The 144,179-nt window shown below is 35.1% G+C and overlaps 2 protein-coding genes and 1 non-coding gene across 3 annotated transcripts; 2 read left to right on the top strand and 1 right to left on the bottom strand.

Annotated features, from left to right (window-relative positions):
• The first annotated feature begins 25,819 nt into the window (after positions 1–25,819).
• LOC150095004 (cubilin-like) lies at positions 25,820–78,275 on the top strand. Its single transcript, XM_090411174.1, has 2 exons — positions 25,820–25,933; positions 75,982–78,275. The coding sequence occupies exons 1-2, from the start codon at positions 25,846–25,848 to the stop codon at positions 78,273–78,275; spliced, it is 2,382 nt and encodes a 793-aa protein (XP_090267300.1). The 5' UTR covers positions 25,820–25,845.
• A 4,929-nt stretch (positions 78,276–83,204) lies between these two features.
• TRNAM-CAU (transfer RNA methionine (anticodon CAU)) lies at positions 83,205–83,277 on the top strand. The gene has a single exon. It is a non-coding gene; the product is annotated as a tRNA-Met (tRNA).
• Positions 83,278–96,599: 13,322 nt separating this feature from the next.
• On the bottom strand, positions 96,600–141,748 carry O-fut1 (O-fucosyltransferase 1). The gene is made up of 7 exons (XM_090411059.1): positions 141,621–141,748; positions 138,825–138,940; positions 135,808–135,931; positions 127,464–127,632; positions 121,861–122,056; positions 108,047–108,280; positions 96,600–97,425 (listed from the first exon to the last, which is right to left on the bottom strand). The coding sequence occupies exons 1-7, from the start codon at positions 141,724–141,726 to the stop codon at positions 97,213–97,215; spliced, it is 1,158 nt and encodes a 385-aa protein (XP_090267185.1). The 5' UTR covers positions 141,727–141,748; the 3' UTR covers positions 96,600–97,212.
• Between the last annotated feature and the right edge of the window lie 2,431 nt (positions 141,749–144,179).

Below are 144,179 nucleotides of genomic sequence, written 5' to 3'. Positions count from 1 at the left end.
ATGGCTTGTTTACAATTAATGCTGTTGAGCTAAGAGCACACGGCGGATTTATCATTTATGAACTGCTTGTGTTCACCAGCTAGTGCAGAAGGAAAAAAATGACTTCCGAAAAGAAGCATAAAAAACTTTGCGCCTGTGTTCTAGACTGGCTAACTCATCTTCTGTTTAAAAGCCATGCATATGGTTCTGGATTCCTTGACAGGATTCGAATTTTGGTCTTTCCAACCAAAGTCACAAATAATATTTTCCGCAAAACAATTGGTTTTGCAGGAAAGAACCTATAATGGTTCCTCATGTTCTAGACACAGATTCGGATTTGGGTCTCTACAATCGAAAGAGAACATGTCGAGATCTTCTCATGACTCCTCTGAGAGAATAATAATAATAATAATAATAATAATAATAATAATAAGTATAGAATAACAGAATACATCGCTGTAAGTAGAGTTTTGATGCTCATTCTGGGAAGGTTATCTCATTTCAGATCCCACCTGTGACAGAATGAGATTCATTAGACCTTTTCTTCAGGTAAGACTAAGCTTTTTCTTCTTTTTTTTTATGATAATTCCATCCACGAAAGGTTGTAATCCTATCAGCACTGTACAATAAGGAGTGATACCCTAAAGATCAAATATGGTACTTTTTTTTTCAAGCCACTTCAAGGTGTGAAATATGCCGAATGGCGGCCTCAAACCGGGAGACAACAATCGCATACCACTTAAAGATTCTCAGAAACATCCATGCGACAGTGGGATTAGAACCCATAGTTTGTAGGCTGGAAAGCGAAGACCGTAAGCAATTAAACAGATAGTATTTTTAGAGAAAAAATAAGAAGAAACAAAAGAAAGAATTTTAAAGAACGTAAAGAGAGACATACAGCACAGAAAATAGAATGAGGGAAGAGAATGATAGATATAAAAAAAGCAGATACGGAGAACAACGGATGAAAAGCAGGAAGGGGAAAGGCCCATTGAAATAAAATAACAAAGTGCAATTTCGACCCAAACACCCTGGTTTTTCCTTTGCAGTATTTTCAATACTTAGGAACAAATATGTCGCCCGGATCGTTTCCTTCTATGTAGTTCTGCTTTCAAACAGTAGCCATTCTTAAGCTGTTATTTATTTACCGGAGCCATTCCTTCAGCGTGCAGCCCGTTTCTTCCTCTATAGAGTAGTACTGAAAGTCCTTTTATTTCCACAGGTTCCTGACTGGTGAAGTTACTGTAAAAGCCCCGAAGGGGAAGCATGTAGAGGAGCTCGCGTGCTAGATCGAAGTCTAAAGTTCCAAATAGACGGAGGAGGTCTGGACTGTGTTTCTTGTTTAAAAAAAAGGAAGAAAAAAAAAAAGCAAACAAACTCTGCCTCAGGTAGCTTGCCACTGCTGCTGTTTTACGGAACCTTTCTATTCTCTGTTATTGCATTCGACTTCCCCAACATTATTGCATCTTTGTTTCTTAAACACAACGCATACTCTTTCTTCCCTCAGTACTTCGTTGGCCTCCGGCATTTACCGTTCTTTTGCCTCCTTTAAAGCGTTTAATATTCAACTGAGGCCCGTACAAACTACTCGTGTTACGAGTATATGCATTGTAATCGTGTACATTCATTCCACCGAAATCATTTCGTCTTACACTTTTTTCCGGGTCACTTGCAAAATATTGAATCCAATTTCATCTTACGTGGAGCTTCATGAAAGTTGGTTTCGTACAATGACAAGAAAAGAATTGAGGGAAAAAATTAAGAAAACCATGTAGAAAGATATAAGAAAACGGTAAAAAAAAATAGACAAACCTGTCTTAGAACACAGCAATTGTTCTTCGCTTTAACTGCCTCAATTGGGTGTGATATAGAAGCTGAAATGTGAATATATGATGAGTGGTTATGATAAAAAAACAGAAGACAAACTGTAAAAAGTATAAAAGATGGAAATGGAATCAGAACCGCATACGGCTCATCAGTGTTTTTATGCGATACATTTTTTTACATAATTAATTTATTTATTTTATATTTTTTAATGTAAATTCCCACCTTACGAAATAGGTGGCATTAAAAATTGGAAACCTAAAGTGACTTGAGAAGGGGTCTCTAGCTCTTAGACCACCTATGGTACCTGGACATCCTGTAAGACATCAGATCTCCAATAAGCAGGATGCGTTCACCTATCGTGCAATGAAATTCGTCTAATTCTAAATGCCTTAATTATTCGATATACACCACGTAGTTATATCGGCGGGAAAACCCGTTCCAGACTAGATTCAGTTCGAGATGCCCCAGCGCAGTGATGAATCTCAATCAGCAATGATGAAAAATAAATAAATAAATAAATAATTGATTCACAAGAATCTCTTGGTCTATGACTTCTCTATCCTCCTTTTCTGAGTGAATTGAACACAATGTTTACTAGAGAATTGGAAACAAGAGAGAGAGAGAGAGAGAGAGAGAGAGAGAGAGTGACGGACGGATAAACGATGGTGTAGAGTCCATGGAACATTGATTAGCATAGTAGTTCACATTTTCCCCACTGAACACTCACTCTCTATTTACTGTTTCACTCAACCTTTTTTTTTATGACACTTAACGAAAGTTTTCATTAAGATGAACGTGATGAAAATGTGTTAATAAATGGTTCTGTTTGTATATTTATTTCCTAAACAAAAACATTCCTCCTAAGAGAGAATTATTATCATTATCATCATTAGAAATATATTTATTTATTTATATTTTAACGAATTGAAAGCGTTTGAAACAAACAATGCTGTACTTCGTTCTAAAAATCAAAATAACGTAAAGAAAGGTGCGAGTGTTTTGTTTATTTATTTTATTTTTTTATTTATAGCGAGCAGAAAAAATTTTATTGGCTGTTGGGCCGCAAGAGATGACGATACTTAATGGTTGGAGAGCTAGTACGGTCTACTGTATTGCGAACATTGATTAATATTGTGTTCAATAAGTGCTGATTGTTATTATTTTCGAGAAGTGTCCAAATTCATAGCATGCATGACTCGAAATTCGTAAATGAAGCGAAGAAAGGTGATCGGCTTATTTAAAAGTATAATTAAACTCTTTAAATGTCATATTTCAAAATATAATTTGAATCGTAGTTTTAGGCTGTTTAACCGAATGGATAGCCTCTGCTAATCGGAGGCCTGAAACAACTTGAAAAACTTAAGAGTAGGGCGACCAGTTAAAAAGATAGCATAACGGAAGGTAGGATAGCGTTAAAAAAAAAAAAAAAGATAGCTAACGGAAGAAGAGCTCAGACCTCCCAAAAAAGAAGATCTGCGTGCCTATCTTTTTTGATAAAACTAGCAATGCACAGGAGAGACTTTCACTCTCCAATGTCAATAAAATATACAGAACTCTAATACAACAGTCCAACCAAAGCACACCTCATCGGATAATCCCATATCATTCCAGCAAACATCATTTCGCTGGGACCTATCATATCGCACTAGAGCTACCAAAGCTGACGCCGACATTCTATAGAGGGTGTGGGACAATACCCTTTCTACTCTTCCTATATTACTCAAATTCCACCCAAAATTTTCGAATAACTGTCTCTTCTACTACCGAGCAGCAACAATTTGGCATATCTAATGAGAATGTCTCATAAATAATAGCAAATTAATCTGTTTGTCTCGGGAAACGGCAGCCTTAATGTGCGGTTTTCTTCGAAGATTCAGAAGAGGAATATCTCAATCTTGTACATGCTCATTTAAAAATACCATTCAATCTGAAACTATCTCTTCATCACTCCGAAAGCAGTGATGTACAGTTTCTATCTTCGACGTACAAGACCAGAGAGCACAACAGTTTCACAGAGAGAGAGGCAGCTGACCATCTCCTTGCAGCCTTCAAGCAAAAGATGAGAAGTCGTATCCTACATGAGCATCATCATTACCACAGACAGAACATCAAGAGTGGAATCAACGGAATCAACTCCTGGCTGAGCAGGACGACTGCAATCCGCTTTTCAACGTAGCAGTAAGTCATTGCTCACTCCTAAAAAAGGGAAGAAAGAGATTTTCCGGCCTTTTAACAGAATCATGGGAATAACAATCACATAACTGTTATCTTCATGTAATTTGTAATATTATTTTATTTAACAATTAATAGGCATGTAAACTCTTTGCCTGACTGAAGAAAAATCAATTTAAATCAATGCCGGTTGATCCTTGTACACCAGAGTATTGTTTTTAATTAAAAATAAATAAATACATATCCTCCTCAGTTCTCCATTAGGCGATACTCCCTTTTTTTTCCCACATCATCTGCATCTTTTTAATCTATTCCTTTCCCTTCTCCCCTTTATTTTTTCGAAAAAAAAAAACCGGTATTATAAGTTTTATGGCTAGTACTTTTCTTCTTAAAGGACAGATGGAATGAAGAAGAAGCCCCTCGTTAGTGGGCACAAGTCCCTGATTGGGAGATTACGGAGAATTAATGCCACTCCTCTACTGCATCCCCCTAAGGACAAGTAGTTATGCTTGCAGATCTGTGTGTTCACTGGCCGATTTGCCCGTTTTTGAGGGGTGAAAAACTCAAGTTTTCGGTAGGAAAAAACCTTCCGCCTTTGTCTGAGAGCCGCTTAACTCATCATTTGATTGAAAAGACCTGATAAGGATTCTTCACGTCATAGACGCTATTCGGACTCCGGGCTTTCCCACCAAAAGGTTCGTCTATATTAATTGAGCTATGGAGGCTCGGATAGTACTTTTAAACATTATAATGCAGTTTATGGGTTCCTCTACACAATCCTGTTAACTGTGTTAACAGGATTGTGTAGAGGAAACCATAAGTAAGATATATTTGCAAAAATGTCAATTTCGGATGAATTTATATCGCAGGCATGTAAAAAAAAAAAGTCAGTATAGCAGGATGGAGTTTCGCTATCTATATCTATTCGTATTTATAGCCTATTGACTAGAAAGAGGAGACACTATTCACTCGCTACTTATACACTAATAATAAATGGCTATACGAGTATCGCTAGACATTCATACAGTTATTTGGCGATTTTTTTCAATCGATGAAAGAAACGTGAAAGGCGTTTACAGTATCGAATTCTAAGTTTAATTTCGTAATTTCGTATCCGTAATTTGAGAAATTAAATAAGAAAAATAATTACTTCCCCCAGAACTTGTCAGTTATGAAACTATTCATTAAGGAGAATAATAAATAAATAAACAAAACCTAACTGAATTAAAAACCAGGCAACCTGACACATCGATGACGTTAAACTGTTTATTTTACTTTTTTTTTTCTCCTGGTTTTTATGTCTTGATTCAATTTTATTGGTTTAAAATTTATTTAAATTTTTATACTTACAATATACAAATAATTGAGCTTGTCTAATACTTTGTATTTTAATTCAGGTATTCTCATATCTGGTTTGAGACATGAACGACCTAAATCTAGGTTCGCTAGGAATCTTCGCAAAGGGTTCCAATTTTTTTTTTTTTTTTTCATTTCTCTCGCGAGCCAGATGCAGATTATGTGTTAAACTAATTATCAGTTTGTTTATCGAAATTTATAATAAATAAATTAAAAAATATATATAATTACAAACTAAGCAAGCAAACTAACTAAGGTACCTGAGGCAAATAAGGCCCACCTTATTTGAAATTTGAATAAGTTAGAGAATTGTTTAGATTAATCGAAACAACAGTGTTCATGTTAAAGTTTGCATTATCACTAATTAAAAAAAACACAAATAAGAACAATTCTTGCAGTAATTTATATTTTAATCAAGTCTTTAAAAACACCTTGTGTGGGCCTTATTAAACCATAGTAGTTTAATAAAGCCCTTGAACAAAATTAAATATTTAAAAAAGAATATAATTATTTTTAATTACGGTATTATTAATTTTAATCATAATTATTAGCTTAAGAACAGTCATAAGGACATACAAATACGCCATATTTTGCTTGGTGAGACTAACACACTCTTCATGGTACCATTTAAGACGCTGTGTGCATTGCCTCATATCAGCAACTTTTCTTAAAGGTGCTGATATGAGGCCTGTTTTTTAGTGGCAGCTTTCTCTTTCTTACTATCCTTTTCTTGGAAAAGATCTTTGGTCACTCTCTGGCACTTATAAATTAACGCTTTTCTTCGTGGTGTTGCCTTTACAACTGCATAATTTGGCGTTGGCATTAACTCCTGAAACGATGACTTCAAAGAGTTCTTTGTTTTTAGATTTGCCAATGGAATCTCATCATCGGAGTTATCTGAATCACAAGATGGAGGATTAGGACATGTTCTTACAGCTCGAGCAGGATTCAAAAATTGAACTTTACAAATTTTAGAAATTGTTGGGTTTCTCTTTAAAAATAACTTCGACCAATCTTTTCTTGCAAGGTCACTTTCTTTATTGAAGTTATTCCTAATTTCATTTTGTTCGCAAAATATAAAAGTTTGCCTGCATATAGCTTTTGGAGTTAAAGGGACGCCAATTGAAGCAACTTTACTATTTTTTCTACCGAGTTCTTCTCTTGTTCTTTATTTAGCACAGTATTTCTTCCTAATCTTTTCGTCGTCTTCTCTGTCTTTAAATGGTTCCTCACTGTTCTTCTAGGTACTCCATAGCGTTCTGATGCTGCACGTTGTGATAGATGTCCTCTTTGCACAGTTTCATAGCTGCTTCTAGTCTTTCATCAGTCCAAAGACCCCGTTTCTTCTTAACTTCTGACATTTTCAGAATCCTTTAGCAATAAAATAAGTAACTATTATGAGCAATCACCAAAAAATACAATCATAAATTATAGCAGTTTAATAAGGCCCATAAACAAATTTAGTGGGCCTTATCACCTACCGCGAACTAGATTAGATCACATCTATTTTCACGTAAAATATGAATTCAGATCAATTAAAACATTTTTTTATCATAAAATCGAATGTTGAAAGAACAATTTAAATATAAAAACAATGCGAAAAGAACAATATTTTTAATTAAAACTTACGAATTATTGCGGCATAATATTATTAAACGGGAAGACACAACCACCTCCCACAAAGGTCTAGGTCAAACTGACACAATACAGTCGCTAGACAACATGCCGCCACTGATTTGCCATTGCTTTTGCGTCCTCTGTGTGTGTGTGTGTGTGTGTGTGTGTGTGTGTGTGTGTGTGTGTAAGAAACCAAACCGGCACAACTTACGTAAATGTTTTTTTTTTTTTTTTTTTAAACGGGCCTTATTAGACGCTGGGCCTTATTTACCTCAGGTACCTTACATGAAAATCTTGATTATTTTAAATTTCACTAGAAAATACCGAATAACTTATACTAAACAAAAGTTTTTTACATCGTTATAGAGTAGCTATTCGGTCCTCATTTGTAGACCGTATTTGGATACACATTCGGATCACAATTTGGAGACGATCCCCCGTATTTTTTTTCCTCATCAAATGATCGAAAAGACTCGTAAATAGGAAACTTTAATTAAATCGAAGACAGCTTTCATTCTTGCGTTGACTGTCTTCACGAAACGAACTTAAGACTGTGCAGTGTTGTCATCGAGGTCTCTGAGACAATTATCTGCGGCTACGCGCGATACTATTTCAAGTGAGAAGGCAGTAGCATTTAATTAGTTTAGATTGGCAGAATGAAAGCTGAGGAACAAAGGAAAATGGCTGAACGTTATCAGTTTATGTTAAAAAAAAAAAAAAACAAAAAGAATATTAAGACAAATGTAAGTCAAACAAATCCATGTATTCATTTTCATTTAATTAATTCTTATAGGCAGTCGCTACTAAAGAAATAAGAAGGAAATGTATACTCCTTAAATGGAATATATATATATATATATAAGAACGTCATTGGAGCGGCTTGTGTGCAAAGTGCCGATTTTTTTTTAATCAAAATTCTTGAAGGATTGTAAAGCTATCGCACATTAGTATCTTAGATATGCTAACGGTTATATAACAGAAACCCTGTTCTAGAGACCCAATACGAAACCTTTTTCAAGCCACTTTAGGCCTCCAGTAAGCAGAATGGTGGTTCCTCATTGATTGATGAAATTTCGTTAGAGACAGGAAGTGCTACTTATTCAGCGAACCATACAAGATCCTTGATAACTACTATCCTTGGGGATATTGCAAACACCCACTGAGACAGCAAAGTAAGAAGAGCACTAAAGAAGTGAGGCTGTGACGCGAACTAGCATCGAATGGACCAAAGTTCACTAACGCTCATGGATAACAATCCCAATTTTGAGAGAGAGAGAGAGAATGTACGCAACTGGTAAGTGAGTCTACGGGAAACACACACACAACACACACAATGAATGGTCGCAGAGTAGGAGTCAATATTTCACCAAGATTTGGATGTGCGTGCTTAACGCTTTCTCTTTTCCAAGCATGGAGTTCCTGAATGTGGAAAGATGGCGGCCAACACTGAAACTAGTCGCAGAGGTAATTCCTGTGCTGTTGACAATGCCAGACGACATGAGTATGCACACTGCATAGTGGACTGTCTACATCATATCACATTCGTTGGCCTCGAATAAACCAATTAAGAGCGTTCTACAGCCCCCCCTCCCGGTCACAAATCTGGTTTATTATTCGTAAGAATTGTTCTACTGAGCCTTCGTAACCCAGTGGATATAGACGAAATCGTTTGGTCGGAAAGACCTAGGTTCGATTCCCGTCAGTCACGTGAGGAATCTCTAGTCTCTTTCGAGTAAAGGTGAGTTAACCTGTCTCATACGGAGGTAGAGGGTTTTTACTCTCGGTAACACGGGTTTTTCATCCCTCAAAACAGGCAAACCAGTCTATAGTCATAAATACTTATGGCAAGGCAGGCAACGGGAAACAACCTTGCGTCATTTTCTCCCTGGTAATCAGCTGCAACCCTCTCAATGAGAGGAAGCCACAGGATTAGGATAGGATTGTTCTACTCCTTTAGTAAACATGGTTTCACAGAAGGTTCACTCGGCACCAGTAAACCATATCGCCTCGTGTCTGTCCGTGTGCTACTTGTTTTGTTTCTCAATTTGATGTACTCCACTAGTACAGTTATCAGCATCATGAACAAATGCGCTATAGTGAAGCTCTCTTAAACCATCACAGTATTGCCAACGCTTGCATCCCAATCCTTTTATATTGTTATTATTATGGTTGCTATTTAGTTAAAGATTATTATTGTTTATGGTGTGATTGATAAGTTACTCTTTCTGTTTCGTAAGTAACATGATTATTTTAATTTTCCACTCTATGTTGCATTTTTTCGATTACATCATTTTATTTATTTATTAATTTATTATTTTTGATTGGAAAGTTCTAGGTTCGAATCCCGTCGAACCTAGAACTTTCTAGGTTCGACGGGATTCGAACCTAGAAATGGATGCGAATAATCTTTTATCAGAACTTTTCAGGTGAAAAGTTCTGATAAAACTGAACTGAAGGTAAGGTAGCCGTTCTTATACAGAGATGGAAGGATTTATTCCTCCGGAAACTCGGATTTTTCATGCCACAAAACAGGCAAACCGTCCAGATGAGCACACGCACTATACAGACACACTATACAATATACAGACATGGAGATGAAAAATGCAACAAAAAAAGATAAAGCATTAACATATGGTATAATAAAAGAACAACTATATAAATATATATTTTTTTATCTTTAGTTTGTAATGGTAAATAATCCTTATTGAATTGAATAATAAATGGGAGAAATTGTCCATGCAACGGTCCCATGACCATAAATGACATACTGAAGGCATAATGAAGACATTGAATTAAACAATCACTACCTGGATAGCATCCAAACTGCATTGAATTTTCATCTGAAGCTGAGGTAGTATATACAAAGGTGTTTTATGTCATGGTTTATATTGCATGATACAATGGGTAAGTCTTCGCTTTGCTGCTAAAAAAGCTCTGTGTTCGAATACTCACTGTGGAATGGTTGTTTATGTCTTTAGATGGATAATTTTCATCGCATTGGAAGCCTGTAAAGTGGGCTGAAAAAATGTCTCTAAAGTAGAATTTGCGTATTATCAAATCTTACAAACTTAATATAGGTTTCGAACCTGTTCTTTAGGGGAGTGGTAAATATCACCAGCCGGAGAGGGGAATGTTTTAACCTACAGGCAAAACCGTTTTGTACACATAGCAATTTATTTCCAAAATCATCTGAATAAATACTGGTTGTTATGGTAACGAGACCAATCTACCTATTAAGTTTCTCCATTGTTAGATTTATCAGCTATGAGTTGTCATAGTAACCAGACCAGACGATTTGGTATTCAGATAAATGCTAACAAAACTGGTCATCTATTGCTTGTAGCGATACAAATCCCATTATTTTTTTTCCGAATTTCTGCATGCACATAGATATTTTCAGATCTCTCTCTCTCTCTCTCTCTCTCTCTCTCTCTCTCTCTCTCTCTCTCTCTGTGCGCGCGCGTGTGTGGTTAAAAAATCGAATTTTTGCAATCTCCTTAGTTAGACTTTTTACTATCTCGGATTTCATCTTTTAACTTCTACAGGAGCAACGAAAACTGAACGTGAAGGTCTAAAAAATAGATTTTCTATCTCCTGCCCATGTAAGCTGAAAATGGCAGCCATCTAGAAGAAATATATCAGCATTCTCCTGAGACAGATAACTTTTGATGCTTAAAGATGGAAGGGCTCAGGCAGAAACAGCACTGGTGCTCCTCATATCATTCATGTGCCAACATATTGGTGGTTTTCGGAAAACATACCTCGCTGTCCGTTGCTATGGATACGTGCCCGTATCTCTTGAAACAATCGCTAGAGATCCACACATATAGGTTATTGCTTTCACGTTTTCTTGGGTGTATGGGAGCGTTCGCTTTCCTTGTGACGCAACAATAAAAGTCTAGCGTCTGCATAGGATTATGGGTATTGTACGGTAACGGTTTTTTCTTTTCTTCTTCTTTTTTTTTTGTTTTTTGGTCTTTCTTTTCTTTTTCCGGTTCGGTTCCTCATCTCCTTAGCTGGTCCGTGGTATTTGAGAGAAAAAATCGATGAGACATTAATAAGCCACACGCACAGAGGCCTTAAAACACACTACAGTGATCAGAAGGTGGTTAGGATGTCCCCCCACCCCGCGTTTCCCGTTCACATGTAAGGCTACTTAACTTGCATTCCGTGGATTTGCATGGAGCAGTTTGTAAGTAATGAGATCGGAGGCACACACTTGCTTCATGACAGGAGCTTTCATATGAGGATTTTGCCAACAGAGAATTTGCTAGTAAAAGTATTTCTGTGCTTCGTTGTTCGTATGGCTTTAGAAAGAATGAGATTTCAGATTTTTATTGGATGTATGAGGTAAGAATAAAAATATATGCCGTGCAATTAATAGAATAAAAACAAATGATAGCAGACTCATTTTGTCTTACCTTCTCATACGAAGGTTTTTTTCGTTCCCCCCCCCTCCCGTAAAACAGACAAACCAATCAAAAAGATCACGCGAGTAAAAGGCACGATACATTCACCATTTAATATTGTTGCTACATGGAGAATGTGTTATGTCTGTTAGTTAACAGGAAAAACTGCAAATTTTTCGGAATATTTTAAAATCGAATCCAGGGCTTAAGAGAGAAAAAAAAAAGAGAAAATATAGTATTCACGGTGAGAGAGAAACGAAGTCTGGGCTTTTCATTGTATTCTCTCAATGTGAAAGGCGATGTATTTCTCAATGCAGAAGAATCTGCAACAACAAGTGAATTTTATGTAAAAATTGGCAGCGTAAACCAACACACATTTTTTCAGTATTTCCGTTTTTTTTCTTTTTTTTTTTTTGTTGCAGTTTTATGATTTTAACATCGCAAAATACATAACGATATTTTATGAAAAAAATAACAAAATAAGAAAATAGCTTCATATATGCAATATAATCAGTACTTGAAACCTATTTAATTTTTTATACGAAACGCAAGTCACAGGTTTTGCGACTTTCGTTTCGACATTGACTTGATATTGCTCTTTTAGATCTTTCGGCACCTGCTCCACCATCCCTACAAGATACTGAGATGATTAAACTGCTGTTTCAGGTGGAGGAGGTCAGGATAGGTGGTTAAAAAGTTGTTTTCATTCTTGTCTGAGACAGGGAGAATTGACGCATAACCTAAACAAGCTACAACCTACGGCCTCACATTACAAGGAGCATCAACTCAGTATAGTTAACTTAAAATCTACCCAGCAAAGGGGAAGGGGGTGCCTTATAAAAGTCATAGCTAAGGGGTTACAAATCATAAATCCAGCCCGGAATGCAGATCCAAAATGAATTTACTTACATATAATTCTAGGATTTTGGTTGTTTATATATATTCATTTTAAAAAATATACCTTCCCTCCCAATTGATGATATTTTCTTTCTTTTGTTATCATTGAACTACACTTAGTCAAGTATATGTTTTAGATACTTATAAAAGATAACCTTGCCTTACTGAGAAAAAGTCCCATTTTTAAATTCTACCATAAAAATACGTAGAATTTATTTTGACCCCAGTTACAAAATCCTTGTTTTCTAGTATTTATTACGTACCACATAGGGAACAAAATATAACGATATATTGATAAATATCTCTAATATACTATTTAGGTTATAATGAAGATCAAAATTTCTTTTTTTTTTATGATTTTATTAACATTTTCTAAGACAAATTTTTACAAGACAAAATAATACTAGGCAACGTTAATAATGATAATAAATAAATATATAAAACTGATATCAATTAGCATCATACAAAATTGCAAATATCATATTTCGAAAGAAATGAATCTGATGCTTTCTTTTTCTTTTTCATCGAAAAAAAAAATTATTTGCGAAAGCAAGCCTCATAAAAAAGGAATTCAATATGATTCTAGAATTGTGCATGAAAGTATATATTTGTGTTCCTAGATGGCGCTCGAGGAATATAATATCTTTCGATTGTTACCATTAAACAATGAAAGTTGAAGTTGGTTAATGGTCTCCGATTACGAGTGCCTATTTAAGGTTATCTTTCTTGCTGGTAAGCTAACATAAGTAGGCGCTCTTGCATTCCTTTTCACAATGCATTTAATGGATCTTTGGGGGTATTCGCTTTTATAGTCGCTTTTACGATGTTAGAATCTCGCGGTAATTTCCGTAGTGAACCCCCTGTAGACTACCTAACAAAGCTTCAACATCGGAGTATCTTGGTGCTCGACTATGGAGAAAATAAAAGTAGTCCTAAGTTAACCCTAATATAAAATAAGGTTAACAACGAGAATTCATAGAGAATCTAAACTCAGTCAGTTATCTTGCAAAATAACTAACGGAATTAATGATGTTATGTATTTTAATATCGCAGACGCGCCCTCTAGCGAGTAACCAAAGAAACTGTTAGTATTAAATGTAAAGCAAGAAAACAAAACGTGTGTTATAGCAGCGATTCAACGGAGTGCAAATAAAACTTAAATTTTAAACTATAATATAGTTTAAACTCTATTTAGCAAAAATAATTCAGCAAACAAGATTGTGTTGATGATATTCTTTATCTAATTATGTTTTAGAGTAAAATTTTATAGTAATAATTTTAAGAAATTAAAGTTTATTTTTTGCAAGGATTTCGAACACCAAATTTCAATAGAATCCATCCAGCCAGAGTTCCGGAATAAGCTGTGTACATACAGACGAAAAATGCTAATAAAATTACTTAGATCACTTAAAACCTTAAAATAAAAACATTTAGAAAATATTATCGCAACAAAATAAAATGCTTTTGTGGTAATATTTTAAAGAAATGGTATAATTCTCGTTTGTTAGAATTTATTTGAACATCGTTTCTTTAATGTCAAATTACTTCCCCTCCCTCTCCAAACTGATAGTGTGTTCATAGTTCGTTCACACCGAAAACTTGTTCTACTCACAGAAACCGATATGAAAACTCACACGTAATAACGTCAGAAACTTTTCATATCATCGCAAGAACATCGAGAAAGCAAACACTAGAGGGAGTCACTAAAAAAACTTGCATGTGAGTTTTGTTATGCCACTATCATTTCAAAAAATCACATTTATGAAAAAGTGGTTATCAGTGTCATCATTACTTCCGTATTGTTGTTCTGGCTCTTCTATCGAAGGCTTTGTCTCCCTTTTAATTCCGGTGGTGGAGCGCTTCCATCAAGTACTCGCTTTCCCTCCAGTTTAATTCCATTTTCTTCACGCGATACACGTGTCTTTCATAAGGCTCAGATGGTGCTTTGGATCTTCGACATTGTAAATGCAGGGATGACGCAAGTGCACGTGTTTGTTTGGAAAGCGCGCGCGCGCGCGCGCACGCTGTTCCTCTCTCTCTCTCTCTCTCTCTCTTTTGGTAGTACAAAAGTGTACGTTTGAAAAACGTGACGCAGTAACGACCTGCTCAGGACAAATGACCCGATCGACGGCCCATCATATCCATCCAGATGGGAAACGAGCATTAGTCATTGTGACAAAGAAGTATCCACCCACTTGTCCGCTACGGCCACACTAAAGGTTGTGACCCGACTTCTCATCTCTCCCGATTATACCGTGGATGGGAGGTTATTTGTTACCTGAGAAGTTGCACAAAAACGTCAACGGAGAAAAAAAAAAAAAAAAAAAAAAACTTTTAAACTACGGTTCAATGATATTTCAGAGAGTTGTGAGTCTATTTCACTGTTAAAAATCATTAGCTTTCTGTATGCTTTAATACAAACGGAAGATAAAAATGGAAAGCTCCGAGAATTCAGTTATTCGAAGGATCTTGAAATAACTTCGACATAAATTAAAGTGAATCCACCATGAAGTTGTGTAGTGTAAGTAAAACTATTCGATAGTTATGTTGTGAAATTAATGACCTTCCTCTCTCTCTCTCTCTCTCTCTCTCTCTTTTCACGCTGAAAATTGTAGGATTTTGGAAGGATCAACGGTCTAGTTATTTGACATGGTTTGTTTGACAGGAAATTAAAACGTGCCATATGATCCATCGACTGCTCATAACAAAGGGGAAAAAAAAAGACAGCGTTCTTTTCAGATATGAAAGGAGATCAAAACATTTTTGCTGGTCGATTTATTTTGGGGCAAGGGAATACAAGTTGGTCCCCCTACTAGCAACAAGACGACAAGGCAAGTTCCAAATATAGGTCATCTTCCAATATTCGAGAAAGAACTCCAAGAATTCATTCATTAATATTTATTATCTGGGTTAGTAGAGGCAGTAATTCTCTACTGAATTTTGAAATGGAAAACATTTCAAAATTCAGTAGAAAATCTCTCCAAGTTTCAGTTATTTTGTGCAATTCGATATAAGCCTATTTGACAGATCTGCACGTCAAAATAATATTCCAATATAGCCCTGAACGTTTTGTCTTTTAACACTGCTTCATAAGATAGCTGCACTGGAGTTAAGTTACCATTTCACTGAGTCAATGCAGCTGACCTATCCTTTCCATCTATGCTAGCAATTTCTTGCTTCATTTGCTAACCATCTTGTTAGTAACGAAGCCATTGAGTTCAGCATACAGTATCAGACGGTTTCACCGAACATCTCAACTGACATATTCTTGCGAATCATACCACAACACGAATTATGCTATGCCAGATTTTATAGCGAAACTATGAGCAAGCTGCCAAGTGATATATTGTCTAATTGCATTCCAACTACGACTAGGAGAGATTTAAAAAGTAAAAACTGCTGTGTACTAAGTTGCATTAACTGCAGAACTTAGCTCACAATAATTTTAAAGGACTATATTTTGCCATCGCTCAAGCAGCACTTAGTGATGGCAAAATATTTACTCATTCCGAACCTCAGAAGAGGTATCAGAAGGTCGATTTTTTAAGTCCTAAATTTCGGAAATCGGAAGGCAGTTGGTTTCAGCAGAACAGCTATTCTGAAGATGTTGCTAGAGAAGATGTCCCTCATCTTCTGTAGCAACCACTTTTGTATTGAAAAAAAAAAAAAAAAAAAAACACGAACATTTGGAAATGTGCATTATTCAAGAAATAGTGCATTTCGCAATTCACATACCATCAATGTAAGTATTTCTCCCGCTCACAGCGCCATCGGTCATTTTTGAACTAATTTTTTTTATTGTCAAAATCTCTTCCCCATGATCTGGTTAGAGTACCACCAAGTTTGAAGTTATTTCGTCTACTGGTTCTCTCTCTCTCTCTCTCTCTCCAGATTGCTCTGAGTAGGGGTACTTTAATTTGAAACACCCCTATATAAAAATGACGGATCACGTATTGAGTTATGTCATTTTTGAGGATTTCGTCACTGAGATGAATTTTTCTTATTAGTTTATAGAACATTAAATGTAGATAATATTACAAGTACTAATTTTTAAAAAATTAAAAGTTTTTCTCTTATTTACATAATATTCAAAATGGAAAAAACACAAAAAGGATAAAGTGGAATATTCTGGCTACTGAAACTTAAAAGCAATCATCACACCAAGCAATCTAAAGAACTTTGAGTTCCCAATACACGTTTTGCAGGGACGAAACATTCACACATTGGTTACCTTATGACTCTCATTTCCTTTTTTTTTGTATCATTTATATAATCTTGAGAAATGTTGGACCTACGAATTTTGCATGCTCACTCTTTGACAAGGGACTTTTGGGTCGATCCAGCATGGACTGTGTCGGCATCCAAAATTTTGTTAGCATTATGAGAACTGCTGGCGCCTAACACTAACAAATTTTGCGTCCTTTATCGCATCGGAAACCATGAATACGTTTGGACTCCACTCACTTGAATCATTTTCCTAATCACAAATAGTTTTATGGGTTTTCTTTTGCTTATATCACAACCATTTGCCGTAGCTTTTTTTTTTTCTTTCATTCTTTCTTTGGCCATTTTGATCCATAAAGGATATCAAGATGAAAAAAAAAAAACAGTAAAATATCATTTACTGGACAGCACATACGAGGATATAAGAACATACGTTACTTTCATAACTCTGCTAGTATGATGGTTATATCATTTGCTTTAATATAATTTTGTTTTAGGTGTTTATCAGAACTTTCCACCCACCCCCCGTACATACAGATCAAATGAATGTATTTCATTAACCATTTGATATCGTTTGGCGGCTGCGCAACGGCATTTTATGGACGCAACATATGTTGCTGCGCAAAAAAATATTTTCATTAGATTAGGGGAAAAAACACGTTTAATATGAAGGGTCATAATCTGGGATTCTTAAATATTATTATTTAGTGCACATATCATCATTTAACAGCATGCAATTTATTTATTTAAAAATGTTTATGAAAGTTTAATTTATATTTGAAGGATACAAAAAAAAAAAAACATAAGATGGCGCATTTAGTAGTTCTGGAAAAAACTGCAGCTTTTTGCCGTGTACAAATCGCCAGGGGAATTCTCGTGTGTGAAGATATGCAGTCAGAGAAAAATATTAAAAATATTTGAAAAAAAGTTCTTTCCTTCAGTTAGAAAATTTGTGGGAAAGTTAATAAGCAATTGACATTTCCGAATTTTTTGATTCTCCAAAATTCGTGGCTCTGTAGGACTCGAATGTTTTATCACCCCCCCCTCCTACCTCGCACTGGTCAGGAGCTCCTTTAATGGTATTCGGATGCTTAGAAAAACACAGACTTTTATCACTTAAACTGTAATTTTTGGAAAGAGTTCCGTGCCAACCCTGTACATATTTACTGTTCCTCTTTTTGGTAGACTACACTTTACTCGTAAATTTTGTTACTAGGTGCTCCGCCCAGTGTTTTCGCAAATCCCTCTCCTTAATCGCGTACAGTGATGTCGCCTTGAACACGGATGGATATTAATCAAGTACTGTCTTGGATGTTGAATGGGGAAAAACAGTTGTATAATTTTTTTTTAACATGCATATCTTTTTTCAATTTCGTTACCCAATACTCGAATTGACAGTAATAATACGAAATATCGATTCAACCAATTCAGCTGGTAATTATTTCGGACTTTGCAATACTATGAGTTACTTGAAATCTGAAAACACGTGACTCTCTGGTGTAATTATTCTCCAAAATATTTAGAGATTATAGTAAATAATCTCTTTTAATAACCTTAATAATCTCTAATAGGTTTAAAGATTATACTAAATGCTGTATTTTGAACTAACTCGAGATTAAGCTGAAATATTTGGTTGCGAAGTACTTCGTTTCTCTTTCTCACTGTTCCTGATGAGACACCTAATATTAATATCACAGCTAGGTCAGTCACGTCTTCCACTCAAGGTCATCACATTTGGCACTACCACCATGAAAATGCAATATAGAGAATGTAATTTATTTAATTTTACAGCAAATCTATCCACGAAAGGTGTACAACTTATGACACTATATATTTCCACTTCAGGTTTCTATTGAAGAAGATATATCATGAGTTATGAAATTACCTACTATCGGATTGCTTATCTCGAAAAATTTACAAATGACAATGTACAGTGGTACAGTGATTCGAATTTACTGATTTTATTGATTAAACAGAGAATTTTACTTCCTGTTCCAGTGAGGCTCACAAACGTACCAGTTAACTAGTTGAATTTTTTATTGGACATTCTATGGATCAAATGAAAATCAGATAACGCTAATCTCATAATCGATCTTAACATTTCTGTTATTATTAATTTTACTCATGAAACTGCAATCTGCTGTTAAATGCTGTGAGGGAGTTGAAAAACATCGGCAAAGTAATTTCAGTACTGGAGTATTCATTTATATATAGCAAGGTGATTTTTGACTCGAGTAACACCCCATATGAGAGAACATGTCGCCAAATAGGTGGAGACCTACCATCACTGACTATCAAATTTACTGCCAATTTAAGACATATGTCTGTTCATGGCTATGCCTTTGTCTTAACTGAGGTGATATCAATTTTCAGACGAGTTTATTTTTTTCCAGAAAAAAAAAAAAAAACACGAGTGTTAGAGCAGTTGACTTGGGTCACTTATACGTGTGAAACATAAAAGATTAAAAGAAATAACACAGATCAAACCAGCAAGATAATAAAGGCTTCAAATAGAAATAAATAACAAACTATCTCTAATAAAACGTAGAATAAATGTGGCCTCTCTGGAAAAGTATTTGAATTAAAGGACATCAAGTAAACTAAAATACAGTTTTTGTATATGATAGACACGAAGAAAAAAAAAAACGGTCAAGAGAGAAATTTTATATGATGGATTTTGAGTAATCTGTTATAGACTGCCAAGAGATGAAAAACCCAGGATAGGTATGAGCAGCCTTATACATAAAAATCAAATAAATAACAATCCACGTGGCACTTCATGAGAGAAAGACTTTTTCCGAGATCACGATGTAAGCAAGGACGATAAAATAGAAACTAGGAGATGTATTTTTATGATCAGCTACAGAAACTAATTAGGGAAAACGACAGAGAAATACTCATCTTAGGAGATCTCAACGGGAGAATTGGAAATAATCTTGTAAAACATGTAAATGTCACAGAAGAGCATGGAGACGAAATGATTCTTAAAGGATAATAGAAAAATAGATTCTTAAATTCTAAATACTCTGCCAACAAAATCGCAAATTATGCGGAAATTCGAAAATACGAATTTCCCCATAAATATATCTATCTAAAAGAACAAAAAATCAACAGAGGTAACAATTATGAGATTTAAGTTCACATAATCAGCAGATAGCAAAAGGTATATACACTACCGTGAGAATTAGAAGTTGTTTTACAAAGTACCAAACAACATGAGCGAATAGACTTATCAATTTTATAAAATCGAAGGATGGTATACATCTGAATGATGGACATAAAACAAAAAAAAAAGGGAGGGAGTATTTTTCGGAACGCCCTTGAGTACTCAAAAAGATCCAGAAAGTGGGATGGATGAACAGTAAAGCTAAACATGATACAGAGGTCAAGTATGGAAGAGCTGAAAAACTCTAATATGAAAGCTAGCAAAGCCCTGGTCGTAATGGAATCATCCATGGGCATGTGAAATATGTATAGAAAAAGTTAGCGAAGCGTTTCCATTGTATTTTATAAACAAGGCCTGATGTCAGAAAACATTCCAAAAGTAGTGGTTATCATTCTCATTTATAATGAATTTATAACGAGTAACAGAGTGTGGAAATCCCCACAGGTGGTTCAAAGGACGATGTATCTAACTATTGACCAATCAGTATCTCAGGAGTGGTGGTGAAGATTTTGGAAAATTGAGTAGGGCTCGCATTCAGAAATGGGTTGACAGTGACTCTCTACTTTGCAATGAGTAACATAAGTTTACTAAGGGAATGTCATGTTTTAACAACTTTCTCACATTCTATAACAATGTTCCCATTGAACTGGACAAGGGGAATGGATACACCAACCACAATACTTTTGGATTTTGCTAAGGCTTTTGACAGAATACAGCATGGAAGACTGTTGCATAAATTGTTAAATATGTGATTGTATTATAAAATATTGGCATTGATAAAAGGATGGCTGACTGACATATTAAAAAGTGGTATATGGGGGATGTGAGTCTGAAAGATTTAAGGTAACCAAGGGTGTATCATAAGAATAAGTCTTTGGTCCACTGCTATTCATTCTGTATAGTAATGATATTGGGAAGGATTTGACAGGCGAAATACAGCTATTTGCCGGTGATGCAAAGATAGGAAGGGTAATTAGGAATGCTGCTGATATGCAGTACTTGCAGAATGATTTGAATAGGATGGAATTGTGGTCATGGGAAAATGGATGTCAGTTCAATTTCAGTAATGCACGAAGTCGTGCGCTTCGGCGTGATTAGATATCCAATGTCATATTATATTGATGAAATTATGCTGGAAGAAGCTGATCAGGCTAGGGATCTTGAAATTTCAGTAGATAGGAATTTAAATTCAATGATCATATAGCAAATACAACTCAGAGGACAATTGCAACGCTGAAACGAACTTTGACATATTCGTATAAAGATAAGGAAGTCTCTTTTTCCTCTTTACAAGGTCTTGATAAAACTTCATTGATATATTGGAGAGAGTACAAAGGAGAGTGTTAAAAATGATATCAGGATTGTCGAGTACTGATTATGAAGATAGATTAAGAATTTATAGACTGCAGACTCTAGCCAACAGGAGAAAGAGGGGCGATGTGATTGAGACTTACAAATTTCTGAAAGGGTCATATAGGATTTCAGTTCATGGACCCTCGATGAGTCCCTGATTCCTTGGAAATCGCTCTTAATAATAAATAAATAAATAAATAAATAAATTGCCTTTATAATTGTTCCGTTAACTAGAGTTCAGAACATTCTAATCAGTAATCAAACTGTACTACAAGTAGATGATAGTGAGATTTTCCTCTTAGCCGTAGAATTACCGAATATGGAAGAAAAGAAGACAAAAGAGTACTTCGCAGTACTCTTTTAAACACTTACTGAGATGTAAACCTTCAACAGAGTACTATAGCCTGAACTCTGGTAGATAACTTACAAGCGGAATATGATTAAATCCTTGCTTCAAGGGATTCAGTGCTGTCATAAACGTTGTAGGAATTATGCCTGAACAGCCAACTTGAAATTGAAAGAAAAATGAACAGTAGGGAAGAAACGAAGGGATGTACTTTTGCATATTTCTTCGTTATATTAATGAATGATGGAATTAGACAGTGTCGACTGCAAATGCAGATACTGCATGACCACTGAAACTAAATGAAGGTCTCCTTTTTAGAACTAGCTTTCACAAATGATGTCGTGTTATTGGGCAATCACAACATCGATTAAAACGCAAACTCCAAATCAAGCGCTGATATTTAAGTACTCAAAAGGTCACATTTCATGTACTATAGATTTACTAGAACCTGCAGTACACAAAACCATGATAGATCAAAAAGATACTTGAGCAGCAAAGAAGTTTTAAGCATCTGGGAAACGTCATCCGTTCAGTCCATTCAGAATTGAATGGTGCATTCAGCTGAAGAAATGCTCTTTCAGAGACGTTAAAAATGAGAACACACACACACACACACACACACACACACACACACACACACACACACACACACACACACACACACACACACACACACACACACACACACACACACACACACACACACACACACACACACACACACACACACACAAATTTGCACAGACCTAATCAAAATCAAATCATAAGATGCAATAATAATGTGTAATTATTATTATCTGTGACTGAAGAATCTTTATTGGTTTGGTCAGTAAACATACCAGAATAGAAAGCATATCTTCATGTCTTAAGTAATAATATTGCAACAAAAATGAAGAGTATGATACCTTTCAAATACTGGGGAGATGTGCTTGGAAAATATGGACAGAAAATGGATGGTGTAGAACCATGAAAGCGATGCCAGCTGCATATGGGCAGCCCTCGCTCTCTCTGTATGCTTCTCTGGATAAGTCTTTGAAGCTTCCGTAGCCCAATCGGTTTCGATAATGTCCTTTAGCAGGAAAGACGTGGGTCCCAATCCCTTCTAAGACACAAAGAACCCTCACAAGAACTTTTCAACTGAGATGAGTTTCGCCGGTCTTATACACTGCGTGGAAAGAAATTAACGGACACTATAGTGTGAGAAAAAACAGCTATAGCGCCCACCTTAACAAGATGTTGGACCGCCTTTCGTTGTGATAACTGCAGATTCTATGGGGCATAATTTCCACAAGTGTACGATAGCGATCAATGGGAATTTTGGACCATTCTTCCTATAGGCATGAAATGGGGTCCAGGCTGTTGTGGAGCGGACGACCCTAGAGACGCTCCAGTTCAATAGAGTTGCGATCAGAGTTTTGGCGACGTTCATGTCCACAAACCACGCAGTTATAGCAGCCTTATGAAACGGAGCATTGTTTTGCTGAAAAAGACAATGGTCAGTTCCGTAGAAACACCACAAAGTAGGAAGCATTTTATTGTCCAGAATGTTCAGAATCCTCACAGAGTTTAATGTTCGTTTCACCACAAACAGAGGTCACAGGCAAACCAGGAAAAACAGGACCATTCCATCACACCACTACCTCCGAAATTCAAAGCTGGGGTTACGCACTCTGGTAAGAGACATTCACCGGGCATCTGTCACATCCGCACTCTTCTATCTGCTCAGTAGAGGGTGTAGCGATTCGTCGCTCCATAATACAGTTTTCCAAGCATCGACTTTTTCACTCTACACGTCTTTGCTCCACTGAAGACGATGCTGCCCGTTAGTTCGAGTACTGTGGGACTTACATATTGCGGTCCTACCATGGGAACTCAAGTTGTGACCCTCGGTTATGAATGTTTTTGTGCGGATTCGTGTTCCAGTCGATGTCCGGAACGTCGCATTCGACGTGTTGGCCAACGAATGACGGTTTTCACATATTATCCCTCATAGCACTCTACGTTCACATTCGGTGAGTGCGGTAGATCGTCCACTGCAGGTAGCACTTGCAGTTGACTTCCTGCACTTCCATCTCAGTGTGGTATCACTGATTGTTGAACAGGGATAGCCCAATTTGTCAACAATTTGGCGAAAACAGATAGGCCTGAAACATGTATCCTACCACAACGCCTCTTTCGAACTCCTTCAGTTCCCTTTTCGCAACCATTTCACCTGGATACGCCTACACTGTCTTGGGAGCATCATATTCCTCCAATTTGAACCGGCTACAATACCCATAGGGCCCGCGCATAGGTGGCTGGGTCTTTCATTTCGCAAAACAGGTAAAACGGTCAGAAGAACACACGCTATCAACAGATAATGCACTGGTACAAACCCTTAGCTCTTTGACAAGAATTCCAGATACAAAAACAGAAATTCCAGATATAAGCCTCTACACAAGACGGTAGAAGAGCAGAACTAAGTAATTGTAATTATTATTATTATTATTATTATTATTATAATCATCATTTCATGCTTTCACACGAATATATGTCCGTCTCGGTGACAACAACATTAATTTGAAATTTTAACTGTTGATAACGAAATCTTTCTATTAAAATTGTAAACTGATTTTGTTATTATTCAGTTATTACGCTAATAAAGTGGAAAGAATTAATTCCGGCATGCATTTTGCGACATCTGGAAAAACACTCTTCACTTTTCATAGATGAAACTACCCATTAGATGTGACTTATCCAAAATTAAATCACATCTAATGCGCAGTTTCATCCATGTCACCGGGGTCATGGTCTGGTAAGTAGTGTTACAAACACATAACACGACTTCGGTATTATATGAAACACGCAATAGTGATGACAGTTCGTGGAAGCTCTTTCTTTCGCATATTAGCACGTACCAACTCACTCACTCACTTTCGTCACGTGAATTGGCTCTTTCTGAAAGCTTTTCACCCTTTAAAATGCTTAAGACATTTGATAACATTTATACGGGCAGGAGGGGGCATTATCGTTTGCCTTTTCGTAACATTTTGGTGGGGATAGTTTCAGTTTAAAAAAAAATCGAAACTTCGTGCAGTTAGACGTGTCATCGCAACAAGAAACGAGACGTCATACGGAAAGCGTAATGAAAGCTACATAAAATAATACTTTTATGATCCAAAATAATTATTTAAAATGTGCGTTCGGCATTAGCATTCTTATAAAGTGAAATTAATGGCAGTTGAAATCAGAGTTGTTTTTGGTGTATGTCCTAGGCAGTTTATTTAGTAGTATATGTAACATAATTTTGCATCACTTTGTAATTTTGCCCACAAAAAAAAAAAAATTCTCCTTGAGCCTTTTATCTCCTGAAGGAGTAGGCGAGACGGCAGACAATCTCTGCCATTTGCCAATCACGGATAGCAGGCATAAGTGATCGGTGATTTTGAATAGACGATACGAAGACAGCCGCCATCTGGTGATACCTAACCATAGCACTATATATGGTCTGAAATAGTATGAGTTCTACAGTCGATGTTCTTGATTTGCGAGATAAAAAACCCTAAGTATGTGGCGGAAGAAAAAACCTACTTGCTGTGCTCAGATCGACTAACTTGGGAGCTGATCGAAGAAAGGCTCAGAAAAAGTTCCTTCTTGTGTGTCAGCGACTAGAATTGACTTTAGAATGTTTTTTTTTTTTTCGAAAACATCACGTGAGAAATTTAGATGACGATTACAAATGCTGAGAGCATTTGTATTCAGTCAGAGAGCGAAGTTTTTATACGAGCAAAGACAGATGAACTAAGCATTCTCATAGGTATTGTGCATTTTGTCAAAGACATCTTAAAGCAAGTTATGTATGCAACGTTTACCGAAATTGAAAAATAATAAAGAAGTGAAAAGTTACCAACAAGTAGATAATATAATATATTTATCGAATGGAAAAAATATGTGCTACCAAAGGCAAAGGCATTTCCTTATCTTGAAGTGGTCTCCTGTCAAACTGAAATGTTATATTTTCAATTATGCAGGTAAATTCGTTGACTCTTGCAATGTACATGAAAACTGAAAAAAAAAAAAAAAGTTATACTCTAAATGGACATAACGAGACTGATTTGACAGTCTTGTCCATATGGAGAACAAGAGAAGGCGAAATATATTCCTGGGGATGTGCCAATGTTGCGCAATTTGAGGCGAAAAGATCAAAATCCCGCTGAGAATCGAGAAACGTACCGAACCAGAATACAACGCTCCCCTCCACTACCTTACAATCACCGGGCGTCCGAAAACTCCCACGTGCGTCTGTTTATTGCTCGCTCGAACACCGAATGCACTAGGTGCTCCGTGTAGGTCAGCTGTATTCTCGATCCCAGATCACGTATAGGCGCGAGGAGCTGGAGAGAGGGCACAGATCAATCGATGTCGGTAGCAGAAGCGGCAGGCCACCAGATACTTACAGTGACTGTGTCGGAAGGGGTGTTTGTACTGGCCGATGGTGTGGATATCGTTCGGCCTTGGTCATGGGGAGTGTGTGGGTGGCACGCGTGTGTCTGGTCGTTGTACTGGTGTCTGTGGTCACGTGGGAGTGCACTCCAGCCAGAGCTAAAGGTAGGAAGTGTTTAACAGTTTATGATTTCATTACCGGGGCAATCTTTGCCCCCGGTACTTTCAACCATACTCTTCTATGCGGATTTGTTATCTCTTTTTAGTTTTATTTATCTGATGGTCTAGCGATAGTGCAATGCAGGATTAACCCGCGATGTATATAATCGTGCACTTTGCGGGACTGTATTCATCAACCATGTTATTTCTTTTTTAAATTTATTTAAAAAATCCCCTTACTATATACACGCTATTGTTGGTTTGACTGAATGTTGCAAATAAGATTTATTTAAAAGTTCAAAGGTCACCTGACCTGCATCATTTTTGCCATTCTTACTACTCGAGTATATTTTATTTTCCTTCTGCTTATGTCTGCATGTTGAAAGACATTTTAATTAAAATTAATAAAAAATTGCGTATATGCTTTAATTACAAATACAGAAGACAATTATATATATATATATATATTTTTTTTTATTTTTTTTGGCAAATATTTTTGCTTACTAAAAATAAATATATTGATAACGGCATTTTCATCAAGCGATAGCTCCTATCCCATCGCTTGATTTCTTTGTCGAATCTCTCTTTCATCGTTTGCTGGCATACGATCCAATAGTATCGATCAGTAACAAATGTGAAATTTATTCCTTACTATAAAATTGAAGGAACAGCACTATTAAAAGACTTCAGATGCAACAGACAGTGTGTGTGTGTGTGTGTGTGTGTGTGTGTGTGTGTGTGTGTGTGTGTGTGTGTGTGTGTGTGTGTGTGTGTGTGTGTGTGTGTGTGTGTGTGGCCCACGGGCAAACGGAATCTAGAAGCAGCAGGCGTGAAATTGAAGGAAACAAAGTCTTTGAATTACTGCAAAGTTTAATAAAAGGTACATTAAAGTGTGCCCTTTGAACTATCCGATGATGCTGGTGAAATAAAACTAAGTTAGAAGATCTTTTGATGCTTATATAGCTAACATTTGAGTAGAAAAATGAATAAGGAAAAGAAATAGATAGCTTGCCACTTTAGATAGTTTGTACGTAAAACAAAATACGTATTTGAATTCTATTGGTTATCTTTTGACAGAGTTTGCATGAGTTAACAACGGTGCTTTGTCAATATTCGTTTGTTGTCATTAACAGTTTACAGAATCATCTGTCAGAGCCATGTGACGTCAAGCTCGTGGGAACAATATTCAAACTTACAATAGTGGGTATTTAACTGTGTGTCAGGTTGATATTAATCTCTGTCGGTTGCAAAGTTATCCGCTGCAGTTTAGCTTTATTTTTTCTTTAGTTTTTTTTTTTTTTCAATGGGAAATGTATTTGTCCCTTTCTTATCTTTTTTCTTTTCTTTCTTTCTTTCTTTTTTTTTTTTTTTTTGTTCCAGTCAAATGCTACAAACCAATACGCAACGTTTATCGATTTAGAGATTATCCAAAACAAGAAAAAAAAAATCATTAGCTGCACTTTTTTTTCTTTCTTTTTTTGATTGTCGTTTCTTATTGCAAACCGTCAATAGTTCATTTCCCTTATAATTGCCATTCGTATGAGGGACATTCTTTCTTTCAGACCATCTTTATTGGCGTGCATAGGGTTTAGTGACGACTGTACCGACGTGTAGCGGAAATTTCATTATCGCTAAATTATCCACCGATGATTTCACTCGGAAATGAGATTCCCTTTCCTTTCAATAGTGAAACGGCCAAGCAAAGTAGATTGGCTCAGGTACTCAGGTACCTCCGCTTAATGGAGGACTGGCAGATTAGAAAGTTAATGTACTCGACACGCTTGTAAAGCTGCCTCATTTGTACCGTTATTCCCGAAACTGGAAAATGACGTTCGTTCCTGGAAATATCTGATAAATACATACGCACACACATGCACACAAGAAGCCAAATTAAGTATCAGCAGTAAAGATCACAATTAACTAATTTAGCTATTACAGCAATTAACTGGACTTGCGTGTAAATCTTTTTTATTGGAGGTTTGAAGTGGTTTATAAAAGTTTATAATACTGGTTTATAAAAGTTGGCCCCTAGAGCAGTGTTTTCGAACTACGCAAAAAATACATTTAAAAAATACAAAAAATATAATAATAAATGTCCCTAGTTCGTCACAGCACTAAAGTATTATAGCTTATAGATTTACTCCCTCTCGTGGAGGACACACAGCGATCATGGTATTGCGTATGCAGTATATATAAACGGGAATGGATTGTACCATTCTCGGATTCTAAAATATAAATGATATATTTCAACATTATTCACACTCTAATGCCCAAAACCACTGTTTTGTTTTATCAATATAATTTATTTCTTATAATAGGCAATCGAGGGCCACCGTAGCTCAGTCGGTATAGATGAAGCCTTTTTGGTCGGAAAGACCTGGGTTCGATTCCCGTCCACGCCATGAGGTCTCTTTCGACTAAAGGTAGTTAGCCGGTCTCATACGGAGGTAGAGGGTTTTTTCATTTGGAAACTCGGGTTTTTCGTCCCCCAGAACAGGCAAACCGACCCCCTTGAACATATACATCTGCAGACACTCCTGGAATTAGGATTAACCAACTTATTCCGTAGGATTTCGATTTTGAGTGCCTGCATGGTGAAGTATGGGTCTGCGCATGAGCGTAAATCAACCAGTCCATAGGCAACCATTATAAGAATGCATTTATTAATAATACAACATACGTGAATGGCGTAATCCTTAGAGAAAATGGTATGGAGATGACTGTTATAAGAAACAGAGGTAAATGGCATGATAGAGGAAGATGAGAGGTTGGTTGGATAAGTTCGAAGCTCAACTGTGTAAGAATGATGACCAACAGAGTGAATGGTTGGTCTGTTTTTAAAGGTTTTTTTTTTGTTGTTGTTGTTGTTCAATATTTTGCACTAGTAGTAAGAAAAAAAATTAAAAATTACCACACACGTCGGATGTTCAGTATTTTAGATTTCTTTTAAAAAAACTTAGTTATCCATTGAATAATTACAGCTGTTTTTGGAAATTATAATTATATAACTTAATTATAAATGTAACCATATATAGTACAATTATTATAAAGCATAAATTTTTATTTACGATGTGTAACAACAGGTAATAAAATATTAAATATAGTATGCTGTCATTATAAGACTACACAAATTTAGTCTTAAGTTAGTCGGGAAAGATAATGATGTTGAGTTGGAAAGTAATCAGTTTGAATGCGGGAGGGGAGACATTTTTCCCAGATAGAAATTGAAAAGGAGTCGAATTTAAAAAAAAAAAATGGTTTAAAAACACCCATTTAAAAATTAATTAAAAAAGATGAATTACAAGTTCGCGCAGTTAGCCTAGTGGCTGTGCGCTTCGCAACCATATGCCTGGGGAAGGAGTGTCCTAGGTCTGATTCTCCGTCGGTGACGTTAGGAGTTGAAGGATCTTCTTCAGCCATAGCCAAGTTAACCAGTCTTGGGCGTGGACAGTAGGGTTTTTCCCCGGTTTATCCTGGGGTTTTTTCAGGGGCGTAGGGTTGACCACCTTATCCTGTGAACGGTTTGAGGTCCGATGTTTAACAAACCCTCGATACCGCAAGGTAAAAGAGGATAAAGATGAGATGAATTACAAAAAATAAAAAAAATAAGCGTTAAAAGTGAACTGAATATCTTTTGTTTCAAAATGTTGGCAGCTTAGCGTTTTCTCTAGTCATTTTTTTTTTTTTTTTATGAATTAAATTCTCGTATAGTTAATTCTCGTATAGCTATAAATCGTATAGTTAAGGATCTGTCTAAAAGAGACGAAATTTCTTACCATTTTGTTTTCAGTATAAGGTACAATAAATAGAATAAATATCTGTGGATTGTTGGGTGATCGCTTTAAAAATTCTTCCAACGTCTTGCTGGCCTTCTTTAACAAACTTTGTGTGTGTGTGTGCGTGTGTGAGTCTAAAATTCTTGCTCATAACGTTATTTGATCTTCATATACGTGTTTTGAAATTTCAAATGTCAGTTTCATATCTACACTCATACAGAATTTAATGTTAATCCGTTATTTTAAATTACTACTATTCATCTTTATAACAACACTGCTATGGAGCATACATTTATTTTCACTGTCTACTAGCAGCAGACGATGCAATCATTAAGTAGATATTTCTGGCGGAAGTCCAAACATGTCAGAACATGTCTCAATACACAACATTCCTACTCAGTTAACAGCATACACTCCACTTAATAAAATTGGTCTCATTATTATTAAAGTCATTCTCTTATACCAAAGTTTGCGAATTCAGTTAGCTGGCGAACATAATAGTTTCAGACTACAATGACGTAACAAGGCTGTAGGCATAAAGGTTAAAGAATGAATACGCAGTTTTCTTTTAGTTTTCGTTCAGAATTTTCGTTTTAAGGACTGAAGATTTTCTAGACCACAAGATATTCAATTTCAGCCTAACATCCAACACTGCATTTCGTTTTTTTTTTTTTTTTTTTTTAATGTTCACTTTAAGCCATCCGATCCTTATTCTTCACTACTCAACATCTTCCGCATTTTCGTTTGGTTCCGCTGCTTTATGAATTTTAGTATCAACACACACACACACACACACGCACACATACACAGTTCTTGTTGCTATGCCTAACATTAATTCTCGACATATATTTTAAATACACTGGTGTCAAAAGAAACCGTTAAGTCATCATCGATCCATCACTAACTTTTGTATTAGAGCTCTCAGAACAATGGTCGGATCTTCATTAAAATTTGATAACGTAAAAATAGAATGTTTAAAATTTCATTGAGATCGATTCAATCACCAGGACTCAATCTAGATTACTGTGTCCAGATTTCGATTTCTTATTTTGGAAATGACGAAAGGTGGATAAGAGGGCACAGAGACGTGTCATGAAAAGAATTTCTAGATTATGGGATACCTTACTATGAGTGTGTGTGGAATCTAGATCACATTGGCGTAATAATAATAATGGTAGGATCTCGTTTTAATTACTGTATTCAAATTGAGAATCAAGAAAGAGTAACTGTACTAAGACCAAACAATGAAATTCTAAAAAAAAAAAAAACGCGTGGATCCTGAGAGCATAAATAGATCCAGCAAATTCTAAAAGACTGAAAGCTTGTTGCGAGAATCCAATTCAATTGATGCCCCCGTAACGGGAAAAGTTCCGAGGAAAGCCATTTGAGGCAGTAATATCTGACACTAGTATTATTCTTGTGAGGAAAAAAACTTCGGTTTGTTAAGACGAATAAGAGGGTGAGGTTTATAAAGCTGTTAAAAGAATGAACAAACTGAATTTACAGGGATATATATTTTTTACATTTTGGAACTGCACCTCCGAAAAATATTAGAAAGTTCTTTACCTTCAACTAATTTAAGGAGACAAAAATATTTTGATTAAAAATATCGAGGGACATTTTGCTCCTTAGAATTTTGTGTTCTGACGAACGATGCTGTATAAGACTTGCATCGGATTCAAATTTAATATTAAATTCAACGAAACAAAGCAGATTTAATACCAATAATGCTGAATAATAAACATATTGCTTTCGTAAACAGGTTACTTAAAAAATAAAATAAACAAACCAGTGAGGACTACAGATACATGGACTTAAACTTCAGACATGTCTGAATAAGGAATCAGGAAGTTTTCATAATGCCATCGGAACATTACACTCTACTCTGATTGCATGTATGTACAGCGCCCTAGCGTGGACGTGTAGAAACGTTTAGATATTGGCTTATTCATATTACCGTCTAACGGTAGAAACACGACACCTGAAGAACAAAATAAATAATATTTATTAACCCACTAATATTTTGTTGGATTTCAAATACCATCTTCCAACAACAAGAGCGTCTTGTCCTTTTCTTTTCTTTTTTTTTTTTTTTTTTGGCACTATATAACTTTTAATTTTATCTCGTTTATAGAAGCTATAGCTAAAAATGTGTCATGAATATAACCGAGGTTTGACACAAATGCTGTGTCATTGGAACAAAGAGCCATGATTCTGCGTTAGTGTTTTGAGCATTCCTCATTCCTGGGGCTGAATATTCCATTGCTTGTGGGCTTTCTATACACAACAAAAGAAAATGAGCAATTTGGAAGACATGTGACTAATGTGTCTAGGAAGAGCAGACAGTTATTTGATTGTTTTCCTATTCAAGTGTATTTTAGATTGCAGGATGTTTTTTAAATGCAATAAAAATGAATTTAATGTGTCTGGACCATGGGACCAAATAATAAACATCTCATCTACCTAATGAACCCAGGCTACGGATTTAAGTGAATCTGTTTTAAGTGAGTTATTCGCTGACTGTTCTATGTGGAAATTAGCCGGGGGGGGGGTAAGAACAGAACGGAGAAAAGCCATTGAGGTCCTACCTAATTATCTGCATATTTTTCTTTTCCATGTAAAGTAAGCTGCACGTAAGTGAATGTATAGTGCTCTAGTGACAGAGATGGATGAAGGTTGGGAAGAGAGAATCTTAGTAATACTAGATTTCAGAATTATAGTTAGTAATATTCTCGAAATATTTACTGCTACTGTGCCAAAAAAAGTACAAAGTACACGAGATGAATGAATAATAATAATAACGAGAAGAAGAAACATAATAACATTTTAACAAATTTTCTTCGACTAAGTATTAGAATTGATTTGACTATCATGCTCTTCGTTTAAAGGGTTAGATATTGTAATTACTGTTAATTGCGTGTGTTATGTGGCTGTTTTGTCCATTTTGTGAGATGAAACACCTCGAGTTTCTTAACGGGAGGAGAAACCTGTCACCTCAATATGAGACAGGCTAGCTCACCTTGCTGAAAATCCTAGTAAAGGATTCTCAAGTCTAATATGCGATTCAAACCCAACTCTTTCCAACAGAACTGCATCGCAACGTCCCCTAGACTGCTCTATGAAAACACTGCTTCGAAAACCGAATTGAATCAGTGATATCAGAACACTGATAGTCTTGAATTAATACATAGTCCGTGAGGAAAACATGAGGGACTAACATTTCTTTTTCTAAATTATTTAACGCACCAGCTCTCAAACTTACAGTACATATTTTTTTTTCGATTGAGTACTGATTGCTACTAAAATTTCCTTTACCTATAATGGAAAAATCCGTCATAAGTTTTTCTCGCGTCCTAAACATTATTGCAAAGACCTGTCTTTGAATGCTGGATATATTCTTCCGACTGCGCTACGAAGGGCGATGATGCAAAGAGTTATTATTATTATTATTATTATTATTATTATGTGACACTTGCAAGGAGTCCAAGTACTACTTATCACGCTCCACAATTCATCGTCTAAATCACTTATTCTTTCATATCTACATAATACGTCATCATCCACACACACTACGAAATCTACTGCAGACTAATTGTATTTTTGCCAGTTAACTGCATTTCTTCTCTGGTCGATTGCCTACTGCAAAAAAGAAAAAATCCAAGTTTCTGGGAAAAAAAAAAAAAACTCTGCTACCTCTATATGAGATCGGATAACTCACCTTCAGTGGTAAAAAAAAAAACCATATAAGATTCCTCTCGTCGTCACGAAAATCGAACTCAGGTGTTTTTCAGTTGAAGAGCAAAATTTTCCGTCGTTCTTCCAACTGTGTTATGGAGGAGCATAATACGTGATCCCTCCAAGCAGTACGACTCACCGAGAGAGGACAGTCTACGCTACTTAGTCCTCCGTCTTTAACTTACGCCATTCTTCACCATCAACACATTATGACTGAACAGTATTTTTGTCTGTTAACTGTGTGTGTTCTCTGGCCGATTTGCCTGTATGCTGGATTAAAAATTCCTAGCTTGCTTCCAGAGAAATAATATATATTGTTTGGAAAAAAGATTGGATATATATATATATATATATATATATATATATATATATATATATAGTATGCGCACCACAAGATAAAAAGTGTAAGGGAACAGGATGCCCGACAACGTTCTTGAATATCATTTCGAAATAAGTGGACAGAAGAGACCATTTTCTTTGTCATCTCATAGCTCTTTTGGTAAACACTTAGTTTTTTTTTCTCTATAGTATTACGTACTAAATGAAAACAAATGGAATAACTAGATTTTTATTGACACGTTGAAGAGCACATGTCGGAAGCTGAATTACAAGAGTGTGTGTGTGTGTGTGTGTGTGTGTGTGTGTGTGTGTGTGTGTGTGTGTGTAAAATATATATTTTTACAATTTATGCCAAACTTGTGAAAAAAAAGATACTAGTTCATGATTCCATCTATCATAAAACTGAAAAAAGATACGACTTGAAGGATTTCTGGTTTTAAAAAGAAACCACATGATCATCATAAACGTACGCAGTCTCACAGCGTCGTGGCGATGGAGACGTGAAACACTGGGAGAATTTCATGCTAAACATAGACAAGAGCCAATGTCTCGTGTTGGATAACGTTTTGGTAAGTTAGAAAAGTATAAACAAGTCAGTTGTTTGTCCCAGTGAATAACATTTTCGCTGTCGTATGGGTTCGAATCCCACTATGGCACTGTTTGCCAAAGCTTATGCTTAGCAGAATTGCGGTGCTGGTGTGAGAGCATGCGTTTATTAGAATTTTTTAGAATGAGGTTCCTGGAATATTTAATCTTTATCCCATCCACGGTGCTCAATGGTAGAATTAGCATAATAATAATAATAATAAAAAAGACTGAAAAAAAAAGTGAATATTGCAAGAAAGTAATCCAACGTAAACATGTTAGTAGGGCCGAGAGTTGATCTTGTGCTAAAAAAAGTCTATGAGCTTTTTTTTATTGATTCACTGGCAAATATTGTTTGTCCCTAATAGGAGAGATTTTGAGATTGGCTATCGTAATACTCTCTCTTTTTTTTTTCCCTTACAGGATGATAATGATTCCGTTTTTACTGAGTCAACTCCTGATGTGGACAAATTTCCAGCAATCATTTCAGATAAAATTTGCTGCTAAATTAAAAAAAGAAACCTAAAACGTATTCTTTTTAATACTTCCCTTTCCCTAAACAACAGAAATATTTTCCATTCATTCAATGGTTTCAAATGACCGAAGCTCTTGTAGCTTCTTTTCTTCGACACTGGAGACATTATTCATTTTGTAAATTGGCTTATACCGAAGTCCTAACCTTGAAAATTGTTTCTGAAAATGTAGACTTTAATATTTCACGTATAAAAACAATTCAAAGCCGAAGAGATACAATAGCGTGGTAAAAAAAAAAAGAAAGAAAAGAAAACTCGGTAGCCGAGCACACTGAGATATATAGTGTTCAAAAATACCGGAAAGGCAGAAATAAAAAGTGTTCTAGGGAGTCCATTATGGGAAGATTACAGATAACCATCGGCGGAATAAATGAGGCAGAAACAGTCTGGAGAATCGACCCGACCTGCTTCAGGTGCTCCTACACAACCGGATGCAGGGAGAAATGAAATTTGTGAAGTAAACCGATGGGAAGTCAAATCCGAAGCAGTGTATGGAGTTGTGACTTTCATCTTTTTCTGGGTGGTTGGAAATTTTTCTCCTCCCTCAGCATCAGGGTTTGGGAGTGAGCAGTGGCGCAGCAGTGAATGATAGAGACAATGACTTGGTGAAATGGCAATTATTGGCAGCTGTAGGAACCAATCTATCAGTTTCTTTCTCTTTTCTATCTTTCTCTCTCTATCCTTCCTTCCATCTATGTACCCTTGTGCTTCCCTTATCTATTAAACGTTCTCCCTCTTCCCATTCAACTCTATTGAATCACTTCTCTCTCTCTCTTTTTTTTTAAAATATTTATCAAGCAATATTCTATATATATATATATCCATTTGTATTATTCATTAATCAATTTCTATCAGTGCAAATTGATCAATCATTCTCCCCCCCCCCCTCTCTTATTATATATGTATGATCACCCTAGTTATTCTACAGATTAACTAGGGTGATCCGTTAAAGTGCCGAAAATTGTTTCATTTCTCAATGAAATGAAACAATTTTCATTCTAGGTAATGTGCATTTCATCTAGGTAATGTGCAGATTACCTAGATAATCTGCACATTACCTACTAGGCACTCGTTAAAGTGAAAATAAGATCTGGAACAACAGCAACGTTTCTGTACGCTTAAATTAACATAATGTTATTTATTTATTTTTCGATATCTAAAGAATCAAGTTAATACAATCAAACAATCAACAAATTAGTTGATAGAATCAATCATCAATCAATTAAAAAACTATAATACAAAAAGAATCAAACGGTTTAAAATATTATTACAATTAAGGAAATGAATTTGCAAAACATATGACACTGGCGAAATCAACTAAAAGTGGAGGGAGAGGGGGGGGGGAAGGAGTAGGGAAAGGAAATGAGAGAAACAAACTTTTGAACTTTAACGATAGGGAAGCCGTTAATGTGCACATTACCTAGGTAAAATGCGGAAAACTCTTGATTCCGCACGTTAACGGAGCAAATCAGTTAATCTGCAGATTAGCTAGGTAATATGCACATTAACGGCTTTCGAGCTTTAGCGGTAACATATATATATATATATATATATATATATATATATATATATATCAGTTAGTTTTCCCTTAGTTTTGATATTATATTAATCATTCCCATCCACTTGTCCGTCTTTATATAAAGGTAGTTCAGTAAACATTCGAGGACAATTACTGGAGTTGTATAGGTCAGATCACAATCACTACGAACAGTGAGGCATGGTTTCATTGATTTAAAGAGCATAAATTATTATTATTATTATATCATATAAATATATAATATATATAAAATACGGTATCCCTCAAGGCGCCATATTATCACTCACTCTATTCAACATATACATTAACGATGTTCATAACATGGCCATTAGAAGTGAAATATTTCATTACGCAGATGACACCGCACTACTAGCAATCCACACAGACATCAACAGGGTTCTTTCCAAAGTACAACAAGACCTAAATGAAATCACAAACATACTTCTACCAAAACGCAGTTGTAATCAACAGAACCAAAACACAGATGTTAATAATACACAACCCGAGAATCATCCGCCCCGCACCACTATCGATGCACTGTCACACATACAGCTGCATTAACAACAAAAAACCTGCCAATGTTCCGAAATCAAACCTGTAACACATGCAAAATATCTTGGTCTTTACATAGATTGCCATCTTAAATGGACAAAACATATAGAATACCTACGTATCAAACTCCGCATCATCGCAGCAAAACTCTTCCAAGTAAAAGACATTATTCCATCTAACATAAAAAAAACTCCTATATCACGGTATCTGCGAATCCCTACTCAGATACAGTATAACAGTCTATGCAAACACATCAAACAGCCACCTAACAAAATTAGAAAAATTACATAGGAAAATTGTGTCGACAGTGATTTGGACACTTTATATACAATAGCCAATATCCGACCAGCACATGTCAATACACAGAATCCTGAGCATTAAAAATATGAAACACTACATAATATTAATAAGGAATTACTTCAACATCACCTATCGAAACAACAGACATATCGTATAACACGACCAACAACAACTCTATACATCCCTACACCTTTCAACAACTCATACGGTTCTTTTGTGAGATCACATCCGATACCCACACTACTCGACAACCTACCAAGAAACTTAAAACACATAGACAACTACAGAACATTAAAACACGAACTCTGGAAAATATACCAACAATGTTAATATACCATTAACACTAATATACACATCAGAAATCGCCAGCATCCAATGTCTACATCCCATACATGAACAGTAACAACAACATAAATAGTGAAGGCTAATCCCACTCTCTTCATAAAAGCTAACCCAAGCTTCGAAGTAGGTGAATTAATTCGTCTCATTCATCTACACGTAATCCTCATAATCAAAGACTGCAAATTATGTAACAAAACAGTCAGTACGGTGTATAATAATAATGAAGATACTGATATAAAAAAATTGTGCATATGTAAATAGGCTGTATAATAATAAGCTATGATATTGATATTGGAAAAAAACATTATGTACATTTATATTTAAAAAAATCACTGTACTCTACATTTTGTATTGAACAGAAAATGTAATAGTATGCTTTATTACATATATGTAAATGCCCTATATGATGATAAATAAAATGTTATGAAAATGTTAAAAAAATTATTATTATTATTATTATTATTATTATTATTATTATTATTATTATTATTATTTTGGAAGCATTCATTTTACTGGACCAATCATTCATGTTACACTCCAGTATGCGACTAAGATGCCATTCTCTAAGTTTCTGTTTCAGAGGTGGAAGATATGGAACGCATATGGGTACACGAAGAATGGTCCAACACTTCTTAACAAATTCGAAGAATCTTCTTCCAGTTCTTCGGTTGATTCCTGATTATCTTGCCAGATAACTTTCTATTTTAGGATTCTCATATTTTACCATCGTAAAATATGAAAATCCCTGAATCCAGTCTTCTAAAATCAGATTCTTAATGCAGGTATCTGGACATTATATTAGGTTCTGGACATTTTCTCAGTATCGAAATCTAAATCTTACTTTAATCACCTCCCCCCCAACAGCCGATCCAACTCCTTGATCTACACTGCTCTTACTCAAGTCTCTTACGAGCTCATTGTGCCTGATGTGCATGCCATTCGGCAGTATGTTCTCTGGTCAGTTTAATTGTTTGCGAGAGGAAAAACTCTTCCACACTATGTATAAGACTAAAAACTTACTTTCAGTTAAGTTTTTTTTTTTTTTAGTTCAGAAAAATATGCACACCAACATATCCTGCAACGCAACAGAAGCGCTTAGGTCCACGTGAAATTATCCCTGCAGAATGTCATACGATTTGCTGAAATTGTTAATTACTTCCTGATCCAAATAGCAGTTGATGACGCAGTTATAAATCTGAGTTAAATACTACATTCATTACAAAGATGTCATTTCCATTACACCCACACATAAAATGGAATATCTAGTCTTCATCAAGAGGCAGAACTTCGGTACCCAAACACCAACCGGTAAGATACTTTTTGATGATCCACACTAATGGATTTTAAGGAAATGACGATGTCCGTTAATGTTATATGATGCAGTGAAACTCTTGGAAAAAGTCTGCATACCACAGGCATCAAAAATGTGTCCAAGAAAATGCGCGTAAATTAATTCTTCTGCGTGACAGCATGTCTTACGAGTTGTTGCGCAACTCGTCCAGGAAAAAGATTTTGTGAGTCAAATGGGATTACAGATGTTGACACAATCAATGTTCTTTCATGCAATCACCGATTTGCTAGTCTTTGTGAAAAAATTCTTTAGGTTACTGAATAAACACGCCAACTGTGCAGAAGTTATACGATTACCTGAGTATTTCCCTAACCCTTTATATTCCCAAACCTCAATACACCATTAACTGCGATTATAGGATGGCATTCTCCTGAGGGATTTTCTTAACGTTGAATTTTATAATTTCTAAATGTTAATAAATGGACACGGTTTTTTTATCATTCTTCTCAAAATGGCAGTCAGTTACTTTAGTGAAATGCAAAAGTGCTCTATAGGATTCGTACCTTCCTCAACTCATGTTGTCACAGCCGTTGCAGTCTGAAATTGCGTATAATTACCATGTTCAAATGCAACTGGGTCATCCACAGAATAGTCATAGAGTAAATAGCAAAGAATTATCCAGAATTTCAATACTACGTTGGTAATCATTTTTCCTAGTAATAGAACAATGGGTTCTAATCTAAACCAGGAAAAGTATTCCACAACTATACTTAACAGATAGGACGAGACCGTTTGGTGAAGAACTTTCTTCCAATCACGAGAAGCTCTGCAAATGTGGAAGTCAAATATTTCTTGAGGTGATGTCTGAATTGCATAAAGCAGCCTCTCCATAGAAACTAACGAACACTACATACTAAATTTAGTATGTAGTGTTCTGCCTTAAACCTTTACAACTGTGGACGTCTTGAACCTCCTGGTTGAGAGAATCCCAGAATTTCTTGCTTTTCTTGTGACCTTGTGACCATTTTTTCCCTTTTTTTAATGCCGTCAATCACACGCAATTGATAAATATAAAATAATTGAATCCCCTAACTCCTTTTATTCCCCAGGAGTAGGTGGAGCTGATTTAGCTCTAACTAAACTACTTTTTGGAAATCAGTAGGAAGTTGGTCTCATTCCAACAATAGCTAAGCTCACGCTATCGATCCTACCTCGTATTGTACCTGAAATGGTGTTATCTGCGGTCGATTTCTCTAAATTGTGGGATAAAAAACGCGACTGTCCTATCTCAGAGACGGACTAATTCGGGAACCGGATGAAAAAAAAAAGTAGGGGGGGGGGCCGAGTAAAAAAAAGAAGTACCTTTAGTTATCGAGTGGATTCGAGTTATTAACGATCTTTCTTCTGGAAATTTAACATTATGGAAGCAGAAACGTTACCATTTTTAGGCTGTGCATACGGCTACAGTCATTTGGCCACCCAACCCACTACCCTTGCACATTGCTATGCCACATTCTTTGTCATATGCAGTGGTAAATGCTTCCTAAATGCATATACTATGTTAACTATGTTGGCATAAGCATTGGGTGATAACTATATTTCAGAAAAACTGAATTGTACGCCTCGATAATATCGACCGGGTGCTTCTTAAAAACGACTTCTATTCTTCTAGACATATCCTGTTAAATGAGTCAGGTATTTTCGACCAACCTGACCACCAGTCCATTTATAGTTAGTCGCACAGGCCCACCTTACAATTTCCAGTTCGTCCCAAAGAATTCTACTAGATTCAGATTTGGACATTGCGTAGGCCAGTTAAGTTTTTCTACATTTTCCTCAAATGCATTAGTTCCTGCAGAATGACATGCAGCAGGAACTAATGGTTGTGTCCTATTGAGTTGAAAGAGACATGGTTGTCTCTTCCGTAAAACTTCCACAATACAAAAAGCAACATTATTCATGTAGTTCATATTCGTCGGTGTTCATCATTCCAGCTACTACAACAAACCATATGCACGAGCAATTCATAACTAGGAACAGTAGTTTCAGACTATTACAGCTCCACCACTAAACTGCACAGGTGAAATAATGCACTTGGAACCTGAACCGCTGTTTGACTCTTTGAACTCATAGCTGATCGTTTTTTAGATCGTAATGATTTCCGTATCCCAAATTCCCGACATCCTTTGGAGTTATCTTCCTGTGTTCTTTTGCTGTGTTTATCTTGACTGAGATTGCATCTTCACATTTCCAGCGGTTGCTAATGTTGTCTACAGCTGATTGTGAGAGATGCAGCCTTTTATCAATATCACAAATGGATAGGTTACTGATATGGCATCTATTCATAGCACCTCTTTCGAAGACTTGCCATTGATAGTATAGAGATGTATACAGGCGAATTCAGGTTATATCTGTTTGTTTTAATATCGGCCACGTGTGATGACAGGAATATACACCAATATGTTTGATATAAAATAGGAGTGCCCCGATATTTATTTCAATTTGGCGCGCGCAAGTGGGATAATTATTAAAATAAAAGTTAAATAAAGAGAAACCGAATGTTCGGTCATTGTACGTTTGAATGTCTACAAGAAAAAGAGACTTACAAAACTACAAATCGAGCAAAGTACACAGAACAAAATGTTGTCTATTAACAGCCTAGATCAAAAGACAAATACGTGGATTAGACATAAAAATTCAATGCACAAGAGATAAAGGTAGAACTTGACGTAGGGCTAGACACACGGCGAGACTGTAGCACTAGAAGTAGACAAAAATATTGGACTGGTTAAGATGCAAATGATAACGAGTATAGAGACAGAGAAGAAAACACTTTGCAGTGTTGCACTCAAAAACACTAGCAAAAATAAGAATGGAAAATTTGTGTGTGTGTGTGTGTGTGTTATAATTTATACATTATAATTAAATATAATTAAATAAATATATATATACAGTATATATATTTATTTATTTATTTACTATTTTGAGAAGCATTTAATTATTGTATTTATGTACGGTAATCTGATCGAAGTACACAAAGTCCATGTCTATATGCATATACGTTTAGATCAGTGGTCTAGAATCCAAGTCAAACTACGGGCTGCATTCCGTATCCTTTTTTTTTTTTTTTTTTTTAATTTTATTTTAATGAAGTCTTCCCCAAGAAAGGATGTAAACTTATCGCACATTTTTAACACTGGTGGTCGGCTAGGGTTAGATATAATCTGAAAAGCCTGGTCCAGAAACCAGACACAATACTTTTTGCAAGCCACTTGAGACTTACAATAAGGTGATGGTTTGACAAGAGACGACGGAAACCGTTTCATGAAACAGGAAGATGGAGATGATATCCACTTGGCCAGCAAGCTAGCATTTACTTTTTAAAGACAAATCTTATAAATTTAAGAAATATAAGCTTGTCCACAACTGGCTTTCACAAATATTCATACCCTAAGCGGAATTTGAACCCACAATCCTTTGCAGTAAACCAAAAGACGGCATTTTTTTTTTTTTTAATACAAAATGAGCCACTACCGAACCAGCTCGCAATTTTCTTCATGATATATACACTATTTATCAAGGATTTATGGCTTTTATTAAATAAAGTGAAAAAAAAAAAAAAAAGAAGACAAACAAAGAAACCAACAAAAAATCCATTTGATAGCTTGGGTGTTTGTGATTCTTGAAGAGGAAGAATTGGTTTATTTTCAATAACGGCTGAAGCAACTTATATCTGTTAATTGAGACCGGTTTATCTGTTTTGTGGGATAACAAAAATAAGCTTACGGGAGGAAAAATCCTTCCACATCTATTAAAGACCACCTAATTTACCTTCAGCTGAAAAGTCATTATTAAGATTCTTCGCGTACTAGAAGATTCGAACCTAAATCTTTCCCCATCCTCAATATCGACTGAGATAAAGAGGCGTTCTTGAACTAGAATACATTTCAAAACCTAAATTAGTTATTAGCTCCAATAAATACAAACTAGCTTTCGAAATATGCGAATGAATATAACAAAACACATTTAAAATTTTAAAGTAATATTCATCATAGTGAAAGTGTACTAACACGAAGAAATATTGTGTGTGTGTGTGTGTGAGAGAGAGAGAGCATATTGTTTATTAGCACATAAATAAGCAAATATGTAACCATAAGAAGAATGTAAAAATACAGAGCATGCAAAACATACAGGGATCTCTTTGATAAATACTGAAACTGCGCAATTCTACTGTGGTCTTCGAAATGACAAGTGGAATGTTAATTCACCCAACGAGACCACTTAGTTAGGGGAGCAAGTTCACTGAAATGACTGATGAGGCAATTTAAAGGTAGCATCATGAACAAGACTCTGCAGATAAGAACTAATTAACCCCTCATATACAGGTCGAAAAGATAAGATGGGTGGAATCTGTGACACCAACTTTGCTGATTTTTTACTCACTTAACTGACGTTTTTTTTTTTTTTTTTTTCAAAAAGCTCTTTCACCACAGGCAGCATAAAATTTTAAGGGATGGAAAATATTTGTCATGGTATAAAGTGACAGCGAAATGGTTGTAAAAATATAAGGCTGTCTAAAGAAAACGAGACCCTTTCAGGATGTGCAAAAATAATTTATGCAAATTATTGCATAAGTTTAGTTATACAATAATTACTAGCATATTTTTTTTCGTGGTGTTATACCCAACTGGGGAGGAGGAGGATGGAGTTGTTTGCCAATTGTCGCAGAACCACTGCCGATATGATTTTTTTTTTTTTTTTTTTTTGGTAACTCACCGAATCGAAAAATGTATGATAGTTAACTTATTATTATTCCGTAGAGATTAGAATTTTTATTTCTTTATTTTATTTAGTTTTATATTTATATGCATTACTTGGGAATAGAGATTTGAATGTTTCCTATTTTATAATGAAGCCTTCGTCACACATACCCTATACTGCTCTGCAAGGCAAACAGCTAAACCTTTTGAGTACAATATATAGCATATAAAGGTGTTTCTTAAACTATATTCCGTAAAACCCTAGGGTTTCGCTAAAACTTGTAAGGGTTTCCCAGATAATTTACTTTTTTTAGAACTTGTAGTATTAGATGTATTTTCTGAAAAGAATAAAAAAAATCTAGTGAATGGGGAAATGCTATTTTTTTATTAATTTGACTTTTTCTAAGAAATGTATGTTTCTTTTTTATTTATAAATTACGTATTTGTTTTCTTGATTAAAATATTTTACAGGCAACAGTTCATTGTCAGTCATGATTTCCGTTCTAATATTTTTAATGAAAAGTTTCATAGGGGTTCTTCGAAAAATAAATATTTTTATGTAGGGGTTACGTAGTCAGACTGATATGGCACGCCCATGAAAGCTTGTGAACTTCCAGAGGCAGAATTATACGATGCCTATCAATGGCATATTCGTTCGTGACAGCGATAAAAGACTTGATCATCCCCAAATCAATGGCTGACAGCATTATCAGTGGATGGAAATGTATCTTTTATGCAAATTGTATATAAAATTAACAAAAAAAAACATAGCCAAAAAAATGTTATTTACTTAATGCTAAAATAATACAAAATAAGAATAAAAACGACGTGAAAAGAAATTAGCCAATTATATTGGAAAAGTTCCTTTTTTTGATTTTCAGAAGTTTACAAAATTCACTAATTTTCAAAAGGAAAAATAAATACATTTAAGAAAATAATCTGAATGAATAAAATAAATTAAATTATGACACACTAAAAATAAACATCAGAAATTATCAGTAACGACAGAACTCACTGTAACGGATCGAGTCTAACCAGTGGCGTTCTGGAGCCAGCCGACACACGCGACCCGTAACATGTTAAATTTGCAGGAATTTCGCGAGCCGGTTGTTAAACAGACAATGGCTATAATTTAGAACGGCATGCAATTCAATTCAGAGTAGCTTCGGCATTTGTCAATAAGCTTGTATATGGTGCAATGAAAATCCAGTCGGAATGCGCTTATTTCGGCTTATTTCATCCTTTTCTCCTTCCTACGCAGCAGCTTATGTAGGGATTATCTTCGTGAGCAATTTTTACGGGAATAGTATTTTTCAATATCCGCTCAATTCTAGAAACACGAAGATTTCGCTTAGAGTTGTCGTGAACCTAATGTAAGGTCACAGCTCTAAGAAAAAGCGATGCAGGCAAAATTAAGCGGACATTTGCTGATAATGAAATTCGTTTATACTTTCGTGTGTGTGGGGGGGGGGGGGAGTTCCGCCGTGTTTTTATTTATTTATTTTTATTTTTAGTCTTTCGAACCTGTTTGGTTCATAAATGAAGTGAGACTAAAAGGTATTAGAATTATCAACTTTTTCAGGTGAAATGACTAACAGACAAACAAAAACATAAATATATTAACTGAAAGGTAACTAGCCTTTCTTTGGAACAACTATTGTAAATCCCCGATGTACAAACTACTCTAGTCCCCCCTGATTCAAGCTACAGCCTGAACATTTTCTTGTATGTTCGTTGTTCGCTTTGGATCAAAATCGAAAGAGGTCATATGCAGCAGGAAAAAAAAGTATTACTACCTGATATAGGGTGTCCCATAAGTCCTATTCTATAGAGCAGCGTTTCTCAACCTTTCTAAGCCCAAGGACCAGTAAAATGCCCAAAACAATTCGACGGACCACTAAGTTATGTGATTTTTTTTTAACGTATGTGGGGATTACCAACATTTTGAAAAAACTGTGCCTTTTTAATTTTAACATGATATATCTAAAAGCATGTTTGGAAACATAATTAATTAGCATAAACAAATCAGCGCCGTCCCTCTGAAGACCCCATTTATCTGCCCACAGCAATTCTATATTTTATATGTTATCCCCATTCATCTGCCCACACTCATTAAGCTCACCCCACAACAACTTTTTAGAGCCGTTGGTACCATGAGAAAATGAATGGGGAATGTCAGCGCCGTACAGCTGAAACCTTCGTTTATCTGCCCACAACGATGTTTATCTTTAACCTCCATTCATCTGTCCACAGCAACTTTTATACTTTATATGTTATCCCCATTCATCTACCCATGCCCATACCCCACAACAACTTTTATCTTCACGCACTGGGGAAAATGTTGTTCTTCTTTTACTCCATTCATCATAATATTGAATAAGAACTGACATCTAGATTCCATCATGGATTACATCCCTTGTCCTGTCCAAACCATTCCCTGCATATACCCAAACATTTCACTCAGAACATCCCAAAGACATTAATGACCCCCCGATCCACCCCCGCCCCCCCACACACTTCCGGCCGATACGCATCGCCTTATTTCCCTTACGAATTTTCCATGACCAGCCAAAAATTTTAAGACATCCTGTTATGTGAGGTCCTTCCCGATATCTATAAACAGTCCAACCCACGATGTCAATCGCAAAGTGCCATCCACGTGGTCGGGCGCATTTTCTCGACAGCGGTTGTATGCCGTATATACCGTACGCACGTGATTTGTACTAATCGTGTTATGATGGTGGTTTTAATTATATTCGTCCTATTTTATCCAGAAGCGCAACAGTGGTCATCGTAAATCTGGCAATTCATTAATCGTGTGGTGGTGGTTTTATTTATATCCGTCTTGTGTGCTGCTTGTATTCGTTACGTTGTGATATGTGTTTCTGTACAATCCATGCCCATACGGATGTTGTTGTCTGCACTCGACGGATTCCATGTTCTCAGCCGCATATTCCCGCAATCGACCGTACGCGATACGGAACTTCGCTAAACGGGACGCGGGCAGCCATCCTCCGTGCCAACAGAGCTGAGCCTCGCCGTGACGTCACTTTGCACAACTTTCGTTTCATCCCCGATTTTGGAAATGGATTCATTCCAAAACCAGTAACGAGAATAATCGGAAACTGCAGTCAATAAATAATACAATATAATTGTGTTACTACTTACTTTTAATGAGATGGTTTAGCTTCTTGGCCTTTGCAGAGTTGCTGGATATCTGCTCAATTTTGGTTAACTTTAGTCGAAGGTCGGCACACACACACACAAGGACGATTTCTGTATTTTGTTTTTATTTGAAGGAGCGAGGAAAATCCTTTCTCACAAAAATAGGTTGTAGAAAACCGCATGATGATTTCCAGTGCTTCTTCAGATAATTCGAGAAATTCACTTCTCACTGAAGGCGAGATCCAGAATCGAGCCAAACCAAGATCGCACAATTGCATTTTAAGCCCGCTGTCACTTGAAAGTTCAATTAACTGTTCTTTTTTCGATAACGAAAGGTCGTTCTCGTGACTATAAGCCTGAAATAGATCTCGAACCCACAGAAATTTCTTATAAAAGTTATTCGGAAAATATGTTTCAAAATTCTGTTTCAGAGTTTTGAGGTGGTCACAAACCCTTTCCAGAAACTCAGAATCAACAAAAAAGATAATTTTCCACTACAAAGGATTCGAATGTTGGAAAAGGTGCAAATTATCTGTCTTTTACATAATTAATGCACAACACCAGTTCCCCCCCCCCCTTTCGGATGCCTTTATTTTGTCATAGGCATAAAGAACAGTTAAAGAATTTCCCTAAAGGGAGAGATTTAGTTCATTTCATTTCGAAAAAAAAAAGTCTGAAAGATCGGATAGTGTTGATAACCATGCTTCCTCAACAAGAAGTGATGCAAAATTAGAATTACGTTCATTTACAAACAATAAAACTTTGTGCCTTAATTGGATTAACCTTGTTAGTACTTTGCCCCTGGAAAGCTAGCGAATTTCAGAATGAAGCAAAAGTTGTATATATTCACTGCCCATTTCATCGCAGAGTACTGAAAATATCCTATTATTTAACGGGCGAGCCTTAATAAAATTAACTAGTTTTACAGCGTTCTGTAGCACAGTTTTAGATCCTAGTGGCATTCCTTTGCAGGCTAACGCTTCCTATGTATGAGACAATGTACCCAATTCATATCCAGAGCTATTTTGACCATAGAAACAACCCCCGCTATGCCTGCTTGTCAGGGCGCGAGTTCCATCCGAACAGAAGCCTATACATTTTCCCCACTGGATCCCTCTGTGTATTACATAATTATTGAGAATGTGAAATATTTCTTCTCCAGTTGTTCGGGATGACAAAGTTCTACAAAAGAGAATATCATCATGAATGTTGTTATCATGCGCATATCTTACGTAACATATTAACTGAGCATCATCTGTAACATCAGTAGTCTAATCTATTTGTAACGCATAATAATGGCTTTTCTTAACTCTTTCGATTAACTGAGATTCTACGTCACATGCCATATCATTAATTATGCGACCCACAGTGTTATTGAAATGAGTCAAATGAACATCTTTTAGTAACTTGTTGACAAACATAGTTTTTACCGCATCTTTTATAGCTGGAAGTAGTAAATTTTCTCCGATAGAATGAGGTTTTCCTGTTTTTGCTATGCGCAAACTTAAGAGATAAATGCTTCCAGTGCCTTGCTATTAATCGAACCAATGGCCGAAACTACATCTTTCCCATGATTTAATGTCGCTAAGCGTCACTGAAATTTTTTTTTTTTTCAATTTTCTTATTTTTCAAATGACGTTTAGTTTCTAAATGTCGGAGTTTAGTAGGTTTCATGCACGTGTTCAACAATACTTCATAACACAAAAGACATTGAGGTTTCTGTTCACTTTCATCTCCACATCAAGTAAACCCGAATTCCAAATATGAACTGTTATATTTCCTACTGTATTTTATCTTTGAACTGCTTGTTTTTTCTACTTTAATAGTATCAGATTTACTCGCCGTTACAACACGTGTATCACAATTAGGGTTAGCATCAACTGTTTCATTTGCCCTTCTTTTCAAAGTCCTAGTTCTAAGCCACTTTTCCATTATAAAAAAAAAATATATATATATATATATATAAATATATAAATACTGGGGATAACTCACGACACACTTTGTCCAAGCATCACTTAGCACTTCTGAAGATATATTTAATATTGAGCCTTGGTTGAAGGAGGGAAACCTTCAATAATAAAAATCAATAAACAACAAGCAATTGGTTGAAATGTGGATAACACATGAGCGCTTCAAATCTGACAAAACAGCAAGGGAAGGTGGAAGCAATAAAACTATACTGCTGTTCACTTCACCCCTCTTATTATTCGTCATTCTATCGCTACAAATTATTGTTGTGCCAGAATGACGTTTAATAAAAGAGGGGTGAAGTGAACAAAATATTACTTCCGCCTTTGAACATTCTGACGCTATTTGATTTTTTTTTAAAGTCACCACTATTTGATTTCAATAATTTTTACTTACTTATTTAATTTTTTTTTTGGATAATTAAAAAATATATATTTATTTAATTAAAGTAAGTCTGCCTGCGGACCACCTGTCCCATCGTCGCGGACCATAGGTTAAGAAACACTGCTATAGAGAAACAATTATGGGAAAACGTAAGAGAAAATGCGGCAAACTTTTTTTTTCTTTTTTAACATTTTTATTTTTATACAAAAGTTTATACATTTATATTACAACAAAAATGTGTAAACTTGTATGTAAAAATAAAAATGTTAAAAAAAAATTAATAAAAACGTTTGCCACATTTTCTCTTATATTTTCCCATAATTGTTTCTCTACAGAATAGGACTTATGGGACATCCTATACCAGATAGTACTGTACTACTTTTTTTAATGTCGGACATGTCGGTAGTAATACCGGCATGTTTGACAGTGCTAAATCAGATAATCATTGTTGCACATGAATTTTTAATTAATCTATTCTCCGACTATAACAAATAATTCTTAGTTATTCTTAGGCGATTTCTGCAGCAGAAAAAAAAAAAAAAGTTTTACCACCTGATATAGGGTGTCCAGTCATCTGTCATGGCTGAGATATAGCGTGCAAAGAGCGAATCGCTCTACTTTATAGTAAAAATGGACGCGGTGTTGCTAAGTTTAAGGCAGTACACGCCAACATACAGTAGGTTTTTCATGAGATTGGCTCCAATCAACTGACTACACCATTCCCTCACTTTTCTCTACACTCATAAAAAGAAGAGTAGCTGCCGGTCAACATCCATACACATCTCGGCTTCAAATTTATCGAACCAACTTCTCTCCATCGTTTATTTCATCTATTTCAGTTCTAAGGAGCAGCTTTCTCAACACCATTTCCCCCAAGAACTTGGACTTAATCTTTTGCCCATGGGTTTTGGCGATTTATTTGGTGTAGGGTTGATATTTAAAAAAAAGCACAAGAAATTGCTATCATCTGACTTGTAACTCATAAAGTTCAGTTAAATTCCTTCTTTGTCTCCTATTAGATATATTCATCAAATTACAACTAACAAACCGATTTTCGTAAATTTCATGATAAAGGCATTCATCATATAGCCAGCTTTGAATTCAAAATCATTTCTTACTGTATTAAAGAATATTTTAATATTGATATGATCAGAGAATAAAGCCGTAACAGGTAAAACAACTCAATACAGAGTATTTCCAATTTCAATATAGCTAGAAAAAACAAATGGATAGCCAACTTTGCAAACTTTGTATTTATTACTTAAAATAATAGTTTGTATATGTATATGGGACTTTTTTTAAACAGATATCTACCAAGGAAACGATGTTATCGACGAAAGATGTTATCTGCAGTCTTTTAGCGCTGTATTGGAGTTTTTTTTTAAATAAAAATCTAAATGCAAAATGAGTTTGAATGCAAAATACACCACTAATTATAGCACACGATCGAAGCTACGTAATAGCTTATTTTGCTTTCTGAACTATGCTGCGATTTCAAATAATAAAAACTTAATTCAACTTTGTTTTTGGCATATTCATGTGGAACATACCTTGCATATATAAATAATGCTGTGTGTGTGTGTGTGTGTGTGTTCATTACCAACGCAAGTCCAGTATATAAAATATTCACTATTCACCGTCTAGGGCTGACGATGAAGGACAAAATGTCTCGACTCCCGAATGAAGTTATAATTCTCTCGAGAAATCTGTTGTCCATTTAATATAATATTGTTTTATATTTCTGTAAGTAAATCAATAGATGGACAATGAATAAGAACTCCACAAGCGGCACTTTGTCTGTCTTTATATTAGAACAGTAACGCTTTTACTAAACGAATTTTTAATAAAATAAAAAAGGAAATTTAGTGCACTAAGGCTTGCGATTGTTATAAAATGGAAATACATCAGCTGAAAGAACTCTTTCAACAAACTGATTTAGTACATTTATTCCACGTTTTGAAATAACTATACGTTATAAGTACAATGAATCTAAATGTATGCTGGATGCTAGTAGATGAGCTAGTAAACCTTAGCAGCGAGGTCGCAGTAAGGATTGGTGCTCTCGAGATATGGACGCTCAGAAGAGAATTGGATATCTCATGGATCTAGAAGTGTTTCTCAACATTTTTTGGATCATGCCCCACCTCAATGTCTCAAATATTTTGATGCCCCCCTCTAGCATAATAGTGAGCCAAGCTCTATGAAAAAGTATAATATAAATATGTACATGTACATTTTTCTAATTGCCCCCCAAAATATTCAAATTGCCCCCCTGTGGGGCGTACGCCCCACGTTGAGAAACACTGATCTCGAAAGAGAGAGATGAAGAAGTTTTGGAGACGATGAGTACTAAAATGGACCTTATAAAGAACATACAAAAAAACAAAAATATCGGACATAAACCATATTTTGAGCTATGAAAGTCTTCAAAAAATTATTAGAGAAAATAACTGCAGGCAAACGAAAGAAAGGAAAACAGCAACAAACATGGTTTTCAGAAACATAAAGGGCTGGCTGGGAATGAACTATTCAGTGAGCAAGAGAACACCCCAAGACAGAAATATATGGAAATCCATGGTAGTCAATCTCCTGGATGGAGATGACCTTGACAGGACGGGACTGATGGATCATTTCTGTCAAAAATTATACGTTCAAAATGATTTCAGGATATCTGTCTTCATTCTCTTTTCAGTACGCCACGATTTCTGCTTGAATTTGTTCGTGAGAAATCATTGGTCGACCAGAGTCTCTTCGCATTCCAAATGTGTGTGTGTGTGTGTGTGTGTGTGTGTGTGTGTGTGTGTGTGTGTGTGTGTGTGTGTGTGTGTGTGTGTGTGTGTGTGTGTGTGTGTGTGTGTGTGTGTGTGTGTGTGTGTGTGTGTGTGTTCATTCAATCTACTATCTAATGAAAGTATCTGACAGAAAAACGGGGCCAATTGCTAAGAAGAGAAAGACTTTGTTCTCTGGTCGCTCTTTTCTTATTTGATTTTCGTCAGGTTCCATAACCTCCGATTTCATTTGGAGAATTTGAAGAATACAATAATAGTAAACCCGACTATCTGTCATTAAGCATCTGACAGTCCCATTAACTATTTTAGACCATTTTTGTCCTTTCCAGTACAATAACCAAAGAACACAGACACAGATAAAATGGCCGATGGTAAACCTCTACATTGTCTGGAAATCCTTTATAATCAAAGAACAGTAAACTGCTGGTCAAACCTCGTTAAGATCACACACAGTTCGACGTTTATTTTATTTTATTTTATTATCAGGACAGACAATACATGGATGATTTTCTAGTATAGAAAAAAAAAAAAAAAAAAGAAAAGAAAGAAAGAAAGAAAACGTTAACCCGTCTGAGAAATTCACTGAAGCAAATAATTCATTTCTATCTATCTCTCGTTCGTGTTATTTTTCATTTTTTTTTATTTAGTAATATCTTAGCAATTTGGACTGAGCTTACTGTAGAGCTTCTAATACTATCGCGTTCCTACAATCTCATGTCCACGAACCATTAAAACACAATTCGTTGATCTCTTTTTCCACTTTGTTGCAATTTTCAGATGGATAATCCATACATTTCTTTTTTAAACTTTCTTCAGTCAGTTTCAATTATCGTGAAGACGGTTTTTTTATGTCCTGCCATTACGTCGGTGTTTGTACGAAATTGTAGTCGCGAAGAAACGTTTATTTTCCTGTTCTGTTGGGTTCTGCAAAACGTAACATTCACCTTACATAAGTTAAGTGCCATTTAGCAATGGATGAATATTTTCTTCTATTCTATATTTAATATTATATTTTGTATAATATTTTTATATTATTTTTTGTTTTTGTTAGCTGCTGCAATTTACATGCTCCAGTTCCTTTCCAATCGAAAAATAAATTTACAAAAATTAAAAATTAAATAAACATTGATTTATAAATATTTGAGTCTGCAGTAGTCATTTAATATTTCCTGATCTTAGCTCAACGTACGTGGAATCATCAATGGTAAAGAAAGAAGTCTCAAAGAGAGTTTGCCACTCACTTGTGTAAACAGTTTAATTCGGTAGGATTTTACTTAGCCACCACTACGGGTTTAAGTGCTTCGCGGTTAGTTTAAATTTAAACACAAACCACAGCAGAACCTCTACAGTGGCTTTTCAACCTGCAGGCGAGTTATCCTCAGACCGAAAATAGTTTCCCTTTCCCAAAAAACTCTTTAAATGTCACATCTAAATAAAGGGAACTTAAAAGAAAAAAAAAGTCTAACCAAAATAATAGCTGTTATTCATTAATAATATAATAATAATAACAAATTGTTGAGTTAGGTTGAAATTACGGTCCAGGAAAAAAAAAAAAAAAACTGTTGGTGACTGTCGCTTACTATAACAATTATTATTATGATTTTTTAAAAATTTTCTTATTTTAAATCATGATAATACTTGATGTACTAACAATAGTATTATAAAAATAGTATTGTTAATATTATTATTATTAGCAAATTTAAGGTGACGATATTTTAGTAAACATTTTCAATACCAAATTTCATCAAAATCCGTATACAGACAGCGGAATCATTACACCTATACTGTATATAGAGATTGACATATACATTTGTTTTAAAACATTTTTATAAGTGCGTCTTGCGTAACACACCTGAAACGGATATTGGTGTAACATCACAACTGAATTAATCATTTTAGTTTATATTCAAATTCAACCCCTTTTTTTTATTTTAATGTATTTAAAAAATCGCCAGACTTTACAACGTGTAATAGTGTTTCCCCAAATTTCTCCATCATCTTATGATTCCTATTTTTCTTTGTTTTTTATTCTTTATTATATTTACTAATGTGATTAAATAAAAAATAATTAAAAAACTTAAACAGTTAAAATAAAGAAAATTCAACATCTTGCCAGTGTTAGTAAGAATGATGGTATATTTTGCTGGAAGCTTGATTATATAGAATGATTTTTTTTCAATTCGTAAAAATAATAAAGGTCAATTTTGCTACCATTTTTTAGGGGTGGGCGGAGATGAAAACAAAACAGCAATCAGTGGAAATCATTTGAACGAGTCAGTAGGAAAAGTTTAAAATTTCTGCTGTATCGCTTTAGTACAAATTTTAAGCTTTTGCTAAACACTGCTAAATAATTGAAGCAAAACTTAATAATCTTTGTGTATAAGATTTAATAAATCTTATTAAATATTTATGTGTCTTATTAAATCTTTAAAGAGTTACGTGTCTTGTATATTAAATAAATACTAAATTAAGCATTACTTACGGTGAGAATTTTGGTTTTCAGCATGAAAAAAAAAACTTTTTTTTTTTTTTTTGTTAACCAGCAGCAGCACATAAGACAATTAATAATGTCAGTAAACATATGATGCCAAACGACTAGCAACTCGTAATCGAAGGCACATAAACTATAACCTCAAACTCAAAATTTATATTACATTAAAAGTCATAAATAGTGTAAAAGTCGCATCAAAATCTAGCAAAAAAATTAATGGAAATATGAAAAAATTAAATGGTACCTTAATTATAAATATTAATCTTTTAAATTGGTATTTAATTTACAATTAAGCTTTGATAAATATATAACAATTATTTATAAATATTTATAAATAACGCACATTTATAAATGTAAAGTTAAAATCTACTGAAATGTAGACATTACAGTAACTGTTTCGCTTACAAAAGAGTGGACGTTTGTTTTTTAATAATCTCTCGATCGTCTGCAGATTCTGTATGCTTTTTATTTTTATTTTTATTTTACTTTGAACAGCCTTGCACGCGCATGTCTCACGAGGATTGTTATTTGGAATTCGATCGCTCGGTGCTCCCCCTATCTTGTAATTTTTTATTTTCACGCTATACTAGACGGCTGCAGCTGTTATTAGTACGAAAGAGAAATAATGATTAAAAATCGATAAGCAAATTTAATAAATTCTATGATTAAATCTACCAAGGAGTACATTAACCGAAGTGTCATCGAAGATAAATGACACTATGATAGGTTATGAGCGGCATAAGAGTTGCCAACAGCTGAAAGTTTATTGGAACACTTTATCTTGTTAACGAAACGTGCTGCCCTCGTAATGGAAAATTTAAAAAAATAAAACAGAACTACGTTAACAAAACTTACACTTCAAAATGGCAGCATTATTAAGTGTGTTGCTACTAAGAGAAGCCTACTAGTTTATAAAAGTAGAACTGTTCACAGAATTTTAATGTCTACGCGGGAGATTACTCCTCTACAGTACAGCGTTGTAAAAATGAAAATAATTTATCTATGTCATTGTGTTCATTTATTTATTCAGTTATTTATTTTTACAATAAATGTACCTAATTTACAATTGTTTTATTTGATATATTAATACGTCTGAAATATAACAGATAATGTTAATTTTATATTCGGTACAAATACAAATACACAAATTTACATTATTTTTTATTTATATATGTATTACTAGACATACGTCATGGGTGATAACGTCGATGCAAAAATGAGCTTTAGTTTAAGATGTCCCATATTTTTGGTAATTGTTTCTTAAACGATTTTAAGATTTGCTTACAACTGGTTCTTGAAGTTGATCGTTTTTTTTTTTTTTCCACTCAATCACATTCATCTTTGAGGGCGTCTTTGTACAAACAGATATATCTCCTTTTTTTTTTTTCAATTAACATTAACTAGATGTTTGGTCTCATCAATTAGCAAATTATAAATTCCCCATAATTATTAGCATTGACTTCATCCACATTGAATTCTGTTGTTGATATTTTCCATACAAGTGTATATGTAGTCCTGACGAAATGGCTTTTGCTTTTATAGCACTAGAGTGTCCGAAGATACGGGTTCTATTCTCGTCGTCAACTAGAAAATATTTTTAGGCCTTTCTATGGCCTGTTCTCGAGTTAGTTGACCTTTGGCACAGGAAATTAGAGTTCCTTTCTTCCTCCCTGAAACTCAGATTTTTAACCTGAGCTCAAAACATTAAGTGTAGAACTCTGTTTCAGAAGTAGTACTTCTCTATTTGGGTTTTGGGCTACTGGATGGCGACACTTGTCTGTTTTTAACCCCCCCCCCCCAACCGGCCATGACGTCTATAGACGTCCAGCTAAATCTGGATACAATTCTGTAACATCCGTTGAATAACATGGATGCAATTTGGTCTCACTATTTCATCTTCCTCGGCCGGTAGGGAGGCTTCACCATCAGTGATGGCTGAATGGTGGAGGTAGGCTGCCAACCATTCTTACAAAAGTTGGTTATGGCGCTAAAGAAGCTCTGTCTACTCTCTTTACGAATAAAAGATGTCGGAGAATTTATTTATTTTTTATCTTACGACTGGAATTCTTTCACTTTTCATTCTTTTTCTGCCCAGATATATTCTCCTTCGATTTCCACTATTACTGGAGTCTTTTCATCGAATCTGCAGTCTTTTTAACTGTATGCCGTAAAATAATATTCTACATCCTCAGTATTTCTTTTTTCTTTTCTTTTCTTTTCTTTTTTTTTTTTGATTTTTTTTTCACTTCATTATCATCAGAAGAACGTTGTACAGGGATTTCATAATCCTTAAAAATAGAATTAATCTTTTGACTCAATTTTCTGTAGAAGAATATTTCCCCCCAACAAGACTAAATTTCCCATAAATAAATAGCAGGAGGGTATTTCAGTCAGATTATCGCTTTTCATGCTGTGAATACTATAACTTACTGTAAATCTTTGGACACTATGAGACTGACTTGGCAGAGTATTCAAATTCTACTCTATTTCCCACCAAACTTTTGAATGCAAAATTATGTCCAATTTATGATTTGGGAGACTGGAGATTAATTTAGTTGCAAGATTGTTTGTTTTATCTTGTTTAAACACTTTTTTTTTACAAAATATTACTCTGCTAATCAAGTCAAATCTGTTAAAGGTAATCTCTCTTAATGATGAATAGACTGACGAATGAACAATGGTCTTCTTTAAATTATAAATACAGAATATTATAAGCAATAAATAATTGTTGTTGTTGTTGCTGTTGTTTTCCAAATTTTACAGAATAGGTTGAATTCTTTCCTGTAGCAAGAAATGCCAAAAAAACCAAACCATATACGAGGTTTTCTTATGCTAACAACTAATGCAGGCACCTCTAAAGTTATGTGAATAAATATTTTTGTATGCATGTTATAAGCTGTTTAAATTGATCAGGCTTGTAGTAACTACCATCTCAGTGAGAAGCCTCAAAAGCCTATCTCTTTTCATAGTGATACCGTGTCATCCAGTTTGTCAGATTTTCAGTCGAAGAAATAATATTGCAAGAAATAGTCTAGTAGCAAAATGTAAAGTTGAATTAAAAGCAATATTAAAAAATTTTCTAGCATCTTTTAGCCATTTGTATCCTGCTTTCTCCACTCCAAAATGATAGCTGATCAAAGCGTTTGATTCAGACAAAGAATTTTAAATTTGCTACATTTAATGTATAGTGCAAAAGCATAAAATGACTTCCGATGCTTCTATTCTATTTTTTTCATCCCTTTTCAATAAAAGAGAAACAAACACAAGTTATTAACTTAACGTTTACTGAAGAAAAAAAAAAAATCCATGGACTAGTTGATAAGGTTTTGTATATTACTTATATTCGTTTTTTTTTATTTCCTTAATTACTTTATCGTTTTTTTCTTTCATTCTCCTCCATACTGGTCTAGATTATTCTGTTCCAGGTGGCTTTTATGTTTGTTTCGATCTGCTACCAGTATGAATAAATTAAGTTTGCAGTGTGCGAAACTTTAGGTTATTTTTCTAAAGAGAAGGTCAATATTGCAGTCTGAAAGAATCCAAAATGCACGCATACATCATTGTAGTAAAGAGGAATGGAAAACTGCACTCGGCCTTGTCTTTATTGAAAGCCTACTTGAAATCGTTTCAATGTTGTAAACCTCTAGCTATGGACGATTAAGAGCTCTCCTTAACCACAGACCCAGGCGTTCCCTTTATCCTTGTAGCGAGTCACCATAGCAACGACTGTAGAGCATCCCGTTTGGAGTAGTGAGCGCCTAGTTTAAATGAATCAGTGCGCTAACCGCTCAGTGTGACAGACAGGTATTAGTGTAACTCGTCTTGGCAGCAATGTCCGTAATTACCCCCGCCTGCTATTTCTACTATTCAGATGTCTTTTAAGGGGCTTATGAGGGCTGCTAGAACGGGATGGTATTGAATGAGTTTGAAGTGATTTGCAAACAGAAAGCTATTTGCTAACTGTCACAGTTGTGAACAAAACAAACTTCTTTGGATAGGGAGAGAAAGAAATAGTCACATACGTCCTGAGAGAGAGAGAGAGAGAATTCAAAATATTATTTTATTCTAGGTCTTTAGTTTATCTCGACAAAATTTTTCAAGTATCTTTATAAGAAAAAGAAAATATATCATGAGTACATCAGTCAAGATGCATCAATCATGGCAACTTCCCAGCCATCGGCAATAGATTTTTTTTTTTTAATTTCTTTCAATTCTGAACGATACAACACCCTTAAATATTTAAGCCTATAATATGATTACAATATTAAATTTCAGTGAAAAGTTTAATTTTTTATAATTTCAAATAGATTTTCTAGCATTGAAAAGTTTTAATACCATTCTTCTAACAATTTAAGAACTACTTTTTTAATAAGCGTAACGTTAATGTACATTTAATAGAGTTTTGTAAGGCGTTTTAATCATGGAACAAGAATAGCGATTTTTTGAAGAGGGCGCCACATACACTGTTCATTTAAAATTTTCTTTTAATTCTCAACAATAGTACACGTTAAATATTTAGACCTATAATATAATTACAACATTACATTTCAGTGAAAAGTTTATCTTTTTTATAATTTCAATATATAATTTCAATATATTTTCTAGCATGAAAAGTTTTAAATCCTTTATTATAATAATTTAGGGACTATTTTGTTAATAATCTTAATGTTAATGCACATTTAATAGTTTTTTGTAAGGCATTTTAATCATAGAACACGAATAGCGATTTATTGAAGAGGGCGCCACATAAACTGTTCAGAATTTAATGCTGGGTTTATAATTATTTATATGTACTGTAATTGTAAATATAGTATGTAAAACTTTGCAGGTGTAAGTAACCTTCGCTCATATAATTTTAATGTATTTACATGATCCTTCAACAATTTAATAATCTAAAATAAAGTAAATATTTAATAAATATATAATATTAAAATATGATATCTTGAATATGAAGTGTTTAAATATTTAGAAAAAAAATTGGATTACAGCGCCACAGAGCTATGCTGTATATCGGCTGGTAAGTGAAAGCATAGCTATTCATTTATTTATCGATTTTCCAAATAAAAAAATTAATGCACTTTAATTCATTTTTATATTATACAATATTATACTTGGGTACTTTTTTTTTCTCTCTGTAAATTATTCGCTATGTACAAAAGTTTAAGAAATAAGATCCAAACGTCTTTTGCACATTAGGCAAAGATTCTTATAATGCTGAGTCTCGTAAAAGCGCAGAATCTCTGGTGATCGATGGTTAGTTCCCTGGCTAATGTTATTACTTGCAAGTTATCTGGACCCGACTCATGTAACCTTTTAATTACATGAAGGTGTTGGATATAATCTAATCAGCAGCTCTCATGGAAGATCGTTTGATTAGCGTTCAAGTGGCGGAGAACTGTTCCTTAGTGTGTGTGTGTGTGTGTGTGTGTGTGTGTGTGTGTGTGTGTGTGTGTGCGTGCGCGCGCAGATATTCTTCAAATCTCTGCATCTGCATTTTGATGAGAAAACGGTAGGAGCAAAGCAGGTTGAAATACAAATAAGGTAAGTAACGTTACAAAACTACGCATGCTCTTTAATCAAGCACTTGCGCATACTCTGTAATTATCTGTGAAATCCGATATCAAACGAAAGTGTCTGCTGGCATTTTTACATTCCTTTATTTGTGCTAATAAGTTTCGACTTTCATATTAAATCATCATTACATAATAAAGATTTGTTAATTTTAGATGGCTTTCTTCAAAGAATGTCAATACACCAGTAAGGTTAAAGTAAGTTAATAAGTTTCAGTTGAAGATTTGATATTAGTGAGGTTGTGTTCATATATTTTCCAACTTAATACATCGAACGAAGGCGTTTACTATGATGGCGGAACATCACGAATCCATTAAAACAGATCCGAAGACAGCACGTCGCAGCTAGGACCCAACTCATTATCCCGTCATTTGTGCGCTTTGACCGCAAGCCACCGCTAATGAACCGTTACCAAATAAGCAATTTTCAGCTGATGGTTAAATCTTGGCTCATCCTGTCTATCTTTTGTTGCACTGGGTTGTCATGACGACATGACTTTCGCTAGTCACGTTCGTCGAGTTGTTTGGGATACAGGCTTAAAGCCATAAGAATAGGATTCCCAGCAAGAATCAAATATTCAGGATTCAGCAGTTGATCATGTGTGCGTGGATTGGTTAGTTGAACAGATGATGTGTTTTTGGATTAAATTCAGAGCACATCTGCTGGTGTAAACAGCATGCTACAAAACTCCGCAATGTAGAGTGAACAGAAAACAGCTTAGTGGGGTTAATTAAAGTGCTTAGGACTCCCGAATCACACACACACACACACCCATTGTAAAGTTTTACCAGAATCGATTGTAGTACCTTCCTATGTTAAGTATGCTAATACTGCTAATACTCCTTAGCACAGATTCTTCAATTTATTAAGTAATTCTATGCGATATCAGACCGTCGACTAATGGTTGAAAAGACCTGGGTTCGAATCCCGTCTGGGGAGCGAATAACCTTTATCAAACTTTTCAACTGAAGGTAAGTTAGCCGATCTTACATGGAGATGGAAGGTTTTTCATCTCCGTGTGAAATGTTGAAACTGGAAACTCAAGTATTTCATTCCAGCAAAACAGACAAACCGACCATAAAAACACACGCAATTAACAAACACAATACCCTGACCTCACAGCCTAAGTTGGTTCTGCCGTAAATCCAAAATAACCCTAATCTAACTGTCCACTAATGCCTTTTATTCTCCAAAGAAAGTAAGGCCGTTTATCCCTAACTAACTGACTTCTGGAGACTGGTAGCAGCTCAACTGTACTAGCCAATCACATATAGCTTACCCAAGGCTATCCATGATTTTTAATAGACATCCGAAGAAGAGCGTACAATAGACACTGTCCCCATTTCGTTGTACCTAACCTTAACACGATATATTATACTCTAAAATGGTGTCAATTCTATCGATTTTTATTGAGTTATTGGATTCAAAACCCGAGTTTGTCGGATGGGAAAACTATACTTGCTCGTGCCAGAGATCGACTAACTCGGGAACTGGTAGAAGAACCTCTTAGAACAAGTTCCTCTGACTGCGACTAGAATCGAACCTACGACGGTCTTTCTTCGGGCGACCTAGCGTTGTGGACGAATATGCCATTTTCACAGGGCTAAACCGGCTCATGTCAAATAGCTGCCATTGCTAATTCAGTTTATGCTTTTGTGTTCAAAATAAAAACTGGATACGGTTATAAATTGCATTATAGTTTTTTTATTTTATTTTATACAATTCCACCTAAAGACTGTAAACATGTATTTATTTATTTCTAATGTATTTACTTTTTAAAAATTTTTATTTAATTATTTTACTTAATCCGGAAACTTCCCCTCAGACCAAAAACAAAGCATTTTTAAGCCACGTCAGGCTTCCAGTAAAGGGTTCTCAGACCGAGCAATAAAATTCATCATCTACCTAAAGACTTTACATGACAAATTAGACATATGATTCAACAATGGTAGCATTACCAAATCATGTGTTTAGTCACTACCATTAATAAAATGGAAATTTCCTATCGGTCATATACATTTTTCAATTTTAAAAAATGCAATTATTAGATTTATTCCAGCATATTGCACTGCTCACAGAGTAAAGAAAAGCATAAATAGCTGTATTGAAGTACATTATTCACATCTTCTGCTGTTGATTTTTTTTTTCTAGCTTAACAGGAAGCAAAATACTTCAGCTATTTTACTTCTTTTATTTGTCAAGATAGGAAAATCACTAAACATGTACCTTCTAGCATTATAAGTTTTCAAAAGTGCCTCAAGTGGCTTTATGCAACTCTCCGCTGCAGTTTTTGATAATCTGAAAGTTCACTGCCCTCAAAACAACCCTTCACGAGCTGGTTAAGTTGCGTGTTTAAAGTGGTAAAGCATTCATTGAGAAAATGTAAGGGAACAAGTTAACAAGAGAACACTACTATGCAGTCAATAATGTATATATGTAATTAGAAATGAGAGAATAGTAAATAAACTTTCCCTAACCATGGTCATCACTTGTAATTTTTTTTTCTTTTTTTTTTTAATTGAAGCAAATAGTCGACCCTTAGAGGTTTGAGATTTTATTTCTGGGAACAAGCGGAAGTCTTATGAAAGCAAAGTGTAGTAGGCAGAAATAATCTTGCAAATACGTACCAATTAGGGACAGGTATTATTGGCAACAAGTAATAACTATGAGGAGACGATTCTTGTTGATTGCATGAATAGTGTCTCTACTTTCCAACCAACAGACTTTGGGATTCGAATCTCTAGCATGGTTGTTTGTGAATGTCTTGTAATAGATAAATTTCATTACCCAAAATTTCAGTACCACCCTGTTTGTTGGACGCCTGAAGTGACATGGAAAAACTCCATGTTTGGTCTCTAGATTAAGATTCTCAGGTTATCTAATTCTTGTGTATTTAATTTTTTTTATCTTCTTCCTATCATGGCTTTTAGGCCAAGTGGCCTGTTCCGGTCTCGTGCTGTCGCTTTCTTAGTTTTCCAATTCTTCTTTTTTCCATTTATTTTATACTCGTATACTATTTTGGCAGTCTGTTATTGTCCATTCGATTCAGATGTTCTAACCATTTTTATATATATTTACTTATATAGTAGTTAATTGGTTTTATATTGAGGGATTACAATATAATCTTCATTTGTTTTATGCTCCCACTTTGTATTTTCATCTATTTTTCTAAGAAATTCTATTTGTATTTGTGCTGTTTGAATCCGTTTTTCATTCTTCTTCTTTTAGGGTCCATATTTCACTTCCATATAATAAAGTTGATTTTAGACATGCCGTTTACTTTAACAAAATTTGATATTTTAATGTCTCTATCTTTTTTAGAACCTCCGTAGTCCAGTCAATATAGACGAAGCCTTTGGTCGGAAACACCCGGGTTCGATTCCCATTAGTGACGTGAGGAACCTTTATCTGGTCTCTTTCGACTAAAGATGAGTTAGCCGGTCTCATACGGAGGTAAGGGTCTTTTTAACCCGGAAACTGGGGATTTTCTGTCCCCAGAACAGGCAAACCTACCCCGTGAACACACATGGATTACAGTCATGAATACGTCCCAGCCATACGCCGGTCCCGAGCCTGGATAAAATGGGGAGCGGGAGGGGGCAATGGTGAACTTCTCTGTAAAAATCTCACCAGGAATACCTGGTGGGCAATGTCTACAAAGTCACCTACGGTCGGAAACGACTGAAAGGGAAAACTTTCACCTTCACATGATAAATCACACCTCAAGTATTTGAAAATATTTAGTTGTCCTAATTATCTATCATTATTTTATTCTTATTGGGTTTTCTCCTTTGAAAGCCATTATTTTTGTCTCTACTTTTGATATTCTCATATTGTATGGTTTTGATTAATTCTTTATCTAATTTATTTAATTATTTATTTAATTTTAGTCTACCTACTTTAAAGAGGTCGATAAATTTATTAAAAACACTTAAATCCCCATGAAAACAGTTGAATGAAATTCTATCTGTGAATTAATAAGAGTTTTAACGCGCACGCAATTTCTCATCTGCTAATGTGACAATGCTTGCTCGGTACCGAGAATTTAAAATATTAGCATTACTTCCAAAAAAGGAAATATTTTGTCTAATTTGATATTTTGCTTGGAGTTCATCTAGAAACCATTGTTTCATGACTACTGTAGTGTGTTGTGGTGCCACCTGGTGTTAACACCGTTTACTAAATGAATAAGAATGACTGCATACCGGATGTTGCTATTAATTTACTTTCTTTGTACATGGTAGTACTTTTACGTTACAAAGAGCTTTCTTAAACCTTCTGTTCCCCCTCTCTGTCACCCCTATTCGACTTCGTCTAAACCACAAACACTGGCTACCGAGAAGTGGATTTCGAATATTTAAGTTCTGTCTGTGTGTTAGTTGTGCCTTTCGTCACAGCGGGGTTGTCCACAGGTGCGGACGCTCTTCAGATTTGAATCACCGGTGGACAACAGCTTTTCGGAAACTAATGGCGCGGAAGGAACGGAAGTTCCTCGGGCCAAGATTTCTCGTCGACTGCCGACTGCGTTTTTGTTGTTGCTAACAGGGTTTGAAGAGAAACGCCTCTTTTAGCGTCCACAAAAACGCAGAAATAGCTGCGGCTTCATCGGAGGCGATGTCGTCCGCAGCTTTTTTCGTCTCTCCGTGGGGAGGCACATGGTTCCCACGACGACGACCACGTGCAAACAAAAATGACAGTAACGCGCGCGCCGAAAAAAAAAAAACAAAAAAAAAACTAATAACTTCGATCTATAATGGTCACCGACTGGAGCCAATGAAGCAAGTCGTCGCTCTGGGCTCATTACGCCAGTTTTGTAGAAGCTTGTTTGCTGGAGTAAAGTGGGAAGTGATTGAGTGGCTTAGTAAGAGAGAGATCTCGGCTACGGTTTTCTACCTACTTAAAAGAATAAGTTTCCAATAGATGAGAAATTGATATGGAGAACAAACGAAAGAAATAAAGGCCTGACATAAACATCTCGAAGTTCACATGATCGATACGTTCATTTGGAAGAAAGGAAATGAGAGAATGCATATTTCTTTTTCTTTATCTGAGGCTTAGAAGGAGCAGTATCACATATTTTCAAAGCAACATCTTCTATAGCCCCTTCATTTTCTCATCAAGTACAAGTTCTGATAAACAAAAGAATCTGATAAGATATCAAATGAGTTTTTAGGATTCGAATTCTATCGTGAACACGAAAGTTTTATAAATGTCTCTGGATGACAGACGAGTTTTATCTCCCGGTTTGAGACCATCGTGCTCACTGGAGAATTGACGCGACTTGAAAAAGTTCTGTTTGGTTTCTATAGCAGAACTTCCGTATTATTTAACCTTGAGCTCAATCTAGGTATTCATACTAGTATGTATAGTAAGCTAATAGCATTTTGTTGATGGGATTCATATCGCCTCAAAGAATTTCCTCTTTTGTTCTACTTGTTCAACTATTGCTTAATGTGTTTTTTCTTTAATCTTCTCAACGTAATGAAATAAAATGGGACCTATTTCCCCAAAAATTATAGCTTGAATTAGGCCAAAATGTAGAACGAAGTTTGAACACTCTTATCGAATCCAAATCTTCAGTAAAAATGACCTGATGCATTCTACCTTAAGATATTCCTACTTTAGATACAGAAGGCCTTGGGTGATCTGTTACTATTAATTCTCTATTTCTTGTAGTTGCGGTCATCCTGGACTTTCTATGGCTGATTCTAAATCTTTAAGATGGAACCACACACGTATCTCATCATCGTCATCATCATCATCAAATTCGGTTTGCATGAATTCATGTTTCAATCTTTCGTCTTTCCGATTTTTACACAACGCCTGCTCATTTTTCCTTATTCACAGATATCAGTAAATTCAAGAAAAAGATAATGAGATATAGTCTAATTTACATAAAGCCCTAACTCGTTTCTCGTCACTATGCATGATGTATCGCCAAAGAAACGAAGAACCAAAGTCACGACATTTCTGGATCAGTCCTGTTATGTTCTCATCAAGCATTTTATAGATAGAAAAATCCATTTTTAAGGAGCTGAAGATCCAAGGATTCATATAACAGATGTTGCTCAAAACTTCCCAAACTTGCTCAGAGACAATATATGTACTTCTAACTTATATTCTTAAATGAAATCGTAACTTATTTTTTCCATAGATGGATGATTAAATAATGTAGATGGTGAGTTATGTTGTGTGGAGTGCCCTCTTGTGACAAATTCTTGACTTCCTTGGAAATGTTACATGATAACAGTAATAACTTATTTACTGGGTTTGATATTTCTGCCACTACTGGATGTATCATTGGTTTCATCTTGCTAGACGAATAGATATAAGACGTCAGTACCTTTTACAAGGGCAACACTCAACAGATAAACGAAACAACGCAACAATATTATACTAGCAGAGGCAAGTCATACTGCTAGCATTAAGCGCTACCTAACGGCTGGTTCGAAAACTTTATAGTGGCAACTCCTAAATTATATCACCAATAGAGAAAGGAATAAAACATTACACAATAAAACAATTTGTTGGAATGCTACTAGCGTCTTTCTCGTGATATTTCTCGGCTAGATAAGGAACTTAAATGATTGGCAGAGTAGTTAATATTAAAAAAAAAAAAAAAATAGTGATAAACGTAAACCAGAAAACAAAACAAAAATACAGAGCAGTCCTGAATAATGGATTACGTGACGCATATGGGCGTCGAACATGTTGTTCAAAATGTGCATAACAATATGGTATATGAAATATGGATCATTTATATTCATAAGGAAAACATCCTGAGTATTTTATATTTACATAAGTGGGCGATTTTTGGAAAACGCTGCCAAACAAAATGATATAGAGAGTAATGATGAAGACAACTTTATTCACCAACAATATTATTTTGTATTAAGTGGCTATGCATAGGGATTCTCTTTGATGTGTTGAGCCTAATGGCTGGAACTTACGCAAATAATAATAATAATAACAACAACAATAATAATAATAATAATAATAATAATAATAATAATAATAATAATAATAATAATAATAAAAGAAGAGTGAGAAAAAAATCAGCATCTCCACATGAGACCAGCTAAGTCACTTTCAGTTCTGTTTTGTTTTATGCTTACGCGCAGATCCACACATCCCATGCAGGCTTTCGCAACTTGGCTCGACGAAATAGTGTGGTTCATCCTTATTCTTGTAGTTTCATATGTCTATATTATGTATATTTCTTCCGGCCAATTTGTTCTGTTTTGTGGGATGAAAAACCAGAGTTTCCCGGATGAGGCAAAAACCCAATGATGTCCGTATGAGACCGACTAACTCACCTTTAGGTGAAAAGTCCTGATAAAATTATTCATGGCCTACACTGGATTTGAATCCCTGGTCTTTCCACTCAAAAGATATTGTCGAAACTAACTGAGATGCGGGGATCACTTTTATTTGAAAATACCATAAATGGTTTTCTTCGAATCACAGATGCGTTCCGAAACGAAGTTTTTCTAACAAAAAAATCGTCATTACCGACTGAGCTAGGTTTTGAACAACCACTGAATTAGAATTGCTACCTTATATAAGTGCGATGTGCTGCTTAAAATCAAAGTGCATACCCAAGTTTTCGAGCCATTTATTTTCACGACACACCGTTATGTATTGTGAAAATTGTTATAACTCTTGGACATATTTGGTCCATTTTTTGAATTCAGTTACACATGCGAACTCTTGTGGGATTTGCATTAAATATTGGTAAACAGACACAGGTAGTTACGCTCAATCTTCTACCAAACTTAGGTGAAATTAATTTTACCCGGAGAATATATAAAATCAAATCGGGACTCTATTCTTCCCCGTCTTAACCTGTCTCGTCATAACTTGGCAGTGTGAAAAGGTGTATCAAGTTCATGCTCGACTAGGTCATTGATAAGTTAGCCAATCTATATGGAGGTGGACGATTTTTTATCTAGCAAAACAGACGAGTAAACCAAAGGAACACACACAGTTAATAGACATAATACACTGGACCACAGCGTTAGTCGATTTCAAATAACACAACCTAGCACAACGTGACCCAATTGAGCTATTTCCACTGGGCAGTGACAATGTGAGCAACACAAAATATCATTGAAATGGTCCAATCTTTTCTAAGGAACTACGTCTAGTCCAAACTAGGAAATGTATCTCCAACGAAAACACTACCATATTTAGCAAATGGTACGATATAGTATAGTAAGTAAAACTCCCTTGGAGGTTGCTATATACCCCTCACGTTGATTTGAACATTATGGAACCCGATGATTATTTAAGAAGGTGTTTGATTTGTATGCAGCAACCCTACATAAAGTCTATGCCTAAATATTATGTTTTATGCAACTACATAGCATTTATGATGCTTCAATGCATTCACGTACTCGTGTCTATGATGGTTTGACTAACTTTTGGGCTCATGTTTTTAGACCAATTTCTTGATATACTCAGGACCGGATCGAATTTGTCGACGGGCCGTATACGGCTCACGTGTTACTCTAAGTTGGATTTCATTACTGCCAAGTGTCAATTCTCAATGTCTTACACAATTTCTAGATTTTTTTTTCTAGTTTCAACAAGATTAAAACGTCCAAACAAATTAGCACGTGATCAAAATTTCATCAAAATCCTTACAGGAAATTTGTCATTATTACGTACATGTATGCTGACAATCACACGGATGAATGACTCAAGTAACACTACTTATGTTAATCCTTTAGTATTCTAATTAATCAATAAAATGTGTCCAAAAAAAAAAAAAACTATCAAAAGTGATACTGTTGAAATCATTTGATAGTTTAGATTTTAGTGCCTTGCCTTAAAGCTGTCGATACATCAACATATTTTCATCATAAGGAACTTGTTCTGGTAGACTTCTCATTAAGAACTTAAGTTTTTATTTATTTATTTATTTATTTATAATGGTCATCTAAAAATCTCTGAAATACGAGCCCATTTTACTTTTATGAGATATGCTACTTTTCGGAACATAAAAAAAAATGGTATTTTAGAGTGATTTCCTGCTGAAGAATGAATATTATAAATCCCCTATTTTTTATTCAACATAAATGCCCACTGAACACAAAAATGTCCAAAATATAAAGCATAGCAGCCAATTGAAAAAAAAATCTAGAGCATTTTGAAAGTGGCAAAAACCTGTCAAAAAAGAGTATCCTTCCCTCCTTTGAATATACTTTTACAGGTCAAATCGTTCAACTTACACCGGCTAAATTTGAAATATATGCATTTCTTATTCTGATTAGATTCTATTGCGAATTCCAACACAATCTAATTAAAATAGAATCATCTAATCTGATTAAAATGGAAGGTCACCTGCACTGTAAATATAAAATAAATAATATGCATCATTCGATACCTTTTTATTCCCCAAAAAGTGGCGCTATTTTCAGTCTAATTCTATTTTGTAAATCGGTGGGTAGCTGACTCCACTCTTAGTTATCATAGATAGCTGGGCTCACAGCTGTTTAATGATTTTTTAAATATTTTTAAAATAAAAATAAATTGCTTTTTTTTTTTTTTTTTGGAAATAGTCTGAGTTCTGCAGTCAATTTTTCTGATCTGCGTCGCTAACCACCACAGTTTCCTTGAGAAAAGAAATCTACTTGCTTCTGCAAAGATCGAGACTCGCCTCAATTTCAATGTGATTATAAATAGCACAATCATATACCACCTTCCTTTTTCAGGAGACACTGCAAGTTGCATTTTCAAGAAATCGAGTGGTTTAGTACCAGTAGTTACATCCTTGCTGACATCGTTGTTTTAATTGCTGAGAATGTTCCTATGAAATTTGGGAAACATAATAACAGGAACAACTGAAATACCAGCAATGAAAACATAAATAATAATCTCAGTCATGCTAAGTACATCCTTCAGAAATGCAGCCATTATACTTGCTCAGCACGGCTCGTTTTTATTATTATTTGTAGATGTTTTTAGACCTTAGTTATGTAGAGAAGAATTAGAAAAGCGTGTCGAACCATTCAAATAGTTTGTATCATGATAGAAAACCAAATGAATAGTACTTTTTTTTTTCTTTTTTTTTTAATATTTTAACTGAAACATCAAGTTTACAAAGTGTACTTTATCAATAGAATATAACATGTTTTAGTAATTTGCTCATATCTTATAACAATGTTATGGCTGAGTTGGATAAATGGAATATATTCATCATGATACTGTCGGATTTTGCTAAGTCATTTGATAGGATACACATGTGTGCATGTATTCTTATGGCAGAGTTCAGCTATAGTCAATGTCCAATGTTGAAAACCACTCTAGAGCATTCTTTGACACTTCATATATCTCCTGCAGATCACCGTGGAAGCGGCGAACGGGCAGTCACTGATGATAAGTTTGATTGTGTGTAGAATATGAATGCAGTCACAGTAAGGGCTGTTTGCCATATTCCTTTTATGTAGGAGATAGTCCCCCTGATTCTGTTGATGGTTGTCCACAGCCTTCTCAGAAGGATGAAGCTGGCTGGTGACTGCAGAAGTTTTTCCTAAGAGTGAAAGACAGAGTGAAAAATGCTTTGGTTATGTCCTAAAATGGTTGCCTTGACTTCAACCAGGTTCTAGGGAGATTTATAAAGGTTGAGTGGAGAGGCAATAGAGAGTTATTTGTGATTTTCCTTCAGTTCTTTTAGTGAAGCACTTCTGTGGGAGCACTTCTTTCCCACACAAAAGGTTGTTGCATAAACTAGAGAATATGGGATTGGAATATAAACTCTTGATTTGGATCAGGGAATGGTTGATAGACAGATATCAAAAAGTGGTATATAGCGGGTGTAAATCTGCCAGATTTAAGATGACCAGTGGCGTACCCCAGGATTCAGCCCTTGGACCACTGTTGTTTAATCTATACATTAATGACATTAGGAAAGATCTAACAGGAGGTGTCCAATTGTTCTGATGATGCAAAGCTAGGCAGGGCAATCACGGATGCTACTGATATCCAGCACTTACAGAATGATTTGAACAGGCTGGAAATTTAGGCAAACGAAAAAAAGATGTCAATTTAATATTCGTAAGTGTAAAGTTATGCACTTTGGCGTGGTGAGATTTCCAGCGGCATATTATATTAGCGGGGTTATGCTACAAGAAACTGATGAGATCGGAGATCTTGGTGTAATGGTGGATAGCAAGTTGATGTTCAAAAGTCACATGGCAAAAGTTGCAAATACAACTCAGAGGATAATTGCGATGTTGAAGCGAATCTTGACAGATAAGGATAAGGAAGTCATTTTGCCTCTTTATAAAGTTGGTAAGACTTCACATGAACCACTGTGTGCAGATTTGCTATCACGGGTTCTTAGGGGATAAAGAAGCTGTGGAAAGGGTGCAAAGAAGAGTTACAAAGATTATTCAGCATTATGGAATTTAGATTATGAGATCAAATTGCGAGTATGCGGACTAAAGTATCTTGTTAGTAGGAGAAAGAAAGGTAATATGAAAGAGGTTTATAAACTGAATAGTGTTATAGGATATCAACTGACGAAACTTTTCGGTATATGGAAGATGAGGAGAAAACACAGAAGCATCCACAGAAATTAAGTTTGTTCGCGGTCAAGAAAGAGGTAAGAACTAGATTTTTCTTTCACAGAGCAGCGATTGGGTGGGAGAGTGAGTGCATCTAGTTTGAATGAATTTAAGGAAAGGTTATAACAGCTGCTTTGGGTGAAGTATAGCCTCTCTCGATAAGTTATTATGACTTCCTGGATATTTCAAATAATAATAATAAATTGAAAATAATTTCTTCTACATATTTCAGTATAAAGGTAGAATATATGTGATGACACTCTTCCTGAAAATAACTCATAATAAATGGATTAAAGACTAATAGGTGTCCATCATCTGAAATCTTCTATATTACAATTCTTATATCAGTGTACATCGTCTTGCTATTCTCTGCCTGTTATTCTCTCTCTCTCTCTCTTAATTCTTTGCATAACTAGAATTTTCCTGTTTGAGTATTACTTTTCCCCTTTGTTCTGCTCTCCATTTAAAAAATATAAATAATAAATAAATAACGACTGCCCACAAAGTTATCAGTAAAAGTAACTGAGTAAATACCTTCCATACAGTAACTGAGTAAACTGAGTAACTGAGTCATATGCCTTCCATAAGGCATTTGACTTATCGTCAATGAGTAAACACTGTAACTTGAATTATTAGATGCTGGAATAACTCTGGTAACATTTTGTTTCTCAACAAATATTTAGTTTGAAAATTATTCTAGGAACTATATTATTTCGGATTGGAGGTTATGAGAAATATTTGATTATGAAGTTTATTTATTTAGTTTATGAGTTGTATTGAAAACGCAGGCGAAACTTTGAAGGTCATTTCAATGTCATTAAAAGTAAGACTTTCCAACTTGTCACATATGTTGTTTCGTCAGTGCAGTAACTTTCTTCCAAACAACTATCGGTCAACAATTTGCTCCGATGACTAACGTAAACGACCCGCATCGAGTGCAATCAGAGTTACCACCAAGTGCTAGAAGCTTGACAAAGTGACCGTGATGTCGAAAAGTACCAAACATCTACTTTCGGGAATGGTGTATAGTATCGAGTACCTGATTTAGTCCACTAAGCGCCGAGACTACCGCGGCATTCTAATCGACGCTATTGTCCAATTAATTACTTCCTCCCGTCTGCTCACGACCGGCAAGAGTGGATTACAACAGGCTTTGGACTCCTCGACTCATTTACGCCAAGTGGGGTTCTGTGGATTAAATGTCTCTCCCTGTTCTCTGCTAGTTGGTAGTTCGTGAACAACATTCATAGCAAGAAAAGAGACGATTCCCTTTCGACTATAAGAAATATAAAAGCTTAGCGGATGTTTTTCTCACGAAGAAGAAACTAATTCTGTGCTCTTGAAATGAACTAAGTTGCGTAAGGTGTTTCTAAAGCAAATAAAAAAGAAGTTTAAAGCAATTCTGAATGCTTCTGTTGTTCGCCGCTAGATGGTGATAGTTTGGTTATGTCCCAAAATGGTTGCATTGACTTCAGTGAACAGGGAACCTTTCTTTTAGTGTTACACGGTGATCCGCATTCATTTTAGAAATTATGGACTTCACAAGCCTGTTATAAAAAACTCTTTTAATATCTCGAAGTTTCGATCTTCATATTAGAAAGAAAACACACCGCTAAGGCCTATAGTTGAAGGGATAGATAGCCCGACTTAGCCAAAAAATTAGCGGCAACACTCAAGGAGTTGGTAAGTCATTCCCCCTGCTATATCAAAAACACACAACACTTCATAAACATCATCAAAGACATTACATTCGAAAAAGATGATCTATTAGTCAGTTTCAACGTTCTCTGGTCTCTTTACGAATGTCCCAATCAATGACACAATCCTTCTTTTACAGAACAAATTCCCGCCAGATATCACGGCGCTCTCTGCACATGTATTGCGTTCTGGTTATTTTGTATGGCAAAACGGTTTCTACCTACAAAAAGAAGCCATGGGCTCGCCATTATCATCCCCCATTGCTAACTTTTATATGTTTTGAGCAATTAGGTTCCTCTCCTTTAAAACCCAAAGTCTGGCTTAGATACGTTGACGATGTTTTCGCGATCTGGTCCTATGGCCGCCAGACACTAGACACATTCCTCAGCCACCTAAGCAAACAACACAAACGCATATAGTTCACAAGTGAGATTGAAAAACAGAACACACTTCCGTTTCTAGATACACTTGTCACACGTCTTCCTTTTGGCAATCTTTCCTTCACTGTTTACCGGAAACCAATACATACTGGCCATTATATACACATAAACTCCATAAATTCACTTGCAGTGCTGTTGTGAAAATTAAAAAATTTACCACACAAAAAATATTCACAGTGGATTTAAAAAAGTGTTCACTTGTTTTTGACGAAATATGCTTGTAAATTTGTTTAATAAGCAAAAAAATATGTAAAACAAATAATGCTCTTACAATTGTGCGGCAGAGGGCGTTAAACAATCAAATGTAGCAGAATTTTGAATGTCTAATTCTCGAATTTTCGTCTTCATTTTCTACTGGTTGGCAGATACCGAATATTATAAGAAGCGAAAAGTACATTTCGTTTTAATAAACGAATAATAAAAATAAATTTTTTACGAAATATATTTGTATAGTATATAACCAATAATTAAAAAATATACAGTAATTTGAAACAAGTAATGCTCTAGTTTTCTGACGGCAGGGGGCGTTAAACAAGCAAAAGTAGCAGAATTCTGAATGTCAATTTCTCTAAAGATTTTTTTTTCTTTTCTTTTCTTGTTACTTTTTTCCCCGAAAATTTACAAGATCAATCCACCTTTATATATAAATAAACAAAATATCTTCAAATCTAATAGTGAAATATTCATTTTCTTCTAAAAGATAAATCATTTCGCTAAATTAAGCCTCCTATCTCAATAATATGACGATTATTAACTTCACTTATTCAAGATATAATATCTTAAAGATCATCAACTTTCCCCCTCCCTCCCTACTGCACCATTTTGACTCTTTGCTAATTAACCTTTTGCTTCTTTCTACCTAAAAGTGTTCTGCCAGCGGCGAATGACACGGGTGCGTTCGATTCGCACAGCTGCTCTTTAATTAGACTCATTTACACCACTCCTCGTTTCTGCGTAACTTTAGTCCCGAAAGGATAATAAACGTTTTTATTTTATTTGACTTGATTCACTTTCCACATTAGAGTCCTAGAAAGCGTTAATGATCTAGCGTCGCTTTTCTGACTTTAAAAGAGGGGATATGGGGAGAAACGTATTTACCAAACTCATCGATAAACCCATTAATCTGTTTCAAGGTTAATGCAGTTAAGCGCTGGTTTGCAAAGAACAAGTTTTTATTTTATTTAAAAAATTTTTTTCCCTCCTTACAATCTTCTTGCTGTTTATTTCTCAGTTACTGATTCATAGTATCCAAGGAAACAGAAACAAATAATCAATCATAAACATAGTTAATGATTGCTTATATTAATAATCGTCTCTGGATTAATTTCAATTGGAGTTAATGAAAGTAACAAACCATTTTTTTTTACACGCAAACCACAAGTCAAATATAAAACGATTACTTAGTCGTGAACAAGTAGCGACATCTAGTGAATGTTGGGGCAATTTAATTAGACAAATATTAGTTCAGCGCTTTTTAATACCTGACATTGCGAAGTCTAAAAGAGTGTTTTTCATTTATTTATTTACATATTTATTTCTTTTCAATGAGGACAAGTTATTTTAAATAACTCTCGTGGATGGTTTTATTCATTCTTAATTCTCTTGTGAAAAGCAATAGTGAACTACCCTGTAAAAAATTTCACCAAGAACACTTTCCAGTTTTATTGTCTGTTGCTTGCAATATAAAAGAAAGAACTTTATAAGTATCATTTTTATATTTCATAGTTGGTACAAAAGGGAATCCTATCTAAGATGAGAAAGGGCCATTCCTGTCTGACGTCTTTTTCGACAACTGATTTGTTTTTCTTTAAGGAAGGTTAATGCTACAGCATCTCTGATAAGAAATCACTCAAAAAAACTTTGTAAGAATATTAGTACTTCCAAGTATACTATACGCAAACTAAGAAGTATACCATTTAATTCGAATAGCATGTATGTGTGTTTTTCATGTAGTAATATCAAATTCTATTTGCTGTTTCTAGGACAGTGAAAGCGTTTACTACCATAACACTAGATCACCAGAAGAGAGACCTTTTTTATGTTCTATTTTAGTCATTAAAAACAAGAACTTTTACTAAAGCTTAACAAAAATAAAAATAATAATAAAAACGTTTTCCAGAAACTGCTAATTAGAATAGCATGAGACAGTAATAAAAGTGTTATTGATTTTTCTTGTGAGAGTTTTCTTCATATATAACAATATTTATATATTTATTTCTTTTTTTCAGGTTGCAATAAAACCATTCGGACTACAAGATCTGTTCGAAGTCCTAAACTTACCAAACTGAACAAAAAACAGCCAGTTACGTGTGTGTATCATTTTCTAGGATACGGTGATCGGCGCAATACCAGCTTATTTGAACTGAATCTGCGCTCGTTCAACGTTGGTCGTCAATTAAACGAATCCAGCTGCACCAATGGATATCTTCAAATTATTGACCACCGTTCTCGATCAAACAGCGCTGGCTATTTCTGTGGAAAAGTCAAGAGAAGCAGAACATATTTGGCAGAAGCCGAAGTTGTGACTCTTATATTTCATGTCGAACATTTAACTAGACAGACTTATTTTAAGGCTCAAAGTTCGGTACTTCCTCCATTGCTCGCTAAGGAGCGTCATAAAGAGTTAGCAGCTAAAAATCCTGGAAAAATAGTGCCGGGAACTTACTGCGATCGTGTGTTTTTGAACTGTCTTGGATTCTGTGATGTGATGAGTCCCGGATATCCTGGAGTCTACCCTCGCAATGCTACTTGTACGTATAAAATCATATTCAACTCTACAGATACGCGAGTTACCATTGGTGGCCAATATTTTGATAAGTTTGATGTGTGGGGCGCACCGGGATTTACTGGCTATAGAATCGTCAACTACTGTCCATATGATTACGTTCGTATCCAAGATGGTTTGAAGATAGATAGTCCAGTAATTGGAAAATTTTGTGGTCGTGGAACTTTGCCTCGTATTCTCTCCAGAAGCCCAGAAATCCTGATAGAATTTGTATCTTCGCCTGCTGGCAGTATGGCAAGTGATGGTTTTTATTTGTCAGTAGGATCTGAGCGGCGCCTAGGTGAAGGATTAGGCCAAGAAATTCTTAATAATGGTTGCGAGTGGATATTTAGTAGCAGGGAAATGCCTCATGGTCACTTCTACAGTCTCCGTCATTGGTATCCTCCGCGGATCAAGTGCTCTTATAAATTCCTTGGACGTCCTGATGAAAAAATCTGGATTAATTTCCAAGGCTTCAATACCCGAACAAGTCATCGATGTAGGGATAAATTACATATCTTTGATGCATCCTGGCCAGATCAGTCTGCTCTATTAGGTACTTTTTGTGGTAGAAACAGGCCAAACGAGACACTTTTATCTTCAAGGGATAGTCTCTTTATACAATTTGAAAGTGTCGATGGCTCCTATGATGGCTCTGAGTTTGAGTATTCGGCATACTTTATGTTTGTTAACAGTACTCCGACAAGTTCTGTAGTTCCTGATACTACCTGTGATCAGGTATTTACAAGTGTTCAAAGAACTTCTGGTGCTTTTGATCTTCTACCAAATCGCCTGCTTCTGAGAAAACGCCAGCTACGCTGCGAAGTAAAATTCGTAGGAAGACCAACAGAGCGTTTGCGAATTTTACTTGCAGAAGTGAGATTCGATCCGGTGAAGCAATGTACAGGAATACAAAAAGCTACCTGTTCTGAAACGAGGATTGATCCTGTCGATCACATAGCAGTGTATGATGGGGATCAACTAATTGAATGTTTTTGCAGTGACTTGACCAAACCTGTCGATGCATCTTCGATCTCTTCCGTGATTACTATCCGACTTTATCTGAATCACGTTCATTATCTGGCTTATCGAGAAACTGCGAGCTTCATCTTCAGGGGACAATATGAGTTCCTGCAAGTAGGATGTGGAGAAAATACCCGACTAGGAAGACAAGGGGTGCTTGATTTTCCACTGTTTCCTGATCATCTTCCAGATACTATCCAATGTCGATGGACCTTGGAAACCAGCAAAGACACCCACATGCTTTTGAAGTTTCCATTTATTTCCTTGCCTGGGAATTGTAGTCATGGTTACCTTAAAGTATATGTGGGATGGCAAACAGTTCCTTACACACAGCTATGTGGGAATTATACAGGACTGGAGATTCTCCCACCCGGATGGCCTACTGTGGCTCCTCTTGAAGGTAATCGAACAGTCGTGGAGCTGTTAGCTAATCGAAGTACCTCTTTTCGCTTGCTGTGGACTGAGATTCGACGGCCAGCCGATACGTGCCCCTACATGTGTCCTGATAACAGGACATGTCTTTCTCAGGACCTTTTGTGCAATGGGGTAATCAACTGTCCAGAAAATAGGTTCTCCACCGATCCTCTGGACGAAGCACAGTCACATTGTCAGCCTAAGGACTATATTATCAGGTTTTTGGTATCATTTTTGGTTGTAAGTGTCACGTTGACTATTGCCACTTGCGTTGTTTTGTGTCTTTGGAGGAGAAAGAGCGATACTCCTAGACCTAAGTGAATTCTGTTGCTCATTATTCGAACTATTGTTATACTGGGAAAAAATTTCAGTGGAAGTCAGAAAAGAAAAACTATAGATCAAATATCAGAGCCGGCCAAAAACTTTCGAAAGTGTCAGGATTGGATTACACAAAATAGTTTATTCCTTATTATAAACAAGTGTGCCAAAAGATCTGGATGTAAAAATACTGCCTCTAAATAACAAGTAAAGACGTTTTATTATAGCGAAGTGTTTGATGAGTAGTCTATAGTTACTTTGCTGTATTCTGTAAATATAAATACAAGAAATACAGAAATCGACCCTAGAATCCACACCATTTCAGACAATTAGTATGTTAGTATGTTAGTATGGAACCATGAGATGGCTACACTTGTCTGCAGTCTCTTCACCAGATGCTATATGTAATTAGTGATAGTCTCAGGCCATCTGTCTCTGATTGCTACTGGTGGAGATTGAATTCCCACCCCCCCTCCCCTGAATATCCAAAAGTAAGTCTGAAACGGCCTTCCTATGGGAGAATAAAAGGCATCACTAAAAATGAACTGCGATATTGCTACTGAGATTTAGCGTTTCAGATTTCCATAAGATTTTTTTTACTTTCGTTCATCGCATTGTATTGACAAATAATTTTATTTCTCAGGTAGTCAGTGATGTATGCTGTTTTGGGCATTGCATATAATTTATATTTATTTGTACAAAATGCAATCAAGAAGTACTGCAACTGTTTCTTCAAACCAACGTTGCTTAGCGATACATAATCACTTGTTTGCAACACACAAAGAAATAAATGCCTATAAACAATAATCATTTTTTGAAATTCAATTAATATAGAAAACTAAGATGCATTTCCCTTAACTTATTTATATTAATACTTATACACTACATTATAACTTTTAGGCTGTTCCTCAGCCTAATAATACGTTGTGAAAATTCAGTTATCTGAGTAGTTTGCAAATCCTTTATTTCACAGATATCAGTACACATGATCTCCATGAAGTATTATAAAAATAAATAAATAAATAAACCAGCCAACGCCTTTTTATTCCCGTATAGGGAGTAGGCGAGGCCGTTTTAGCTGTATCTTACTTTTGGAGACTGAGTGAGCAGTTCAATCTCCACTGGTACCCAATCAGAGATAGCCTGCCCAAAGCTATCACTAATTAAGTGGCATGCAGTGAAGAGAATGGCTCAACAAGTGCCCCCATCTCGTAGTCCATAACCCTAACAATATATTTAATGTCTGAAATAGTGTAGTTCTACGGTCGATTTTCTTGAGTTTACGGGACGAAAAACCCGAGTTTCATGGGGAAAAACCCCACTTGCCAGTGCCAGAGATCAACTAACTCGAGAACTTGTCGAAAAAAGGCTTGGAAAAATTTCCTGTAGTCGCCGATTAGATTCGAAAGCAAGTCTTCCTTCGTGCGGTCAAGCGCTGTGGTATGCAAACGCCACATCCACTGAGCTACACAGGCTCTCGTATGAAGTAAAAATGAGATATAAAAGTCCATTAAACATTAATAAATTAACAAGTATTTTGACAAATTTCTCAATAAATATGGTAGGCATTTCCTGTTCTACTTCATAGAGCATGTTCCTACAGCACTACACTGAACTGTAGTGCCATACAGTTCAGAATCGGGTTATGTACTGGCGAGTCTAATCTATGCTTTCTCATATACTCAAACAACGTTATTATAGTTTTTGCACATGGAATGGTGAATTATCATATTGATATTTAAACTGGGTCGTTTGCTTAGGATTGACACAGCATTGATAACACAATGTTCGTAAGTTCAATATAATGTTGGAGGCTTATTCTTTTCTGGTACTACTAAAAAGGAATAATAGTCCATCCCACCTGAATGAATATTGTATATCGTGATTACATTATTCCATACTTGCTTCTCAATGTGTAATTTGCAAATGCATAAAGCTCTGCACTACAAAGTCGACCCAGAGCATTTCATGGGTTGTTGGGTTCTTCCACAAAATTAAGGCTATGAAGTTCATTTCAGTATGCAATGTTCTGGTATTTCTTCTGTCGCTGTGAACATTGATCCCATAAAACATGGCAGGAAGTATACAGCCCTTTATTTTCAGATATTTTGAAATATTTCTCTACAAAGCTTCTCTTCGTCGTATATCCTGAAAATTCGTCATTTTTTTTTTTTAAATAAAATGTAGCCATTTTTATTATAAGGTTGTGCATTCAGATATTAAAATAATATAACATTCTGTTCATCCAACTCGCTATATTATTATTATACCAGGTTTTTTTTTTGCTGAAAAAGCACGAACGCATAGACTAAGCAAAGTATTTATTAACACTAAGCAAAGCATTTATTATTATTATTATTATTATTATTATTATTATTATTATTATTACAGTACCTCTCCTAGAGTCAAATCTCTATAATGGCGACGAACTTGATGTTGATATCAGCATAGAAAATCAAAATGAAGATAATCTAGGACCCCCAATAATGAGAGAAGAATTTGATAAAGCACTGTCCGAAATGAGTAAGGGAAAAAGTCCAGGTGTAGACAATATTCCTATAGAACTGCTACAAAATCTAGGTGATGAGACAAAAACCTTACTCTATCAATTAATAGGCCAAATCTATGATAGAGGAGAAATACCAAAGGAGTTTATGAAATCAACCATAATATCAATACCAAAAAAGAATAATACAAACAAATGCAGCCAATTTAGAACAATAGCTTTAATTGTCTATTGGATGAAGACCAATTTGGATTCAAAAAGAATAAAGGAACAAGAGAGGCAATACTCTGTTTAAGAACAGTAATAGAGAGAAGATTAGACCTTAGTCAAAATACTTACATTTGCTTCCTTGATTTAGAGAAAGCGTTTGATAAAGTAAACCAACAAATCCTCCTAAATTGTCTAACTAATATCGGCATAGATTTGAGGGATAGGAAAATAATGTATCAAATTTACAAAAATCAAAATGGACGGATTAAAATCAATGATAAGGAGAAAATAATAAATATAAGGAGTGGAGTAAGACAAGGATGTATACTTTCACCACTTTTATTTAATTTATATATTGAAAAGGCCATTCAGGAAACTAAAGAAAAAATAAATAGTGGCATAAAGATAAATGGTGAGCAAGTTATGTGTATAAGATTTGCTGATGACATGCCCTTGTAGCAGAAAACAGAAGAAAGTTAAAAACAATGCTAGAATTACTAAATAATAACCTTGAAAAATATAAAATGAAAATCAACACAGATAAGACTAAAATCATTGTTACAGGCAAAATCCCTATCAATACAGAGCATATAGACATCAGCGGGGAACAAATAAAACAAGTGAAAAGTTTTAAATATTTAGGAAGCCTAATAACAGAAGATGGCAGAACAAGAGAAGACATAAGATCAAGAACAAATAATGCAAAAGCCTAATTCTCTAAGATGAAAAGCATTTTAACAGGAAACCTCAACCTACAATTGAAAAAAAAAAAAAATAGTAAAGACATTGATATGGAGCATTGCACTGTATGGATGTGAAACGTGGATTCTAGGCAGAGAAGATGTAAGAAGATTGGAAGCTTTTGAAATGTGGTGCTGGTGCCGCATGAACAAAATAAAATGAACAAAAAAAAAAAAAAAAATCAAACGAATAAGTCCTGAGAGAGATAAACGAAACAAGAACTCTAATTAAATCGATCAAAATTAGAAGGGATAAGTGGTTTGGACATATACTTCGACATGGTGGACTTTTGAAAAGAATAACTGAAGGCAAAACAGAGGGGAAAAGAAGAAGAGGCAGACCAAGGAAAAGCTTTCTTGACCAAGTCAAAGACAGCACGGGTTTGAAAAATTACCAGGAGATTAAGAAGAAAGCCGATGACAGAGCGGAATGGAGGAAATTGCTGCTGAGCTACCAGTCCCAAGACTGATGCAACTGATGAATCTCCTAGAGTCAAAGGCTAGTCGATGAAGATAGATTTATACCATTATATAATTATCATATAATATACATTACATACATGGATTAATGATTACAAATATCCAGACTTATCACCGAAGGTCTCCTCTTGTCTGCGACATATCTGTCACCTTAAACTCATTTACACTCCTAGCATTGACCACACTGAGATGATGCATAATATTCACCCCCCCTTCTCTCCACGAAGAATAAGAAAAAAACTTGCACAATTCGCTCTTGCACAACTTCTAAGGACAAAAACCCTTAGTTTTTGTTCCTTTCTGTCATCCAGCCATCTGAAAATTCAAGCCGATAAATGCTTTTCAGCAGCATAAACGTCTGTCATATTACCTTTTCGAGTTCTTTCTCTCAAACTGTACAGATTACATGCCTTCGTTCCATCCTCATGGTTAACATTACACATTCCTGAAATAATTTTTGTCAATCTTTTTGCACCATCCCCAAATTTCTTCATTCCTTCCAAATCCCAGATGAGCAGATGTGCCCAGATATGGACTAATCAATGCCTTATATAACGGAATCACCATTTCACCCCTGCTGATTCTTAACATTGCACCAATCTTCTGAGTTGCTTTTACAATCTTTGCAACACGACTCTTGAATTAATTTCAAATTTAGATCTACTATTATCGCAAGATCTTGTTCCTCTTCCATTTCCTCCAGTATAGTTCCATATATATCGAGTATATCGTCTCCATATGCATATCCGCAAAGTTCAACATCATGACTAAACTGGAAGCCCCATTCATCTACCCACATTCCTGCTTATTCAGATCTAGTAATGTTGGGAAAGACTCGGTGTTTTGGGACTAAGACCGGGTATAGCCCGGATGTGAAGTCCGAGTATAAAAACCCCACAAAAATATTTTATTTGATAAACCAAAAAAATTATTTTCTGAAAATAATTCGATCGTAAATAATTTACATTTTTAATAAATATTTATCAATGAAAATATGCCTCAGTAGCGCAGTAGGCAGCACGTCAGTCTCATAATCTGAAGGTCGTGAGTTCGATCCTCACCTGGGACACTAATTATTTTTAGCCAGTCTGGTTGGCCGAGTGGTTAGCGTATCCGCTTACCACTCGGCTCTACTTACCATTCGAACCCGAAAGGCTGCGGGTTAGAATCCCGTCATGGGCATGGATGTTTGTGATTGTCTGTGAAAATAGTGGTGGTGGTGGTCAGCAGTAGATGGCGTTGGTGTAGATGATAAAGGTAGTTGCAGTTAGTGGATTGGTGGAGACGGAGAGTTGTAGAGTAGGTGCCCTCCCTCGATGGTCTTTGGACTCCTTGGAGATGTTATGTAATAATAATAAATTTATTTACAAATAAAAATAAAACTCTCATTCTACTTAAATGCACATAGTAATTTCAAACGAATACATTGTGTAATATATGTATAGTTGAGAAGGATAATGCTGTCTTTGGGGATTATACAGATATCTAGATTATTTATATAATCGATGTTTGCATCGATATAATTCTGGAGTTCACTTGAGTAAAATAGCACGTTTTTATATCCCATTGAGAAAAATGAGTATATTTTTCTAACCATTTTCATTTTATTTCTGTTTATAAATAATCACATTTCATTAATCAGCGGTATTAGCGTTTGACAATTCTGAAGCGAATTTATGTGCAAAAATGTGTTTCAACTGCAAACGTTCAAAAGCAGAATTTGCTAATGTCTGCTGAACTTGTTAGCAAAACCTGATATAAGTTTTCTGTTCTTTTCTTTTTATTTTAAAATAAGAATTTTTTTGTTTCAATTTACAAAATCTTTCTCTGAGAGTTATTCTACCATTGTTAACTGATTTTCAATCAATCAACAACAACCATGGGTTCAACGCCCGTAGGTGTCTGATGCCATCTTGATATGATTCTTCCACTGTATTCTATGTTATGCAAGATGACTCAGAGAGTTTCTGCACCATTTGGCGATGTCATCGCGCCATTCTCTGTTTGGTCTTCCTCTTTTCTTTCTTTCAATCATCTCAATCAACAGCGTTTTTAATTTCCTCTCATCATTCACTCTACATACTCGTATATGACCAAATAGAGGTAATTTCCTTTTATTTTCTGGATCAGGTTTTCTTTTGGTTGTATTCGTCTATAGATTTCCTCATTGTTCACTTTCTGGATCCAGCTTATTCTCAAGATCTTTCTATAGCTAGCACTTCCACTCGAATGCTAATATCCTCCTTTCAGATTCTCCCAGGAGTACCCAGGCCTCACATCCATAGAGCATGCTCCTGAACATACAGGTTTCCATAATAAGCAGTTTAGTGTGCATCGTTACTCTGCTCTTCCATATTTTGTCCATGGTTTTTAAAGATAGCTGTTGCTCTGGCTGTTCTAATTTTTACCTCTTTTTGGGTCCAAGTCATGTGTTATGTGGCATTCAAGATATTAACTGCTTTTCTCTCTTTAAAAATAACAATGAAAGCATATTATAATTTCTCGTGTTCATCACATTTGCCACTTTCACTAAAAGAAAGCCTCTTAATTGTTGCTATTATATGCCAGCAAAGGTTGGTCGATTGGTAGGCCTCTGCTACTAATGGCTCACGAAAAAAGTTAAGCAAGTTTGGGCACAGTTAACAGTTGAAAGGGGAACAATCGTTCGATGCTATTGGCACACACTTTCCCTCGATGAGTCTTTGGATTTCCTGGAGGTGTCACATAATAATAATATAAAAGTTAACACCTATTTTGATAGTATATCAACTTTGTACGACATCCCAGATCTTCTAAGTTAATATTTGTGCTAATTTTTCTTTCAGTTAAGTACTTCGACAGGCAATTTAATTGACTTTAATGACTGAATGTTGAGGTATTTGATTAAATGTGCACGCACTAGTAATGTTAATCATGTTAGAGTCTTAATGGGATGAAAGAGTACTGAGAGAGGATTAAAATATTATTTAATTCTTCCAATATTTCGTTTCAGTCACGTCTGCCGTTATGACCATGGTCAGTAGGGCCTTGACGACAATGCTTTAGATACAGTTCATGGATTCAATTGGAAAAAGACCATCATACTCATTCATAAGATAATGACTATTTTTGGAATCTGCACCAGCTCTCAGAAATCTGCGTAATTTGAATAAATATGGTTGCATAAAACTTCCCAAAATATAGGAAACACTAATACTTCGAGATCCCACTTTACATCTTGAGCCACCAACAGGTGCCCTACCTAGTTAGGAATCTTTTTATTCACGTGTTTCACTTATTTTTGTGTTGCCTTAGCGTGTTATAAATCTCATACTGTAACTTCTTGATGATGTCTCAAGTGACTGAGAAATATTGGAATAATTAAATATTTTTAATACTTTCTCATGCTGATTTGTTCCATTAGCCTCTAACACAAGTTTGTCCCATCACTTACATCTTAACACATGTACTAGTAATGTCTTTAAGAACCTTTCCAATAAACTCAGTCTAAAAAACACTGAAACCATATCAAGAAGCGAGATATATTTTAACATCCATGACTAATTCCACTCAGGACCAGCTTTTTTTTTTTTGTTGCAAAACACTATTACATAGTTAAAATATTAAAGCATCATGAAGATTCTGAATCTTTTTCACTTAAAATGAGATTAACAACTGGCTAGTGCCTTTTTTCCCCCTTATAGGGAGTATGCAAGTCAATAATTTTAGTTTTAACTTTTGGAGACTGAGGGGACACATCAATCTCCAATAGCCAATTGGAGATGGCTGGCCGGCCCAAGACTATCACTAATTATAAGCGGTAACTGATGAAGAGACTGGCAAACAAGTGCTGCCATCTTGCAGTCCCTAATAGGATGTTATTGTTTGAAAGTGTGGGTTCTACAGTCGATTTTATTGAGTTTACATGACGAAAAACCCAAGAAGAAAAAACCTGCTTGCCCATCTCAGAGATAGAACTTGGGAACTGGTTGAAGAAAGAAAACGTTCCTCTAGCAAATGGGCTTGCCTGAGCTACATAGGCCTATCAAATCTGTTAATTTCCAATTCTCTTCCTCACTGTTATCTGAGAAATCATCTCAGTTTTCATTTTCAACAAAAGTTGTATTTTTGTGATAGAGATCACAAACAACTAAATGTATTGCATGATTAAGGCATGAATGATACAGGCCAGCCTGTGTAGCTCTGAGGAAACGATGTTTGCATCCATTGTGCTCAGCCCAAAGAAAGAGCGTTCTAGTCACTAACTAGAGGAACTATTAAGTCTTTCATTGATTGCTTCCCGAGTTAAGCAATCTCTGGTACTGGGAAGCTGATTTTTTCATCCCTTAAATTAAACAAAATTGACAGCAGAATTCCCACAATTTCAGACTGCTATACTCACTGGATGCCACTTAAAAGCATTGATAGTTTGGGGTCAGCTATCTCTGACTGGTTAAGGATGGAAATTGACTGCCCCTGTCTCCAAAAGTTAGAGAGGCTTAAACAGCTTCTACTACTCCCTTTAGGGAAAATAAAATACGATAGTGAATTTTTTGATACAAAACTGGCGATTCATGATTGACAATGATGCTAGCACTTTTGCAGTTGATCGAGCAATGATTTTCAAAATTGAAAGCACTCACCATTAAAACTAGTTGAGGTGCAAAACACAAATTAGAAGCAAACCAAGATTGCACATTTTGCTATCATTTTCATGCAGATTAACACTGAAATAACATCTCATCTATACACATCCATTCATTGAAGGTGAGACTAAATCTCTGCCATTCATGTACATTTGCTTGGAATGCCACCATCGTGTTTTCTTATTCTCATACAAATCATGAATCAACCTCATGACATCTTTCAGCCTTAGAAAACTTATAACCTGGCCTTGTTATGCCTTATCTCAAATAAAACTTGATTTTGTGATTGCACTTAGATATAGATATATTATCTGCCAGAGTTCAGAAACAAATTATTCTACAGGATTTTTTAAGCTTGTTTCAGTATAATTCTGCAAAATAATGCCATGTTCAGATGCAAAATGTGCTGTCATTGACCAAATGTTATCTTTATTTGATGCTTTTGTTGAACATATAATTCATTGAACTTTTGAGTTTACCACTACTACCATGAAGATTTCCAAACATTTTATTTTTTTAGCATAATTGATTTTTAATCGACATCCTGTTTTGAACTTTATAAATTAAGAAAATTTTCAAACTTAAAATAAAAATAGAAATCTACTTCTTAATAAACTGAAAAATATGTTTGACACATGCTATGTTGTTTCTACAATGCAAGATACACACACACACACACACACACACACACATATATATATATATATATATATATATATATATATATATATATATATATATTGCATATAACATTCCCCCCACACAAGTAGACAGAGCTAACCTTTTGAAGACTGGTGAGCAGCCATGCTCCATCCTTTAAACATTTACTGATAATGAGCTTGAATTATCAATAAATCAAAGCTTTACAAGAGAGTGGAAGACAACAGCCAGCATCTCGTGTAACTAAATCCTAACACTCATATTATTATCCATAATAGTGCAAGTTCTATAATTGATTTTCTGAAGATAAGGGGGTTAAAATCTGCAGTTTCTGGAGAGGAGGGAACACTATTTGACCATGGCAGATTAGACTAACCCAGGAAAGAAAGTTTCTCTAGTCGGTGACTAAAATTAAATTTAGAATGGCTTTTTTCAGATGGACTTAATGCTATGAATGCAAATGACATTTCCACAGGCCTACAAAGACCTTTGGATCTGAGAGCTGGGTTAGATATAAAACAGCATTATATTTCGAACCCAACTTAGGGAATCAGAAGAGGTGGCATTATGACATATCCATATTAAAAAAGAACTTGGCATAATCAGCATTCAGAAATGTATAAGCAGAGCTAATCTCACACTGAGATAGCATGCATGCATCCTTGTTCTGGATGTGGATTGTTATATGGATTACAGTATGAAGAAAAGTGGGATTAATCCTGATATCAGGTTCATAGATATTAGACTCAGCATCTATGCTTAATGCAGATGATTGTACTTGTAAATATAGCCACTACCAGCTTTTTAAGCTTCTTGAAAACAAAACTGAACAACTGCATGAAAATTAGCAATAAAAACAAAAATTATGAAAACAGATGACCAAGTAGAAAAAGATCAACTACATCCTTGATTGAGGAATGAATCTATAGAAAAAGTTAAAACAGTTCTAAATTTAGGTACAATTTTTAGTGAAGATGGCAAATTAAATTATAATTATTAACATCCAACCTCCATGGAGCCAGAGACTCATCATAGGAAATATGGAAATAGATGACAGAATAAGCAAAGTTGACATGGCAGGTGACAACCAAATAAATCTATACAGAACCAGAGAGAAATTAGTCAAAACATTAAGCTTGCTGCATACAGGACAGTGTTTTAACTTGCAGATGTGAGAAAGACCATAGACACAAGTTCCAAGAAAACATTCATTGAATAACCATTATAATAACCACATGATGTGAAGTAAAAATACTTTATTAACTAGAAATCTTATGTTGGACTATGGCATTTTAGCCAAAATATGTAATGATCAAGAGATGAAGGAGGATGTTTTATGTTTTGTATCCAGACAAGTTTTTTTTTTTTTGTGGGTGGGCATAGAAAATCTACACCACTGCACCAGAAGCATTCAAAACCAGGGAAATTATTGTTGTGAAATTATGCACTATTAATAATAAAAGACAGAAAACTTTCATAGAAACCCATGTTCTTTTAATTGTAAAAATTTTGCCTATGTTTCACAGGCATCTTTAGTACAGAAATGAAACGATTATACAAATAGAAAGGTTCTAAAAAGCACTACCATAGTAGCTACAGTAAGCTAACAAAACAGTCAACACTTGCATAATTATTAATGGAATGTATATATTTAATTAAACAAAGCAGGAGAGACTGACAGACTGAAAAAAAGTATTATCTCCCATAAAAGAGATAAATGTAGACCATCAGATCTATTTAAGTTTGGGCAATGACGTTAACACTTCCCAAATTTGCTCTTACGTAAGATTTTAATCTTACCAAAGAGCTTTATGCTTTGTAGCGATGGCATGGTCAGCAAGTCTAGATTGTTCAAGCTCATGGTACTTAATGCAAAACTTATGTTCTAGACAATGGGTAAAAGCAAACCTGGAATCTGGAAAAAAAACCTCGGAAAGCAAATGGAGGAAACCTTTCCCCTTCAGAGATGGGAGAAAGGTGGAGAATTTTCTGACAGGACAAAATGCCACACAAATATTGAAAGAGACTAAAATTTTTGCAATACAGTTTTTCAATTTTAAATACAAATTATGCACTATTGTAAATTCTGTAATGTTATGTGCTAATTTTAATAAATACATTTGTTGACACTTTCTGACTTCTATCTCATAAAATACAACAGAAAAATTAACACAACAATTCTGGAGATAATTAACTACTGATATAACTTACAATGATGTTGGCTGATAGACTCTATAAGTGGTATTTTTGTACCAGAATAGGAACAATAAGAACAATGGTGTTAAGTTAATAATTATTCAGGTGTATAAAACAAAGAGGAATGGCCTTGACAGTAAATAAGTTTATTAATACTATATTAATAAATTATCAGTGTCCATTGAAAAATAAAATCTCTTTCAGTAAAAGACTTCAAAGGTCATTTTTTATGGAATGGAAGATTTAACCCAGAATTATTATAAGTAATATATATATAAACTGTACCAAAACAGAAAGAAAATCGCTAAAAATAAATGAGAGAGAGAGAGTGTGTGTGCGTATCACACACACACACACATACATACAATGGATTCTGTTAATTTGGCTCAATTAAATGGCTGCTCCAGTTAAACAAAGTCGCACATCAAAAGTTTAAAAGGTGTATGTACATAAGAAAAATCACAAGATTAGGCGTTTTCCATTTATTGTGTAGTAAAATTACTTACTTATATATAAACAACTGGCTTTAATTAAAGTAAAATACTTGCCACAAAAATAATTTCATTTATACATAGTATTAAACACGCAAGCACTTCTTAGCAGTTGACGACTTTCTAGGAATTTTTTTTAGTATTGAAGACAATCATCAATAGATGGAAACACTTCCGTGTTTTCAATAGTGAAAATGTCCCATTAGACGTGAATCACATCTAATGGGACATTAACACAATTGACCATAACCCACATGTTTGAATGTTTTAAGCATTCAAACATCCATGTTTGAATGCTTAAAACAGTAAGCAAAACAATTTTTAATGCTCTTGATGCTTATTTCTCATTAACTATCAGCTCTAAACTGTACTGCTTGTACAAAATTAACTTTTGTGCTGACCTCCTTAGTAACTGTCAAAAACCAGTAAAATTTTTCTTGATTTCAGTTGTAATTCTATGTCCCAGCTCATAAGCCAATTCTTAAAAAATTCAGACATCATTCATGCGTTTCTGTTCACATGGTACTAAACTGTAAAATAACCGTTCTAATCCTTTTAAAGTTTAAAGCCTTGCTCTGCACGGGCAAGCGATTTTTTTCGTCCCATAAACTTAAGAAGATCGACCGTAGAGCCCACATCATTTCAGACATTAAATACAAGTGTTAGGGTTAGGGACCACGAGATGTGGTCCCTAACCCTAAGAGAGACGGCACTTGTTGAGCCGTCTCTTTTCACTGCGTGCTGCTTAATTAGTGATAGCTTTGGGCCAGCTATCTCTGATTGGGTACCAGTAGAGACTGAACTGTCCACTCAGTCTCCAAAAGTTAGATATGGCTAAAAACGGCCTTGCCTACTCCCTATATATGGGAATAAAAAGGCATTAGCTGATAAAGCTAATATCCCTTTAAAGCATCAAGGCCTGGCCCTTTTACCAAAAATTAATAGCTTTCGTTTCCTAGTTCCTTGTTTTGTCAGCACTTCAGATGTCATCGGGACTATTTTTGAAGAAGATTAAGTAAAACACTCCATCTAGTAGAGGTTACTGGATGGGCCAGTTAAATGGCATTATATTTCAAATTTTTTCTTCCAGACTTGTCTTCAATAAAACTGTGTATATGTACAAATCTATATATGTCCCAAAGCAACCTATCAAATTGTAAAAACTGTGAAAGCAAGTTTTTTTTTTTTTTTTTTTAATGAAAACAACGACTTATTTAAAGAGTTAGAAAACATTAAAATATACAGTAATAAACCATCCATTCAAACAAAAAATTGTAATGGTAAAAAAAAAAGTGATTAAACATCTGTAAAGATACTATCACAGAATCAAACAGCAAATTCAGTAATTAAGTTTCCTTCATGAAACTATTTATATAAAATAATTTTAATTAAATAACTCTACTGAATCCAGATAGTCTTCTTCTTCTTTCACTCTGCCTTATCCCATGTTAAACGGGGTTGGCGCACCAATCTTTAACCTTCCTCTTCCAAGTTCTCCGGTCCAAGGCATCCTTCGGACTCCATCCTTTCTCCCTAAGATCCTCTGTCATCTTATCCCTCCACCTGAGCTTGGGCCTGCCTCTTTTCCTCCTTCCCCATATACTCCGCTCATTTACCAACATACTCCTCACCCTTCCTCTCAACATGTCCAAACCACCTCAGCCTACTTTCTTGTATCTTCTTGCCAATTGGTCCCACCTTAATCGTCCCTCTGATGTAGTCATTCCTTATCCTGTCCTTCTTTGTCACACCACTCATCCATCTCAACATCTGCATCTCCGCTACCTCCATCTTCCTCTCTTGTGCCTTGGTTATAGGCCACGTCTCCGCACCATGGAGCATCGCCGGCCTCACCACCATCTTATAGAGCTTTCCTTTCCTCTTACAACTCACTCTCTTGTCGCACAGGTCCCTGCTCATCTTCCTCCAATTCATCCAACCGCATGTTATTTGGTGCTGTATTTCCTCATCCAGGTCACCATTCCTCTCGACAACCGACCCAAGGTACTTGAATTTCTTCCCTGAAATTAGCCTTTCACCCTGGAGTCGTATGACGATATCCTCGTCACTTCCCGTTGACATATATTCAGTCTTCACCCGGTTAATTCTCATGCCGCTCTCCTCCAATGAATTTCTCCACTCTTCCAGGGTATTTTCAAGCTTCTCTCGGGATGATTTGCATAGAACAATGTCATCGGCAAACAGCATGCTCCATGGTGTCTCCTTCTTGACATCCTCCACTAGTACATCCATGACCAGGTCAAAGAGGTAGGGGCTCAGAGCTGACCCTTGGTGTAGCCCTACGACAATAGGGAACACTTCTGTCATGACGACACTAGACTGACCTGAGTTTCTGTTCCCTCATACATCTCCTTCACCAACCTCACGTACTTCTCCGACACCCCCCTTCTTCCTCATACACCTCCATACCTCCTGCCTGGCCACTCTGTCGTATGCCTTTTCCAGATCTATAAACACCATGTGCAGATCCACTTGCATCTCTCTATATTTCTCCATCAATCGCCTTAGCGCAAATATTGCATCCGTTGTCCCTCTTCCTGGCATAAATCCAAACTGCTCCTCACCAATTTTCGTTTCCTGCCGTAACCTTGCTTCAATTACTCTTTCCCATATTTTTAATGTGTGTGACATCAGCTTGATTCCTCTATAGTTGCCACAGTCTTGAACATCTCCTCTTCCTCCAGATACTGAATCCAGATAGTATGTGGTGACAATGCAGAAGAGATTATTCAACTAATGAGTACCCATTTTGCTAAAAGCTATCAACCTGGTGTATAAAACTTTGAGCTCACTGCCACCTCTTCACTGGGTGAAGAAACTCAAGTGTATGATGAGGGAGGGGGGGGGGGGTACTAGAGCTGTTGCACAAAGTGAATAAGAATTTGGCAATAGGGACAGACAAATGCTAAAAGATTGTTCAGTTGGCTATTCCTTTGATATATAATTTAAGTCTCAGAACAGGGAAGATACCACAGAAAAGGAAAGAGTGTATGGTAATCCTGCTGTAGAAAGATGGTGCAAACACAAATGTATCCAACTATCAACCTATCAGTATCTTTGGAATGGTTGTGAAGATTTTGGAAAAATTGGTTAGGGCTTGCATACAAAAATGGGTTCACAGAGAAACTATACTTTGTAATGAACAGCATGAGTTTACAAAAAGAAGGTCATGTTTGAGAAATTTTTATTCTATAATAATGCTATCACTGAGTTAGATAAGGGGAATGAATACAGCATGACACTTTTGGATTTTGCTAAAAGAACAGCATGGAAGATTTGAAAAAAATTTAAACTGAAGAATATGGAATTGGATTATAAAATATTGACATGGATAAGAAGATGGCTGACTGACATGAAAAAAACTGGTGTATGGGGGATGTGAGTCCACAAGATTTAAGGTAACCAGTGGTGTGCCACAAGTATCAGGCCTTGGTTCATTGTAACTCAGTCTGTACATTAATGACATTGGGAAGGATTTGACATGAGACATACAAGTATTTACTCATTATGCAAAGTCATCAGGAGTGCAGTTGATAAGCAGTACTTGCAGAATCATTTGAGTAGGCTGGAATTGTGAGCATGGGAAAGTGGTTATCAGTGCAATGTTAGAAATATAGTCATGCACTTTGGTGCAATTACATATCCAATGTCATATTATATTGGTGGAATTATGCTGGAAGAAACTGATTAAGTCACAGATGTTGGAATTTTATTAGACAGGAAGTTAAAGTTCAAGGAACATATAGCAAAGATTGCAAATACAATGCAAAGAATAATTGCAATGCTGAAATGAACTTTAAAATTGTTAGAGAAAAGGAAGTCGTTTTGCCTCTTTACAAGTACAAGGCCTTAATAAGACCTCACTTGGACTATTACATGCAGGTCTGGTCTTCAGAGTGATTCTGATACGATGGAGAGAGTGTTAAAAATGATATCAAGTTTATGGAATATTTGATTATGAAGAAGACAGATTGAGAATTTGCAGATTGTAGAAACTACAGTCTACAAATTCAGGAGAAAGAGGGGTGATATGACTGATGCCTACAAATTCCATCTACTGAAAGTGTTATACACGATTTCAGTAGATGGAATTTTTAATTTTGTAGAGGGTAGAGGAAGGACACAAAGACATGCTTGGAAGTTGAGAATGAATACTGTTAAGAAAGGGATGAGGAGTAGATTTTCTCTCACAGAGTGGTGCATGATTCGAATGGACCGCCATTGGATGCGGTGTGAAAGTAGTGTGGATGAAGTCAAGAACAGGTATGACAGCTGGGGCAGGTAGGATGGTCTCCCTCGATGAATTCAATCCCTGATTCCCTGGAGGTCTCTCTTTATAATAAGAATACTGATAAATTAACAGTGCATTCAATCCCAATTTACAAAAGGAGGACATTTACAGTTTCATAACAGAAGGAATTAATGAGTGATTGTAGTTTTAATCTTAATAATTGTGAGATGCTACACTTTGGTGGTGCAGAGATATAAGGCTATGTACTTGGCAGAAGCATGCTTGAGAAAGTGGATAAGATTCAGGATCCAGGAGTGATGGGTAACAGTCGACTAGAGTTCAGAGGACATACTGCAAGTATTGCAAAAGAGCATGCATTGTATTCATGCAATAATAAAGAGTACATTAAAAACAGTGGCATTGTGTGCCCATTTTGGTTAGTGCTGTTGTGTCACTTATGCAACCCGTGCTAAAAATTCATGTCAATATGACCATATCATTTCATTTTTATTGATGTATGAATGTTTTAAGAATGCATCAGTGCTCATCTTAATTGGTCCAATGCAATTAATTGTAGGATAACTATGAATATTCTCATTTATCAATTAATTGATAAATGAGAGCATTCACAGTTATCCTACAATTAATTAATTGCATAGAGTGGGGACAATGTGTTTAAGATATATTGAAAAACAATAATGAAGGAGAATGTTATATTTGGTTGGTATATCTGAATTACTCAAAGGTGAAAATACAATAGTAAATTTAGAAGAGGAGGACGAGGCTTGCCTTCTTCTATTAGTCATACAATCTGCAAAAGCTCTGGCAGAAAACGGGACATTCAGTAGATAGTCAACAATGTTTCCCATTGTAAATATGAGCAAAAAAATGTATAAATTATTTATAGAAAATTATATATTAAAAAACTTGTCTATATCAGAGTCCTAACACTCAGTTTACACCTCACACATGCAAAATAGATGAAACTCAAAACAAAAACAGCAACTCATAACAAACGACAACATTCCATTGGTTGACACAATAACCAATCACAGCCACTGATTTCTGGGTGATATTGTCTCAGCGCACACGCACACACACACCCTGCATCGCTTTCTGGGTGGTTTAAAACCACTGGAAAGCTAAGAATTTGACCCACTGCACCATCTGTATGTATGTCTGTTCAAAGGTGTCCATATTTGTGACTGCACACCTGGGAAATTAACGCAAACGTTTACACATCGAAATGTGTCCTCTTCATGAAACATTAGTTATTGTGTTTAATTTTAGGAATCACACAAAGACAGGAAACAATTAGAAGAGTCTTTAAAAAGAATAAATGCAAAAATAAAATATCAGTGATATTGCAATTATGTGGGTGTGCACTGCACATCTAGCACACCTCGAATATACATCCTTCATTGACAAGTAGGGATAAGGAGGTGGTATCACTGTAAGGCATTAGCTAGATCATATATGGACTTTTGTATTCAAAATTTGGTGCCCAATTTTCAGCATGATGTGGAACAAATGGAGAAGATCCAGAGATAAATGAACAAGGTAATATCAGGACTCTGGATTGCTAGTTTTGCAGATAGATTGAGGGAGTGTAGACTACAGATTTTGATGGATGGGGATAAATATGTGATATGACAGAGAGATTACAGCTAGTGAAGAGATTTCACTAGATTCACAGATGGTTTATAAAAAGAGTAGAAGGTGAAAGGAGAAGAACAAGAGGCCATTTCTGGAAGTTGTGTAAAGGTGTGGTGAAGAAGGGTATGTGAGTAGATTTTTTACATGGAGAGAATGAATTACGAGAATAAATTGGTAATTGAGGAGCATAAATAAATGAGTTCAAGGTTCAATGTAATAAACATGTTGCTAGTTAAGTGGACCTCCCAAATTGAGCTGACTAACTTGGAGGCAGCTGCTATAATAATAATAATATCAGAGTGAATATAGAAGCAAATAGTGGTATGTAGATAAAAGTGAACAATATTTTCAGTATATAATTCAATCGAAAATCGTTACACTGAAGAGAATAACTCATCATTGTAATATGTAACACTATCAAGTATTATAAAGTTGGAAATTTACAATGAAAAAATGCAAAAAAATAAAATTGAAAATAAATATATTATAATTTATTAAACATGACTGGTGCAATACAATACTTCATTTCATGTTAGCTTTTAGGTGTCAATAAACACTTCACGTAGCAATTTGTTAACGATAAGTACACAGCATTGACTTTCTTTACACAATTGTGAAAAATGAGAAGTTCTTAATATAAAGAAACAGTACTCTCATTATTATTGTAAAAATATAAATATTCCATATTTATTACTATTAGAAAAATACGTTACTTATTTGTATATTTATATTGTTTACACCAGCTTTTATGGTATATTCTACATCTGGTAAGGAAAGGAGAGGGATGGAGTTAGCTCTCAATTTTTAAATTAAAAACATTAAATTACAGTGAATGTACATGTAAAATATCTTACAACTTCAACAACATCAATGGGAATCTTTTTTTCCCATTAAGTTTTTGGCTGGTGTGTACAGTCAATAATACTGGGATGTAGCAAGTTGTCTAATGCTTATAATAACAAAACATTAGAGGTGGTTTCTTACTGGTCATATGCAAACCCTGCTAGTGACAAAGATTTGTGATTGCTGTTCTATATGACAGACTGGTAGCATTTCAAACAGCTCTGATGTTGAACTTTTTTTTTATCATATTTTGCACACTTGATTTTCATGATAATGCAATGTCAAAATTCGCTATGATTGATGTTACTTTTTTTTATATTATGTGACTGTTCAGGAGGGAATGCCCAGAACGAAGAAGGAACACCAAATACATCACGTTCCCTTTTTACAAATGCTGTAAAGGATGATATACAATTTCCAATAAAGTGGTTAGCTTGCCCAAGGATTGCAAGATCCACATGAGGTTCTTGAGTATTTAGTTTGTATGCTTTTACCTAAAAGGAAACAACATATATGAATAAAACATGTATTAATAACCATTAAATAATAAAAAGCTGTACTTTTATTTGCAAATTAAAAACTGAGGGAAATTCATTGGACTGTTGCTAGATTTCACTGTATAAAATGATTTCTAGTTTAAATCTGAAAATGTTGTTTTATATTTACAAATATTAGCAATACACTCTGTTTTAAATTTTCTTCAAAACCAACACTACATGTTGCAAAATAAACAAAGCCCTTATAAAATATATGTCAAACAATCACTGGTTTCACATACGAAAAGTAATAAAAGTAACTATCAGTAATTTCAAAAATATAAACAATCTATTGCATGATCCCAAATTTTATGATTAAGAAATTCCAACCAAAATGTCTGAAAGCTGGGAGAAATATCTTAGCCTTCAATGCTGTTTTTATTTTAAGGTTAATGCATGCACAAACATAATAAAGTTCTAGTAAGGATTAAGTAACAAAGATACAAAAAAGCATTGATGAGGAATGCTAAGTAAATCTATTTTAAGAGTCAAAGCTGTATAACTGAGAGGAGACCTCCACATAGCCTTTAAAGGAATGCGGAGAACCAACCAGGGCTTCTGACCTAATGTCCAATCCACACCTTCTCATGGTGCACCCTGTTGAGTATTATTATTATTACAGGCAACTCCAAGGACCTAGACTCATTGAGGGAGGCCCTAAACATCATGTCCACACAACTATTTGACATTCTCACAGTATCTATCATACCTTGCCTTGAACTCACTCACTGTCATAGCACATACAACAGACTCTGGCAGCTTATTCCACTCATTTACCACTTTAAAAATAAAGAACCCAGCTCTAATACCCTTGCTAACGACACTCTTGCCCAGCTACCATAGATGTCCCCTAGTTCTCCCACCACCAGTCCTGATCTCAAAAATATCCTCTGAATTAATCCAATAGAAACCCTTCAGCAATCTGAATGTCTCAATCATATCTCCCCTTTTCTGTCTATCAACCAATGTCTGCAACCCACAAATCTTCAACCTGGTCTCATAAGGTTCATTTCATAGACCTGCTATCATCTTGGTCACTCACCTCTGGATCCTCTCCACCTCCTCCGCATCAAGAAGAAACCTAGGTGACCAAATCTGGGCACAGTAGTCGAGATGAGGTCTTATCAAGGCTCGGTACAGAGGAACAATAACTTGCTTGTCTCTGCTCGTCAAAGTATTTTTCAACAACCAAGTGAGTTGATGAGCTGATTTAGCCACTTTTGCAATGTGCCCCCTAAACTTCATCTCCCTATCCACCAACACTCCCAAGTCCCTGGCCTCATCAATCTCCTGGAGTACAATTCCACCAATGTGGTATACTGCTGCTAATCTTTTTTGCCAGAAAATGCATAACCTTACATTTTGTCACATTAAATTGACATCCATTCTCCTTAGCCCAGAACTCCAATCTATCCAAATCATCCTGCAAGATTTTGAATTAATTCACTATTGGGTAGGGCAATAGTGAATCGTCTGCATTCACTATTGCCCTACCCAACTTTGCATCATCAGCGAACAAAGGAACTGTTCCTCTTAGATCCTTCCCTATATCATTAATGAACAAATTAAACAGCAGTTTGACATTCTCAAACTGCTGTTTAATTCAAGAACAGAACCCTGCGGCACACCACTAGTCACAGGCCGTCTTTTGACTCTACTCCTAAATAAACTACTCTCTGATATCTCTCCATCAACCACCAACCTATCCATCTCACCTACTATATCCATTCCCATATGTTGCAGTTTACGGATTAGAATTCCGTAAACTGCAAGAATAGGCTGGCAATTTGGGATTTAGTCGACCAAATTGTATTCTTATTGGCTTAAACCAATATACAAATAATGGTACAACATGACAAAATTTCATGCCAGCTGGGGGGTCGCCCGGTTAAACAAGCTCCCCCCCTTCCCGTTGTTTTTGCCAGGGAATCAGGGCGAACAGCGAAAAGTGTTAGATTGTGATAGAGTGGATAATTAAGTATTCCTATCTTATCACAGTCTAACATGCTTTTCCAAACAAAAGAATGAGATAAATACAATAAGTTGCCTCTAAGTGTAGAATAAGTATTATGTATATATAAATCAAGTATGTTCTGTTATGAAAAGGTTAATTAAGTATGTATTTTGTGCCATTTGCGAACGTGTTTAATTTAGTATTGAAAATGTAAAGCATTACCAGAGCTTTAGAAATTAACCTGCGTGAAAGAATTATAAAATGTAAGCACAAATCCAACAGTTGGGGGGGGGGGGGGGGGGTCAAGTCCAAAGGTCATAACGCGATGGAGCGACTCGCACGTCCACGTACGTGCAACAAGCAGGGCAGACAAATGGACGCTATGACGTAGTAGTTCACTGGACACCGAAAGGGGCAAGAATTTATGTTATAATGCTTTCCTTTAATTTTATTCTCTATTAACTACAATCCTATCGATTCTTTATTCTTGTTGTATAGCTTATTTATATATTGCTATCCTACTGGCTGTGCCATTTATGTTGTAACCTTTCTTCTCAAATATAACTGCTTTAACCTTTTACTATATCTCCTTGATACACTCTATCAGGTAACACGTGGTACCTCTGAGGGACAATGGAATTTCCTCGAGATCGAGGCAGTACCAGAGTATCAGAGTGTCTGAGATTTACCCCTCTTAAAATGCCAAGAAATTTATTTTGTTTCGCTGCGCCACTTAGCGCTATTAGATTAATTAATATTAACAACCAAGAGGTAATCTCAGGACAGTACTTGGTGATACCAATTAACTCTGCAGACGTGACCATAATTTACTCTTTTCAAATATCCCGCATAGGTTCGCATTAATATTTTTATAAGCGGTGCATCGGATTCCAGAAATCACAGAAAGTCTTTGTTAGAATCAAAAGCAAGGTTTATTATACTCAAAGGTTGATACACATAAGAACACTAAAATAAATCCCATCTTAAGGGAGTTTCAGACAAGGTATATAAAATTCAAACACTACTGTTACACATATAAATTAATATACAGTAGCTTCCTAAAGTATGAATTATATTAACCTTCGCTAATGCGTTATTCATGTACTATTTTCACAATCAATCTAAGGTTCCGTAGCTCTGTCAGACTACACAAGATAACATTCATATCTTTCACAATCTCTTAATATTATGCCAATTCTTTACTCTAAACATATCCTTAATTTCATTCAATATAAAGGCGAACATTAACACAACGACAGATAATAAACATAATTTCAATGTCCTTCTTAAGTCCTAGCAATATAATCTTATCCAATATCATTAATGTTCCTTTTCCATAACATGTTAACTTGGCACACATTCTGTTAAACACAAATAAAGTTTACTTATTTTCGCTTTGGTTCTTTAGAGCTTCAGAAGTTCACAGGAAACTGGCTTTCTGTGGACTTGCCAGACTTCGTTCCTTCCAAGGAGAACACGGCCGCCAAGACCGTAGCTGCCTATCGGATCCGTCCTCCGACATCTAGGACACACGCACCCCACGGAAACCGAACACCAGGAAATCCAGAGAGAAAAAGCCCTGTTTCAGGGTCGCATGACCCTTATATTTCCCTCCTATTTCTCGGCGTTTCTTGCCCCTTTCAGTGTCCAGCGAACTACTACGTCATAGCATCCATTGTCTGCCCTGCTTGTTGCACGTACGCGGACGTGCGAGTCGCTCCATCGCGTTACGACCTTTGGACTTGACACCCCCCACCCCCAACTGTTGGATTTGTGCTTACATTTTATAATTCTTTCACACAGGTTAATTTCTAAAGCTCTGGTAATGCTTTACATTTTCAATACTAAATTAAACATGTTTGCAAATGGCACAAAATACATACTTAATTAACCTTTTCATAACAGAACATACTTGATTTATATATACATAATACTTATTCTACACTTAGAAGCAACTTATTGTATTTATCTCATTCTTTTGTTTGGAAAAGCATGTTAGACTGTGATAAGATAGGAATACTTAATTATCCACTCTATCACAATCTAACAAAAGTCAGCTACTGGAACAAATCTGAAAACAAACCTCAACTCAACATCACCAGACTTAAAGATCGGCACTATCAACACAAGAAGCCTGAATGGCAAAGAAATGGAGCTAGCTGAGGAATTAGATAAGTACCAGATCAACATAATAGGGGTGACTGAAACGAAAAAGACAAAAACTGGTGAGAGATTCTTTCTGAGCAATAAATACAAAATGTTATATTCAGGCAATGACAATCAAGGAATAGAAGAGGCACCATAGTATTCAACACAAAATACGAGGCTAGTCTTCTTGAATGGCGGGCAGTCTCGGGTAGAGTGATGTGGGCAAATATCAGAATGGGAAATTGGACAATGAGACTTATTTGTGTCTATGGTCCCACTAAGGGAGAAGTGGAGGAATTTTTTAATGCTTTAGAGAAAGCAACTGACACAATGAAAAAGGAAAAGTTGGTCCTTGTTGGGGATTTAAATAGCAGATTAGGAAATGATTGTCAGACATACAAAAATATTTTGGGAAAATTTGGAGAAAAGAGCAAAGCTAATAATAATGGCAAATATCTGTTGGATTTCTGCTCAGGACATGGACTGGTTATTACTAACACCATGTTCCAACATAAAAATGTGCACAAATTCACATGGAGAGAAGAGGCAAGGAATAAGAAAAGTCTCATTGACTATGTTATTGTTGATAGTGATGTTTTCTCCCTGTTGCAGGACACCAGAGTGTACAGAGGATTTGAAATTGGAAATGATCACGATTTGGTCTTGAGCAGGATAAAATTGAATTTCGTATTGAAAAGAATAACATGTAAGAAAGTTTTAAAGTGAATAAAAGTTGAGCAGCTCTCAGATGTGAATTGTAGACTAAAATACACAAAGATTATTGAAGAAAAAATGAAAGAGTTTGAGAACAGGAACCAAACCTTGAAGAAAACCCTGATTGATTCAGTCAGAGGCATGTGGTGAGGTTGTCTGTGTTGGATTCTGAATATATAGAGATTTGAGTAATTATTATTTGCCTCAGAATCCAACATGATCTTCCATCACATAAGCTAAACTTGTAATTATTATTTAATGTAAATCACTTGTTTATAAATTAATATTCATATAACTACCTTTAACTTTATTTGATATTTAATTATTTAATCAAGGATATATGTATTAATAGTGAAAAGACTCTGTATTAAAATATTATTAAGTTTATTTTATTTATTGCTATGTTAATATAAGAATTTGTATTCAACATTTAACTGCGTATTAATTGAAATGTAAATATTCTTTATTTTTTTCTGTATGCAGAGGTATAATGTTATGCAATACCTCAGTTTTATTATATTCTGTTTTGGTTGTCATGGAGACGTATGTAAGATAGCTTGCACGAGTTTAGAACAGTGTGTGAGAGAGAGAATTGAAGGGCTGGAAAGGATTTTAGTTGAAGAGAGCATGAGAACAATTTCGGCAGGAAGAAGGAATATATAAGCTAGGAATGCTGAAAGAATGATTCATTCGGATGGAATCGGAGGCAAGCATTCGGGGAATCAGAGTGTGATAACAGCGAGTCGGCGAATCATTCAAGTAGCTAATTAAAGTCTACTAGTCGAGGAGCGGTTGGCTAGTAAGTTGCAGAACAACAAATAAAGCAACGGAAGATAGCAAAGCAACAGCTGGATGACTAGTGATAATTTTGTTGAGATTTAATTCCAGGACGCACGGAAACTTGAAGCATAGCACAGAGTAACTAATAGAATAAGTAGAGGCAGTAAAGTTGAATTTAAACGACAGCTGTGTTAAGAAATATAGTGCCTAAAAGATTAATTAAATGCCAGAAGTATAGGCAACTGTGCGTAAAAACTTCAAGGTTAAAGAATTACTGTGTATTACCTTAGTTCAAGAGTTATTAGTAGAATACTGAATTGGTCAAGTGATGTCAAAAGTAGTACAAGCGTTTTGATCTGAGCAAGAACGTTTAACTATGTGAATTGCGACCGTTAATTTATTCAGTTATTACTAAGAAGATTTGTTTTAATGAGTGCTGTTAATTGTTTTTATGTGTATACAGTTATAAGAGATGTTCTTATATAAGTAGATGAACAAGGAAGATTTACCGGTAAGAATTATCCAACTATTGATATTCCTATGCGGAGATATGCGTGTGTTTCTTCCTAGAATATCCCTATATTAACAGTAACTATTGCAGAGATTAGCTGGAGTGTGGAATTAAGAGTGTATACTTGTGAAGAAGTGTTACTGCATTTTTATTGTATTTGAAACTTAAGTAACTGTGAGATATTAGTGTAATTGATCATTAAGGAACCTTATGACAGTGAATTTAATTAAATAGTTAAATGAACCTTGTGAAGACTGTACTTCAGACAGCAAATTAACCATTGCCTTAAATTGTATGACTGTATTACCCAATGAGCTCAAATGTTTATAATACCTTATTCAGTGATTTAAATTAATGTGTATAAATTGTAAGCCTAAATTAAATGTTTGTTTGTTGATCTAAAGTTGTATTTTGCCTGAATCTCTTTTACTACACCATTCATAAAATATTCGAACTAAAGCGGGTGAATTAAATAAGTTAAATATACTTGGCCAGTATATAAAATAATAACATATTAAAAGAGAAATAGCTGAGAGTTGGTTTTACTTTAATTCTTGGACTAATTTAGATATAGATTGGCGCAGTCAATAAATATAAATTTTCTCATATTTGGATTAGAAATCAACTAGCAACTTATTTTTTGTTTAAGAACATCGTAGTGACAAACATGTTGGATCCAAAGTATAGGTTAAGACGAAGTAGGATCCAACATCTGTAAGGATAGAAAAATCAGAACTCCATGGTGGACACAGGAAGTTAAAGAGGCAGTGAAGGAAAACAAGAAAACATATCAAAAGTTCCTGGCAAATAAGTCAGCTTGTGCTCTTAGAGAATACAGAGACAAATGTAAGAAAGCTAAACACTGTGTAAAACAATCTAAACAAAACTCATGGGAGGACTTTGGCAAGAACATAGAAAATAAATATCAAGAATGTGGTAAGATATTCTGGAGGTTGTTGAAGAAGCATAGAAATGTAGGAAAGAGTGCTGTAAAAGGAGTTAGAGATGATAAAGGTGACATGAAAATGGGAGAAAAAAATATCCTTGACGTATGGAGTAATTACTTCGAAAAATTGCTACATGAAACAAGCAGTGATAGCAAGGTGGTAAAAAACACTCAAAGGCTTGAAATGTGGAAAGGCAGCAGGAATAGATGATATTCGACCAGAAATGCTGAAGTATGGTGGTATAAAAGTCTTACAATGGTTGCACTGCATAGTTCACAAGGCCTGGACAGAGGGACGAATTCCTGATGATTGGGGTAGAGCTCTAATAGAAACCATATACAAAAAGGCAAATAAAACTGATTTTGAGAATTACAGTATTTCCCTGCTGAGTGTTCCTGGCAAGATTTACGCAAGTATACTTGAAAAACAGTTGAGAAGAATTGTGAAAGAAAAGCTTGGTGAAGAACAAGCTGGATTCAGGCCAAATAGAGGCTGTCAAGATCAGATCTTCACTTTACGACAAATAGTTGGGAAAGCATGGCAATATAATAAAGATCTGTATTTAAGTTTTGTCAATCTGGAAAAGGCATATGACAAGGTACCAAGAGAGAAGCTATTCAACATGCTACAGTTATATGGTGTCAATGGGGCATTATATCCAGCAATACTTAGTCTTTATTTGAGTTGTGAGTCAGCAGTTAGAATTGAAGGAAGTACAGGAAGATGGTTTAATGTTAAATCTGGTGTGAGACAAGGATGTATATTATCCCCTCTGTTATTCATTATCTATATGGATCACATTATGAAGTGGTATTTAACATGATATCAGAATTGGAGATGTTAATGTCAGCTCTTTGCTTTATGCGGACGATGTTATACTTCTAAATAAATCCGCTACAAGTCTGCAAGATTCCTTGACTAAACTGAATAACTGTTGTAATAGATATGGTATGAAGGTCAGCAATAAAAAGACAAAGACAATGAAAATAGGCAGAATCATCAAAAATGCCAACTGTGTTTTGAAAGGAGAACCGTGGAACAAGTAAAACATTTCAGCTACTTAGGCGCAATTTTTACTGAAGATGGTAAATTAAATATAGAAATAGACAACAGAATCAACAAAGCTGGTATGGTAGGAAGTCAATCGAATAAATTCATATGGAATAAGAAAGAAAGAAATTAGTCAGAACTAAATTAGCTGTATACAAGACAGTGTTCAAACCAGTTTTAACTTATGGATCTGAGAGCTGGGTCAGAAGTAAAACACTTGACCAAAGACTAGAGACCACAGATATGAGAGTCCTGAGAAAGATTAGAGGCGTGAACAGATGGCATCAATGGCATTATCATATTAAAAATGAAGATATTAGGAAAGAACTTGACGCTGTCAGCATCCAGGAATGCATTAACAGAGCTACTCTCAAGTGGTATGGTCACTTAAACAGAATGGGATAGGAAAGATTAGCAAAACAAGTGTTCTCTGCCAGGTTGGCAGGAAAACAACCCAGAGGAAGACCAAGAGATAGTTGGATTGATAGGGTACAAAGTGCCTTAGATGATAGAAATATAAGATCTGATAATGTTGGAGTCTTGACAAGTAACAGACTGATTTGGAGGAAAATTGTAGATAGGAAGTTAGTAATGTAAATTTTTCATGTAGTACTATCATATCCTGTACACCCCTTGAGGGTATGTGTCAGGAATTTGATAATGATTATCTATTTCTCATAAAGAAAATAAGTGCTGTGTATCAGGTTTGTTCAGTTTGAATTTTTAATGCAGTACTTTCATAAGGTTTTGCTACTGCTGCAAGTTCAGATTGTTCAAGGACATGATATCTGATAAATTTCCTATGTTCTTTGCAACAAATTTCATATGACTTTATATGATATTATTAATAAAATTATCAATGAAAATAATGGGCACGAGTTACTTATAGTGTTATGACACCACTTCTATGAAATTCATCCTAAACCTCTAGTGTGGTTTGTATTTGTGGCCAATATTTTATTTGTGTGGAAAGGTTTGCTGACAGAGCCTGTAAATAAGATTAATGCATTTATCCAAAACTGTTTATTCTTGAAAATAAAATAATGATTGCTTTTCACAGCTCCTCAATATTTGCCGACCAGATGGAAATATTTCATTTTCATACTCTTCCAGAACACACAGAACATTATATACATGCTTTTTCTCATCATCATCCATGACATAAAACTAACACTATAAGGACTCTTGTCTATTGGGCTCATTCTGTTTGTTCTACCAAATCCCTTTTACAACAAGATATCAAAACCCATACCATCTACTTTTCAAATTAATGGATAAAAGGATTCCTGTCCATCACACTAACTGACATTCCTCTCTGGAGATATCTCCAGATACCTTACAATTTTAGTTATCTTGTATTATGCATAAAATTTAAAAGCCTCTGTGGTACTGAAAATTTATGAACCAGTATGCTCAGTTCTTATGCTATGCAAGGGTAATATATATGAGATTAATTAAAATTTATGGGCAAGCAAGTTAGTAGGAAGTGGAGAGAGAATTACTTTTAATTACTGAAATAGAATTACTGCTGCATTCCCCCTAAGGGAAAGTATTTCATACCTGTAGATCTGTGTGTTCACGAGGTCGGTTTTACCTGTTTTGAGGAATGAAAAACCTGAATTACCAGGAGAAAAATCCTCTACCTACACATGAGACTAGCTAACTCACCATTTGATTGAAAGATCTGATAAAGGTTCCTCACGTCATAGATAGGATTTGCACCTGGATCTTTCTACCCAAAGGGCTAGTCTATACCAAATGATCTATGGAGGCTTCAAATTGGAAAAATCAGCTATGCCTTTTATTCCCTTAAAGGGAGCAGGCAAGGCCTTTTAATCCTATCTAGCTTTGGAGACTGAGTAGGCAGTTCAATCTCCACCAGTAGCCAATCAGAGATAGCTGGCTAAAGACTATCCACTAATTATAAGTGGTGACTGATGAAGAGACTGGCAAAAAAAAGTGCTGCCATTTCTTGATACCTAACCCTAACATGATATGTTATTGTCTGAAATAGTGTCGCTTCTATGGTAAATTTTCTTGAATTTATGGGATGAAAACTGGAGAGGAAAAAACCTGCTTGCCTGTGCCAGAGATCGACTAACCTGGGATCCAGTTGAAGAAAGGCTTAGTTAGAAAAAGTTCCTCCAGTTGTCGACTAGACTTAAACTTAAGTCAAGTCTGTCTTCAGGTGGCCTCTTCTACAGAACTTGATACAAGATCAAACTATGTCATAGATCCTTTTCATCAACTAGCATAAACCACCACTACTCTGTTTATTAGAGACCTGAATTGGCTTTAAAAAATTCTTTGTTTGGTTTCTAGGAAATGGAAACTACATTATATAATCCTTAGCCCATTTTGTGGATAGGTTTCATATATATAAAAAAAAAAAAAACGAAATGCAAAAATGACTAGCTACTAATATTATATTAGAAGAGTTAAGAATAGTTAATAAAAACAGTAACTGTAACATACCTTCAGCAATTTAAGAGATTCACTAATGCTGTCTATCATGTGATCATTGTCTGAAGCAACAAAAACTGCTCTAGCCTTAATTGCCTTTACAACTCTCTTTAATTGTCGAAGAATGATATCCTTAGAAGGAAAGCACATATCTTTGGTGGCTACACCATGTTCATTACTGTATCCAAGGCACTGAGGAGCAGCAAAGAGTAAAGGACTATGTTCTATGTGTTCACAAGCTCTAGTCTATAAAAAAAGAATATTCAAAAAGTGTAAGAAATTTTGTGAAGAGCATTTATTTTAAAACTATGTACACAGTGAAAAAAGTACTGCAAAATAAACTAAAAATTAGTTTGCATACATAATATTACATACATATGGAAAGAATACTGTCCAAGGTAATATAAAACTTTCCAGGAGAAATGAGTCATAAGTACATTTCACTTGTTCTGGTAGACAGGCTTTGTACACTGCTTGGAAAGAAGTCAACAGACACACCATAGTGTGAGAAACAAACACTTTATTTTCCACAAGCACACGATAGCAATCAATGGAAATTTTGGACCATTTTTCCTGTAGGCATGGAATGAGGTCATGGACTGTTGTGGGGCAGACATCCGTTAACTTCACCTGCTGCCTCAATTCATCTTACAGATGTTCAAAAGAGTTGAGATCAGGGCTCTGTGGAGGCTAGTCAAGTGTGGTGACGTTCATGTCCATAGACATTATCATGTCTATGGACATGAACGTCATACAATTACAGTAGCAGCCTTATAACAAGGTGCACTGGCTTGCTGAAAGACAATAGTCAGTTCTGTAGAAATGCCACAAAGCAGGATGCATTGTTCCAGAATGTTCGGATACCTCTCAGAGATCAATGTTCATGGCACCACAAACAGGTCTGAGGCCAAACCAGGACCATGCCATCACACCACAATCTTCAATTTCACAGTTGAGATTAAGCACTCTGATAAGAGATATTCACTGGGCATCCACACACCCATACCATTCCACCTGTCTGGCAGAGGTGTAGTGTGATTCAGTGCTTCATAACACAGGTTTCCAAACTTGCACATTCCACTGTACACACACACACACACACACACACACACACACACACACACACACACACACACACACACACACACACACTTCCTGGCACCACTGAAGATGACGTTGCATGTTGGTTCAGGTGGGGCTTTCATATTGTGGTCCTACAATGGAAACCCATGTTGTGAGCCTCAGTTCTGAATGTTTCTGTTTAGATTTATGTTCCAGTCAATGCCTGGAAATCTGCATTCAACACGTTGGCTAACAAATGGCAGTTTTTACATATTATCCTTCATAGCACCCTACGGTCGTTTTTGGTGAGTGTGGTGAGTAATCCACTGTGAGTTGCACTTGCAGTTGACTCCCTGCTCTTCCATCTTAGCATAGTATCACTGATTGTTGAATTAGGATGACATAATTTGTCAACAATTTGCCAAACAGATAGGCCTGCAACATGGCATCCTATCACAACACCTCTTTCAAACTCCGTCAGTTCCCTTCTCACAGCAATTTGACACAGATACAGTTGCACTGACTTGGGAGCATCATATTCCTCCAATTTATACTAGCTACAAACACATGGCACAATACACCTTGCTCATGGGAGGAGTGTCTTGACTTCTTTCAAAGCAGTATAATGCCGGCTATTCATAACTATTATTTTTCAGGAAATAATGAAAAATGTATACTAAATATTAATTATAATAACTTTAATTAATACTTTCTTATATTTCAGCAATGTTACATTGGCATCATCAGGGATCACAAAACAGTGATATGTGCACCCAGGCACACTAACACTGGGCAAATGAAGCTGAAGAAAGGCAACCAAAGTCAAGCCTAGAGTCCTAAATGGTGTCCCCTAGTGGACTAAATCAGATGGTCTTGGATGAGTGTTCGGGTGCATAAAACTGCCCCAAATTTGGGAAATATTCAAACTCAGATCTTCAGGCCAACAGCCAAGACTACACAAATTAGTCCATTTAGGACTCTAGTACCAGACTAGAGTTCCAAATGAAAGTATGAATTCAAAATTTATACTGAAAAATGTTTAAGTTTTCAAAATTAAATATGAAAAAGTATAAAAAATACAATCTCTGATTCATCATTATTAAATTTCTGATATGTACCCTCAGAGGGTGTAGAGGATAATTATGTACCATTACTAACTTCCGATCAACCATTTTCCTCCAAATTAATCTGTTATCTGAAATTGTTATAATTCTTGACCACCGAGATTAATGAATAACTAACTCTTAAGATAATCTGTTATCTGTCAAGATGCCGATATTATCAGATCTTATATTTATGTCTTTTTTTTTAATGTATCAATTCATCTACATCTTGGTCTTCCTCTGGATCTTTTACCTGTCAATCTCACAAAGAACACTTGTTTTGTTAATCTTTTCTTTTCCTCACCCATACTGTTTAAGTGACCATAGCACCTGAGATTAGCTCTATAAACACATTCCTGAATGCTAACGTTAAGTTCTTTCCTAATATCCTCATTTTTAATATGATACTGCCCTGTTCACTCCCCTAATCTTTCATATCTGTGGTGTGCAGTCTTTGATCAAGTGTTTAATTTTTAACTCAGCTCTCGGATCCATAAGTTAAGACTAGTCTGAACACTGTTTTGTATACAGCTAATTTAGTGTTTTGATTAATTTATTTCTTATTCCATATAAATTTATTCAGTTGCCTTACTACCATACCAGCTTTACTAATTCTGTTGGTAAACAGAATTGATGTTTTCAGTGTTTCTGTCTATTTTCATTGTCTTTTTATTGCTCATTTTCATATCATATTTATTACAACAGTTATTCAGTTTAGTCAGGGAATCTTGCAGACTTGTATACTGGATTTATTCAGAAGTATAACATCATCTGCATAAAGTAAAAAGTAAGATTAACATCACCAATTCTGATATCAGATTTTAATATAATTTTCCTTCATAATGTGATATATATAGATAATGAATAACAGTGGAAATAATACACACCCATGTTGCACACATGATTTCAGCTCAAACCATGTTCCTGTACCTCCTTCAATTCTAATTACTGACTTACAGCTTAAATAGAGACTATGTATTGCTTGATATAATGTCCAATTTACACCATATAACTGTAGTGTTCTGAAGAGCTTTTCCCTTGGCACCTTGTCATATGCCTTTTCCCGATTAACAAAACTTAAATACAAATCCTTGTTAGATTCCTGAACTATTTGTCTTAAAGTGAAAATTCAATCCCAATAACCTCTATTTATTTGGCCTGAATCCAGCTTGTTCTTCACTAAGCTTCCCTTCTACCACCGTGCTGACACTGCTTGTTTCATTTAGCAGTCTCTCAAAGTAATTACTCAGGACATCTAGAATATCTTTATCTTCAGTTTTCATGTTGCCTTTTTCATCTCTGATTCCTTTTACAGCTTTTACAGCTTTTATTCCTTTCTATTTCTAAGCTTTTTCAATAGCCTCCAGAATATTTTCACTTTCCTGATATTTATTTTCTATGTTCTTTCCAAAGTCTTCCCTTAATTTCTGCTTAGCTAGTTTTACACAGTGCTTCACTTTCTTACATTTTTCTGTGTTATCTAAGAACACAAGTTGACTTACTTGCCAGGAACTTTCGATATGCTTTCTTCTTTTCCTTCACTGCCTCTTTAACTTCCTAAGTACACTATGGAGTTCTGATTTTTCTATCCCTACAGACAACCTCACCACATGCATCTCGCCGAATCAATCAATGTTTCCTTCTTGCTTTCAAATTCTTTCATTTTTTTATTCAATGATGTTTATGTATTTGAATCTACAGTTTGACTCTGAAAGCTTCTCAACCTTGACTTGTTTTAAAACTTTCTTGCACACTCTTCTTTTCAATATGAAATTCAATTTTATCCTACTCAAAAATAAATGATCACTTCCTATTTCAAATCCTCTGTACACTCATATCCTGAACCAGGTGGGAAACATCGTTATCAACTATAACATAGTCATGTGAATTTGTGCACATTTTTATGTTAGAACATGGTGTCAGTAATAACTAATCCAAGTCCTGAACAGAAAACCAGCAGGTATTTACTATTATTATTAGCTTTGTGTTTTTCTCCAAATGTTCTCAAAACATTTCTATATGTCTGGTAATTATTTCCTACTCGACTGTTTAGATCTTCAGCAAGGACCAACTTTTTTTTTTTCATTGTGTCAGATGCCTTCTCTAATGCCTTAAAGAGTACCTCCAGAAGAATGGTATTCTAAGAAGAATACCATTTCTTCTTAGAACTTTTTGTGGAACCACGAGCACAAATAAGTTTCATTGTCCAGTTCCCCATTCTGATATTTGCCCACATCAATCTACTTGATATTGCCTGCCAATCATATTTAGTGTTGAATGCTATAGCTACTCTGATTCATGCAAATAAATTAGTCTACCATGGCATTAAAAAGCTAACTGCTATGTAAAATCTACACCACTTAACCAGTAAAATCACATCTAGTTCACTGATATATAACTGCAGTTGGGTGTATTTCTTCTATTGCATCAGTTTTTAATTTAAGCTGTGACTGATCCACCAATTAAATAGCAGTATCGAATTAAGTGAAGCACAGGGTAGGTGGTGCACTCATCTCCTCACTTTTCTCACACAACCAAGTATACCAGAGTGCCAAAAACAGTGAATGTGAATTTTGTGGTCATCATAATTTAGATTGACAAAGAACAATATGCATGCACTTAGATCTAAAAATAAATAAATAAATGCTAATAATTATTATTCTTTGTGTATGATTGTCTACACCTGGTGTGGACAATATTAAAACTTGTATCATATAAATTTTGAATTTCTCCTACTTTCTCAAATAGTGGAGGACTGAGGCATCCTCATTCTCTTTTAAGCCTATGAACATTGAAACAGCTTCTAATCAATGCTCATGAACAGCCCAATATCAAAGAAAATGTGGATAATTCATCCTGTGTGTGTTTATGTGCATATATACATATATTGAGTTTCTAATTTCAATTTGGAAATAAATTTTTCTCTGTTAACAATACCGAATCCACAAATGACAGCAATGTACTATAGGTTATGCAACTTTTTACCTGTTAGATTAACATTAAGAGCCTCCATAGCTCAGTTGGTATAGATGAAGCACTTTGGTCAGAAAGACCTAGGTTCGATTCCCGTCCATGACGCGAGGAACCTTTATATGGTCTCTTTCGGCTAAAGGTGAGTTAGTCGAATACGGAGGTTGAGGATTTTTTTCTCCCAGAAACTTGGGTTTTTGGTCCCTCAGAACAGGCAAACAAGCCAGTAGAATACACGCAATTTACAGAAAAGAATAATTAGAGGACTCTGTAGGCCAATCACCTGCAAGTTCGAACTGAAAATGATTAAAACACTTCAAGCCTAGACACTATAAAGGTAGAAGAGGAGGATTAAGTAAAGTAAGATTAACATTAAAAAAAATAAAAAAAATGTGAAACTTCTGCAACTCAGATGCCATCTGATTGGAAAAACAATGATCTGAATCCTAGATAAGACAAGAACTCTTATTAAAGCTTTCTAAATGAAGATGAGTTAACCAGCCTTAAACAGAATATATCTGTAACCCCACAATTTCCTTTTGAAACTTGGATTTTTCATCTGGCATAAGAGGCAAACTGGCCAAAGAACTGCCAGCCATAAATAACTATGTATGAGGGAATACCCAAAAATAAACAGAATCTGAACTTGGTGTGCACACATTTTCTAGTTACGGATGATGCTGTCAGTGTGTGTGTGTGTGCACGCAATTTTAACTTTAAGTTAATTTCACTTACATGCAATGTCCATAGTGAACCAAATACATGCAGACTGTATCATAAAAATGAAAAATTTAGGTCAAAAACTCAAAAATATATGAAATTTTAACTTGTGAATAATTTTTCAATCACAAAATGAGCTGCTAACCAAATAAATTTTACTTAAACTTTGAAATCAACAAATACTGTATATTGTGCAACATTTCTTTAATTTACAGTTCTAGAACAGTATTAGCTCATGCTAGCTGTACATCATCCGGTCTGTCTCTCTCTCCCTCTCTCTCTTTCCAATTTAGAAGATGTCAATGACATTTCCCCTCAGGCTGACTAATGTTCATCACTTGTGTTCCCTTGTTCTTTGTAACTGGAATAACTAATTATAAAGTTGAATAAACCATAAATAATCCATAAATCAATTAAAGCAAAAATAACTCATTATACATACTGGAATGAAAGGATTTAGAAGTGTGATTAAAATTAAATAAAGAAAATTTAACATTGAAAAGCCAGCAAAGGTTGGTCGATTGGTAGAGCCTCTGCTACTAATGGCTCAGTTAAGTAAGTTTGAGCGTGGTTAGTAGTTGGAAGGGGACCAATCGTTCGATGCTGTTGGCACTCTCCCTCGATGAGTCCCTGGACTCCCTGAAGGTGTCAAAAATAATAATAATAATATGAAGTTGTTGGAGTGTATGCCCCTGAAGAAGAAAAAGAAGAAGAAAATGATTACTTTTACAGAGTTACAAGGAATATATGAAAAATTAAATAAAACAGATCATATAATTATAGCCGGAGATCTTAATGGCAGAATAGGAATGAAAAAAATTAACAATAATATACAAAAATTTGGAGAACCAACAGTAAACAAAAATGGAAAGCGACTTATTGATTACACAATATATAATAATTTAAAAATAATGAATACATTTTACAAACATAAAAATATACATAAATATATGTGGTGTGCAAGAGGACAAAAATCAATAGACTACTTTATAGCAAATGAAAAAGCAGCAAACCTCTTCCTAGATGTTAAAGTTAGAAGAGGGCTAGAAACTGACACAGATCACTATTCAGTACAGGCAAAACTAAGATTTCCACCAAACTGGCTACAAAAAATACAAAAAAAAAAAATAAACAAACTAGAGAAACAAAATCTAATTACAAAGTAAGACTACTAAATGATTCAAGTATAAGAAATTTATACCAACAGAGGATTAATAACTACTTAGAAAAAATACAAGAAAATGAAGACATTGAGAAAGAATGGAATAATTTATAAAAGAAATTATCACATCAGCAGCCACACAGAAAAAAATCTTAAAAATAAAAAATTACATACATGGGATAATGAAATAAAAACAATAATTAAAAATAAAAAGTTGGCTTTTAAAAGATGGTTAAGTAGCAAAAAAACAAGAAGATGAAATTGAATATAAAAAAAAAGACGAGCAATAGCCAAAAGAGAAACCAGACAGAGACACAGAGAAAGCTGGGAAAAATTTGCATCATATCTAGAAAATGACATATACAAAATACTAAAACACATGAATGCAGATATAAAAGAAACTGCAAATATAAATTGTGAAATAGATGTAAAAGAATTCTTGGATTACTTTACAGATCTTTGGATTGATAATACTGGCATCAAAAATAATTACACCAGAAACTTACAAAATACCTTAAATGATATGATAACAATGAAAGAATTAAAGGACAACCTAAATAAAATAAAAAATGGCAAATCAGCAGGAAAAAAAATGGGATAAACTCTGAACTTTATAAATTTGCTGGAAAAAAATTTCATCAAAGATTACTAAAATTTCTAAATAAAATATACACAAATGGACAAATACCAATAGAATGGAATACAAGCATAGTAATACCTTTTTTTTTAAAAATGGGATAAAACAAAACCTGCTAACTACAGAGGTATTAGTTTATTGAATACATGCTACATAATATATAGCAGAATACTTAATGAAAAACTAAAAATGTACAGTGAAAAAATATTAGAATGTCAAAATGGATTTAGAAAAGGATGCTCTACAATGGAAGCAGCTTTCTGTTTAAAACTACTTATAGAAAAAACAAGAGAATTTATTTTGGAAACTCATCTTTTGTTTATAGATTATGAAAAAGCATTTGACAAAGTAAAAAGATATATACTGTTTGATATATTATAAAGAATAAATATACCTAATATTTTACTCCATGCAATATTGAATATATATAAAGATAATGAAATAAAAAAAAAAATGAACAGTTGTCTGAAAAACAATCTATAAACCAAGAAGTAAGACAGGGATGCCCTCTGTCTCCAACACTTTTCGTTATATTTATTATTATTACAGGCAGCTCCAAGGAGTCCTTAGACTCATCGAGGGAGGCCCAACATCATGTCAAGAACAACTATTCAACATCCACACAGTATCTATCATATTTCACCTTGAACTCATTTACAGTCATGGCACCCACAACAGACTCTGGCAGCTTATTCCATTCATTTACCACTCTCTAAGTAAAAAACCTAGCTCTAACACCCTTGCTAACCACACTCTTACCAAGCTTCCATGGATGGCCCCTAGTCCTCCCACTACCAGTTCTATTCTCAAAAATATCTTCTGAATTAATCTTATAGAAACTCTTCAGTAATTTGAATGTCTCAATCATATCACCACTTTTCCACCTATCAACCAATTTCTGCAGCCCACAAATCTTCAACCTGTTCTCATAAGGTCTATTATCTAGGTCACTCGTCTCTGGATCCTCTCCACCTCCTCCCCATCGAGAAGAAACCCTGGTGCCCATATCTGGGCACAGTAGTCTAGATGGGGGTCTTATCAAGGCTCGATAAAGAGGAACAATAACCTGTTTGTCTCTACTCGTTAAAGTGTTTTTCAGCAACCAAGTGATTTGATGAGATAATTTTGTCACTTTTGTGATGTGTCCCCTAAACTTCAACTTCCTATCCACCAACACTCAAAAATCCCTGGCCTCTTCAATCTCCTGGAGTACAGTTCCACCAATGTGATATACTACTGCTAATCTTTTCATCCCAAAATGCAAAACGTTACATTTTGTCACATTAAATTGACATCCATTCTCCTTAGCCCAGAACTCCAATCTATCCAAATCATCCTGCAAAATTTTGACATCCTGAGCATTCACTATTGCTCTACCTAACTTTGCATCATCCGCAAACAGATTCACAGTCGTCTCAGATCCTTTCCTATATCGTTAATGAACAAATTAAACAGTAGTGGTCCAAGAACAGAACCTTGCAGCACACCGCTAGTCACAGGCCATCTTTTGGACTCTACTCCTGAATAAACCACTCTCTGATATCTCTCCATCAACCACCCTCCTATCCATCTCACCAACCCTATATCCATTTTCATATGCTGCAGTTTACTGATTAGAATTCCATGTGGTATCCTATCAAAGGCTTTAGCAAGGTCCAGTAGAATCACTGTAAACCCGTTACCCTTATCCAGTTCAGCCGTCGCTGTGTTATAGAATGTGAGCAAGTTACTGAGGCATGATCTACAATTCACAAAACCATGCTGTCCCCCATACAGTATCTCATTTTCATCTATCCAATCTTGTATTTTCCTCTTGACTATTTTCTCCAAGACCTTGACAACAATTCCTGATATGCTGATCAGCTGGTAATTTTCAACAGCAGTCTTGGAACCTCCTTTATGCAGTGGAACTATTTTCCCCTCTTTCCACCCCCTTGGGACTAACGCAGACCCGAGACTCAAATTAAACAAAATGGTCAAAGGCACTGACAATTCTTTAGCCACTTCTCGTAAGACACGAGCTGGTATATATACAGATAAATACTTCCCTACCATCCAATCCCGCAGATGAATTGACATTGAGGTTTTGTAATAGACTATTCATCTCCACTTCATTCACCACAATTCCCGTATAAGCTGTTGGTTCTTCCATTTCTGCAATGTCACCACCTGGATGATATACTCTTGCAAAGTGCTCACTCAGTAATTCTACTATATCAACTGATTCGGTTACTTCCCTACTATCAGCATTCTTTAAAATCAATCTGCCATATACATTTTTTCTTTTACTTGCAACATATCGAAAAAACTGTTTGGGATTCTCTTTAGCCTGCATGGCTAATGTTCTTTCATAATCCACTTTTGCTTTTCTTACCACACATTTACATTAATGAAATATTAATACAGTGGAACACCTTAAACAATCAAGGTATAGAAATTTCCCAGAATAACAAAATAAATACGCTATTATTTGCAGATGATCAGGTAATAATATCAGATAAGGAAGACAATTTACAAAGAGCAATATATAATTTAAACATTATAGTAGAACAGTTTGGAATGAAAATTTCCATAGATAAAACTAAAACAATGGCATTTTGTGGACAAACTCCGGTTAGAAGCAAAACAGTTATTAATAATAAAATAATAGAACAGATAAATACTTTCAGTTATCTTGGATGTGAAATATCATATGAAGGAGAAAAAGACAAAATTAAAAACTTAAAATTTTTTTACAGATTATAAGCCTGATAAATAGAACACTCAACCCAAATATAGTACAAAAAGAAACACACTTGAAAATATACAATAGTTTAGCAGTGCCCACATTATTATATGACAATGAAATTTGGGCAATAAACAAACAAGATAAACAAAGAATAAAAACAAGTGAAATGAGATTTATGAGAAGAACTGCAAAATACACATTATTAGATCAAAAAAGGAACGAAGACATTTTAAAAGAACTAAAAACAAAATCAATAGAAGAAAAACTAAACAATTATAAACAAAAATGGATTGAACATGTAAACCGAATGGTCAACACCTAACATCCTAAGCAAATACTAAAATATAAGCCACTTGGAAAGAGAAGGCAGAGTAGACCTCAAAAAAGGATACTGGATGGATAATGAGACTGGAACAGACCAATATGGTCTATACCTGTATTTAGTGTTATGATGATGATGATGATGATGAATACAAGTTTCCAGGTAATTTCAGATTTTAATAGTTTACAGACTGCACTTATTTAGTTTACTATGAAGATTTCAGGTAAGTGATATTAATTTAAGCTAATCTAATATTTCAAATTTTAAATGTTAATTCTGGATTGTAATTTTTATAATTTCATACTCTTCCATGTCTTTCATTATTGTTTGAACTTGTCCTCTTTTCTTGTCATTTTGTGCTTTATGTACGATTCCTGCCAATCCTTTTCTGTCATCAATGTATGATTTCCAGCCATTTCATTTGTTACATTTCCCACAATAGAGATTTCTTTTATTCTATTTCTTGAGATTTGTGTTGTTCACTTCCTTGCAATTTCTTTTGTTTTCAATTTGTTGTACGAGGGTGGTCTGAAAAGTTCTGCCTAACAATGAAAAAACCGAATTTATAATTTCAAAATTATTTTTATTTTTCAACATAATCTCCCTTAAGGCTAATACATTTATTCCAGAGAGGCTCCAGTGCCATTATCCCATCCGTGTAGTGGTTCTCAGTAAGATCCGAAATACGGCTCTACAGCTGCAATCACCTCTTCATTCAAAGAAAATGCTGACCAGCGAGGAAGAGTTTTAGTTTTGGGAAGAGATAGAAGTCAGAGGGAGCCAAATCTGGGGAATAGGATGGATGTTCCAACAATTCATAGTGCAGATCCCTTAATTTTCCCATTGCCAAAACACCTTTGTGGGCAAGTGCATTGTCCTGATGAAAGATGATATTTTCTTCTGCAAACCGGGTCTTTTCTCCTGAATTTTTTCACCTAGTCTGGTTAAAAGATCGGAATAATATTCCCCAGTATTTGTTTTACCCTTTTCAATATAATTAATAAACAAAATGCCTTTAGCATCCCAAAACACTGATACCATGACCTTTCCTAATGATGGAACCAACTGTCTTCTTTGGCGCTGAACAACAGGCTTCTGTTCACTGTTTTGACTGCTGTTTGGATTCTGGTGTGTAATGGTGAATCTAAGTCTCAACCATAGTAATAAATCGATGCACAAAACCAGTTTTATTCTTGTTAAAACACTCCAGCCACTGTTCATAGATTTTCATGTGAGTGCGTTTTTGATCTGTTGCGAGCAAGCGCAGCACCAATCTTGTGTAAAGCTTTTTCATTTGCAATTCTTCATGCAAAATATATCCTACATTCTTTTGAAATGCCTATAATCTCAGCAATTTCATGTTCTCTGACTCACCAGTCATCCAATACCATATCATGCCACTAGATCCATGATTTCTGGTTACACTTTTTGGACGTCCTTCACATGGATCATCTTCAAGGCTGGTACGACCACATTTAAACTCGGCAGCCCATTTCTTAATTGTCGAAAATGAAGCAGAAGAGTGCCATAAACTTTTATAAACTTCGAATGAATTTCTTTCTGCGTTAAACCTTCTTTTACAAAGAATTTTATAAGCGCACGATACTCAATTTTATCCATTTCAAGGGATATAGACAACACTTTTGCTTCAGACAGCAGTATAAAACAAACTACTTGATAGAATGATTTGCAATTTCACATGGATGCTTATGACAGATGTACCAACTTAGAAAAAAAAAAAAAAATCTTGCCGATAGTGTTGCCATCTATGGTCGAGGCTGAGAATTTTATGCCACCCTCGTATTTTATGCAATTTCCTTTCTTCAGTTCTTTTCCACCATTTCTTTTATTTCATAGGAATGGAGTGGAAGGAGGGAAGGCAATATTTTCCCCCTTAAATTCACTACAGCTTGTACAGTATGTTGAAAAAAAAAAGTATTGAATAACTACAATGATATATGTTATGGAGTAAATGGGTATAGTATAGCACAAAAAAACAGTACTGAACAAAAAAACAGTTCAGTACTGTTTTTTTGTGCTATACTATAACAAACTATGTCTCTGGTCCCTAGGATTCATTACAGTGAAGCATGTATGGTTAGGATGTGGCATTGTAACTTTTAAAAATAAACAACAAATGATTTGTGATTTATGTTCCATTCTCCACTGTTCCCTAATTTTGGGAAAAAACTAGTTTCTAATAAGATCACAGCTTGGAATTTAATCCTCATAGTTCCACTGAAGTACAAAAATAAGACACTAAGCAATTAAGCATACCATTTAAAATGGGCTGCAATTATAATCTCTAAACTACTCAAGATTTTTCTTCATAGCAGAGTAGATCAGAATGATGGGATTTGAAAATAAATTGGTTTGAAACATCTAGGAGATATGGTTATAGTAAGGCATGCTGCAGTTTTGGTGATTGAAAGAAGCACATGCTGTGGCCAGTTTTCACATGCTAAAATTCAGTAAAATGGCTAGGTTCAGTTCATGATATCAACAGTGAATGTGCTGCAAGCTTAAAACTGGAAATACAGGGATGGTGATTTCACTGAAGTGATAATATGTAAATTTACTGGAAGACTTACAAAAACTGCAGGCAAACAGTTTTTGTTTTGTAAGTTTTTCCCAACTAAGGGACAGAAAATGATTTTGGAAATCAGCTTCAAAAAAAAAAAAAAAAAACTGGTTGATATGCTTCAGATTTTGCATGTTTGTATACTGCTGGTTCTTCTGAATGAGAAAGATTCTACTGATGAGTGTCATCATTGCCAAAGATGTGAAATGCATTTGCAGTTGGTGAAAGAAAACCATTGATAGATACAAAATATACTCTTTCATTAGGTTTTGTAATACTGCAATGCAGTCTTCCATTAAACAGAAATACTATGGAAAGATCTAAGAAATAAAATGTGCAGATGCCAGATGCAAAAAATAGCAAAGTAGTTATGGAATGATATATTTTCACCTGTTCTTAAGAAAAACACTTTGTCCAACAATATTTGATTTCAAAGTGATATTACAGTTTTAAAAACTGAGTAATCAAATTTTTTTTACACATATTCCATATAAAAATAATAATGTTAAGTCAACTAAAATTAGTCACTGACTGAACATACCCAATCAATTCCATTTCGAAGATGTATACCAACAAATGGCCCTTTTGGAAGGGTTGACTTAATGAATGTTGTGGCTTTATTTTTAATATTATCACTCCATACAAGATACTGATGCAGTTCTTTGTTTTCCAGCTGCACTGGAAAACTAGCTGGAGCACCTGTGAATGCTAGAACAGGATACTTTGTGGGAGGATACCTACATGAAAACAGATTTCTGCTATTGTAACTTTAAAAACAAACAAATAAAACAGTGTGTGTGTGTATGTGGAGATGCACTGTTATACAATCTGAAAATTACAGTGCAATTATTTATCGTAACACCAATGAGTATAATAATTTCATAATTCTATGTTTATTTTTACCCTTTCAAACAGCTCATACGAATGCTAGAATGGATGTTATTTTAATCCTAGATTCCACCCCCCCCCCCCCCAAGTTTTTCAATATTCTGCACTGGTTAATTTTTAAATATGAACCATTTATTTTTATAATAAAAAGTTATCATTATTACAATGGCACGACTAAGTACTGATAATTTTAAGTTTAAAATTTATAGCCATCATTATTATTATTATTAAAAGAGATCTCCAGGAACTAAAGGACTCACTGAGAAAGGCTGCACATCAACACCAGCTGCTATACCTTCTCTTAAACTCATTCATGATAGATGTACCTGCCATTTCAACAGGCAAGTTGCTTCACTCACCACTGCTCCATGAAAAAAAAAAAATCTAGCTCTCACCCCTTTCATAACCATATATAAACTCATCTTCCATATCTCCTTTTTTAGATGTCTTCTTGTTCTCTACTAACTTTCCATATAATAAATAATTTCAACTGGTATTCCATAATACCCTTTCAGAAGTTTATAGGTCTCTATAACCTCATCATTCCAACTTCTTCTGCTTATCAGTCTGCAGCCCATATATTCTCAATCTGTCCTCATAATTTTTTTCAGTACGTGGCAAGAAAGGAGAAAACAAGAGGCCACCAGTGGAAGTTGTATAAGGGTGTGGTTAGCAAGGGTGTTAGGACTAGATTTTTAGCTTGGAGGGTGGTGAAATGGGTTGCCAGAGGTGGTTGTGGGTGCTTCATCAGTGAATGAGTTTATGGAGAGGCATGACAGGTATTGTGTGAATGATGGCTAGTGGATCACCTACAGTGAGTCTTCTGATGCCATGGAGATTGTATAATAATAATAATATACATTCCATAATCCCAACATAGTCTTTGTAATTCTTCTCTATATCATCTCTACAGCTCTTTCATCCCTTCAGAACACAGTTCGAATTACATGTTCAGATACCAAATCTGCACATGTAATTCAGGAATGGTCATATCAAGAACTTATAAAGAAGCAAAATCAAAATCACCTTTTATCTTTATACACCAATGTTCATTTCAGCATCACAATTATCTTCTGAGTTGTTTTGCAATCTTTGCTAAGCAACCTTTGAACTTTAACCTCTCATCCACTATAACTGCAAGATTCCTAGCCTTATCAGTTTCTTCAAGCATAATCCACCAATATAATATGTTGTTGGAAATCTTTATGTAACTTTACACTTACTAACGTACTGACCATTATCATTTGCCCACAGTTCCAGCTTATTCAAGTCATTCTGTAGGTGATGTATATCAGTAGCATCTCTAATTGCCCTGACTATCTTTGTATCATCAGCAAACAACCAAAAATCTACTGTCAGGTTCTTTCCAATATCATTAATGTAAAGATTTAACAACAATGGTCCAAGTACAGATCACCAGAGAATACCACTGGTCACCTTGTTGTCACTGCTCTTGTTTAAAAATTTTTCAAAGCAACTACTCAAACATATAGAATATCTTTTTTTTTTATGTTACTTTCATCATCTCTAATTCCTTTATCATTATTCTTTCCTCTTTTTCTAAGCTTTTTTTTCAATAGCTTCAAAGACATCTAGTTATCATCTTGATTTTATCTTCTACAATTTTTCCCAAAGTCTTTTCATGACTTCAGTTTGTTACTTGAAAACAAAACTTATTTTTCTTGCATTTTTCTCTAAGGGTACATGCTGACTTATTTGTTATTTGCCAGGAACCTTCAAATGATTTCTTCTTTTCTAGGACTTCCTCTAACTTCTTAAGTCCACCATGAAGTTATTGAGCTTGCAGATAACTTTGTTTTGTCATTAGTTCTAATTCTAGTTTCAAACTTTCATATTTTTGCAGTTATATTTATATACTGATATCATTTATATCAATATTTATATATTGATATAAATACTAACCTAACCTAACAATTCGCTTCCAAAAGATGCTTGAAATTGAATTTTAGAACTTTAATACACAATTCTCTTTTCAATTTGACTCCCTTTTATCCTACTCAAAACTAAACAACTTCATTCTATTCTAAATCAAATGCATTTGTATCCTGAATTGGTATGAAGATACTAACAACAATAATATTGTCAATAAGACTTTCCTTAAAGATATCTAAACCTGATCTGCTATTTTTTGAAAGTACCTAAACTAGGATACATTAACCACTTCTGTCCACCTTAACTTTCCAAACTACATTCCACTCTGTATGATTCCTTCACCCACAACCTGTATACATTTGTGAAGACAGTCCATGACAGAGAATTTGCTGTTCTTATTGCTTTGCAAATTCTATATGGCTTTTTCCATTATTTGTCTTTGAAGCTAAACTATGGTCCAAATACCTAACAATGATGTCACTTTCTTGGACTTCAATGTTTGCAACTAGAATGGCTTCCCTTCTTCAATTTCACTGATTAAATGGGAAGAGATGCAGTGATAGTTGCTAGCAGAAAAATCTTATATAAACTGTTCATCTTTCCCACTAGAATATGATAATTCTCTCCACTCTCCCAGCACCCTTGATCTCTTAACTAGTTCTCCTGACAAAATACTGTAGATACCAGCTTTCCTATTGGCAATTCAGACCACAACTTCATCTAAGTCTTCTAGAAAGAAGACTTAGATGGAGAACCTCATTCATCCAGGAACTCTCAGTATTGTGCTCTTTGGTGCCACAATAGACAGCATGCATCAACTGCAAAAACTATTAGACAACACAAATTAGACTTCAAAAGTGCCATGTGCAAAACACTTTCCTCCTGCTACTTAAACAGCAGTCAAAGCTTTGTACCCATCCATGTTTTCACTTCTCTCACATCTAGATGGTATCATTGTAACATCATTCAAAGACAAGGACAACCTTCTGATATCATTTTTTTCCCCAACTCCTGCAAAAAAGACATAAGAAGAATGTTGAATAGTTTGGATACAACAAGTCTTCTGAACAAAATGGTATATCCCCCCACCCCTTCAACTGTGCTTAAACTTGTGTTCTGTTCCTGAACTAACATCCATCCTGTATCATCACTACAATCTTTTATACTCATCTGGCAACTACCTTACAGTATGGAAACGAGCCTATATCCCAAAGAAAGGAGATACAAGACAGACATTCAATTATTGTCCCATTATGCTCACCTCAGTTCTATCCAAAATCATGGAGAAAGTTATTAATAATCAACTCCTTCACCACCTACAAGCGTTCTAGTTAATTAGTGACCACCAATATGGATTATTCCACAGGCTACATAAATGAGTTAGCACTCATCTATGTAGCTTGGCTAGAAAGGTTCAATGAAAGTTGGACAGTTACTCTAGACATTTCCAAAGCATTCAATCAGGTCTGGTACAAAGGCCTACTTAGCAACTTGTGATTTACCATCCACTCTTTGCAAATGGATTGCCAATTTCCTCTCTGGTTGTTCACTATATGTCATGGTGGATGGATCCTTTCTTCAGATTTACCCACCAATGCTGGAGTACTCCAGGGTTCTGCACTTTCACCAACACTTTTTTGTTTTTTTTATTCATAAATGACTTTCTATCACTAACCTTAAATCTTACCCATAGTTCTGCCAATGACAGTATGCTCCATTCCTCTTTTTCATTTGATAAATATTGCAGTGCTCATATATTCCAAGCTACAAGATCTTTCACAAGTAGTGCCTTAAATTCTGATCATCTTACAGTGGAGTGAGAACTTCGTCGTAAGTTGACAACAATAATTACAACCTTGAAGTTGACAAGGTTGTTCTTACAACCTTGTCAACTTCAATGCCACCAAAACACAATATGTGTTATTTCAGATGAAAGATATTGCACTTTATCCACCCCACCTTTAATAATATTCGGATCTCCTCACGAGATATTTCTTCTTGGACTAATTTACTCCTCTAGCCTCTCCTGGAATAAACTCTTACATCCACAGCCTCTGGATCTAAAACACACTGGGTGTTCTTTTCTGCTCAAGACATTATTTCTCACCTGTGCAACTCCTAAAACTTACAGTATGAGAATACTGTTCTGGCATATGAGGTGGTGAGCCAAAAACTTCCCTAAAATGCTTAATGCTGTCCAGAAGAAGACAATTTGATTAAGGCGATTTTTCTTTCATATACTCACTCCAGCCACAACCTGCACAGATGCACTGCCTTATGCCTCTTTCTTGGGTATTTTAATGGGCATTGTTCCAATGAACTGGCTGCATTATTCCTCTGCTCTGCCCCTTAACCTGTCAACACAAGTAACCTGTTCAACAACTATTCCCTCTCCAGCGCTAAACATACTGAACCAACTTATTATCCTCTCATTCATTCTTTCTACCTCTAAACTTTGGAATAACTTTTCCAACACAGTTTTCCTCAGTTACAGCCCTTAGAGAAAACTCAGTTTTTCAAAAAATGTTAACAGATTCCTTCTTTGTAGAAGAAAGACGGAACCTGTCTTATTTGGTAAGCCTTCAAAATTTTCCAAAACATTTCAGTGTATCTGGGATTAATTTCCTACATTACTGTTTAGATGTCCAAAACCAGCTTTTTCTTTATGCTAGCTACTTTCTCAAATGACCTGAAAAATTACTCTACTTCTTCCTTACTAGAACCCTCTATGGGACTGCAAGAACAAATAAGCCTCTATGTTCAATTTGCCACTTTAAAATTTGACCTAATGACACTGCTTGAAACTGGCTGCCATTCAAAAAAGTAGAGCTTTGTGGTTACTTTGAATACAATACCAGTTATTTTGATATAGTAATTCTGTAATTTCTTCTGCTAGTTCTACTTGTTTTCTACTGATATTTGTTATACTGATGGTGTTGCCTATCTTCAATTCTGCTGAGGAAACTTTTATAATGGTCACCCTGGATCTCTGATGAAAGTAATGGAGGATTTGTTTAACCAAGTCAGCATGGCATCTGATCATGGTGTATTGTTATATCTTTTGTGTGTGGTTTAAGGCAATACAAAACACCATTTGGGTAGCAAAATTCAAATTTGCCAAACCATCTGTGTTTGTTCAGTATCCTGGTAAATACATAATAACAGAGAATGTAAGATCAGATAATGGGTCAGAAGCACTGGTCAGTTTTCAACATTCCTGACAGATTTTGTGAAGGTCTTCTCCCAGTTATCTAGCTTTTGCCCTTAAGCATCCCTTCAAAAAAGATACAGAAATAAATTTCTAAGTATAAAGGTAAAAACATATTCAAAATTTATAAATTTATATTATAACTGTTAAGTTACCTGGCATTCCACTTTTCTGCCATGTTATGGTGATATACATCATAATGGAGAGGTTGATAAAATTCAGATTTATCAAAGTCTACATTAAACGTGTCCCAGAATGGCCCGAAAGGATTTCCTTCTTTTGCATTACACGCATTGCTGTCTCCTCTGGCAGTATAGCAGAAAACTAAATAATAATAAGAATTTCTCAAAAAAAAAAAAAAAAAAATAGAAAAGACAATAATGCAAATTCTGCATATTAATTAATTTTTATTTCAATTTTTAGTTAATATAGTATACAACTTCTTTTTTTTTTTTTTTTTAAGTTGTGATACAAGTGGCTGGGATATTCTATCCTTTATCTAATTTTGTATTAGTGCTGAATTTGTTAGATACTCCTCCTTAGTACCCAAAGTGAATTTCTTTAGTTTTTTTATTTAATTAGTAAATTTTAGCATTTATTTTTTTCAAATGAACATCAACATCAGTTATAAAGGAAATTACAAAATGAAACTTTATTATTCAAACAGATTAATACAAATTTTGCAAATTCTTAAATTTACTGGTTTTGCTGTTTGTTATTTCAGCAGCATTCTTTCTTGCAGTCATGACCAACAAAAGAAATTGTTTCTGGTCTTCATTCGTAAGGGTCCCATTGTATTCCACGGAATCATGGCTTAGGTTCTTAATTGATGGAATCAGTGCCATCACTGCTTCTGATCACAAAGTTCGTCAACATCAAGGCTAGCCACCAACCTTTCATCAACAATAATTTCTCTTCAATGTTTCAGCAGTAATTTTGAAGTTGACACTTGACTTGTTCATTACAAGAATTGTTTCATCATTTTCAGATGATGATGTCAAAGTGGCCTGTCAAAAGCAGTTAACCTTCTCTTCATTTTCTCTTTCTAAAATTTTCTACTCACTTCTCTGTTGCAGCTTCTTTCTTTATAAGTGCCCTGTCTACACTTCCCATTTCCCTACACTTCTGCAATCTTTTTCTCTCTATGCCAACAGGAATTCCTTGCCTTCTGAAATTTTTATCATGTCCAAGAGATCTTAGATTTTTTTCCCACTCGTTTTCCTTCTTCAGTAACATCTCTGAATTCTTTGTCTTGTACTTTCTCTTTCCATTTTCTAAATATGCCTTCAACTCTGTCCATGACATGCTTTTTCAACTTTGTATGCCAAAACATCCTGGGCTCCCTTTTGCTTGGTTATTAAGTGCCTTTTTTGTAATGAAAAAAAAAAAAGCTAGCAATATCAACAAAAATCCTGAATGAAATATTGTTACATGCCACAGAGTTAGTATACACCCCTGATATTAAGAAGGTTAGTATTATTGATTTTCAGGATAAATGCAAGCTATATATCTCAATTCCTAAACATATGACCCAACCACTACATGATAAACAAACACGGACCACATTTATTTTTGTCCACATGGCAATAAAATGAAATTAATTATCGCGTTTTAATCTCAAAGCAATAAAAAAAAAAGTTACTAAATTCCACTCATCTCATTGTTTCAAGGCAACCTTGTTTCTCATCATTCTATAATATGATGACAAATTTTTTTGAAACAGCCCAGCCAGCACGGTCGTTAATACTGCTAGCCTGTCATGCATATTACAGATTGTTTATTATTAATTTTAATATTTTTTTTATATTCATATTTATTTCAAAATTTAATGTTTCAATGTATTATATGTCTGCTATTTTTATGTTTCTATGTAAATCTCCTGGTCTTTATTTTCTGCATCATTGTCAATTTATACTATCATTATAATATAAGTTAAGTAATAATATAAATTTTATTATATAGTTCATTCCTAAAGTTGAATCATTATAAAAATAATAACTTGCATAATGTTGAAAATAAAAGTACTGCATTTATCACTCTTATGTATGTGATTTACTTCATAATAAACCACAAGCAAAAAACTGCAATATAATAAAATTTTAAGCATATTATTAAAGAAGATGATAATATCCTTATAGGCGCTTCTTTATCATATCTATTACTGTACTAAATGCATTTCATAAAGACACTTGATATTGTTCACTTTAGGCACAAAGAACTAAAAAGTAGAAGCAACATTATTTTTCAGTTTAATTTTCAAGAGGATTTCTACTCTTTCCAGTGTGACAATACAAAGTTACAACTTTAATAGGGTAAATGCCAATAAGATAATGTTATACCAAAGCTATAGTGTTATTCATTTGATCTAATATTTTTAAATTATCACTTTACACTTTATTAAGTTTTAATTAACTGATGTTTTGATTATACTACCATTTTAATTCATTTTTTGCATTTTTTTTTGATGATTTACATGTTTGTGGTGAATTATTTTTTACCCAAACTGTTGTTCAGTAAATTGTCTTAAGGGTGAATTGCTTCAGAATTTTAATTTTTTTTGATGAAATGTTTTTTCAGTGAATAATAAATTTCTGCACATGAACTAGTCACTCATATATTGACTGCCTTCTGATGAGAGTAGTAGTAGAAATAAAAAGGCCATTTCAAATGAATAAGATGCATAAAAGAATCTATCAAAGAAGCAGTAGAAACAGAACATCAATATCTGATAAGAAGCAAAATTTCAGTAATAGAATTAATCAGTCTGATCACTGTTTATACAGTCTGGGATTTTTAATTAGTGTTTATTTTTTTTTTTTTTGTATGGCCATCCAAACTTAGTACACTATCATGGGGTAGGATTAGGAGTATGCAGTTACTCAAGTGAGATATTTCAACTGGATGGAGGTAAGGAAACCCCACCCTCCTGCCTTGATGTTGAGATCAGTGGCGGCTGGTGAAAATTTTAAGTGAGGGTGCTGCATATACAAAATAAGAAAAATAATTCATTTTTTCTTAATCAGTAACCGATTTATTAATAAGTAAATTATATATTAAAAAATTGCTTTATTAAAAATATTATTTGAAAATAAAATTGATTCTTCTATTTTTGCCTTGACAAAGTAAAAGTTTCGTACACAGAAATAATGTGCGCAAGCATACAATTTATCTGTAGCAACACTGCTCAACGAGCAGTGTCGGATTCACTTGTTACGCGCAGTGACAAGTGCAAACGAATATCGGCAAGTGTAGCCGCAGGTGACCGAACGTGATAATTCCGACACTACATTAGATCACAGTGCATTTGTTTCATAATCTAAAGCATTAATCGAACAATTCCAATTATTAACTACTCAATGTCGAAACATAAGCTGTAACTTTTAACATGTTGTATTGCATTTATATAATGTTGTAAGCATTGTTATTATTTATAAACACAAATAAAATTTAATTTTTTTGTTTTTTCCTTGGGGTACTGCAGTATCGCAGTGCTTATGTACAAGCCACACTGGTTGAGATAGTAATAAAATAGCAATCTCATACTTTTATATCAAAAGACACTTGGGGTTATTATTCATCATCAACAACTTCCTGCCATGTACCCTCAAGGGATGCACAGGATATGATAGTACTACATGAAAAAAATTACATCATTACTAACTTCCTATCTACAATTTTCCTCCAAATCAGTCTGTTATTTGTCAAGACTCCAACATTATCAGATCTTATATTTCTATCGTCTAAGGCACTTTGTACCGTATCAATCCACCTATATCTTGGTCTTCCTCTGGGTCGTTTTGCTGCCAACCTGGCAGAGAACACTTGTTTTGCTAATCTTTCCTCACTCATTCTGTTTAAGTAACCATACCACCTGAGATTAGCTCTGCAAATGCATTCCTGGATGCTGACAATGTCAAGTTCTTTCCTAATATCCTCGTTTTAATATGATATTGCCATTGATGCCATCTGTTCACGCCTCTAATCTTTCTCAGGAATCTCATATTTGCGGTTTCTAGTCTTTGGTTAAGTGTTTTACTTCTGACCCAGCTCTCAGATCCATAAGTTAAAACTGGTTTGAAAACTATCTTGTATACAGCTAATTTAGTGTTCCGACTAATTTCTCTCTTATTCCATATGAATTTATTCAATTAACTTCCACCATACCAGTTTGCTGATTCTGTTGTCTATTTCTATATTTAATTTACCATCTTCAGTAAAAATCGTGCCTAAGTAGCTGAAATGTTTTACTTGTTCCACAGGTTCTCCATTCAAAACACAGTTGAGATTTTCAATGATTCTGCCTATTTTCATTGTCTTTGTCTTTTTATTGCTGACCTTCATACCATATCTATTACAACAGCTATTCAATTTAGTCAGAGAATCTTGCAGACTTGTAGCGGATTTATTTAGCAGTATAACATCATCCGCATAAAGCAAAGAGCTGACATTAACATCTCCAATTCTGATATCATGTTTAATACCACTTCCCTTCATAATGTGATCCATATAGATAATGAATAACAGAGGGGATAATGTACATCCTTGTCTCACACCAGATTTAACATTAAACCATCGTCCTGTACTTCCTTCAATTCTAACTACTGACTTACAACTCAAATAAAGACTAAGTATTGCTTGATATAATGCCCCATTGACACCATATAACTGCAGCGTATTGAATAGCTTCTCTTTTGGTACCTTGTCATATGCCTTTTCCAGATCAACAAAACTTAAATACAGATCTTTGTTATATTCCAATGATTTCTCAACTATTTGTCGTAAAGTGAAGATCCAATCCTGACAGTCTCTGTTTGGCCTGAATTCAGCTTGTTCTTCACCAAGCTTTTCTTCCACAATTCTTCACAACGTTTCTCAATTATAGTGGCATAAATCTTACTGGGAACACTCAGTAGGGAAATATCTCTGTAATTCTCACATTCAGTTTCATTTCCCTTTTTATATATGGGTACTATGAGAGCTCTACTCCAATCATCGGGAATTCGTCCCTCTGTCCACGCTTTCTGAACTATGCAGTGCAGCCACTGTAAGACTCTTATACCACCATACTTCAGCATTTCTGGTCTAATATCATCTACTCCAGCTGCCTTTCCACATTTCAAGCCTTTGATGGCTTTTTCTACTTCAAGTATGGATATGTATTCCTGACTGCATGCCTGGTCAGTGTTTTTTTTTACCACAGTGCTGTCATCACTGCTTGCTTCATTTAGCAGTTTTTCAAAGTAATTACTCCATACGTCAAGGATATCTTTTTTTCCTGTTTTGATGTCACCTTTATCATCTCTAATTCCTTTTACAGCACTCTTTCCTCCATTCCTAAGCTTATTCAACAACCTCCAGAATATTTTGCCACCTTCTTGATATTTATTTTCTATATTCTTGCCAAAGTCCTCTCATGACTTTTGTTTAGCTAGTTTTACACAATGTTTCAGTTTCTTACATTTGTCTCTGTATTCTCTAAGAGCAAAAGCTGACTTATTTGCCAGGAACTTTTGATATGCTATCTTCTTTTCCTTCACTGCGTCTTTAACTTCCTATGTCCACCATGGAGTTCTGATTTTTTTATCCTTGCAGACAACCTCACCACATGCCTCTCTGGCAGAATCAATCAATGTTTTCTTCAGAGTTTGCCACTGAATCTCCAAGGTTTGATTCCTGTTCTCAAACTCTTTCATTTTTTCTTCAATAATCTTTGTGTATTTTAGTCTACAGTTCACATCTGAGAGCTGCTCAACTTTTATTCGCTTTAAAACTTTCTTACATGTTATTCTTTTCAATATGAAATTCAATTTTATCCTACTCAAGACCAAATAGTGATCACTTCCAATTTCAAATCTTCTGTACACTCTGGTGTCCTGCACCAGGGAGAAAACATCACTATGAACAATAACATAGTCAATGAGACTTTTCTTATTCCTTGGCTTTTCTCTCCATGTGAATTTGTGCACATTTTTATGTTGGAACATGGTGTTAGTAATAACCAGTCCATGTCCTGAGCAGAAATCCAACAGATATTTGCCATTATTATTAGCTTTGCTCTTTTCTCCAAATTTTTCTAAAATATTTTTGTATGTCTCACAATCATTTCCTACTCTGCTATTTAGATCCTCAACAAGGATCAACTTTTCCTTTTTCATTGTGTCAGTTTCTTTTTCTAAAGCTTCAAAAAATTCCTCCACTTCTACCTTAGTAGAACCTTCTGTGGGACAGAAGGTTCTACTAGGCAAAAATAAGTCTCATTGTCCAGTTCCCCATTCTCATATTTGCCAACATTACTCTACTTGAGACTGACTGCTATTCAAGAAGATTATCCTCGTATTTTGTGTTGAATACTATGGCTACTCCTTCTTTTACTTGATTGTCATTGCCTGAATATAACATTTTGTATTTATTGCTCAGAAAGATCTCACCCATTTTTGTCTTTTTTGTTTCAGTCACCCCTAATATGTCGATCTGGTACTTATCTAATTCCTCAGCTAGCTCCATTTCTTTGCCATTCAGGCTTCTTATGTTGATAGTGCCGATCTTTAAGTCTGGTGATGTTGAGTTGAGGTTTGTTTTCAGATTTGTTCCAGTAACTGACTTTTCGCTGCTCGTCCTGGTTCCCTGGCGAAAACAATGGGGGCCTTGTTTAACCGGGCGACACCCCAGCCAGCATGAAATTTTGTCATGTCATACCATCATTTTTTATTTTGGTTTAACCAATAAGAATACAATTTGGTTGGCTAAATCCCAAATTGCCCGCCCATCCTCGTTTGTTCAGTATCCAAGGAGATACCCAACAGGGTGCACCACGAGAAGGCGAGGATTGGACATTAGGTCAGAAGCCGTGGTCGGTTCTCCGCATTCCTTTAAAGGCTATGTGGAGATCTCCTCTCAGTTATACAGCTTTTACCCTTAAGCACCCCAGAGTTATTATTCTAAGAAGAAAAATCTAATTAAATCTAATAAAGTTTAATTAAATATAAAATCAAATGGTGAAAATCCCCATTTGATTTTATACTTGACAGTACCCAGGTCCTCAAACAGTCAAGTATACAATCAAATGGGGATTTTCACCATTCGATTGTATATTTAATTAAATTTTGGAGCGACTGAAATCAACTAGATTATCTTTATCTACATAAGAATATATACAGACAGCTTCTTAAGCAATGGTCAGTGCTCAAGAAGCTGTCTGTATATATTCTTAAAAGTTTCCGAAATTAGAAGTACGGAGTATTGTTATCAATAAGCTAGGAAAGGAATCTGCAATCAGTGAAAGTTTAATACAAAATGAAGATAGGACATAAAAGATTAGTCTTGAGAAAATACACCAACATCAACAGAGAAACATAAGGAGAACACCAACACATGCATGAATAGAGAAGAAAATGTATCTGATTTCAAATGCTAGAGGAAAGACGAGAGGATAGTACTTATTCTGATAGGTCAAAGCAGTCCAAACCTTAGCAAACCTAATACTAACAGTCTTTGTTTCTTTGACTCATTCTATAGCATTTATTATCCACTCAGTTCTAGACACTACTGATCCCTTGATTACCTGTGTTATGGAGGGCTGATAAGCTGAGAGGCTTCAAGGCAATTTGGAAAATGGATGATAACAGACCTTTCCAACACATTAGAAAGAATTAAATGAAGGTACTAGAATGAAGATCTCATGGGCTGAATATGTAATGATTTTCAAACTTACAAGTAAATGCTAATGGACTCTGAGAACAAGAGGAGAGTTGCAATCAATTCCAACGGACTTTATATATGTGATAAAGTTGCTCGTGATTTTTGTAGTTGCTCTTTCTTTGTGATGAAAGTTCAAAAGGAAACTGGACATTAAATGGATCAGTGTTGTTCGTTATGGGTATAAAGGATTTCGATCAGCTGCTTATGCATGGTTCAAAATTTAAAAAGAATGTCATGTGGTCAAATGAAGGCAAAGATGCAGTGGATCTATCTGAGTGCAGAAGAAACAAGCAAGGGCAAACAGAAATTACAACTAGTTGCTTTAGCAAGAGATCAGAAAGTATAATGTCATTCAGGCACAAGACATTTTTATTATCACTAACAAATATTAGTTTTAACAAAAACTAATATTTTTGTTAAAAATAATATTTTAACAAAAATATTAGTTTCATCTTAATTTTTTTTCTTTAATATTAATCATATGGAGAACCTCTGTAGCTGAGATGGTTTTGATACTGTCCTCTGGTTGGAAAGAACTGGGTTCAAATTCCATCTAGGATACTTAGAACCTTTATCAGGGCTTTGCAGAGTGAGTCAGTCTCATACAGATGCAGCTTTCCTTAAACAAATTTAGGTTTTTCAGCAAAACAGGCCAGAAGAACACATGCAACTGACAGCAATAATATACCATGCAGATAAGATTACTTGCCTATAAGAGCATTAATCAGGTTTCAAAGAAGCCAGGTTCTTGGTGACCATTAAGCCTAACACACAAGGAAAAATGGAAACAGGATCACTTACCTGTTCTATTACCAACAGGCCATATAAGAGGAGCAAGATTGTTCATAAAATCTTCCATGGTCATAACGCTATGATAATCCTTAAATGCATCAACTCTAAAGTATGTATCAAAAGGAACTTGTACCTACAATATATAAAAAAATTGCATAAAGGAAATTAATGTTTCATATTAAGAAGAATAACTAACAATATAGCTGCATATGCTATAGCACAGCCAACAAAACAGTAGCTAACATAAACAGAAAATTTAACAAAACATTAACAGAAAATTAAAGGAGGAATGGAAATTTTCATTAATCATTTCATTTCATCAGCATCATCAATTTCCATTTGGACAGCCGACCTGATTGACTGAGTGGTTAGCGTATCCGCTCTCCAGCCAAGAGTCTGCGGGTTTAAATCTTGCCAGTGGCATGGATGTTTGCAATTGTCTTACTAACCATTTATCATACATACTACTATAACCTGTTTCCTGGTGCAGTATGATCTTTGATGGCTTTGCGCCATAAAAATAAAAAATAGCTAATTAACCAACCAACCATTTCGACAAGCTGACTGCAATATACAAAGTGTGACAATTAAATTCCTGAAAAGCACATATAAAAATCATTTGCTTACTTGTAGACTACTGGTTACTATTATCCTTGTGCAGTAATGAACTTAGGCAATATCGTCATTATTCAAAACATTTTCCCGTCTGGAATACTTTTAATACTGTTGCATATGATGTGGATGTCAGAAAATCTGAATCCTTTCAAGCCATTCTTCAGTTTTGGGAAAAGCCTAAAGTCACAAGAGGATAAGTCAGATGAATATGGAAGATGGTTCAATTTTCTGATTGTTTTTAATCACAAATTTTTGGGCAGCTGTGCATCACAGGGGAACATTGTTAGTTGTGATGGATGATCCAGTTGTTCAGCCAAAGTTGATCTCTTCTTATGAACAGTTTCATGCATGCCAGCACTGCTAAATAATAATACTGGGTCAATGTTTGTCTTTGTTTAATGAATTCAAAATGAACTTTGCCTTTATGATATTGAAAAAAATGAACAACTATTGTTTTCATTTGCAGTTATGACATTTGTACTTTTTCTTTTTTCAGTCTTCATGGAGATGATGTTTTCCATTGAGTGTTTCGGGGTCAAAGTTTCATTACTGATAATAGTCCTATTGAAAACAGCTATCTGTGAAGAAATATCATAACAAACATCAAACCACAACTGTTTTTGATCTTTGTTCAAAATTTGCAAAATCATCTTTGCAGAAATTTTTCTCATTCACAAATCACAAATGGGGGATAGATGAGAACCAAGATAGAAATTTACTGATTTTTTTTTTTTTTTTTTTTTTTTAAGAGTTGCAGGCTGCAGTTTGGGAATGCTTCATTAGGAAGGCTATTCAGAGGATAGAAGTGCATGACATTATCTTTTAGGAAACTCTGCAAAAGAACTTCAACAAATGATCAATAAAGTGAATGCAGAAAAAAAATTAACCACAAAATACCTATAAAAATTATTAATGTAGAGCAGAAATAAGTACTAGAGAGAATAGTAAATTTTAAAAAAAGAGGTTATCACAAAACAGACAAAAAAAAAACGCTTTTTTTAAAAACATAACTATACTGAAAGGCTTACATTTGAAAATTATTTAAGACTAGGTAACTTAGCCCTGTCTGAAAAACTTTTCATTTTTAATCCAGTATTATATGTATATTTAAATCTACAGTTGTGCCATGTTTTTTTCCTTTCTAATTAGAATCCCTCACATAAAATGCTGTGAAATAGATGATTAAAAACCTAGAAATTCTTCTCTAAAGAGACAAAATATAGGGCATTTTCAAAACACTAAGATTTTTAATGGATATATAAACAGGACATAGCAAGATCTGAACTCACAGCCTGCTGTAAGAAGAGAAGCGCGATTCTTTTCAAAATTTTGGTATACGTTTTTTTTTTCAAATGAGTGACATTCATTTTCATTATGCTTAACACTAGGTGGTGGCTGTTACTTTCCATTTCAAATTCCCTGTGCAATCTTGTATCCTAGACCAACTACCCTCGGAGACTACCCTGCGAGAATGTCACTGGAAGTGACATTACAAGAACGATCAATGCACCACCACCGTGCCATGACATCACATTCCAACCACCCATTTCCACCTGTAAACACCAGCCCACCCCGGTGACTATCTCTTCAACATACAAAACTGCTAGCATGCACCTGAAAAATACAATCATCCACCATTCTCCAGCTCCAAAACATCTCATCCACCATGTCCTACTTTAAAACACCCCCCCACTACCTATAAATACATCCACTTGGAAAATACACCTGCCCACTCACTCACATTCCACAGCTCATAAACACTGACTTCAAAAAACACACCCGCCACCTCCAAAATACATCCCCATCGGTTCAAAAACACCCACCATCTCTCACCTCAAAAAACCACATTGTAAAACACATTATCACATACATCTTCCGCCACAAAACATCAACACACAACCTCCTCACAATGCCACATTCATCATAAAAAATAAACTGTAATTCCTAATATAACACAAACACACAAAATAGCAAAACATTCATCACAAACAAGAGCACAACAAAAACAATATTTCAACTAACTGATTTCAAGAAACTCAACTAATGAAAAGCATGAAAAAACAGAAGCAACTCCAGTAAAAAGTAAAAGTAAAATCTGCATAACAGTTTCTTCTTCTTTTGCACAGTGGCACAAAATACTATCTAATCTTCTGTTTAGTGTGTGCCAGTTGCCATAAATGTCAACTTCCAGTGATGTGAAGATTGTACCACCCACTAAGTAATGTGCTTTTGCTTATAGTTGAGCATCAGAGATCAAGCTGTCATCGTATAGCTATACCTGACCAGTAGACTGTAAGAGTATATACAGTGTTGAGAAAGTGGAAAAATGATGAGGTCATTTTAGCAGAAGCATATACACACACATTATGCATACACACATACATATAATTCCAAATATAAAGAATACTTACAGATCGTGCACGGCCTGGAACATACTCTACCCATGGTGGAAGAGCTAGTGTACGATTAAGTCCATGTGCAAAACCTAACGCACCAAGGAAGTGATCTGCTTGATTTCCAAATCGTCCTATGTGAAAATATATAAGAGGCCAGAAAAGTTGGAAATATGCACACAATGCTATGGATATTAAAAGCAATCAGAATCAAAAGTATCTTCCTAAATAATTCACACTGAATAGTACACACTATTTTAATTTCTGCAGAATTAATCCAGAAATTAACACCAGATGACTCACTGGTATTGTAAGTCAAGAGTTTAGGTTTAAAATCATATATGTAATTGTCATTATCAAGATATCCTTAAAAAGATAGAAATAATCTCACTAGATATTATGTGTTATAAATCTCAATGCAAAATAATCAGTGAGGGTTTGTCTAACTTTTTTGACATGAACATACTGAAAACATTAAATTTTTAATGAGATCAATTAAAACTGTTCAGTTAGTACTGATGATTCCTTTCAGTTCAGAAGACCCGAATCTGAATTCCATTTAGGAGTAAAAAATCTTCAGGACTTTGCAAGCGAAAGTGAGTTAGCTTATCTCATATGAAAAGTCAGGTTTTATATTCTGCAAAATGGGCAGATCAGTCAGAAGAACACAATTAACAATGATAACATACTATGCAGATAGGATTAACCACCCTATCATAAGCAGTAAGTAGGTTTCTAAGGTCCGCATGGTTAGCCTAGTGGCTATGCACACTGCAACTATATGCCTGGGGGAGGAGTGTCCAAGGTTCGATTCCCTTTGATGACGTGAGGAGCTTAAGGATCTTCCTCAGCTACAGTCAAGTTAGCCAGTCTTGGGTGAGGATAGCAGGGTTTTTTGCTCCCGTTTATCTACGGTTATTCATCCCGCAAGCAGGCAAACTGTCTCCGTGAACAAACACATGGATAGTCATGAATATTGCCCTTAGGGGATGCAGCAGAGTGGTGAATCGGCTGCATTAATACATCAGTAATCCCTCATTAGAAGGGGATTCAACCCATCCTAGACAGATGAGAAGGGGATAGATAGAATAGGAGGTTTCTAAGAAACCAAGTTACTTGGCTATGACAAGCCAGTGAGCCTAACATGAAACAGAAAGGGAAATAAAGAAGCATTTGTTTGCTATCAGTAGGTTGTTTTAGTATTTTCAGCATATCATTTTCAAAATCTTCTTTTAAAGCTATATGATGAGTAGGGAATCCATATGATGTTTATTATAAATATAAATAAACTGTCACATGGATTTCATAGTTATGGTCTATGAAATCCATAGACCATTTCATTTTAAGTATGTTGGAATATGATAACTACTTCTCTCCAATGACTGAGAAATTTACAAAATAGAGTGATGAAGGCAGTGTCATTTCCCCCCCCCCCACTTCTTGATGCCTTCATCTGTGGTACTGTTCTATTGTTTTCTGTTATGTTTCAGAAATACCTTCTGAAACATAACAGAAAACAATACCTTCTGAAACATAACTGTTCTATTGTTTTCTGTTATGTTTCAGAAGGTATTTCTGTTGATCTTAGCAATGAGACCGTCTATTTTTAGCATGAATGTGTCTGTTATCGAGTTCTCTCATGAGTTTTAGGTGATAGTGTTTAAAGTACTATTATTATTATTATTAATATGGGTACTCCATGAGGTCAAAAGACTCATCGCAGGAGACCCACTTTATCCCTTAACAAAATACTTATCATACATCTCCTTAAACCTATTCACTGTTGGGGCACTCACAACCATCTCTGGCAATCCATTCCACTAATTGTTTGTGGGCAATGTTATTTTGCTAACTTTAATAGGTCAGGCTAGCTTTCAGGGTCACAGACCAATGGTGTTAGGTAGTGTATTACTGTTTCTGATACTTCCATTAGTATTTTTATTTCCCAAGGAACAATATGTTGATTTCACTGATTGAAGATTAGATTAGCATTCAGGAACTACAGGCCAGAGCTGTATGGTAATGCTCTTGGTGGTGTTGGCAGTTCTTGATGGCTGCACTGGTTGCATTCTGTAAATTCTAGTGTTTGTTTTGTATTTGCAGCTATTGTTATTATCACTGATGTTGACGGCATCAGTGATGTTTGTTCATTGTCTGTGTTTGTCTTCTTTATTCTGTTAACATTTGGGTTGGAATACCTTTTGATGTCAATAGCATTGTTGGTATTTCTCCACTTTAAGGTTTTCCTTTTCACTGGCTATCTCTATTGACATTCCTACTCTGGACTCTCAACATTTTATCTGTCTCAGCACAAAAAAACTTGACCTTGTTATGTTTCAGTAATATTTCTTTATGCACATTTGATTTATGATTTATTATACTGTGTTTATTATTGTTGTCCATTTTATTATATTACTTTATCGTCTTTTTCATGTTCATGGTTTTTCGTATCTGCATGTGTTTACAACAGGTATTCTGCAAATAACGGTCAGCACTGATGAGGGGGCACGCCGCAATGTCTACAGCCTTCATGGAGGAGCCATTATAGAATAACAATGTGTTTCTATCTCAAATGCCTGTTGTCAATCACGTCATATGCATGTCATGCAGCTTTTGTTGATTTCCCGGTTACTGGTGAGAAACAGATGCGGTATAGGGCATTCATGCATCATTAAAGTTTTTAAATGATGCATGATAAATAATCTCAGCTGGCTTGAAGAATAAAAAATCAGGAGCGGCATTACTTCCTTTAATAATAGTCAGCGTTTCCCAGTCTGTTTTTACAGAAAGCAATATATTTCGTGAAAAACTTACCCATACAGGGACAATACAATACATAACCATTTGGATCAATTTCAAAACCATAACAGAAAAAATTTACATACAAAACAGTCAACAAAACACATTTTACAACATTCATACTTGTCAAGCCACCCCGCTTATTGTTGTAATAGCATAAGCTGTGCCCTCTACTGAAAGGAAATTAAAAAAAGTAAAATACATATGAAATACAGGTATCCCTTGATTAACGCGATTAATTGATCGCTCGATGTTACCGCGTAAATCAAATATAATAATCAATGGTAACAATTGCAATTCGTCCATGATCGATTACTGTATTAATAATTCGTTTTATATGGTACTCTTTTAGGAAAGATAAAAAATTAATGCAAAGTAAATGTTTAATAAATGCTTGTACCTACATTAGTTACTGCACTTTATATTATCAAAAAAGTTAGTCGTTTTAGTTTTTTCTTATAAGTATATTCTACGATAACAAGCAAAATAATTCTCTAGACCTCGGCAAACAAGCATTCTTAGATCTTAGATCTTAGATCTGGATCCACATCCATTACTTGCTGCTTAAGCGATTCTAAACTGCGAAATATTCCATCCAGTTCTTTGATTGTTATCTCCTTTGGAACCTCATCTTCACATTCCATTTGTTCGGTGTCTTCATATGAGCGTTGTTGTTGTTCAATTTCAAGCAGATCGTTGTCACTGGAATCTTTTGAATTTGAATCCAATAATTCTTTAACATTTTGAAAGTCTCCTCCCACTTGGTTAGACTATAATAAATTTAGTTTAATCCTTCATCAAAGTGTAGCAAACAAAGTTTGCGTCTGAAGTATCTTCAGGACTGAGGCAACTCGTGGTAAAGGTGGACCAAGCAAAAAAAACTTTCAACATCTTTCTCTAAATCTAGAGTAATTTAATAATAAGGTGAGACACCTTCTGGCAACTTGTATAGGTAAATATGACTTCTCCATTGCTTCCACCTTAGAATCATCACCTCTGGGTCTGGCTCCCACTGACGAGACCTCAATAAAGGTCGAAACCAGTCTGGGTAGTGGCCCTTCCCTTAATGCATAGCATTATACTGTACATGTCCACAAGGAGATATGCTTTGCATTATGGGAGATACTAAGACAACAGTGATGAGAGCTTGGTCCACAATTACCACGAGTTGCCTCAGTCCTGAAGATACTTCAGGTGCAAACTTTATTTGCTTATAATTGGATAAAGGATTAAACTAAATTTATCATTCTTTAACATATGCATCAACACCATCAAAACCAAGGTCTTCACCACACTTGCTCCCACTGGTCATGAATGTTTTCAGTTGCGTGTTTAATGTTAAAATTTTTCCAAAATTCTTAGAGCCTAATCGCATTTCCTCCCGTTGTTGTTTCTACTGCCTTTGAGAATGTCTTTTTAAGAAAATAGGTTTTGAAAGTTGCAGTGATGCCCATTTCCATGGTTTGTAGCAATGACGTGGTATTTTGTATGGAATTTTGGTAAATTTAAAGGCGCGTTAATTAAAACTCTTGCTGCATATATAAAGGGATTGTCGCGATTAATTTCGTCACGTTAATCAAATCCCACGTTAAACAAAACAGCGTTAAGCAAAGGATACTTGTACTGTACATATATAGAAAGAGTTTATATTTACTATCAGCGATAGCTATTTCTGCATTAACTATTCCTGCGCACAAGCACAGGGCCCAGGATGAAGGGGACTTGAAATAGGATATCAGAAAAAAATTAATATAGGTGGAGAATTTATCAACGACATATTAAATGCAAATGCGGTACATTTAGAAATGTGTAATATGCAGTACATTTTTTCACATGTTTATGAAAAAAAAATTAACTAATGCCTCAAAAGATATATTTCGGTGATTACACCACATTCTTTTATTATTCAGTTCTATAAAACACTGAAATAATAGTTCCCGACAAGTTTCGTAAATCTAAATTTACGAAACTTGTCGGGAACTATTATTTCAGTGTTTTATAGAACTGAATAATAAAAAAATGTGGTGTAATCACCGAAATACGGCTTTTGAACCAATTAGCCACAGAAGTTTACGCCTGCAATAACTAATGCCTTTTATTTCTTTATAGTGAGTAGGAGAGGTCTACTTGTCTACCAGTCTCTTCTTCGATCGCCGCTTATAATAGTCTTGGGTCAGATATCTCTGATTGACTACTGGTGGAGATTGAACTGCCCACTCACTCTCCAAAAGCTGGAAAGGTTAAAAGGCCTAGCCTACTTGTTAATCTAGTATTCAAAAAAACATAATTATTTCATTAAATTTGTTGAATAAACTTCCACAAAGGGGTGGGGTTGTAGTTTCAATATTCATAAGTGCAAGGTGTTGCATTTTGGAGTGAAGAAATATGATACTACGTACTGTATTGAAGCCTTTTGAGAAAAAATCCGCTTGCCCGTGCGGCAAGAGATCGACACACACACACACGCGCGCGCGCGCCCGCGTATATATAACTTTGTAAGTCTGTAATAAATTAGTACTGAATTTTTTAACTGTTTTATTTTATTTAAGAGCTTGTGTAGCAGTGGAAATGGCA

The sequence above is a fragment of the Typopeltis vanoorti genome, chromosome 21 (assembly GCF_054136105.1).
Source record: "Typopeltis vanoorti isolate ZY-2024b chromosome 21, IOZ_Tvanoo_1.0, whole genome shotgun sequence".
NCBI lineage: Eukaryota > Metazoa > Arthropoda > Arachnida > Uropygi > Thelyphonidae > Typopeltis > Typopeltis vanoorti.
Note: the sequence above shows the minus strand (reverse complement) of the source record. Positions and strands in the feature narration are given on the sequence as shown.

Bases quoted from the DNA above. Each gene is read 5' to 3' on its own strand.
- LOC150095004 (XM_090411174.1), top strand. From the start codon at position 25,846: ATGGGGAGTGTGTGGGTGGCACGCGTGTGTCTGGTCGTTGTACTGGTG. The intron at 25,934-75,981 runs GTAGGAAGTGTT...TCTTTTTTTCAG, and splicing joins CACTCCAGCCAGAGCTAAAG to GTTGCAATAAAACCATTCGG.
- O-fut1 (XM_090411059.1), bottom strand. From the start codon at position 141,726: ATGAATGTTGTAAAATGTGTTTTGTTGACTGTTTTGTATGTAAATTTT. The intron at 135,932-138,824 runs GTAAGTATTCTT...TATATATTGTAG, and splicing joins TTCCAGGCCGTGCACGATCT to GTACAAGTTCCTTTTGATAC. The intron at 108,281-121,860 runs GTATGTTCAGTC...CTTTTTTTATAG, and splicing joins TTCGAAATGGAATTGATTGG to ACTAGAGCTTGTGAACACAT.